This window comes from Myodes glareolus, chromosome 24, assembly GCF_982192425.1.
Source record: "Myodes glareolus chromosome 24, mMyoGla1.1, whole genome shotgun sequence".
NCBI classification, from domain to species: Eukaryota; Metazoa; Chordata; class Mammalia; order Rodentia; family Cricetidae; genus Myodes; species Myodes glareolus.
Window position 1 is genome coordinate 2,086,906 of NC_142049.1, and position 135,372 is coordinate 2,222,277.

Genomic DNA, 135,372 nt, shown 5'->3' on the forward strand with positions numbered 1-135,372 from the left:
TACATTGTCTCAAGTCCTTGTGGCCTTGAATGATTCCTTAAATATGGCAGCAAGAGCACCAGCAACAAAAGGAAATTTAGAAACATTGGAGATCATCCAAACAAAGCAGCTTTTGTTCTTCAAATTAAACCATCAAAAGAGTAAAGCCAGAACATGCAGAACGGAAACAATTTTTGTAAATCATGTACACAACAGGATAAGTGTATCTATAATATATAAAGAACATGTTCAGAGCCCACTTAGGATCTGGGAAGCTGTGTCTCTAGATTGTGTGGGCCCGGGAAAGATGACATCTCCAGCCATCAGACAAACACAGCCCAACCACAGCCACACTGGTTGTACCAGCTACAAGGGATATAATTTCAAAAAAGAGCCAAAGTGTTGACAGAAGTGTGTAGCTGTTGGAACCCTAACTCACTACTGGGCAGCGTGGTGTAGTTTCTGTGGTGGGTCTGGTTGTCCCTCCAAGGATTATACGCTGTGATCATATGACCCAGTGATTCCATTCCTGGGAATTTTCCCAAGAGAAATGAAAACATTTGCCCACACAAAGACTTGCGAACACGGACGTTCACTAGCAGTTTTTGTAATAACTAAGATGGGGAACCCGCTCAGATGCCTACCCGCTGGTGAATGAATCACCAGTGTGGCATCATCCAAGTACTAGGAAATGATTTGGCAATATAAGGAGTGAAGTACTGAAGTTCAATGTGGTTGAACCTTGAGAAAATAATGCTGAGTAAAAAGAGTCAGGCACGTAAGACCTCATGCTGTGAGTTCCTCCGTATGGAATGTCCAGAATAGACAAACCCACAAAGACAGAGATAGTGGCTGCCCTTGTCAGAGAGAGCGAGTCACTGCTGAGGAGGACAGTCTTGGAGGGGGGTAATGTCCATATTCGGAAACTGGTGTTGGTGATAAGTGCTCAATGGTGATGTGGGAGTCCCCTCTGTGTGCTGTGATTATCATTAATGAATAAAGAAACTGCTTTGGACCTATAGCAGGGCAGAACTTAGGTAGGCAGGGAAAGCTAGTCTGAATGCTGGGAGAAAGAAGGGTGGAGTCAGAGATGCCACGGAGCCACCGCCAGACAGACACGCCGAAACTTTGCCAGTAAGCCACTGCCACGTGGCGATACACAGATTAATGGCGATGGGTTAAATTAATATGGAAGAGTTAGCCAATAAGAAGCTAGAGCTAATGGGCCAAGCAGTGATTTAATTAATACTGTTTCTGTGTGATTATTTCAGGTCTAAGTTAGCCGGGCGGCCAAGAACCAACAAGCAACCTCCTTATAATAAAATATAATATATTTTATTATATATAAATATAATATAATAAATGAACATTTATTATAATATAAGATAATATTATATAATAAATATATTATATTTATTATTTATTATATGAATTTTTATTATTCATATTTGTTATTATGAATATAATAAAATCTTGAATTATATACTTTTAATAGATAAGAGTTATAAAAATAAAAAAGGGGTTATTTTAAAAAGGTGACTGAAGAAATGTTGACTATGGGCCTGGGAGGGGTTAGGGTTTGGAGGGATCTATTATATAAAAGGCACTGGGATGGGGAGCCTGCTGTGTTTAAGGAAGCAGAGGAGACCATATGACAAAGAGAGGGGAGAGAAAAGGCTCCCAGAGCTGGTCATGACCCAGAAGTTTATGCAGGTGGACACAGCCCCTATGTTTGCTTGGGCTGTCCTGCCACCCTCCAGGATGCAGGGCACAGGAGTCCTGGTCACTTGTCATCCATCCCTGTAAGCACCAGACCTCACGCTTGACGTGTGGTGTGCACACGGTCCCTCTCTCTGAGCTCTGGACTGCATTGTCACATGACTGAGCCCCTGCGAGTGGGGGCCATGGGATAGTGCCCAGCATTCTGTAAAGAAAGTTCAAAGGTCACATGCTGCATCAGCACAGCTGCCTTCCTCCCACATTCCAGTTCTGAGGGAGCAGGGCTGTGCATCTCTGACCTGGGCCCAGGGGCTTTGATGTACTAAGATCTGGTCCTGAAGCTGGAGGGAAGGCTCCCAGGCCTTAAGGTCTCCCACCCGACATTCAGGCAACTGGCAAGGATATCCAGGAGTAGGGGACCTGGGAGTGCCAGAGCTGGTCCACATCCCAGGGCCTGACCAATTGGACAGCAATGCAGAAGCTGGGTCTTAGCAACCGCTGTCTGTTCATTTGTTCTTTGAACGAACACTGAGGCCGCCGTACAAGCTGAGAGTTCATTCGGCTTAATGCCAGCTGTGGATTGACAGAGGCTGCTGAAGCTGGGGAATAGCCCAGGGTCCATCAGGACAAGAGGAAGCCAAGTCAGCGAGTCAGAGAGAGGAGGGAAGGGGGCCTTCTGGTCTGGCTTCCACACTGTGAACGCAGAACAAACCGCCACAGAGGCCTGTGCCGTCACAGGTACAAACCAGCCTGTGGACATACAGCGGCTGTGAGGGGTTTGTCCTTCTGTTTCTGATATTGTCCAGCTCTGCCCTAGTCCCCCAGACAGGCTCCTGCTGAAAGGGCCTGGCCACCTTCTATCCACTCCAACCACCTGCGTCAGACCTGCTACGCACATCTTCCCAAGTCAAGGTTGAGTCCAGAACCAGGTCCCCATACGACCATGCTTGGTACATCCTCACAGAGCCCATCAGCTGAGCCTGGGTTCCAGAACCCTCTGGTGCCATCCCTGATATGCCCAAGCAGCTCCAACATCTCCTGCCTCCCCTTTCCCGTCAACCACTCCCCTCCATGCCTTCGATGAACTCTAACGCTTGCCGGCTGTCTTCAGACTAGTATCCCCCTCAGGGTCCCAGCCCCCTCCCCACTTCACTCTCCATCCCCACCTCTTCACAGTATCTTCTCTCAGACATGTGACTGATCACAACCCTCTGCTCACCCTTGGGGCAAAATCTAATTCTTCTGCATGGTCATGGAGGTCATTGCTATTTTGCTGGCTCTTGCGATCTTAAGAGCTGCTGTACTCCGGCCCCTCCAGCTGGCAGTACTGCTGACAGCAGCCAGACCTCCTGGTTCCCACCCTCCAACTCCCTCTGCCCAGGACTCATTCTTCTGATGATCCAATCTGCCTAGCCAACCCTCCTAATATTTCAAGGATCATATCTTCCAAAGATTTTCCCAGATGGCGGCATTGAGCCCCGTCCTATGCCCTCAGCTTCGCATTCCTTCGTACTTCACGCAAACCTTGAGGGCAATAGGAAGGTTCTGGGTATGTCAGGGTCCTTGAGTAGCCAGCCCTGGTTGTCTGCTTCTCACTAGAGCACAATAGGGGAGGGTTTGGGGATCCAAACCCCCATCTGAAGCTTCCACTGTGCATTGCATCCACAGTTCTGCTGCTTGGACCGGCACCCTGGTTTCCTTCTCTGCAAAGTAGAAATGACACCCTTGCTACTACTTCATGGGGGTCCTGCGGGGGTCCTCCTGGCAAGTGGTATAAAAGGCTCTACAGATCCCAAAGCACGCCTGCCTGTGTGCCATGATGTTCTCCTCCGGGCAGGCCATCTTCTTCCCGGTGCATGTTGGCCAGGGCCACACTGAGGGAAAAGCTTCAAGGTCCCCCTGAACCCCAGCGTAGCTCCAAGGGGCAGCACACATCTTGGATATCGATGAGAAGGACGTCGAGGACATTGCTGGCAGGCCTGCCGCAGTAAGACACACTACATCTGTTTGCGTCTTCTCAGGGCTGGGCCACAGGCATGAAGGCTCACATTCCCAAGTACCCCAGACATGGCCGATAAGGATGCCTCCGCCTCCGGTCTGGGAACCTCTCTGACTTAATCTCTCTAGATAGGGCCAGGAGGGGGAGGGAAGGAATGCCTCCTGTTGTCTGAGAATTCTCTAGAGCAGACTTCTTGCTCAACCCCACCCATTGCTTCGGCTCCTGCAGGCTGTTCCCTCCTCTGCTGATTCCCATTCACCCTTGACCAGGGCCTGCCGAGCCCTACTTGGCTTCCTCTTATATTTTGGTCAGTCCGTGAGCAACCTGAAGAGAAGTCCTCACTGGTTGGGGCACACAGAGCAGGGCACCTCCAAACTCCTCTCTGCCTGGGCCTCTTAAAACTCACCCCTCCTTCCTCCTGACTGATCCATTCAAACCCCAGTTCCCCTACGAGGCTCTCCTATGACAAACAAGGATTTGTTATGAAAGTTGGTGACCTGTCCAAGGGCCCCAACCTGGGCTCTGCAATTCAACCTGTGGCGTAGAAGCAGGAGGAGGGACTGCAAGTCCATCACCATGAACTGGACGGCTACCCTGTGACCCAGTGTTGAGTCACGAGCCACCTGAGACGGTGTCTTGAAGCAATGACATTTATTTTGCCCTCCAACCTGCCTTCTGGCAGGGCTCAGGGGAGAGCTGGCTTCTGCCCTAGGTGACCTTTCCCGGGCTGGCGGGACGTCTGGGGGACGAAATCACGTAAAGTATCCTTCACAGGCACGTCGTGCCGCTGAGGCTGGCTGTTGGCTGCAACATTAGCTGAGGCAGGGGGTTTCTCACGACGGGACGTCATCAGCCTCATCACCAACCAGCACTGAAGGTTACGCTTAGGAAGTGATGTGACATCACTTCTGCCACATCCTCCTCGTTGAGGAAATTCCAAAGGTGACAGTCCCCAGAGGAGGGGTGATGGGCTCCATTTCCCCATGGGGGATTGATAAGGTTTCAGTTCAAAGAACTGGAAAGACTCCAGAAGTCGGCTGTAGAAGGTTATCGTCGGTCATTGGGGGGGGGGGGGGCTGCTCTCTGGGATCTCTGAACGCTTTCACTTCTTAGATGGGGGCACACACTGAAGGCTCCTCCCCCATTGGAAGCTTAGTCTCAAGTGGTGGAAGGGTGGAAACTATCTACCGAGTCCTAGCAGCTGTGATGGCCCTGCTGTGGGTCCCAAGGGCCTTATTTCCCTGGATCCCCACCACAGTCCTCTTACAAGTGGGCTACGCAGCGTCTACGGTGCAGGGAAGGCAGCTGAGGTCCCCAGGAGCCACCAGGGAGGCTGCAGTTTGAAGCAAGGTCTGTGCAGCTCCGAAGGGCCTGCTCTTTTCCTTGTGCCCTGGCACAAGATAGAGAAGGCGGAGAAGCGGTAAGAGATCTTAGCGTCAAATGGGTTAGCTCATCTGTCGGAGACTCAGTTTCCTTATTCGTCCAGTGAAATAAAATAACCCCTGTTCCAGGTTAAGCATGGCCTCCAGTCAGTCAACCCTCCTAGATACTCAGCTCTCTCTAGATAGTACTGGGGGAGACAGGTCAGCAGACACCTGGGGAATGGCCATCTCCACTCACCAGTGGGATTCCCCAGTTCCTGTTGGCTATTTTTAGACTTTGTGGGCAACCACAGAACCACATGTGGGGTTTAACACGGCCATCCGAGTCCGGAAGAGTGAGCAACTGCTCTGACGACGGAAGACAGGCATCTGAGGTCAGGGTGCACCTCGCTTTCTTCCTCGTGGCTCTGGTTTGATGCTGATTCCTTCTTTGCACGACTGTGGGCTGTAGCAGCCATGGCAGTGAGCATTTTCACCAACTCTAGGTGTCTAGGTGTCTTCTCACCGGAGTAAAAGTGAGTCCTCCCAGAAAGGAAGCTGGATGGAGGGTCAGGAATAGAACAGGACTGGCTTTGACTCACTCTGCCTCAACCTCCCCAAGCAGAGGGAAGTGCACAAGAATTAGTTAGGAATATGGATGTGGTTTCGTAGTTTAATTGTAGGGGACACTGTAGCCTGGATCTTAGAACTATGCCCCTACTTGCCACATAGGTGACTCTTGCAGGGTTATTTTATGCCATGACCAGAAGAAAAGGGCTTTGAAGGCCCTAAGGACCGTGCTTAAGGTCAGAGCCCCTCCCAATGCACACAGGTGAACACTTTGGTCGCCACTAGGGCCTGAGGCATTGCTGTCCCCATCACCATTCTGGTTTACTGCAGTGTCCTGAAGGCCTCTGCCCTCTTCTCTGAGGGGTCCAAGCCCCAGCCCCACCCCACAGGGCCCCCATTCTTACTTTTTGGGCCCCAGGAAATCATGTTTCTGGAAGTGCCACTAGCCATGGTTAGGACTCGGAAGTTCTGTGATTTCCCGAGAGAAAAAGGAAGAAAAGACAGCAAGAGCTCCCACTGCCGTGTGCGCTCACTCACAAGTGTGCACAAGTACACTTGCCTCACAGATGCAGACGTGAGGATCTTCAGCACACACGCATTCAACAAGCACAAATGCCTACTCACGTTCCCACACCAGGTGCCTGCCTTCCCCACATCACAGAAACATTCCATGAACATACCTATGCCGCTGCTCTTACATACATTAACATACTTACATGCATACTTTTTATAAAAAGGACAAGCTGGGCTGTGGTGCACACCTTTAATCCCAGGACTCAAAAGGCAGAGGCAGGTGGATCTCTGTGAGTTCAAGACCAGCCTGATCTACAGAGTGAGTTCCAGGATACCCAGAGATACACGGAGAAGCCTTGTCTCAAAAAGCCAAAAAAAGCACAAAATGCATAAATTTACACATATTGACATATACCCCACTATCATACACTTGAGTGACAAGCAAGTGCATATACTCAGAGGATATTTGAACTATGAAATCTTGCGTATCAATAGATTCTTAGGAAAACAAGGGCTTACCTATGCAAACATGAGTATATGCATATACTCACTTTGCTTATGTTCATACCCAATAACAACCACCACAGATATTGAACATCTGCCCACATAGAACACACCTGAGTCATTTGCACACACCTGCATACCCACTCTACACGTGGAGACACATACAAAAGCACCACTGCTGTGCACCGTGTGCACACACGGCCTCTCTTTTGAGCGCTGAAAACCCCCAGCCCCTAGGTGCGTAGGAGGTCAAGCCTTCCACGCGGGGGTCACGGTGGAAAGTATGACCTGGGCTATCTTGTCAGAAGAGCGAAGGCAGGGTAGGTATAAGGGGGGTTTCCAAGCTGTTACAGCATCAATGTGTCTGTGTGGCCAGGGCTACCCTAACTGATCACCTTGCATGGGTTCATCCAGCCATTTGAGACATTCAGGCTCAGCATGAGAATCAGTTTCTTCTTCAAGGAGGGAACCAGACTGCCCAAGGGTTAGGGGAGGGAAATGGGTCTGGGGTCAGCCTGTGGGGTGCATGGTTGCCAGAAAGGATGCTGAGCAGGCCCTCTGGGAACATTAGGCATTTTTCTAAAGCTGTGTCAACCCCACGGTCAACTCCCAATCAATGTTTCAAGTGACCAGTTTGCCGGATGTAAATGCTAAATGTCTTAATAAATTTGCCACTTGTTTTTCAAGCTCAGTATCACACAGGGCTGGGTGAGATGGTTGAGCTAGTAAAGGTGTTTGTTGCCAAGCTGCTGACTCCAATCCAACCCTTGAGTCCCACAGGGTAGGAGAGAACCACCTCCTACAAGCTGTCCCCTGACCTCCACGCATGTGCTTACACACAAATGTAATAAAGATTCTGAAAGCACGCAGCAGTTACGCTAAACAGATTGATATTTAATTTCATTTTGCATGCAAAATAGCGCTTTAAAGAATGTTCCAGAGGCCAAAAGTTAAAGATCAGAGAAGGACTTAGCCCTGACTGCCTTGTAACTCTTTCTGTAGAGCAGGTTGGCCTCGAACCAACAGAGATCCACCTGCCTCTGCCTCTTGAGTGCTGAAAAGGCGTGCACCACCAGCACCTGGTGTGGGAATGGCTTTGTTTAATAGAGATACTTAACACTTGTTCCTGGAGACACATGCTAGGAACAGCCTTCTGGAAGTCCTATAGAGACTTTCTGGAAAAGGCTGTCTCCAGGAGCTATATGACCTGGACCTGAGTTCTTCTCTGTCTTCCCTTGTGAGTTTGGCCAAGTCCTTGTTTCTCCTGGGTCCTCAATCTCTTCATGTACAAAGGATTCACCTGACATTTCACAAATCCCTCCAGCATGTTTGATCCCCCAGTATAGCTGGGGCACTGAGCAATGGGGCACCAGAGAAGGTACTGATTCTGTTGGGGGTGGACTAGTCCTGCTGGGAAGCCAAGCTGCTGTGTTGTGGCCTCAGTCTGAACAGTAACATGATTTTAGGCAGGGGAAGGGGGTACTGGGTATGCTGGCTGCAGGGTGGGGCTCAGCTAACTTTCTTTTCCTGGTAGAGTGCCGTACTAAGCTCATTTCCTTTTTTTCTGAAGGGAAATGCCATTGACATCACACCACTGGATTTTCAGCGGGGCCTGAGGAGAACTCGTGATCCTCTAGAAACATGCACGGAGGGGTGAGATGCAAATGCACCCCGGGGAGACTAGCAGAGCTCTCATCTGAGGCCAAAGACTTGTGAGCCAGCTCAGGTCCACAGAGGGAGGGTAGCATCTTCCTCATCCATCTTAACAAGGGCCCCACACGTCCACCATCTCGCCCAGCTCAGAACCCATCCTCCACCTGGACAAGCTGCCTCCCCAAACCTTCCTTCTTGCAGTAACACTCATGCCCTTGCTAGGCTGCTCCAAGTATGGGCCTCCTTGTTCTTCTCCAGGGCAGGTTCAGCTTCAGCTCAGTCTCCCTCTGCACATCCTGACCTTTTTCTCCAGTCCTTCCTCCACTCAGTGGCCTGGTGACATCAATGATGCCCAGAATCCATGACATCACTCTCCAGCTGCAGAGAGTCCTAGGGTTCTTTAGGTGGGCATTGGGGGCAACTTCATGTAGCCCCACCCTCCTCTCTGCTGCTCTTCTCAAAGGCCCCTTAGCTCAGAGACTATAGAAATGGCCACCCTTTTCACACCCTCACCTTTGCTGGTAGTCACCCCTGGGGGACTTGGCTGCCCTCTCCCTCCCTAGGGGGATGTTCATCTCTTGATCTGTTGGGTTATTTGGGGGCAATTCAAAATATCAAGGGCTTTTATCTGTAAGTATTATAACCTGCATGGCATTCCAAGAATACTGTTCTGTAAATAATAATAATAATAAATAATTCTCCCTCTTTATACACACACACACACACACACACACACACATAGAAGGTGGGGAGGTGAAATATTGTGTTTCTTATTAGTTATGTTACTGATTTCCAGAATCAGTGGGTTCTCAGCATTCACAGGAATTATCCATTGAGGGACGGTGTTGGCAGGTTTTCTTTTGTTTTTCTTTTGTTTTTTTTTTTTTTTAATGTCTTCTGCTTTGCTACATCTTTGACCCACAAGGATCTTTGACTCCTCCTGCATCCTATTGATCCAATCCTATGAATATTTTGTAACTTCTTCACTTTCTGGTATAACAAAAATGTACAGCCTGCAGGTCTCTCTTTGGAGACCTAGAAGCCTGCTCCCCTCCCCCAAGAGTCTTGTTTCTTTTTATGAAAAGTAGTATTTAGCGACCTCAAGTCTGGGAACTTTTAATGCCGTTTTGTTGGTCTTTTTTTTTTTTTAAAGACATTTTCAGTAGGCAGAGCTCGCAATTTATTTTTCTCAAGGAAACATATATCAAGAGTTCATAGCCAGGCACTGGTGGCACATGATTTTATGATTTTATTCCCAGCACTCAGGAGGCAGAGGCAGGCAGATCTCTAGGTTTGAACTCAGCCTGGTCTACAGAGTAAGTTTCAGGACAGTTGGGGCTGCCCAGAGAAACCCTGGTGTTATAGCCCAGTTGGCAGAGTGCTTGCCCAGCATTCACCAAGCTCTGGGTTCAATCCTTAGGACCACATACATTGGGTGTAGTGCACCACACCCGTCTGCACTCCATGAGTTAACATACAGTCCGTGAACCAGGCAAGGGGCTGGAGATTGAAACATACAAAGACAGACAGAGACACAGGTCATCCTTGAAACAGGAATGCCCCCTTTATTGTGCCCAGGGGCGGCTTATATAGGGATCCTTAACTGATAGCCATGCCCCAGCCAAATGCACCAGAAACCACTCCCCCTGCCATCAGGAACTCCTGAGGGTCTTGTGCTCAGAGCAGCTGCAAGCATTACAAGTTGTTTACCAGAAATTCAGGATCTGGGGGTTTTACAGCTCCCAAAAATTGGGAATGGCGATATGTGCCTGCAAACCAAGTATTTGGAAGGTAGAGGCAGGACGATCACACGTTAAAGATCAGCCTTGGCTATATAGTGAGTTAGGGGTAACCGAAACTATATGAGACTCTCTGAAAAATAAGCAAATATCGCATCTATATTCGGATGTCTACACCTAATGCTGGGAATTTTGCTTGCTAATGATGTTGGCATGATTACTGACAGATTGGAGGAGCTGGTTCTCTCCTGCCCCCATTTGGGCTCCTGGGATGGCAGGCTCTGCACCATGCACCATCTGCCCTATCCCCTGAGACATTCCATCAGCCCGAATTTTCTTTTATTCTTATGAGATATATTTTCTTGTTTCTAAATATTCTACAAGTTATGTATTTTCAGTGAAGATATTTTCACATCTACTCTTTGAACCCATTCCTTCCCTCTTCAACAGATAGCAATTTCTTAATGTTTTCAAAATATTTTATCTATCTATCTATCTATCTATCTATCTATCTATCTATCTATCTACCTACCTATCTATCTATCTATCATCTATCCATCTTACAACCTGACCACTCTTTCCCCTCCTTCCTCTCCTTTCAGTCCTCCCAAACTCCCTTCCACCCCCTTCATCCACTCCTCCTCTGTTTCTATTCAGAGGAGGGCAGGCCTCCCACGGTTGTCAACCAAACCTGGCAGACCAACTTAAAGGCTAGGTGTGGCGACCTGGCATGAAGATAAGGGTCTGACAAGCTAGCAAAAGAGCCAGAGACAGCCCCTGCTCCCACTGTTGGAGTCCCACAGGAAGACCAAGCCACACAACTGCCACATCTATGCAGAAGGTCTAGAGTTTTTATAAAGAAAATGTGCGTCCTCTTTCCCTTCATGATGAATGATGATGCATCGTGCATATTTTATCCAACTTGATTCTCTCACTTGACGCTGCGCCCTGAAGACTGTTCATCAGAACAGTCAGGGAGCCCCTCCTTCCCTCCTGGGCAAACCTCCCCATCCGTGGCCCTTCAAGTGCTCACACTGGGGAGGGCCCAGCGTGATGACTTCACACGCGTGCTTTGCTTTGGCCAGTGTATCTTTGGAACCAATTCCTAGAAGTGAGATTGCCAGGACGAAGGGTACACATATGTAATTTTTCTAGAAATCACCAAATTCCCCTCCATATATGGTTCCCGCCATCCCATATTCCCAGAAGACAGGGTGTGTGAGAAGGTCCGTTTTCCCACGGTACTGCTGAGGGGGTCTGCTTTCTGGTCTTTGGCTCATCGCCAGTCCAATAGATGAAAAATAGCATCTTGGCCCAGCTTTAATCTGATCACACAGAAGCTTTAGAGCTTCCTGTATGCTCAGGGCTGGATTCACTTCTGGGTGCCCAGTGCCCAGTATGGAGAGAGCTCAAAACAAAGGAATAAACACACACACATTCAAGTGGGCACGCACATACACATACACACACAAACATACACACAAGTGTGTGTACACACACACACAAACACACACACACACTATGCCCTCCCACATGGGCACACCCACGATCAGGTGGGTAAACAGAGGTGGAAATGAAGTATTGGCCCAGGTCATCTCTCCAATGGGCCTCATGGCTGGAACTAGAGTTGATTTCATTTGTTTCTCTTTGTCTAATTTAAAGTATTATTTTTTTTCTGACTTAAAAGTGAAGACTGGCACCCAACAGAGAGTCTGGCGAGCACAAGAAACTGTAAACAGGAAAATTCCACCTGGTCACCCATTTTTTTCCCCCGCAGACTTGATGTTTCTGCCCATGGCTTCACACTCTTTTTATCCCTTAAAACATGTAAGCTATTTATTTGTGTGTGTGTGTGCCGGGGGATGGCTGTGCTCAGTGCTTGTGTGAGGTCGAAGGACAACTTCTGGGAGCTGGTTCTCTCTTTCCACCATGTGGGTTCCAAGCATTGAACTCAGGCCGTCAAGCCTGGTGGCAAGCGTCTTTCTGTCAAGCCGTCTGCCAGCCCCCTTTGGTTTCTTCCCGAACACTCAGCATGTGCTTTAGTCAATAATGAATTACCAGAGGCAAGCTACTTGTGGAAAAAAAAAAAAGAGAGCTTTATTGCCTCACAATTTTGGATGCTGGAAGTCCAAGCAGTCAGGGCCTGGCCTTGGAAAGGGTCTCACACGGACGGCAGAGGATGGATATGGAATGGAAGGGTGACATCTGGAACAGGCAGCTGGAGGGCTGGTGTGATGGGTGGGTTTTTTTTTTTGTTTTTTTTTTTGTTAACATGACACAAACCTAGACCTATCTGGAAAGAGGATTCTTCATTGAGAGAATGCCTTTATCAGATTGGCCTGGAGGCAAATCTGTAGGGCATCTTCTTGACTACTGTTTGATGTGGGAGGGCCCAGCTCATCTGCAATGGTGCTACCCTTGGGCAGGCGGCCCTGGAGGACATAAAAAGTCAGGCGAAGCAAGCCCAATGGGGCAAGTCAGTGAACATCGTGCCCCTTGGTTCCTGCTTGCGTTCCTGCCTTGATGACACACTGCAGCTTGTGGGGATGAACTAAACCCTCTCTTCCCTAAGTTGCTTTGATGTGGTCTTTATCACAGCCATAGGAACCTGACTAGGACAGACGGGTGGGCCGGCTCAGCCTCCTATGGCGTCTCAGGAGAGCTGCATCAATCTCTTTGGAGGAGGAGGCATTCTCAGCCACCTCAGGACATCGTGTTAGGCTTGGCCTCTTGAATATTCCATCCACTCTCACATCAACACCTAAAGAGCAAGCTTCCAAAGCACGAACCTTTGGGAGGGACAGCCAACATCCAATCCCCCCATTCACGACAGCTCTGCCAACGAACGGCCGTACGCTGCCTTCCCTGCTTTGACACGTGTTGGTATACTTCTTTTCTGTTACCGCTAAACTTCCAGATCATTTCCAAATTTTTTGCTGTTATGAAAATACTCTACCACGCTGATCTTTGTTCACATTCTGGGATTTTACCCCTTAGAATTGATTCCTGGAATCCCAGCCCCGTGATCCAAGTTCTTGGTTTTTTTTGGCCACACTCAGAGGGGAGTCAGTTAAGCTTCACTCGTGACTCTGTAGAGTCCCTGCCTTGGCCTGCGTCTCAGAATCTTCAGTCTTTAGTCCAGATGCACACCCAAGACCACTCAGAAGATGGATGGACTGTGGCCCACCCTGAACAAGGGAGGGTCTCTGGTAGCGTCCGCTCTGGTAATCTCTGCCTTCCCAGGGCTATAGACAGACGACCTGGAGCCCACAGGAGGAAGCCACACACAGGCAGATGGGAAACTGACAGAGGGGAGGGGCAGTGTGGATGCCGAGCAGGTCTGGTTTGTGAGCACTCACAGGGCAGTGGAGCGAACGCCAGGGTCAGACCCTCCCACTCTGTGAAGGATTAATTGCACAAGTCCAAGATGGTAGGACCTGGGGGAGCTGTTGGAAGTAGCAACAAGTGAGCGTCATGATAGGAACAAAACTCAACAGATGAAGTGGGGCAGTGGGGCTCTCCAAGCCGCATCCAGAGACACGGAGTCTCATCCCACAGATGGTAAAGCAGGGCAGGGCGGTAATGTTCGAACTGAGATCAGTCCTGAGGCTGCTAGGGGTGGGGCAAGATTGAGGGTAGGAACTGGGCAAATGAAGGGAGAGGCCACCCCATGTGGAGACGGTGTGGACACACCATGACAACAGAATCCACACGAGAGGATGGATGAGTGATGTCAGCGACACAGAATAGAACAGTTGCACCAACTGTTACAGATGACCGTTAGCAGACAAAATCTGCCCTGGAACCTAAGCTGCCTGAATTCCCGTCTGCTGAATATGACCTGGAACAGATTCTTGCCTCCAAGATTCCAAGAGTACAAGAAGGTGGCACGGGCTCATCTCTGAAGACCTTCACGCCATCAAAATCCTGCGCTCCACAGGCAGCCAGGGTTCCTGCAGGGAAGCAGGGGGAGGAGCCTGAGCAAAGGGAATGCCAGGGTGGGCTCAGGGTCCCAGCTCTGTTTCTCCACCTCATCCATCTTGCAGGGCTAATAGCAGCAGCAGGGTGGCCTGGGCCCGGGCCAGAGAACAGATGCAGGAGAGAGGAATCGTCTCAGCTGGCAGAACAACGTCCAAAAAGCTGTGAACAACTTGTGGGCTCTGGCTGGGTGCCATCTGCCTGTAGCGAGCCAGGGTGGGGGAGGCAAGCCCATTTCCCCCCTGTGCATCAGGGCTGCAAGCCCAGGATGACTGACAGCATTTGAAAGCAAACCCTGCCTCTCTTGGGCTAACTGGGTGTCACCTGGCTGCAGGTCTAGCCTCACCCCGCCCCCATATAAACTACTGCTAGCAATAGCACAGATTGCTGTCTCCCCTGGCCTCAGCTGGTTCCCAGGACGGCTGTTACGCTCCATGGCCTTAGAGCTATCTGGCTAAAGGGAGCCTGTGAGGATGGTTCTCCTGGCCTGGGCTGGAATTCCTTTTCTTTACTCTGAATGGGACAACTCGGGTCCTGTTTCCATCTAATTACAGTCTCTCTGGAAATGCCCCATGCCGACTGGCTTAAAGCACATGGGATCTAGTCTGAGTGCCAGAAGTTGGGGTGGGAGGGGAAACGTTTAAACAGAGTTGGGGTTCTCTGAAGTAGTAATGATGTGCCTGTGAGCCTCCTCAGTCTCAGCACTGACTGAATCAGGGGGGACATCCAGGTCACTGGGGCACAGAGGGGAAGAGTGAGGGCCACCCAGAGGGTAAGTGACAGAGACAGAACTGAGAAGAATACGTATACAGCAAATCCAGTGGGCTGCAAGCTCCCCTCAAGCCCCTGCGTGGTTTCTCCAGGCTCAGTCGGTCTGCCCAGTAGGACTGGCTCTGTTCCAGCCTGCAGGTGCATGTACTTACCTATCACCCAAGCTGCTTGAGAGCTGACAGATCTCGGCTGGGATCCAAGGCTGGGGGTGTGGGTTTTTGCTAGTTGTGAAGTGCTGTGGAACCACCAGGTTTCCCTTCTGCTGGACACACTGAGCACCAGCAAACTGAGGGGAACAGGCAGGCTTTGAATCTATGCAGCAACAGAAGAGGATATTATTTCGGAGAGGGTTGGTGACCTGCCCATGGTCACACAGGACTAGAACTTAGGCCTGGTTTCCCAGCCTTGTTTCTTGACCTAGGCCCCCAGGGTTGAGATAGCTCCAACCCTAGTCTGAGGTGCAGGGGAGGTACAGCTGCATCTTGCCAGTGTCTGCTTGCACGTCCTCCAGTTTTTCAGGGGCCGTTCTTCAGGGGTTCACTGAGGCGAGGCCACACTTCCCCTCAGGCGGCTTCCTGTTTTTGCCAAACAATGACCTTTTCGGGACCTGGTGCCAGCAGGCTGCAGCTGTTGCCAAGGCCCTGACTTCTTGCAAGAGAGGAAGAATAGGTCCTGGTCCCCAGGGATGTAGCAGGCCTACCCTCAGACATGGCTCTGAATTCGGTCATCCTTTCTGTCCTGGTCATGCGCATGCGTGTTGGGCTTGTCTTGGTACCCAGAAGGCCCAACTAGATTAGGTTTATTCAGCAGTTCCACGGACATCTATCACGCACCCACGAGGAGCAGGGCAAGGTGTGGCTGCAGGGTCAGAGACACGCAGGACAGCTCCTCTTAGACTGACTGACTAAGTCCTCTGGCTACCCTTCTCTCATGGTCTGGAAATCTCAGAGTTGGTCCCTATCCTATACTGTGGGCTGTTTTGTTCTGAAGTCTCAGGATGCACGGGAAAGCGCCCCTAAGGGTGTGGAGAACCTGTAGAGGTGAGAGGAGACCAAGGTTTGGAAATGAAAAGCCTGGAGCTGGGACCTGACTTTGAACTTCACAGTTCCTCCGTGATGCTTTTTTAAAAAATTATAAACGAGGCCTGGCGTGGTTGTACATGTCTTGGGAGGCAGAGGCAAGCATATCTCTGAGTTGGAGGTTAGCCTGATCTACGGAGTGAATTTCGGGCCACCAGAGCTACGTAGTGAGACCCTGTCTCGTGAAAACAAACAAAAAACATTTTAAACATTTTATTTATTTACTTATTTTATGGGAGGGCCCTCGGTAGCGTGAGTGTGTAGTTCAGAGGACCCTTTCCTTCTACTGTGTGTGTTCTGGGGATCAGACTGAAATCAGTAGGCTAGGTGACAAATGCCTTTACCTCCTTAGCTATCTCCTCCACACCCTCCCCACCCCAGCACACTTTACAAAGCAGCTAGTCCAACTGCAAGCCTCCTGGGGTTGGAGCTGCTGGGAGGGGTGTCTATGACCCTATGGGACAGGACGGGGGGTCTGCTGTGAATAAAGTACACAGGAGAATGGATGAAGGGGATGATGGGAGGGAACTGACCGGTCCATGGTGTGTTAGGCACATAGATATGCTCAATTCCACTGCACAGTGAATGCCTGCTGTCCCATAGAGGAGGCCTTGGGCTGAGAAGGCACAGCCAGCGGGGCCCTTGTTCAGGATCCGCACTGCAGATGCTGTGCAAGGCTGCTTTTATCCCAGGCCTCCTCTCCAGAAAGGCTGTGTTCTGCCGTGTCCTGCCGTGTCCTACTGTGTCCTGCCATGCCCTACTGTGTCCTGCCATGTCCTACTGTGTCCAGCCTAAGCACTAATCAAGACTCATGCTCACAGCCAGAACTGCCCCATCTCCCTGCCTGGTTTGCCATCCCCAGTGTCACCTGGCCTCATGCCTGAGACAGGGGGATGACTTGGCAAGACCAACTTCCCCTAGAACCTCTGGGATTGTTTTGGGGCCTGTGCTGCTTCAGAGACAATGAGGAGATTTCCAAAGACTGGCATGGGTCCTGTCTCACCCTCTTTCCCAGGACAGATTATTCCTCTGGGCCTGGGGGCCTGAAAGAATCATAGTATTCCTGCTGAGGATCTTGGGGAGCAGTGGCCTGGTCTCAGGTCTGTTTGCCCACCCCCAGCTGGGCCTAGACATGTGCTGGAGACCGTGGAGATGAAGGAGGCAGAGACTCCCTGCTGGACTTTAGGGTTTCCAGCAGTCCCCGGGGGAGACCCTCTTGATTCAGTAGCAGGAAGACGCCAGGAGGAGAGACTAGTCCTATACTGCTAGAGTTTGCCTTCCTGTAAAAGTAGGATGTGGGTCTGGTATGGCTCAACAGGTAGACTGCTTGTCTAAATGCAGGAAGGCCTGAGTTCTCTCTTGAGCACCTCGTGAACTGGATATGGCGGCTCGTGCCTGTAATCCTAGTATCGAGAAGGAGGAGAGAGCAGGATCAGTAGTTCAAGGTCATCCTTGGCTGTGTAGCAAGTTCAAGACACCCTGGGCTGTATCTGATCCCATCTCAACATACAAACAAACAAACAAACAAGGCCCCTATCCACTCCAGATACAGCAGAGTATGAAACAAGAGCTTGGTGCAACCAGCTGCCCGTGTATCAGGAGTAAGGGGGTGAGGTGAGGGGACAGGGAATGGAGGAGCCAAAACCAGGGTATATTTCATCAGTCTCTACTGTATTCGCCCATCACGTGAGAAAGTCCCAGAATAGTCCCAGAGTCATCAATACACAATGGAAGCTGGGAAGGGACTTGCTGACTCCAGTCCCTTCCCAATGAGGACTTATAGACATCTGAGCAGTGTTGCCTACCCAGCCTCGTCCCCATGATATCAAAGAGCCCAAAGCAGCCTTGGAAACCTCAGCACAGGGTAAGGGTAGAGCCTGGACTGGTAAGGATTGTCCACCCTGGCTGTAATTTACATCCAGCACAAGCTGAGGTAGCTGTGCAGGGGCCATCCTTGGTCGTCAGTCTGAGAGGATGGCCAGAGCTCAGCTGAGCGTGAATGTCGGGTACTGAAGAGGCTGTGCTCGGAGTGGCACAGGCATGAGCTTTGCTGTCAGGTTTCCCGACTTCCAGCCTTGCTCCACACGAAGCCCATGTCACCCTGGAGCCACAACTAAAAAGCTAGGAATGGGGGCATGTGCTCCAAACCATAGAGCTGGGGAGGCAGAGACCGGCAGATCCCCTAGGCTTGCTGGCTAGCCAGCCTATACTGATTCGGTGAGCTTCAGGCCCACAAGAGACCTTGTCCCAAAAGCAACATGGCAGGCATCCTGAGGAATTCAAGTATGAGTTCTGAACTCTCCGTGCCTCTGGACCCACATGTACAATATGAGGTTGCACGTACATCCTAATTAAATGCTTACGAGAATCAAATGAATGTATCTGGCAGAGTCTGATGTTGAAAACCTCTGCAGTCAGTTTCATTTCTCCCATGTTAAAGGACAGACTGAATTCTTCTCATTTCCTGTCTCAGCCAGGCCCACTCCACCTCCTCCAAGGCTGGGACCTGTATCACCTGTATGACCCAAAGCCCTGCCCCCTGCCTGTCTTAGCTTACCCCTGGTCTCAGCCTGGCCAGTGCATCAGCAGCTCAGCCCCTCACTGCCCTACAGAGGGCGGAAGCCAGGGGTCATTCCTTCACCTGCCTCCGTGTCCTTTGGGTCTGGGACTGTCTGTTAGAGGGGGAGTCTCTACTCATCCCCTCAACTTCATGTGTTCCGGTCCTAACCCCCAGAATCCCGTGGGATCGGGTTATTGCAGATGGAGACTGGTTAAGGTGAAGTCATCCTGAATGACCTAGGGTAGGCATCCAATATAGTGCCTGGTGCATTTTTAGAATTTTGGGTGAAAAACATGTATATCAGTAAGCCATGTGTAGACTGGGGTTACTTCGCCACAGGTTAGACCACCAGAAACTAAAAGATAGGCCTGGAATCGATCCTCTTTAATGCTTAGAGGTGCAAAGCCTGGCGAATGCCTTGATCTTGAACTTCCCATCCTTTAGAACCACAAGCCGAGCAGTTTCTGATATTTTGTTACAGTAGCCAGCACACCATCTGAAAAGCCAAGAGACAGTTTCTTTTCCTGTTGCAGATATAATGCTTTCTCCTCATTTGCATACGGCCTTTGCATCTCCGTTCTGGTATTCAGCCCGTCTCTTCGATACAGTGGAGAGCCTGTGCTAGGGTGAAGGGTGTGTCTTTGGCCTCAGAGCCGAGCCAGCCCACGGTAGGCACTCAGGAAAAGGGCCTGAAGCCCTCCAGACACAGGCAGCGTTGATGCTGGCCATGGACGGCCATTCCGGCTGAGACGGGCAGTACTGAGAAAGGGGGCATGAGAAAGACTGCAGATAGTGTGAGCAGCCGCAGGCAGCCAGGGTGTAGGCACCAGAAACGTTGAAGCACACTGTTGGGGGAACTTGAGGGTACATTCAGTTGGGCGATTATGTGGCAGTGGGAGTTGTGGATTTGGGGAACCATGCAGGGGTGTGGGGAAAGTCTTCTATGGAAAATGGATGGATCATGGTGAGGCCACTCAGGACTGAGACATGAGGGCAGTTCCAGCAAGCGAGGGTACAGGTTAGACCCCTTATGAGCATGAGTTGGGAGACAAGACGAGGAAGAAATGTCGGCCAGGGTTGATAGAGTCTAGCATGCCCAAAGACCTGGGTTTGGTCCTCAGCATTCCATAAATCTGGAATAGTGGTGCACACAGTAATTCCAGTACCTGGGAGATACCGAAAGGAGAGCCAGACATTCTGTGTCATCTTCAGGCACATAGCAAGTTCAAGGTCAACTTGGGTTACTCTAGGCCCTGCCTCCAAAAGAGAGAGAGAGAGAGAGAGAGAGAGAGAGAGAGAGAGAGAGAGAGAGAGAGAGGTCAGTTTGATTGCTGACTGGTTTGTAGTAATTTTACTTTTAATTAAACTTTTATTACATTTATTCATTAATTATTTGCAGTGTGTATATGGGTCTATGTGGCATTGCACACACATGGAGGTCAGTTCCTTCTCCTTCTCTCCTTCCAAATGTGAGACCCTGGGATCCACCTCAGGTTGCCAGGCTTGGTGGCAAGCACCTTTACTCACTGAGCCATGTAGGTTTTTTATTTTGCTTATTTATTTTTATTGTTTTAACTATATGTGGGTGTTATTTATAAGTGAGTGTGGGTTATGTGGAAGCCGGAGGTATCACGTGCCCCCTGGAACTGGAGTTAGAGCCAGTTGTATGTCTCCCATGTGAGTGCTGGGAGCAGAACTCAGGTTCTGTGCAAGAAGAGTACACACTCTTAACCTCTGATCTGTCTTGCAATAAAGGAGGGTATTGGGGGCATTTAGTGAAGTCTTAGTTATTGTTCTATTGTGTGAGGAGACACCATGACCAAGGCATCTCTTCTAAGAGGAAGCATTTAACTGCGAGCATGTTTACCGTTTCAGAGGGTTGGCCTCTGCTCAACGTGGCAGGAAGCAGTGTCTGAGAACTTCACATCCTGATCCACAGGCAGCAGGCAAAGAGAGAGACTCGGGGCCTGGCACGGGGTTGTGAAACCATAAACCCCACCCCTAGCAAAGCATCTTCTCTAGCAAGGCCATGCTTCTTAATCCTTCTCAAACAGTTCCACAAATAAGGGACCAAGCATTCAAACAATGGAGCCTGTGGGGGCCGGTCTCATCCAAGCTACCTCATTTGGGTAACTGTATTACATCCACGTTAAACTTCCAATTATATAAAAGATCTGTTTTCTTTTTTCTTAAGAAATACACACTAGAATATTTCGGGACATTATGTGTGCCACTTACTTTAAAATGGCTCAGGGAGAAAATGAATATAGAAAGACAGCTAGTGACAACGTGTTAACAATTGGTGACTACAAAGGAAGCTGTATGGGTGTTTATTGAATTATTCTGACATTTCCTCCACAAACTTGAAATTCTTGATGACTGAGGTTTATTGAAATTCCTGAGGCAATACCGATCTACTTGTGATAACATTTAAAAAAAACTGTCTTATAAAAACAAAATGTATGTCTAATCAAGATAAGCTCTTACGTTTTACAACTAAAAATAAAAAAAATAAATAAAAAGGTTAAAAAAATTCCAGGACAACCCAAAACCAAATCTCTGGGAGAAAATGCTTATAAGCGCCGTATCTAACAAAGGACTATGCTCCAAAAACACATAAACAGCTCCGAACCGTTTATAAGCTTACAGCTCACCAGGTGTGGTGGTGCAACCGGTAACCATACCCCCAGGAGTCCAGGTCACTGACAAAGGCCAAACAGATGAGCCAGAACTAACGTAGTATCAAGGGTAAAGTTGACTCTCTGTAAATTATCCCTCAGCTGAACACATGAGCCAGCGGCTATCACTCCTGGGTTTTTGTACTGCTGTGACTTTCTGCCCCTCACTGACGCATCTGGAGAGAACAGGACTCACCCCTCTTGTCTCTCCCTTATCTACCCTGTGATCTTGCATAGGTCTTAGGGCTGGGTAGGGATCAGGGAGGGAAGGACCAAGGGCAGTCTACTCAGAGTGGGGTCACTGTGAAATGCAGCGAGACCCCTCCGGGTGGCACACACCCCAACTCAGATCTGTTCTCTAGAATCTGCTACAGTTTGTCCCCCCCTCCCCCCCAGTTTATGTCATGCAGCACCTGGCTGCCCTCCACTCCTGCTGAGGAGCCCTCTGTAGGAAGTCCCTCTCTAACCGGGCAGAGATCCTTCAGCCTGGCTCGTGCCCTGTGTGATCCACGCTCAGGAAACCCTCTAGCTTGGCAAGGTCTAAAGATGAACAGGCCACACCCACTGCAGCCTTCACTGTGCGCATGCGTGTTGCTGCCAGTGGATGCTCCCAGGGAGGGGGCAGGGTGAACTTTGTATTCTCTGAGTTCTGAGAGCCCGAATTTCTCTTAAATCTTCCTTCCTTCCTTCCTTCTTTCCTTCCTTCCTTCCTTCCTTCCTTCCTTCCTTCCTTCCTTCCTTCCTCCCTCCCTCCCTCCCTCCTTTCTTCCTGTTATTTATTTGTTTGTTTGTTTGTTTGTTTTGAGACAGGATTTCTCTGGTTGTCCTGAAACTCACTCTGTAGACCAGGCTGGCCTCAAACTCAAGAAATCCGCCTGCCTCTGCCTCCCGAGTGCTGGGATTAAAGGTGTTTGCTACCACCACCACCGCCCAGCAGTCAAAGTTTCTTAACCTGAACTTGTGGGGATGAACTGTGACCCAGATAAGACTCTCCTCCAGAAAGTCTGACACTTGCTGGACTTCTGTGGCCAGGGCCTGCTTGGGACTACTGAGGGGTGTCGGAAGGAGGGTATCACCGGAAGCTGTGTCCGCGGGACTGTGGGACAGCTGTGACTCCAAGAAACAATCTCTGTTCCTTTGCACAACTGTGAGGAAATGCCTGACAGAGCCGTGTGTGGGAGAAACGGTCTCAGCCCAACACGTCAGGGAAGGCAGGTGAACACGTGAACATATCAGTTCCCGGTGGTGAGCGTGTGGTGGAGGCTGCTCTCATCACAGTGGACTGGAAAGCAGAGAGGGAAGTCTAGAAGTGGGCCTAGACCACATATTCCCAGGGACCAACCCCGGATGACCTTCTTCCAGCTGGGCCCTACCTCCCAAAGCTGCCAGAGCCTCTCAATACAATGTCACCAACTAGAGACCCAACATTCAAAGCGTGAGCCTGTGAAGGACACTTCAAAGTCAAACCGTAGCATGTCATCGATGACAATAAAATAGTCCCACACTCGCTTAGAACAGAGTATAATAAAAAGTCTTTTTATTTAGATCAGTCCTCTGCATGAGTGGAGAACAGAACCGAATCCAGCAGCCAGGAGAGCTTGCCCTCGCCCCTACCTCTGCATCTATAGTACCCAAGACCATGCCCAAAGTGGGCCAGCATCTCAAAGGCCTTTAGCTGAAGGAGTTCCCCCTGCCATAACATACACAGAAAAGGCCCATTTAATATTCTGTAACTTATAACTAAAAGTGATTTGACGAAAACTGGAATCTTTGCTCACGATGTGCCTTAGTTACTCTTCTATTGCTATTATATGAAAAAAAATGACCAAGGCAGCTTATAAAAGCAAGGGTTTAATTTAGGGCTGATGGTTTCAGAGGAGTCCGTGACCATCGTGGTATTGGGGGGGGGGGCACAGCAGCAGGCAAGCAGGCAGGCGTGGGGCTGGAGCAGCAGCTGAGAACCGGTGAAGACATAACCGCAAGGCAAAGAGGGAGATACCACTTGGAACTGTGACCCCGAACAAATCCTCTCTTTCTGGAGTGGCCCTGGCAGGTAGCTGTCCTGGCAACGGGGAAAGTAAGACACTGTGTTTTGATCATTTTCCTATGTCAACAAATAGACTCTATGTTTAGATCATGTTGGGCAGATGGCAGATTTTCTCCCATCTACACGGATACTCCAAAGCCTATTATGTGGATTCTCGACTGTCAGCTCTTTCTACTTTTAAATGATTACCCATGTGCAGTAAACACACGTGAAGCTGATCAAAGCCTCCTCATTTGCACAAGGACTTCCCAAAGGCCCAAGAAAGATCTAGCCCTTTTACACTCTTATTTTGCATTCCTTGTGTTAAAGGGGCCCTCCTGTTTTATATAAACACCAGGCTCCACAGAACCAGGATGTGTTCATCGGCTATGATAAACATTCTCACACGTGTGTTTTTTGTTTTGTGTTGACCGCTTTTTTATTTCCTTTGGACCGATTCTGAGAGGTACAGTTGCTGGGCCATCAAAGCCGACGCACATTTTTAAGATTCTCGAACATGTCACCCAAGGGGCCTCCAGACAGGGTGACCCAATATACAGCCTGGCTCAAATGAGGGCTGTGTGAGTTCAAGGGGCGTGTGTTTCCCTGCGACTGCCACTCCGGGAGTTGCCGTTGCTGTTACCCATGCATCTAAAGGAAGGATTGTGACTTGAGAGGTCTGTGGCTGTCAAGGGTAGTTGTTTTTACTGTGTGAACTTGGCTGAGGAGAAAACAAACCCCAAACCAACCATGACACCTTTCCTCTCGCTGTTCTCCCTCCTTGAGTGTGGGCCACGGTTCCTCATAGTGTCACCGACTCCCGCCACAGGCAGGAACCAAGCTTTTCCAAGCCTTGCCAGAGCTGCTGTTGGCCTCTCAAAACATCTTTCTTTCATCAGGGCTTCAGAAGCACGTGTAAGTACACCAGCCATGTTTCATAACATGCTAATGAGAACTTGTGAAATCACGGTGTGGTTTAAAATGTTCTTTTGACAACTGCAATCAGAAGAACTAGTTTCCTGTAGAATTTTGTGTCTCTTTTATGAGTCAAAAATCTTATTGTGAAAAGAGGTCTGTCCATGGACTGTCAAGGGGACAGGTCACAATCACGGCAGTGTGGTTACCGGCATACCTGTGTGTGACACGGAAGGGAAGAAGGGGCTCCTTCTGAAGCCCACACCAGAGCCACACTCTGTGCCAGGTGCTGGGGACTGGAGGAGCTCACAGCCTAGGTGAATGGTGCAGTTTCATAGAGGACCTGGTTTTGGTTCCCAGCACCCACATGTGGCTCACTATTGACTGTAACTCCAGCTCCAGAGAATCTGACTCTTCTAACTTCCTTAGGCACTAGGCACACACATGGTGCACAGACATACAGGCAAGCAAAGTAACCATATATATAACATTTTTAAGTTTCTAAATCAACAGGGATTTAGAATATATTATTTATTTTTTATCCGTTGTCTGATGTCCACTATCTGTCTCTCTGTATCAATGGCAATTTTTAATTGTCAAATTGGTTGAAGAAGCACAGAGTGTGTGTGGGAGTGTGTGGAAGCTTCCAGAAACAATGAGAGCCCAAGGGCTTTGACCCACTTCAATCGGTAACATCTGTAGCATAACCCCTACACCTACAGCTGAGGAAACATCGAGGAAGAGTGGGCAGAACGATTGCAAGAGGCAGAGGACGGGGTGTTCGCAGTGAGACAGTGTCTTCTGTGTGAGGTAGGAACTGCACCTATGAAGTGTGATCATCATCACCATCATCATCATCTTCTTCATCAACATGGGAGAGCATGAACCAAGTTCCTCACTACCACGAAGTGTGCAGGCACGTTTTCCCACATTTGGGGATATTGCAGGAGTCAGGATATCTAAAATACAACGGAGAGGCCTCACCTCGGGAAAAACACCTTCGTGACCATAGCATCTTCCCTGCTCAGTAGGTATACCCATGATGTCCTAACAATAGGGTCACCTAAATGAGACCTGCGTGGTGACAACACCAGCTGACATTTCAGCGTGGATGTGGGAAGCCTTTCAAGGCACCACGTCTGAATAAGGAACCACAATCAATTACTGGCTGCTAAGAGAGGGAGAATCAGTCTTTTCCAGGGATGAGGCCCCAGAGAGGCTATCATCAATCCCAAATGGTCAGCCATAAACAGACACACATATGAGCAACTCGAGGTGCACTCAGCAGGTTATATGTAAGTATCTAATATGTACAGATATATGTATTTATATGTGTGCAGCAATGATAATTACAGAAGAGGTCATGAATTTGAGAGGGAGTTGGGGGAGATGGGAGAGGCAGGAAAAGAGGAAGAAATCATGTAGACACAGTACCCATGGATGAAATTCTCCAAAAAAAAAAGTATAAAAAAGAAAAAAAGAGAAAATGCCCATCAATAATGAATGGTTAAAGAAATAAAAAACATTAACACTGGAATATCACAAACTCAATAAAAAACTGAATAGAGCTATAACAGTTCATTAGAGGTGCTGTCTTTGAAATGTGGTTGGACTATACAGACTACAATCCCATTTTCGATCCTGCAATGATAAAAATCCCTCTATCATAGGCACATTTGTATTTGCACAGTTTATTTTCTTCTCAGCAATAACTCGATCCTGGGGAAACGTACAGAGGGCTTGGCAGAAGAAAGTTAACGTGTGGTTGGGAAGGTGGGACAGGCAGGCATGATGCGGAGAGACCAGAAGTCAGAACCAATCTCTGGCAAAATAACAAGGACGGTAATGCTTATGAAAAGTAGGGGCCTTTGGGACTGGGCCCTTTCACCTCTGCCCGCACACGGCTTGGATCCCAGAACACCCTCCCCTCCCCCTCCTCATCACCACTGGCTGTCTTCATGATTTCAGAGAAATGGAATTGAAGATCTCTGGGCAGGGCCGGGAGAGTCTCAGAGGCCACTGTCTTCAGTGCAGAGCCCTGGCCTCGGGGTGGGAAGTTCAGGTTCTGCTCTCTGCAGGTGTGTAGTCAACGTGAGGAGGGTATCATTCGGTTTCTCTTGGTTTATAACGATCTCCAACTCAGCCACCACGAGGTCCTTGAAGAGGATCCCTCTGGGTCCCAGCCTGTCCCTGACTCTCTGTCAAAGCTCTCATCACTGTTTCTCATTGTTCTTAATGTGTATGTGAGAGGGGGCATAGAGAGAGAGAGAGGAGAGAGAGGGGGGAGAGAGAGAGAGAGAGAGAGAGAGAGAGAGAGAGAGAGAGAGAGAGATTATTTATTTTCTTATGGAAGTGCCTGGAGAGTCCTCATGGCTCCAGACATGTTGGCTGCTTTCAGTGATTTGTTGACTCACTTGGTCTCCTTTTCTTTGGTTCACACTTTTATTTAACCCTTCATGCTGCTGGTGATCAGTAGGTCTTCACTACCCGAGTCTTCCACCTTGCAGGAGGTGTTAGGGGGAGGAGGGATGGACTCACAACAGAACCCTGGGAAGGCATCCCCAGCTTGGAAAAGTGATCCTGGGCAAGTTGGAAGGTCTCCTGCTGAGAAGAGAAGATTCCCGGATGCTGGAGAACCAGGGAACCCAAGGATGAGATCCCAAAGCGTTTTGGCTGTCCTGCAGCCAGGTCGAGCCAGAGCTTGGCCCTCCCTTCGACCTCTCTGCTTCATGCCGAAATCCTGCTGTCCCTGTAGGCAGCTCAGATGCCTTCCAAGCCTACTCAGTCCTCCAGCTGTGAGGCCTGTGATCAGCTGCAAACAAACTCTCAGAGCACGGAACCTCCCTCACCCCTGACAGCTTCCTGACTTGAGCGACAGCCCGAAGTCTCCTCTCCTCCCACAGCTGAGGATTTATCTAACTGTCCCCATGTTTCCCACAGACCCAGCACCCAGAACCTCGGGGATGCTCAAGCAGTCGGGCATGACAAATACACATTGTCATGGGGTAGGAATTTTTTTCCCAGGGCTCTTGTTCTGATATAAACCTGTTATACCGATGGACAACTGGAGACACAATAGTGCAATTTGCCCTCACCTCCAGAGCAAAGGTGGCCCTCGGAGCAAGAGTGGCCCCAGTTCTGAGTTTGATTTCACAGGCAGAGCTTCCTCCAGGCCAGCCCGATGGGAGAAGTGGGGTGGGAGCTGAGTCCTGAGAACCAGCTGGCCAGAGAGACTTGAAGTTAGGAGGGCCAAGCTCAGGGAGAGTGCAGCTGTGGAGGGACCTATCTGTTTATTATGCTTGGTCTGTACTCCAAACAGAGCTGATGGATGGAGCCCCTCCAGCTCTATAAACAGCTCAGCCCTCCCTCCTTCCCTCCAGCCCCCTCCGTTCTCAGCACAGCTGTTTCTAGGGAGACAGAGGTGGCTGTGGGGTGGGGAGACAGGACGAGAAGATGGGGCGGACAAAGATAAGGGAATCCTCAAGGTGAGGGGAGACAGAGGACAGCAGAAGCCAGCCAGAGGGCATGCTTATGTGCTTTTGCTGCCCCTGAATAGTCCGTGTCCTGCCGCCCGCCGCCTCTGCCCTCTCTGGATCCCCTGGGCCTGTCTGAAGGCTGGATTTAAATCCAAGAGTTCATAAGCACTGGAGGGCAGGATCCATTAACTTGGGAAATCTTTTCTGAGCTCACATTCCCAGGGGATACACAGGGGACTTGGGGTAGGAATTTTTTTCCCAGGGCTCTTGTTCTGATGGTGGGTCAGACAGATACCCAATGCTAGAGCTGGGGGGGGGGGGTCCATGGGGATACAGGCAGCAGGAGGAAAGAATCCAGGCCTTCTCCTTGGAGGAGGTGGTCCAGTCAGACACAGGCAGGAGTTTGTGGTTGAGTCAGGGTGGGTGTGACAGACCTGGTGGGGGAGGGGTGAGCCTGGGGCTGTGAGGGTCACACACTAGTGTCACCAATAGTCAAGGTAGTCAGCTCATTGCTGGGCATGGTACTCCACACCTTCCATCCCAGTACGTGGCAGGATGATGGGGAGCTCACGTCATTCTCAGCGACATAGTCAATCCAAGGCCCACCTGGACCACGGGATACCGTGACTCAAAAACCAAAGAACAAGACACAGGAGAGATGGCTGCAGTGGGTAAAAGCATTTGTTGCCAAGTCCGACGATGTGGGTTCGGGCCTCGATATCTGCAGTGGCAGAAGGAGAGAACTGATTCTCACAAGTTGTATTCTGAACCGCCTCGCCCACGGGCACAGACGCAAACAAATAAAACACAACAAAAAAAAAACAGTAAGAAAAAACTTGCCGGCTTCAGAGAGGGAAGAACCTGGTTAGGTCTCACCTCTAGACTCTCAAGATTCTCTTCGAGACTCTCTTCGAGCACTGTAGGAAGAAGGTCCATCGATGGCTCAGCCTGGGCTTAGCAGGATGGTCCACAGAGGTGGCTTCAGCAGAGAGGAGCTGTCGCTACCTCCCAGGGGCGTGGAGGCTGGGGGTGTTGCAGTGGGCAGCTGACCAGGACCCTGGGTCTGGTGGAGTGAGATGGTGGGGCGGCTGAGGAGGGAGTACAGGGTCCATGGAGGAGTGGGGCACCCTAAGAGCCCACTGAACTGGGTGGGTTGAGCGTGACACCCCCAGGTGGCCTGTGAGGGGCCCCCTCTCCTAGAACTGGCTGAAAGTTCAGTAAACCGGATGTTCTGGTGACCTAGTTGGCAGCTGCGTTCACGTTTCCTGAAAACAGGAATCTCTGCCCCACTGGGGATCTCGGCCAGGTGAGCAGGCTCCCCTGTTTGCCAGGAAAGGGGGTCAGGGCCCTGGTGGGGTCCTGCTGGAGGCGAGGCCCACACAATGGCCTGGTCCAGCTATGCCTTCTCAAGCCCAGGACTTTTCCTGTGAAGCAGCGGTGTCCTCTCAGGAGTGTGAGACTGGGGAGCGAGGATGCGCGGGAGAGGCTGAGGCAGAGAAGTTACTGAAGGAATCTTCAGGAGAAGGCAAGGCTGTCTATCCAAGGAGGGTACAGTGACCACTTCAGCTGTGGGGTGGCTTCCAGGTGCTTGGAGGGCGGGGGAAAGGCTGGGATGGAAGATAGGCAGGCTGGGGAGGAAGACGGGTACTCGCAGAGGCCAGTGCCTGAGAGTTGCTGTACTGAGCTGGGCTACGAGGGACCAGCTAAAGGGCTGCAAGCCAAGTAAAGAGACAGAGACGACATTGCTGTTCACCCTCCAGATTCTGAACCCACTTCTCACGTGACAAGCTCCCCACGGCTGCCCTAAGTGAGGCAGATCCTCCCTTCCTCAAAACTCTTTCTCGGTTCCAAGTTCAATCTGACTCTGCATCTTGCCGGCTTGCTGACTAAACTCTCCCTGGATTCTTAGCCCCTAGGAGACCCGTAACCCTCTAGTCCAGGAGACCTCAGTTGGGAGGGACGGATGGGACTTCATCTGGAGGTGGCTGGAGAAAGAGGAGCTGAGAGGGAGAGGCGAGAGCTCCGTGGATGGGGTGAAGGAGGCCGAGATGAGGTGTCAGGCTGTGGCGACCGGGGACAAAGACATGATCCTAAAAGTATGCAGATCTTATATAAGGAGGCCTTGGGAGACCTCAGCTAAGACAGGGTAGGGTGGGCTGAAGAAAGGAGGGAGGGGATCTGCCATAGAGAGCTGGGGAAGGCGGGATGGGAGAGCAGAACAAGGCTCTGCCACTGGTTTTAACATAGGGGAGGGAGAGCCTTTCTCTGTGCCTACCTTTTCCCATCTTTAAACAAAGGTGGGGGGAATGACAGACACGTCGCTGCAGACAGGTGGGAGGGGGTCACAGTCGCTACTTCCTGAGAGTTGGGGTGGGGCATAGGTGACGTTGGATGTGACAGGGTTATGAAGGAGGCTGAGGCCCAGGGTGGAGCCGGCTGAGAGCGTCAGTGTCCCTCGAGGTGCCCCACGAGGAAGGGTTAGGATTCAAGTGCATGCCACGGCCTGGGGTACCTGAAGTAAGCAGACTGGCAGGCCACAGTTTCTCCAAAATTATACTTTAATACATTCACGTGAGTTATACAAAGAGCCGGTCCCAGGGCCTGGCGGCGGCCAGTCCTGGGAGGTGACAGCAGCATGATGAAGTGTCTTCAGAGCTCAGGCCCCGGGGCCGTGCGTGGACCTCCAGGCCGAGTGTTGTGTGCAGTAGCACCTAGACCCCGCTGGCTGCGCCGGTGGGGATGCTAGCCCTAGATTTGCCCATCGGTTCTCTGAGCCCTTAACCCTCGCTGGGCCCAGTTTCCTCATCTGTAAAGGGGGGCAGAGAGAACGGTGTTTCCATTGTCCTGTACGTTACCGAGCGTGCTCGCAGACTGTGGGCCAAGGCACAGCGGAACTGATGAAGCAGGTTCTAGGATTGGGCCCAAGACTCCCTTTCCTCCCTGCAGCCCACGAGGATGAGTGGGGAGCCTGAGGGGAGTCTTGCTTCTTATTTCCCATGCCTGGTGAAGATGGGCATGACAGCTGGCACCGTCCTGGGCTGTGGCTGCCGAGAGTCAGAAACCACACAGGTGACCCTGCTGGTCACCTAGCTCAGGGCCTTGGGCGTGCGAAGCCAATGCTCTACCACTACCAGCAAGAGTCCAGTTGGTCTTCTCCCATTCCTCCCACAGCTCCTACCGTTGATTTGTGCGACCCTGAGCAAGCCCCTAAACTTTGTTTTCCTTTTCTGTTCAGTGGCGGGGATTACACTCAACACTGTCAAACCCCAAGGTATGCTTGATGGAGGGAGAATGGGATTGTGGGAGCAAGATGAGAAAGGAAGACTCATACTGGCGTGCAAATGAGAGGCCCTGAGGCAGAGAAGCAGAAGGTCTGTCTGAGAGGAGGGAGTGAGTGTGCAGCAAGGATGCTCGGATCCTGGTTAGGGTAGGGCCACTTCCTGTCCACTTGACCACCTGCAGGCGCTGCACTGGCAAGGTTTAGGTCCTGGAGACGGGAGGACATGGGTTTGATTCGTTTTTGGCTTTGGCATCTCTCTCAGCCACACACTCTTAAAGGAACCTTATTTTCTTCTTGTGTATAAGACAGATAACACAGAAACCTCCGAGAGTTGGCTTGGATTCGCCTCTGCAGCTGCTAAGCTGAGTGCAAAATAGAACCAGATAGCCAAGCTCTGCCTCTTGGCTCAGAAGCCAGGGTGGGGCTCAGATGGAGGGAGGCCTGATCAGGGGGCTGGGAATCCAGGCAGCACTGGGGTCAGTGTCTGTAACAGGAGAGCACACTGGGGTGAAGGACTTGTCCAGGGCAGGACACAGACCGACCTGGGCCTGGCTGGTAGTCCACGCTGGTTCAGCTGAGACATCAGAATGTGACGCAGGAGTCCAGATTCAAGACCTTTGCGGGAGGTTCTGGCTCTCTCTTCTGGTCACAAGTTCTTCATTTGCAGAGAGACTGAAAGTCATTATCAGCAGACGCGACAGAGCTCTGTGTGGAAGTGGCCCAGACAAACCATCTCTCGGGTTGGGCTCTCTCTTGCCCAAACACAGCCAGCCAGGGTGGGCTCTCCATGACCAGCTGGGGACTGCAGGTCTGAGGGCTCAGGCCCACCACACTGCATGGTCACTGGCTCTGTGACAGTCTCTCTTGCCAGAGGAGAGGGTCTGGCCTGAAACAGATGCTCAGTGGAGAGCTGTTGGTACGCTCTGTTCTGTAAATTGCCCCAGTCTGGGCTCCACAGCTGAACCACATACACAGCCTAGGAAGCAACTACCTGTTCATGGGGTGGGATGCAGGATGCTGAGTCCCTGGTCACTGTGTAACCTGAGTCAGACCCCAGCTTCTCTGCCCCTCTGCCTTCCACACCGAGGAAGATACCTCAGGCTTTGTACTGTTGGCTGAACTTCTGCCTGCGGAGGAAGCAGCAGGTGGCCAGCGTGGTGAGGACGACGGCAGAGGCCAGTGTGAAGGTGAGGATGATGATGAGGTTGATGTTCTTGAACCCACCCTTCCCGCAATCCTCGGGACTCACACGGCTCAGGGGCACCTCCTCCTGGGAGTCAAAGTGGCAGGTGAGGTCCCGAGTAGCGTCCACGTCCACCCGGCCCTGGTGTAGCTGAGCTGCCAGCCAGCCATTGCCGCAGCAGCTGAGCGGATTTCCCTGCAGGTACAGGCGCCGGAGGCTAGTCTCCAGGCCACCCATGGCATTGCCGGGCAAGAGGCTGAAGCTGTTGTTCCGCAGATCCAGCACCTCCAGGGACACAGCCTGTGTCCAGGCAGGCAGATGACTGAGGCGGTTCTCGGAAAGGTTAAGGAGCTTGAGTTGGCGGAAACATGGCAGGTTCACCTTCAAGACAATCAGCCCATTGCCTTGAAGTTCCAGTACCTCCAAGGATGCCTCCAGGCCCACCAGGGCTCCAGTGGCCACATCCAGGCCAGGGTTGTCAGAGAGGTCCAGCTCAGTTAGTGGGGTGTGGAGGAAGCTGCCGGCCCTGAGCGTCTCCATTGAGTTCCCTGCCATGTTCAGAACACGAAGGGTGGGGATCCCAGAGAAATCCACACAGCCTGGGGGACCTGGCTCTGCTGGGCCCCCACAGGGACTGACCTGATTTCCCCCTAGGTTGAGTCTCTGCAGACTTGCCAGGCTGGCAAAGGTATAGGGTGGCAGTTCGTGCAGGGCATTGTCCTGCAGGAGCAAAGTCTTCAGGGACCCCAGGGATTTGGTGCCCACTTCCAATGCTTTCAGCACATTGTGGCTCAAGTCCAAAAGCACCAGGCAGGGCAGGGAGCCCACACGCCGGGCCTCAAAGGATTGCAGGCAGTTTCGGCTGAGGTTGAGGAAGCGCAGGGAGATCAGGTGTTCAAGAAAGCCGGCAGGAACCAGATCGATCTCATTGTAACTCAGATCCAGGTTCAGGAGCTGGGAGAGGGGTTTGGTGCTGGCATTCCGGCTGGGGTTGGACAGTAGAGAGGCCGACCAGCCCTCAGAGGGTGCATGGAGGTCCTCACTGTCCTGGGGCAATCCCGCAGGGAGCCGGATGAGGTTGTTGGATACATTTAGGTAGCTAAGTCTTGGGAATGAGGCCAGATCTGGGAAGTGAAGCAGTTTGTTCTCCCGTAGGTCGAGCCAGGCCAGCTGGAACTGGGCCTGGGGTTCCGGGTCCATCTGGAATGCCTCGATACTGTTGCAGCTCAGGTCAAGTACCTGTAGCTGTTGGAGGCTGAAGTCTGAGATGCAGGTGAGGGAATTCCTGGAGAGATTGAGGTGGGTCAAGCGGGGCACGGCCTTGAAGGCGCCATCCTCGACATCCATCAGGATGTTGCTGTGGAGGTCCAGCCGCTCCAGGGCTGGCATGCCCTGGAAGGTGTGGCGTGCCAGGCGAGTGAGGCTGTTCTCTGCCAGTGAGAGAGTGCGCAGGCTCGGGGCTTCACCCAACAGCCTCTCCACCAGACTGTCATACAGACTGTTCCCGGAGAGGTCCAGGGAGGCCAGAAGGGGCAAGCGGCCCAGACCGCCACTGTTCAGTGCCGCGCTCATGGCGAGCCGGTTGTGGGCTAGGTTGAGGTGTTCTAGGTGGGGCAGGGCCTGGAAGACTCCCGGCTGGAGGAAGCTGATCTCGTTGACGCTTAAGTCCAGGTGACGAAGTGCTGTGTAGAAGCCCAAGGGGGAGACCAGGATGCTCTGCAGCCTGTTGCCAGACAAGGAGAGAGCTCGGATGTCCAACGAGAGCACTGAGGGGACCTGAAGGAGGCCAAGGCCCTGGCACAAGGCCTCCTTGTTCACCTAGAGAGAGCAAAGGTGGCAGAGAAGTTGGCATTCATAGGGGCAAGACAGTAGAACAGGATAGACAGTCTTCTCTAGAAAAGATGGCTAACTCTCCCCAAGCTTTTGGGGTGTGTGTGGAAGTTTGAATGTTACTGGTCCCCATAAGCGTATAGGGTGTGGCTTTGTTGGAGGAAGTGTGCCACTGTGAAGTTGGACTTTGAGGTTTCATATGCTTAAGTCATGCCCAATGTCTCAGACCACTTCCTGTTGCCTTTGCGTCAAGAGGTAAGAACTCTCAGCTCCAGCTCCAGCACCAACCATGTCTGCCAGGACGCTGCTGTGCTCCCTGCCATGATGATAATGGACTGAACCTCTGAAATTGTGAGCCGCCACCCCAGTTTATAGAGTTTTCATGGTCATGGTTTCTCTTCACAGCAATAGAAACCCTAACTAAGACAAGAGGCTTCCCCACAGACTCCCAGGACGCCAGAGCCTTTTCTTCACCCAGACAATGACACCAGGCTTCTCTCTGGCTCTGCCTCTGGCCGTCTAGTGGGTGCTAGGCAGGAGGGAGGTAGTAGGCAGAAATAGTAGGTGAATCTAAGGATAGATATGTGCTGATTATTGTCCTGCTATATGGGAAACTAAGCTAAGCTCCACTCAGAGTGATCCAGAGCCAAGAAGCAACATGGTCACAGCTCCCAGGTCCACATCCCAGATAAAGTCCCAGCATTAGGCTGGGAACTCCGGCAGGGTGTCCCATCAGCTGCTTTGATTTGGTCCACACAGCCTCAGATCTCATTCTCTTATGATCTGGGGTAGGCTTTGGACACAATACTTTCAGCAGCTGCTACCTCCTTCCAGTCAGTGACCCCACTTCTGGTGGCCTGCTCCAGCATGGAACCCTGAAGGTGGCAGGAATGCGAAGACTGGGCAGGGGAAAGGAATGCCAGGGCCCAACCAGCATTATCTGATGACAGCTGAGTGCCCACTACCAAGTCACATCAACCCTCCAGCTCCTTACCCCCAAATTAACTGTCGTTCCCAGCCCCTACTTTATATATCAGGAATTTCCGATTGGTCACCCTGTCAACAACAGCCTCAAGTATAGGGGTGATCTGATGGAATTACATATTTTTATCAAAGTCCAGGTCGGAGAGGATAAGGGAGTCTCCAGGATCACCCAGATGGTATGGAGGGAGCTGGGATTTGAACATGGGTCTTTCTGCCATGCTTGTCCTTCCACAAAGTGCATCTTTAAGGGTCATATGTAAATGCATACCTCTATCTGGTCCCAGATTGTCACTCTAGGTTCCCGAGTCCTCCCTAGCAAATAGTGGGACTTCTGCAACCAGCCAGCTTAGTTTTGCCCCTGCCCCCAGCCTATCTCCACCGACCGCCCCCACCACTGAACTACCCACCGGCTAAATGCCCAGAGACCGCTCAAAACCCACTTTGCCTACGGTATGCTTGGCCTCAGCATGGAGCGGAATCCCTCAAGACTCTGCCCAACCTGTCCGCTGGCCTCAGTCCAGTCTGCTTACGGTGATTATACCTAGCCACTCCTCCCACACTCTTCCATGCCCATCTCTGGACATGCGTGGATCAGATCTGTATGAGACTTCCTCACAGAGAACCCAACACCTCTTACAGCAAGGCTCCTCCAACTGTGTGTTCTCCCTATGGCCTGGTACCCCTAAACAAAGGCCAAGTGGGGACCTGCAGTCCGTAAGCTGGGAGCAGAGAAGGCCTCCACTGATGGACATGGATGTCTCGGACCTGGCCCACAGAAGGGCTCTGGAAATGTCTTTTATGAATGAGTTGCAGACATCTGTGTTTAAGTAAAGGGCTGAGGCCTTGATCCAATCAATGCCGGGGCGGGGGAGGAGGGGAGGAGGCAAAGGGGAGGAAGAACTAATCCGGATATTCAGATTAAAGCCACGGGAGACATCAGAGCAAAGGGAGCCAGTCCACCAGATTTCCATATGTTGAAGTCAAGGCCTGCCCTGGTGGTGACTTGCCTGGGCCACAGGGATCCAGTGATTGAGGTAGCAAGGAAAAAACACAAGTACCCCTGCCTGGTCTAGCTCTGAGGCTCCTCCTGAGGTGAGGGGCAAGGCAAGGTACTGTCTGGCCAAGGGCACTGGTGTGAACACCTTCTATATAAAGTACCTTGAATAGCCCTATACCTCCAGGAAAAGCTGCCAACTGAGATTCTAGGAGACCCGACAATACTCCTCCCCTACAGAAATTAGATACCTATTTTCTACCTCGTGTACAGGAGCACCCCGCTGTAGCCTGCAGCAGGATGATTCATTGTGAGCATGAGTTTCTTTTTGTGTAAGCTGAGCTCTCAACACCCAGGTACCCAGGCTAGCTGGACAACACCATCATGCACTATTTACCCTTCATTTGCAGTCCACACGCCACATTCCCCCATGCCACCCACGTACCCTCCCCTCTGGATGAGCAAAAGCTCCCCAGGACACCAGCTCCAGAGGAACCATGGCAGGAGCTGGCATAGCCTGAGACTGTCTATCAGGTACTGCAGAGGCCCAGGGAGCACCTGGGACCCAAGTCTCCGATCTAGCCTACACTTCAGAAGGAACACAAAGGGCGGGAGTTTCCTTGAATCCCATTTCGGTATCCTTTCTCCCCTTAACTCCAAGCTCCGATGGATTACCAGGAGTCTCTGGTGCAGAGATGATAGGGGATGGGCTTTGGCTATGGTTTAGCATCCCTGCTCACACTGCCGTATCAACCACTGCTCTGCTTTCTTCCTGATGGGGAAAAGGGCATGCCTTCCAACTTCACTTCCCATCCACACACACAGGAGGAACCTGTGTAAGGAGAGGCACTGGCCGTGAACCGTGCAGGGGGAGCTGGTTTTGAATTGTGACTCTGTCACTTCTACCCTTGGGATCCTTGGGGTCTCTGTCACTTCTACCCTTGGGGCGACAAGTCTTCTCTGCTGCTGTGTGTACAGGACTTTTCTGTGATGGTTCAGAAAGCCCTTTCCTGCCTATCATAGAAGGCTTCTCAGGGCATCCCTGCCCCGAACCCCCTGTCTTCTGGGTCAAAGCCCTTTACCTTCAAGGGCCTCAGTCCTCCAAGTCCCTGGGCATAGAGTGATGTCTGAAGTCTTTCCTGCCATTATTCTTGGTTGTAAGACTTTCAGGAGGCCTCCAAGGAAGAAGTGGTGGCCACAGCAGGGCACACAGACCCCAGGAAAGGGCTACTGCCAGGTAGCTGCTGGCATTTCTATCAACTGTAAGCAGATGTCCATTCTGTGCCCAAGAGCAGCTGGTGGTGGCCTCTCCCTATCTCAAGCCTACTTCACAAATGTCCTAGAGCAAGTGGCTCCAGCCTTCCTGATGCTGCGACCTTTAATACAGGATCTCATGGTGCAGTGACCCCCGACCATAAATTCATTTTTGTTGCTATTTCCTAACTATATTTTTGCTACTGTTATGAATCATAATGTAAATATCTGATTTGCAGAGACCCCTGTGGGGGTCATGACCCGCAGGTTGAGAACACTGACCTAAAGAGTCATTTTCTTGTCCTTCACAGGGTCACAATGTCTTTAGCATCTGCCTGGCTTGGAATAGGAAAAGAGCAGAAGTAAGTCAAGCCTGCCCTCTGTCCCCGAGGGCTCTCGGTCTACCGGATAAGATAGCCTTGGACCGTGCACCCAGCACCCCACATCCTCAGTCTGCTCAGCATGGAGATGGGTGGAAGGGCCTGAAGTCGGAAGTATCAGCCAGCAATGCCAGGGGGAGGCTTTCTGGGCAAGGCGGCATTTGACCTGGCTGTACTGAGTGAGGGAATTCTAACAGGCAGGCAGGCCAAGTCCAGGAGCCCAGCTGAGGAGGGGAGCTGTGCCCAGGAGAATCAGTACAGGGGAGCCTTTCCCAGCTCCTTTCCCCCAGGAGCTCCCAGAAGATGGGGGACATAGAGCCGGCGGGGGGGGGGGGGAGTTCCCTCTGTCCCTTGTTGAATGATCTTGGTTCATCTCCAAACCTGTGTTTCTTGTATAAAAAGGGAACAAGAGCGTTGGGTAAGCAGGTTTCTGAACAGTCTAGTGTATGCTCAACAAATACCAAGGCAAAACTCGAACCTTTCCTGGGTCCTCTAACCTTTGCTCCTGCTCTGGGCTGTGGGACACCCTTCCCCCAGCAAGGATGGGACAGGCACCCTTATTCTGCCTGCCTGGTGTCTTACCGTCCTGCAGGGCAATTGGTCTCGGTGCTGAGAGATAGCCAGGCCCAGAGTCAGCATGGCCGGGAGTAGCAGGATCTGGTGGCTCATGGCTCTGCCTATGGAGGAGAGGAAAGAGGAACAGTGAGGCCACTGCTCCCTGCACTACCGGCAGCACCCACTTGCCCTCCCTCGAAGATTCTAGACCAGAGCTAAGAGCAAGAGGCATATGGGCTTCTCGACTCGGGAGCCGAAAGTAGTGGAGCCCAGAACTTTCGGGGCTGGGGTAGGGGGCCAGGGATTGTGACTTTGAGGCCAAGCTGAGTCATTACTCAGAGGAAGCAAAACTTTTAAAGCAATGTGTGACTTGTCTGCTTTGGGTTTACCTAAGGCCCACCCGAGGCCGTTGAGATAGTCACGGGTATAGGCACTTGCCATGGAGCCTAATGGCTTGAGTTTGGTCTTGGGACCCCCACGTGGGAGGAGAAAACTGACCCCTGGACTTCACTAATCTCTACACACGAGTCCGCTCCCTTCAAATCAAGAAAATGTAATTAAAAAGAATATATAAAGGTCAACCTAGTAGAAGAAAATTAAGAGTGCTAAAATTAGGGGTGCTCAAGACGAAAAGGGACCCTAGAGTGGGAGGGAGATGGGCCTCAATTCCGTTTCCCCCGAAGCCCCAGACAGGCCCCAAGTCAGGCTCATAGGCCCCAAATGGAATGCCTCACGCTCCCTCATTTTGACCTGTTTCTTTGGGTTGGAATTCTCAGACTCTGTCATTGTTCATCATTGTTCGGGGTTGGCCAGGGCGCTAACAGGAAGCCCCACCCCGGCACACTGCCAGCCCTCTACTTTCACTAAGGGCGATGGCTGCCCAAGGCCACGGAACCCACTGCCGCGTTAGCAGGGTGGGGGCCCACGAGGACCCCAGAGGCCCTCAGCAGGGGTGAATCCCCGTGGACTTGAGCCATGTGCTGAGGAGACAGATCAGCCGATTCATCTGATTAATTAACGAATGAATGAATCCAGTGGCTCCCATCCTGGATGTCGGCTCACATCTAGCTTTGGGCTAGGAGACAGCCATGAGAGTGGGCTGAAGAGATCACAGCCGGACGCAGCCGGCTCACAAGGAGGGACCACGGGACTCGGAGCTGAACACCTGGCAGCTCCCTCCTCTCCAGGTCCCATCATCTCTCTGACCTCATTCCCGGAGGTGGATGACAACCACGTCAAGTTCTGCTGAGGATAAACGGGACACAGTCTACGGAGGTGACACAGGTTATTACACCTCCGCCGTCAAACCTGACAATTACTAACTCTGTCAGTCCCCACAAGGACTCGGTTCCATTTTTCTTACACTTCTCATCTTACAGAAGGGGGGAAACCAAACAAATGACAAAAACCAAACCAAAACAAAACCAAGGCTCAGAGAGGCCGAGCCATACACACACCGAAGGCATCACAGCTAAGTGGCAGGCTTAGCTTCCGGGTCTGTGCTACCTCTACACCTGAAGGTCTCCGCAGAGGGTGCTCAGTATGAGAGCTGCCGCTCTGAGTGTTGCCTCTGGAGATCGGCAGGCCTTCGCCGTGACAGGACCCACTGGCCATGAAGGCTGCTCTGCCTTCATCTTGCTGAAACACACAATGGCCCCCAGCCCGGCCAGTGTGGCCCTTTTAACTCTCTTTCCTGGCTCCCCCAGGGCCCTACCCTGCCCCAAGCACTCTCCTTTCACTGCAGGCTGTGAGTTCACAGGAAATTTTGTTCTTTTGGTTCAAAAGCAGTCCCCACCTGCTTGTGAACATTAGCATACGCAGAGCTAAATGAAAACCCCTGACCTTCATCTCCGGGGCCTGGGGAGCTGGCCCTCTCTGGTGTCTCCCACCTGGCTTCTCTCATCATTATACCCCCACACACACCTCTCGGGGTCCTGAATATGTGTATTTCCTTTGGACCTCTGGGTACCTTTCATTGCCCAAGCCTTGCCTTCTTTTGTTCCCCCTATGGCTGAATACCTACCTCCCCACCTCACTGAGTGTACCTTGGATGCCGTGTCCTCCGGGAAGCCATTTCTGATTCCCCAGGGCTGTGTTCTTCAGACTCTAACAGTTGCTGAGCTTTTGACAACCCAGTGCGGAGCACAGAACTCACCCCAATATGCTCCCCCAGCCCATGAAAAGAAAGCACCCCAGATGGCACACCAGCATTCGAGTCTCCAATGCAGAAAATGTGGGTGAGGGGGGGTCCCCTGACTCCCTGCACCCCCTTGCCCTCGTCCTTCCATAGCCCACCAGGTTCAAAGCTGCTGACCTTCAGCGCAACAGCCAACGATACTTTCTGTGTTCTCGCTTCCCTCTGGTACGGGACATGGATGTTCCAAAATCACACGGCAGATCTCAGGAGTCACTCCGAAATCTCCAGGAGCACCCAGGTTTCACTCTCTCTCCCATCAGCTCCTCCGACCACTTCCTCACCCCCAACAACTCCTCAGTCCCACCCCAGAACCTTCACTGCCTGCCTGGGGCTCTGCCTTGTGCTCCCTCTACCCAGCATGCTCTTGCTTGGGCTCCATTTCTCATCTGTTTTGTTCCTCAAGTAGATGCTCACTAAAGTTCTCTCGAGGAACAAGCGGCTGAACGAGGGCAGAAGTTCTGCTGCCGTAAGGACATCAGGACCCAGGAGCTCCCACAGCAAACCTGGGGTTAAGGAGGCGATGGGGGGGGGCCTCTATCGCTACCCCCTCTGTCAAATCCTGTTCTGCCCTAGCATGAGGCTTCTACACATCTAGAAGGGACAGTCCCCACTGCACCACAAAACTATGGTGGAAAGAAACCACAGTTGTGCCTTTCCCTTCAGCCTCTCACAGGGAGGATCAGGGGCATTAGAATCCAGGCTCACAGTCAAGCCCCACCACTAGCTAGTCTGAGTCCCCCAGGGCAAGTTCTTTCACCTCCCCTACCTGGAGGGCAGCGGCGTACGCTGGTTCCCATTGCACCACTGGCCACCGTTAGCCCAGGTGGGAAGTACCAGGCACCACAGTGTCCTTCCCAGATGGTACAGGGACCAATAGGGCTGAGCATCCCAGGCAAGGTGCACTAGGAACAGAGGTCCTCGGTCTGCAGGCACGTGACTGCATTCTGACATGGAGAAGTGTTAAAGACTCTCTGTGTACGTGCTTCTGTGTGTCTCTGTGCGTGACAGAGAGAGAAGAGGACAGACAGACAGAAACAATGCCCCCTACTCATGCCCTACTCTGCAAGGAGGTCACACGTTTTCCTAAGCCCTTGACTGATCTCAGGTCTTTTCACCCTCACAACCACCAAGTGAGGGAGTTACTGCAATTCCTATGTAAAGACCAGAAGACTGGGGCTCAGGAAGGCAAAGTGCCTGATCCCCAGCCCCTAGATGTGGGGCCGGGGACTCATGCAGGTCTACAGACCCTTAGTGCTGTGTGGTCTCTAGCGGCACGAACCCCACTGGCCCCCTGGAGCACAGGAGATTTGGAGAAATGACTTACCCAAAGTCACTTGTACAGTGAATAGAAGAGTCGGGACCAGAATCCAGCCCCTCTGTCTCCAAAGAACTGTCAAGACTTCCCTCCTACGTTGCCCAGGAGCACACTGGGCGGTAGTGCTCTGGTCTGCTCTGACGTACTGGCAGAGGGGGCCTGGGAGGGCAGCTTCGAGACTCACAGGGCAGTGAATCACTAGGGCAGCCCGTTCTGGAGACATCCCACATCTCAGGGGAATCAGACCTTAACCCAAAGGAATGTGGCTTTGATGCGGAATGTCAGGGTGGAGGTGGAGCGGGGATGCCTCCCATCTATCACCCATAAAGCAGGTCTGCTTCAAGTCTCTCCAAAGAGCCCTGGGGTATCCCCTCCAAAGACAGCAGTGGTGCTGTGGAGAGTCCTTGTCTGCCTCGGGAAGACTTGAATTCAAACCCTGCTCTGCTAGCTCCACTGCGTGCTACTACGCACGTCCAAGACTTCCGGCCTTGATTGTCCCAGCTGTCAAATGGGAACACCCATCTGAGCCCTTCCCGGTTGGGTGGGGGGGAGATCGACTAAGACCTGAGTCCTGTCCAGGTTCCGGAGTCAATGCCGCTGTCCGCCGCCCCTACCTGGCTCAGCGCCGCCGCCGCCTGGCTCCTCGGCACATCGTTCGCGCAGCCCGCCGGGGTCCAGCCCGCCGAGCCCCGGGCCGCTACAGCGCCGCTCCCGCCGGCCGCGAGGGGGCGGCGCCCGCCCTTTAAATCGCACTCCCCGCCCGGCCACGCCCCCTAGGGGGACTCGGAGCCGCGGGGTCCTAACGCCGCCTCTCCAGCTGTGCGACATCTGGGAACGGAGTCTGCATCCATCCCCTCTGGCCTGGAACTGCACGGCCCACGCTAGGGTTGAAAGAACCCCGGGAGGGAGGAGAAAAACGAAGGAACCTAGGCTGGGGCAGCCGCACGTGCAGCCGTGGGCCCGCGAGGCCCGGGGTCAGGGAGTCCGAGGTCCGCGGAGGAAATCCTGGCGCCGCTGCACCCGGGCGGCGGCCACCCAGAGGTGACTGACAACCGCTGGCACGGAAGGAAGTGACCCTTCTTTGGCCCTGGGACGGCCCTGAGGGGAGTTCCCCGTACCTCGGCTCTCCTGTCTTTAAGTCCTCTCCGAGCCTGTCAAAGTTCCCAGCTAAACTGATTGGGAAACTGAGGCTAGGAGATGCGGGGTGGAGGGCAGGGGGTGATATGACCGTAAATATATGTGAAAAAACAACTGGCTAAGGCTAGCCAGGCCCCCATGTATAGTTGGGGGACCCGATGCTCGGGAAGGTTAAATTGCATATCGAGTCTTAGGACTTCCTCAGAGAGATACTTGGCTCTTCTCAGTCGCTGGTGCCACACCCTGCCTGGAACACGGACTGGAAAGGCAGGTGTTCCTGAGAGGAGAGTGTTGCCACTGTCCTCCAGACCTGGTTCCTCAGTCACAATGTTCTCCCTGATGGCCACAGCGCTGGGAGAACTAACAGCGTGAAAATGAGTAGCGCCAAGTCTCATGGTGCCCAGAGTCCTGACTCAGCCTGAGGTCAAGAAAAGCTTCCCGAAGGAGGCAGCCGCTGTTGCTATGTGGAGTGGAGTCGGCTGGGGCTGCAGGTGAAGGATGCAGTAAGGTCAGGCGGAGTAGGCAAGCTTCCAGCTCCCCCACCCCACCACCCAGCCAGCTCGGGGCTCCCAGAGTCCTAGTTCATCCCTCAGCACTATCTAGTCAGATACTATCTAGTCAGTACTATCCAGTCAGATACTATCTAGTCAGACTGAACTCAGTTTCTCTCTGTAAGGCGGGGATGTCAAGAGCTGCATTTTGGTTGTGGTGCCGGGAATGTAGGCTGGGGCCAGCACCCAGGGGGCTTTAGAGAATGCCCCTCATCTGCAGCAGCGTTAATCAGGCAGACACCAGGTTCGTGTCCCTGGGGTCTCGGTTAGAGGAAGGGGCTTCGCGGCTACTCTGCAGAGTGAGCAGAACAGGGATGGACAAAGAGATTCAGGCAGGCTGGGGCTCTCCCTTCCTGCTCACCTCTTAGGGCCTGATGCGGTCTTGCATGCCCTAGAGCTTGGCTTAAGGTGGGGGCAGGGCGGGACTGGTGTCACAGGGTGAGCTACAGGGTGAGCAGCCTGCTTCCCTTGTGCCCCCAGAGTCTGCGGTTGTGGTTAGGAAGCACATGAACTTCTGCCTTATCGTATTCAGTCCCCGGATGGGGCTCCCCAAGAGATAAGAGATATAGGGGCAGCCAAGCATGCCCACTGCTGTTAGAGAGGTCTCTTGGGCTTGAGGACCAAGCCGGAACTCTTCAGCCCCATCTTGAGCTGTCATGCTGTGTGACTCGGAGAAGGTGGTTTGCTGTGGAGCGAGACAATGTTTCTGCTGCCCAGGAGACATCATAAAACATAAGACGGCTGGAGAGATGGCTCAGAGGTTAAGAGCACTGACTGCTCTTCCTGAGGTCCTGAGTTCAATTCCCAGCAACCACATGGTGGCTCACAACCATCTGTGCCCTCTTCTGGCCTGCAGACATATATGCAGACAGGACACTGTATACATAATAAATAAATAAATCTTAAAAAATAAATAAATAAGACGGCCTTGGTTAGAAACCCAGTGAGGGGCCTGACCCTCTTCCCTGGTGGGCCCTGGGAGACTGGGAAATAAAATTGCTCAGCTGCCTCTCTTGTGGGCAGATGGGAGGCTGAGGAGGGAGAACAAGGAGGTGGATTGATCCAGAGGTGTAAAGGGTCTCCAGGACCCTTTGATCCTGGAGGCAGAGCTGGAGTCTGCAGGGGAGAGAGGCCAGAATCTAAGCAGGCTCTGATTTACAAGGTCACTGTGGGGTGCTTTATTTTAAGGCCTGTGGAGAACAGTTTCCTTCCAGAAAACACCCCCAAAACCGGGTGTTTTCAGTATGGTCATCAGGTGGCAGGTCAGACCCCAGCTTAGCTGCTTTTATGGAAATAATTCCATCTTGACACCTCTTTTCCTGGGCCCTTATTGCTCACACTCGGGAGAGTGGCTCTCAGGCACTGAGTTTTACCCAAGGCTCCTTGGGAGGGTTTTGCTCAGGCAGGCTGACACTTGAGGACCCAGGCTGGAGCTAGTGATCCAGAAAGCCAATGATGTCTACAGCCCATGGGACTTGGAGCAACTGGCTAAGCCTCGTTGACTTCCTGTTTAACGACAGGAGCATGACAACACGGATTCCTAATTTAGCTTCCATGGCTCTTCCCTGAGCACCTGCTCTGGGCCAGCCATCCTTATCTGGTGTACCAGAGGAAAGATGTCTACAGACAGCTTCAGTGTCTTTATTCTCACTCACTGGTAAGTGAGGCTCGGAGAGACCGAGTGAACTGTCTCAAGCCACACATCTTGGGGGTCAGCAACTAATCCCAGGTTTCCTTCCTACATCAGAATCTCATGGCCGTCTTCATTCTGTGCCCCTGCCCAGCACCCGTGTGGGCTCCTGGGAGTCAGGGAGTTCCCCGTCAGCTGATATCAGAGCCCTGGCTGCTGGAGCAGAACCCTGGCTTCCCCAGTTCTTCCCCTGTTTACCTTCCCTTAAACACAGAGGGCACTGACCACACTCGCTGAGGAGCATGGCTCTTGGAGGGACAGTAAGAAAGTACAATCATTGCAGCTAGATGCCAGATGTCTCAGAGAAGGGAGTTTGAAGCCAAAAGCCAATGCTGGGGAGCCAGGGAAGCAAGCCCACACAGGGACCAGGTGTGTCGTATGCACTGGGGAGTTGTTGGCTTTAGCAGAGAGAAGAGAGTTGTGGAATGAGGTCAGGGCAGGTGCCTTTCTGGAGTTCTCCTCTTGACTGGTCATTGTGGCCTCTTTTAGGGGCTGGTTAGGGGTTCTGGCCGTAACCATGCAATGGGCAGGGCAGGTCATCTTGAAGCCTGCGGGCCATTGAGCCTGGCTGACCCCAGAGGGCTGGATTTCTTTTCTTAGTGGAATATGTGGTAGTCAGACATTCACGCAGGGGTAGGAGGAGGTGTTGAGGCTTGGTTTCCCTCCACTCTTCCACAGGGGCCTCCGGGCTCTGAGTCCTGCAGTGAGCACCTTGACTGAGCCCCCTGCAGGTTCCCCAGGCCCCCAGGGAGTGGCGAGGTGCCAAATGAAAACTTTTAAGACAAACATGAAACTCCAAGCGCATCTGTGCTGAGCCAAGGACCATGAAACCACAATACTGCGGCTGGGGACTGCTGGGAACTGGGGGGGACCCAGCTCACAGGCTTCCCGGTTAACCATTTGAAGGTCAGGTCCCATGGGGTGTTGCTCCATCATGAGGGTGATATAGCATGGGAACTGGGCTCCACACGGAGGACAGGGGAATGGGACATACCCAGCTTAGCATCCTTATTGTAGACTCAAGATCATCTTCTGTAGAACGGAGCCCAGTTTCAGGGGTAGTGGGAGCCTGATGACACTAGGCAAAGGGAATGACGTAGACTGGGTCGGTCTGGCTGGTAGTGTCATCTTCTTCATGGGACAGCCTGAGTTCTGTGGGTGATAGGAGGAACGGAGTCTCAGCAGGGAAGAAAGACCTGGGAGACCTGATCGGGGGAAGCTGTAACAGGGAGACATTGCCCCTCAGGCTCCGTGCACCCCGCAATTGGGAGAGCAGCTGTGGCAAAGTTTTCACAGTGGGCACCTTGTCCTGGCAGCTTCCTGAGGCTCTTTCTCAAGAAGGAGACTAGATGCCAGGCTCCTGACTGGGTTGTTTGCTGTAGTCTCCAGGCTCCATCTTCCTCAGAGGGCTAGAAGTCTCATACTCAGCAGAGCCTCTGGAAACTGGCTCCCACAAGCCAGGCAGTCACCACAGAGAGGTTAGTCTTCCCACACTTCAGAGAATGCCACCTGACTCCTCTCCCAGGTCAGTAAGTGGGAATACGGCCTGTAGTCACACGGAGAAGAGCCCAATTGTCTCAGCCCAGCCTACTCTCTTTGACCTACTTCACAGTGGACGTGGGGCCTCCACTGCAACCTCTTCAGAGAAGGTAGAGTCCTGCTCCCCACTTCACGAGAGTTTTTGAAACCTGTTAAAGTAGATTGCTGCTCCCCCTTCCCCCACCGGGAGTCTGGTTCAGCAGGCTGGAGTGAGCCCTAGAATCTGCACCTCCAGTTAAGCCTGGTGGTGTTGAGGCTGCTGGTCTGTGGACTGCCCTCTGAGGCACCTAGACTAAGATGGCTTTAGGCCTGGAGCTGTGTGATGGGGGACAGTGGGCAATGGGGCAAAGGGACAATGGGGAGAGATTGTGAGTGCCCCACCCCTTATTCCTACAGCCAGGCAGCCTTTACCAGTGAGGCAGAGGTGATGCAAGGAAGGGGAGGGAGCATAAGAATTGCTTACAGGATCACTGGTCTTACTTGCTAGGGGTGGTTCCAAGCTGGGAAGGGAAGGTTGGCTAGGTAGCTTTTGATTACAGCCCAGCCAAGCATCACTACACCTAATGAGACAGGTTTATAAATCATCATCACCACCATCACCATCATCACCACCATCACCATCATCACCACCATCACCATCATCACCACCACCATCACCATCATCACTACCATCATCATCACCATCATCATCATCACCATCACCATCATCACCATCATCATCACTATCACCATCACCATCATCACCACCATCACCATCATCATCACCATCATCATCATCATCACCATCACCATCATCATCATCACTACCATCATCATCACCACCATCATCACCATCACCACCATCATCATCATCATCATCATCACCATCATCATCACCATCATCACCATCACCATCATCACCATCACCATCACCATCACCATCATCACCATCATCATCACCATCACCATCATCATCATCATCACCATCATCATCACCATCACCATCATCTCATCATCATCACCACCACCATCATCATCATCATCATCATCACCACCATCATCATCATCACCATCACCATCATCATCATCATCACCATCATCATCACCACCACCATCATCATCATCACCACCATCATCATCATCACCATCATCATCATCACCACCACCACCATCATCATCACCATCATCATCATCATCATCACCATCAGCATCATCACCATCATCTCCACTTTGAAGGTGACATGTGCTGGTGGTAAGTGACCAGTTCAAGATCACAGAACCAGGAGTTAACAAGCAGATCCAGCCCCCTGTGCTGCGCCATGAATCCCCCAACCCCACGACAGCCCTTAAAATGTCACACAGGCAGGCATCACCAGCCCCTCAAGCTCATAGGGGGGCCCTGAAAAGCCTCCTCGGGGCTCAGTGGACAAAGTGCTTGCTGATCAAGTATGAAGAATGAGTTTGGATCCCCAGAACCGAAGTTGGATGTGGTGGCAACACATCTAATTTTAGGGCTGGGCTGGGCTGGCAGTGGGAGTTGGGGGATGGAGGAAGTTAAGAGACAGGTTAATCCCTGGAGCTCACTGGCTAGCTAGTCTAGCTGAATCAGTGAGTGACATGCTTAGCGAGAGACCTTGTCTCTAAAATGAATAAATAAATAAGGTGGAGAGTGACTGAGGAACCAACCCAACTTTGACCTTTGGCCTTCACACACGCATGCAAGCATGTGTGTGCACCTGGACAAACATGTACACACATCTACATCACACAGAAGAGAGATAAGTCACATAATCACCACACATAGATACACACCCTGCACAAATCCAACACAAATGCACATGACTTGTGCAGAACATACCACAAACATACAAGGAACACACATAATGCATGCTCATACAGGAGATACGGAATGCAAAACGTGGCTCACATCTTATGTGTACAGAGGGATAAAATGCTCCAACTCCCCCAACTGCTGGACTGTACACCAGAGACACAGAGAAAAGCCTCTTGTCTATGTGCACAGGCACACACATACGTAGCCACACAGGCACACTTGTACATACAGTGCACACAGTTCATAGGAACTGGGCTGTCATTTTCAGGGCCCACAACATTTTCCAGTGTTAGACCACACATGAACCAGGTATCTTTTACTAGGGCTGATTCCTGGGGTACAAGAAGGAATGGGGTGGACAAACAAGTTTTGGCATCAAACTGCCGCAGTCTCGGGGATCCCGTGACTAATCCAGACAGACACAAGGAGGCTGGACTGTGTCTGTGGACACTGGACCTCCCGAAGCCATTCTTTTCCAGATCTGAAAGTTTGGATGCAGTTATTGGACTTAAAGGACTTCTGCCCTCCGCCTCCTCCAGGCTAAGTGACTCCTGTCTCCCTGCTATGTCACTCTTCTGTGTGGCAGGCAGGCAGGACGCTGGGGCTTGAGGCCTCAACTCCATTTTTCAGAACAAACTTGACCTTGTCAGGTCTACCCAGCATCCTGGCAGTCTGTCTGTGCTGCCTGCTGCCAGACACAGATTCTGCAGGAGGAACTTTCTAGACAATTTTCCCTGTATTTTTCCACCAGTAAGGACAGAGCCCTCATGCCCAGCCCCTTCCTAGCCAGACCTAGAAGAGCAACCACTGCTCTCCTGTCTCCCGCTGCCGCCTCTAGCTCCTCAGAGCCTTCAGACCAGCGCCACCCTGGATGAACTCCATCCCCAGCTCCTCACCCACAGGCCTGCACCCTTGCCTCTGTCTTCTCTTACTTCCCACCTCCTCTCTGAACCTGGAATCTTTCCCCAGAATGGCTTTCTAGTCCAGGGTCCCTGTGGCAGTCATGGAGGAGACCACCCGCTGCTGCGTGAAGACCTGCGATGGCACCGGGGGCGGGGCTCACGCCACCCTCCAAATCACACACCCACACATGTCCGCTCTCTCTAACCCGCCTGGTTATCTCCACCAAAAGCCCTTCCCAGTCTCCCCTCTTTCCTCTCCAGCTCCCCCTTCTCGGCTTTCCTCCCCACCGCGCCTCTCTCTCTCTCTCTCTCTCTCTCTCTCTCTCTCTCTCTCTCTCTCTCTCTCATGGAAAATTCCAGAGGCAAGGACTGGAGACCACGCTGACTGAGCAAAAGTGGCCCAAAGGGGTGCCGTGTGTCCGTATTCCTTGAGTTCAAGAGCCAGGAAAGGGCACCATGAGAGGGACGAGAGGGCCACACCATGGAAGCTGCTGCCGCACACAAGCCTGAAGCGTCCTGAGTCTCTGGCCTTCCCTTTACTCTCCCCCAGTCTTATGCTCACACCATTGGCTTGCCCCTGTCCTCGGTGCCCTTCCTAGTTCCTCTCTCCACCATGCAGACATCTGGGCATGGTGTAGGATTGACTAGTTCCTCCTTTATCTTCATCCCAGAATATGTGTGTGTGTGTGTGTGTGTGTGTGTGTGTGTGTGTGTGTGTGTGTGTGTGTGTGTATGTGTAGGGAGAGCTGTCCACGTCACTTTACAACTCTGTAGCCTGTGAGGTTGCCAGGTGACTTTGGAGCTGAGGTTCAGTTCTTTAATGGGGTTGCTGGGTGACCTTGAACCTAGCCTGATTGCCTTCATCTAGAAAGATGTCCCCTGCTTACCCCGTGGGACTGTGGAGGAGATGGAGCTCCACACACCCCATCCCTGTTAGTTCCCTCTTTTGGCAACATGAAAGATGTGCTCCGGATGATCCACGAGAGCCTCACCGTGTGCCCAGTCCAGGAGAATGCCTTAAGGTGTCCAGATCTTAGGGCTGCGGTAATGGCTAAGTCAATGATATGCTTCCCATGCAAACACAAAGACCTGAGTTCTGATCCCAGCTCCGCTATACAAAGACGGATGTGGTAGTGTGAACCTCTCATCCTAGCAATGGGGAGCCTGAGCCTGGAGCTCAGGTCAGTCAGTCTAGCCTAATCAGTAAACTCTGGGTACAGCGAGAGACCCTGTTTCAAAAACTCAGGTGGAGAGCGATCAAGGAAGTCATCATCATCAACCTCTGGCCGTGCCCAGACACACACACACACACACACACACATACACACACACACACACACACACAAGCTGCTGAGCCTCTGGTCAGTCCTGCAGTGTTTCCTAGTAACCGGGAGGATGCAGGAGGCTGAAACCAGGCACTGGTCCACAGCGGAGTTGGTGGCCTGCTGGTGGTGAGAGGCTCAAGATGGGAAATACTGCCAAGGAGAGAATGGAGGGCACTGCAGAGTCTGGCTGTGTGGTGACTGGCGGGGACTCTCTTCTAGGGCAAAAAGCTCCCTGTTTCTCCTGGGACCACTGGGAGGTCAGATTTGGTCCGGAGAGGACACAAGAAGACCTGATAGGAGAGCATGATTCTCCACTTGGTGCCAGCCCCTCTTCACTCCAAGCATGACAACCCCAGAAAGGTTTGGGTGGATATGGTGATGCTCTCATGCTGGAAGCTCCCTGCCCTGACTCAGCAGACACTGAGGACAGTCTCCAGAGCTGATTGACAGGAGCTCTTTCTACAGTTTCAACCTTCTAGTTGGAATTAGCTCACTGAGTAATGGGAGAGCCCCGAAGAAGGGAAGGGAGGACTAGGCTGCTGGCAAGAATGTATCCATGAATATTCATGGCCACCAGCAGTGAGGCTAAACAGAAAAGCAACACACATGTGAAGTCTGACCTACAGGCACCTTGGGATGGGGTGGAGGCAAGAGGGCCAAGGGAGGCTACTGCCCTTACAACAACTGGACTTTTGAGATTAAGACAATGGCAAAATCTAGATGGGAGGATAGCTGGGTATCACATGCTCAGGCGTGGGCTCCGTTCCCCAGCACTGCCAAAAAACAAAAGGGTGGAGTGCCCTCTGGTGGACTGGCTGGGCTGGTGACTGGTATGTGGCAGAGAGAAGGGGTCACAGGGCGAGGACAGGGACACCACTGGTCTGGTTAGACCATGCACAGTCGGGAGACCTGGGACTCCCCAAGGAGGTGTCTGTAGACTGGGGCCCTGAAGGAAGGTCAGAGCCACCGGTGGTAGAGTACCTAGTCACTGACCATGAATGGGACAATCAGGCCTGCTTCCCAAGAGAGGACACAACAAGCCACGTGAGCCAGGGAGCGTGCCCAAAATGAGCAGTCTTACAAGTGTGAGGAATGGCAGCCCTATAAACCCGCTGACACGCACCTCCCAGTGCCTCCAGGCCTTCTGCGTGGTGACAGGACATTGCAACCGCTCACTGCCCTTCAGTGCGCAGGAGAGGCCCCAGGCAAGTTGCTCCAGCTGAGCGAGTCCTCCCTCTTCAGGATGGACAGTCAAGCCAGAAGCCTGTAGCTGAAAAAGTCCATCTGTTTCTGGAATGCCTTGCCTGCCCCCTAGTGGATGTCTTAAGACCACCCAGCTGAGACTGGAACCTTCAAGAGGACGCATGTGAGGGCCTGGGAGCAGGGACTTGCAGACAGATCTTAGACCCTTCAGAAGGAAGCTAGGATTGGCTTGGGGACCTCGGCTTCTTCTCCCCAGGACCTCAAGCCTTGCCAGAGACTATGTATGCCCCACACCTGTGTCCTCTGCTGCCGCATTTAGCAGCCTCCCCCAGAATGTAGCCTCTCCCTTTTGAGTAATGCTCCACACACATTAGTAATCCTGATACTGATGCTCACCTGACCACTGCAACTGCCTGTACCGCTGCTGCCTCCCTAAGCTCCTTCTCTATTGACCACACACCAGAGTCACAAAAGCAAAGTGTAGACCCGGCACTGCTCAGGAAGCCTGGACTCCGCAGCAGAGGCTTACACAGAGAGAACTGTGTAGCCAGAATGACCGGGAATGAGTAACCATGAGAGGGAGGGAGGAAAGTCTTCAGGGAAGGCTTCCTGAAGGAAGTATCAGTGAGCAAAGACCTGGGAGAAGAGGAGGGATCTGTCAGGAGGGGTGGAAGCCAGGGTCTGGGAAGAAACACCCAGGCTGGTGCAGGGCTGGTGGCCCTGAGGGATTGAGCAGAGGCTGGGCAAGAGATATTGAGACCTGCAGACACGCTGCAGAGCCGAAACCACTGGATCCTGAGTGAGCGTTAGTCCAAGCATCCCAGGGAAGGGTTGTCATAAGAAGCCAAGGAAACTCTTAGCCTGGCCCCTTGTCCACTCAGTAGCTCCGTCCCTTCTTCAATAGGCATTGAGCTAAAGGAATGAGCTGAATACGACTGCTGCCCCAGTGATGGCGGTCATACCATTGGTTAATTCATTCAGAGAAGGGGTGGGAGGGGGCTGTAGCAAGAGGAGGAGAAAGAGGCTTTTCAGGAGGGTTTTGACAGGTGTGTAGGGGTTTCCTGGGTGTTGGAAAGGGCCAAGGTAATTTTGGTAGGCAGCAGCAAGAGCAAAGATGTGGTATCTTGAGGGGTCAGGGGAAGGGTGGAGAGTGTACCAAGCAAACGAACTGGGGGTTCCGGGAGCCTGTGGTGGAGCAGGTGGGTGCAGAGTCTGGGGTTCTGGGAGCCTGTGGTGAGTCAGGTGGGTACTGAGTCTGGGGGTTCCAGGAGCCTGTAGTGGGGGCAGGTATAGAGTCTGGGGGTTCCGGGAGCCTGTGACAGAGCAGGTAGATACAGAGTCTGGGGGTTCCAGGAGCCTGTGGTGGAGCAGGCGGGTACTGAGTCTGGGGGTTCCAGGAGCCTGTAGTGGGAGCAGGCAGGTGCAGAATCTAGGGGTTCTGGGAGTCTGTGGTGGGGGCAGTCGGGTACCGAGTCTAGGGGTTCCGGGAGCCTGTAGTGGGGGCAGGTACAGAGTCTACCAAGCTAAAGCCTTTGCAGTTTTCCTAATCTTCCACCCAAAACTGTACTCAGCTGCAGGCTAAGGGACCCAGTGATTCCAATCACCTGGCACTAGCAGGCCCCCTCTGCCAAAGTGTGGCCCCATCTCCTAGTGAGGCCAGGATGGCCCTTCACTGGGAACCCACTTCAAAGGATAGGAGGATAGCCCAGGCTGGTGGGACAGAGGGCCTCTCCGTCACCAACCGAATGCCCACATAGGGCCTAGGCTCAGGCTCCACCTGAGTATGTGTGCACTCACGCAGATACTGGGCCGCTCCTCTCCAGAACCTCTGTGCCCAGTTCTGAAGGCCTTGCTCTGTAGAGCAGAGCCGTAGTCCTTGAGGCAGCTCCTTGGGAGAATATTGGGGACCATGGCTGTTTTTTATGGGCTCCTCTAGCAGTCTTACCGTCTCAGGAGACAGAGGTTAGGGAAGGGAGAGGGCATGCTACCCACCCCCAAACTCTTTTTCCATCTTCTGGGTACAGGCAGTTTGCAGGGCATGGGGAAGGGGTACAGACCCCTGCCTAATTCTGAATGACAGGGAAAGGCAAAGGACCTCAGAAAGGCAACTCACGTGCCCACTTGTGTTTAGTGGGCCAGTTTGCAGTCAGAGTTACCCCACCCCCACCCTAAGCCCCCAGGTTCTCCCAGAGGGATCTGTGCAGGAACCTGAGAGTCACTGCCTGAGCCAGCAGTGGGGACATCTCAGACATGTGACATGGACATGGACATGGACATGGACATGCACAGACATGTTATAGGACATGCGAACATGAGCTGCACAGTGCTCTCAGAAGGACCTACACGGACACTCAGATACAACATACATGCTGCAGTCATGTCCACAGGTCACCAGGCCCACATACACAGTAACACATGTACACAGAAACACAGAACACATGTGCTTAGACGCAGAGATTCACGGACGCTGCGTGTGTGACACACTGTGACACAGGCTCACTCTAACCCTCCTGCTAGGGGCCCTTTGAGCTCTGACGTCTACATAAACCTCCACAGAGACACATGGGTCAGGTCACATACACGTACACCCTGAGTCACATCTGACCCACACTCCCAGTCTGTGTGGCCCATACCACCCCGATCTCACAAGAGCCCCCAAGGCAGTAAAGGCATGTGGTCCTTGTAGTACATTGGGTACCAAAGCTCAGAGACCCGAGTGATGGCCGAGGCCACACAGCTCACGGAGGGGATGCTGAAACTTAGGTAAAGGCTGGCTTCTTTGTGTTCACCTCATCATGTGTGTCTCTGTGTCCCTGTGTGCCAAGGGCACTCACAGTGTACACACGTGTGTATGAGGGCCATGCGTGTTCCACATGAAGACTTCGGATAACAGTCACAGGCCTGAGGAAGCCATGCAGACCCACGGAGAAAACAGGTTCCCCCATGGTTATACCACACAAGTCATAATAGCCATGTGCCACCAACACATGGGAGAACTTTCCCACTCAGCATCTGCAGGATGGCTGGGCGGTACAGGATGTCTTCATGGTCCTTGCTTAACAAGACTAGACCCAAAGCTGTGCAGATAGGGAAGGCCTGGTAGAGAGAATCTGGACACAGTCCCCCTTCCAAGGGATCTTTGGAAGGAGAGTTTGTTCAGTGGTTTAACCTGCCTCCCGCATCCTAGGGCTCTCCCCTCTGTGGGGAAATGAGTTACACGTGTGTGCCCGATTTTGCTGGCTCTGAAATCACCCGCAGGGATTCAGGGAGCGTTCTTTGATGTGTCACAGTTTAATGAGTCAGGCTTTCTTTCTTCTTCTGAAAGATAGAACTCTCCTCTTCCTGACAGCCGAGGAATTCACAGTCCCTGCTGGAGTTGTGGGCTGGTTCTGATGAGTAGGCGGGGCTGGGCCCTTCCCGTGGCACCAAGGATATAATCTAAGCACTCTGAGAGTCCTCCGGATGCTCTTAGAGAAGATGAGACACAGGTTCTGTGTGTTGGGGTTCTGCAAGCTGTGACAGAGGTGGGGGCGCTGTCCCAGCCTGGGGAGCCCTCTCCTGCCTGCCCCTTACTTTCCCAGAAGAGCTGTGCCTTTCTCTGGCCTTGGCTGCTTAGCCACAGGTGGGGACAGGGTCCTCCATAGGCACCAGGGACTTGGAAACAATGACTTCTCTGCATCAGAATGGCTTGTCCGACAGAGTGAATAACTGCAGGGCCAAAGGGAGTATTGCTCTTTTACTGTGTCCCCTGCAGGAGTAAGGCCACCCGGGAGTCACTAGGGAAGACACCAGCTCCTATCACTGTGGGTGGAAGATCTCCAAGGAGTCGATGAGGCATTCCTTGCAGGGGGTGGTGGTGGACATCATGGCTGCCGTGGGTCTGCTCACTGACTTTCTATCAGAGACCTGGCCTAGCCTCCCCTGGCCTCCTGGGCTCAGGCAGACCCTGGCGCGCTTTGGCAAAGCCGGTCCGGATTTCTTGGTTTATGCGGTCATGCCATGGGTCTCTGAGGAGGACGGAAAGAGGAGGCTCATAAATGACTGGGGACAATGATGAGAGGCGACTGAGGCTTTTAGAGGTGGCAGGCACGCCTTCCACTCTGTGTCCTGGGCACTCTGGGCACACTGGGCACACTGGCTTGATCATCCCCACCTTTGCGATGTGGGAGCAGTGCTCAAAGATGTCATGTCTCCATGGCCACCAGTGGCTCTTCAGCTGCCCATGTGGCCGCCTCTCTGTGCCCTACTTGGGATACAGCTCTGGGAGACCCTGGGGCTGCAGGGTTCCCTGGACACCCCGCATCTAGCTCACTTTCTCACGCTCTGCCCATAGTGCCTGGAATTGGCCAACCCAGGCACTGCTTTGGTCAAGAGAAGGAAGCGGACATCTGAGGGGCAGCCCAGACTTCACATCAATCCACAGGGGACATTTGTTGGCACTGGGGGTAAAACCCAAAGCTTTAGATATGTTAGGTAAGCCCCTAACATATCTAAACCATACTCCCAGCCCATAGGGACACTCTTGATGGTATTTAGCAAGGGCAGAAGGAAGAGAAAGGGAGCTTTGTGGGGTGTCTCCCTGAGGTGTGATGGGAGGGGACTCCCTAAATCCTGCTACCTTGGTCAATGACTATGCCATTGCATGGTCAGGGCAGGGCTTCTATTCCTGATTTCTGCCTGACTTTTAATGGAAGTAGTGTGTGTAAGCAGATGCTTGTGAGTGCATTTGCGTGCATGCATGCTTGTGTGTATGTGTGTGAGTGTGTGTGCATACACAAGTGCAGAGCCTTGCCAGCTCACTTGCAGGCTCTGAGCACAGACCCCTCCCAAGACCCCCAACTCCCCACCCTTGCCTGCCTGAGGCTCTGGGCCAGGCCATGCTCCTCACAGCTAATCTCGGGTTTCCTCCCTCCCCGAGCCAGGAGATGAAAACATTTCTGGCACTTTCTAAAGTTTCTGTCTAGGAATGGAAAAGCCATCAGCCACGGGAGCCCTGGCTGATGAATGGCAGCCAGGCCTACAGGTCCCCAGTCCTGGGACAGGGTAGCGGGGGGGGGGGGGGGGCAGACAGAGCTTCCCTGAAGTGTGGACATGGACAGAGCCTGGTGGGGGACCCGGCAGGAGGCGACTGGGGTGTCATCAGGGTATGACCAGGTCGGGTGTATAGAGGGACTTGTGAGCAGAGGCCTGAGTGCAGAAAGGGGCTTTTGGTGTGGCTCAGTGGAGTCCCAGTCAGTGCTAAAAAAACGATGAAACACTTAATGACCAAAACAAACCAACAAATAAAGGGCATCTTAAGCCATAGCAAGAGCAAGAGCCAAGGCCCTGGGGAGGGGAGACGAGGTGCCCTTTAGGAGGCAGCCCAAGAGCCCGTGAGCAGAGCAAGTGCTGGGTAGGGCAGACCCAGAAATGGCTAAGCCAACCAGAGCAGTGGTTCCCAACCTTCCCACACAGTTCCTCATGCTGTGGTGACCTCTCCTAATCATAAAATTATTCCATTGCTACTTCACAGCTGAGATTTTGCTACTGCCATGAATCTTAACGCAAATACCTCACGTGCAAGCCCCAAACAGGTTGCAACCCACAGGTTGAGAACCACTAGGTTAAAGGTTCTGGTGGAGGGAGAATTTTAACCCAATGCTGGGTCACCCGGGAGGGGCCCGGTGCATTCCTGACCCAACCTCCCCTGGTGGATTGAGTCCCTTGGTCATCATGGGCCCAGGACTGTCTGTTCTTTGATAATACCTGTGCCTGCTCTTTTGCCTGTGGAGGTTCTTATGTGGGCAGGGGAACGAGGGACAGCCTGTTGGAGGAACCTGATCCTCTTTCACACGGCCCTCAGTGAGGGCCAAGGTGCCCCCAAGGATGCAGGGCAGAGAGCATGCTCTCAGAGGCCCGAGCTCTGAGGTCTCTCCCTCATGCAGCCTTTTGGTGTCCTTTTAATATGAGTCTCATGACTGCGGAAGAATGCACCCAGGACACAGCTGGTCAGCTCAGAATAGAAAGACCCTTCGGGCTGGGAGTGCAAGGCATGCCCCTGTGTGCTATCCCCACGGATGGCCTGTTGATGTAGATTTTGTGGGGATACAGGATGCTCTCATGGAGGCCAACTGGGCGTCCCCAAATAGACTGGCTGTGCCAGGCTGTGGAGCAGAGATAGCTACCACCCAGCAATGCAGATAGCACTTAGCACCGGGCAAATTATGTATTTTTCCAGTCTCATTAGGTCTTTGATAATCTAAAATAATGGGTCATCCCTAATAGAGACATGTTCTGGCTTTGGGGACTCACCCAGGTCTAATAGGCAGAGGTGTAGGGAGGGGTCTGCAGAATCCCAACTTCCCTGTCAGCCAGTAGGTCTCCTCTGAGCCCTTCCCCTAGAATAGAGAAGAGGTGAGAGGTAAAGGCCCAGAGGAAGCTCTCCAGGTGAGGCAAAGCCTGCCTCTGCCTCTTGACAGCTGTGTGACTTTGCTCAACTTACTTCACCTCTCTGTGCTTCCTCTGCTCTCCCCTAAAGCCGCTGTGAGGATTTAATGATACACTTACCAGTCAGAGAGATGGGGGCAGACCTGGAATCAGGGCCTTTAAACTAGGCAGTCTGGTCTCCTAGTCAGGCCCTACCCCTAGCAGAGGAACTGGGGGAGGGGACAGGACGGGGTGATAGAGGTAGAAGTCTCTGCCTTTGTCAAGCATTGCATAAAAGAAAACACTGAGGGGGAAAGGAAGGGAGGCAGGGAGGGAGGGATGTTGTCGGATGCTGTTTGCTCCCAGCCGCCTAGACTCCTGAAATAATCACACAGAAACTATATTATTTAAATCACTGTTTGGCCAATCGCTTAAGCGTATTGTTAGCTAACTCTTATGTTTTTGGCTAACCCATTTTTATTATTCCATATTTTACCATGAGGTTCGTGCTCACCTGACAGCTTGTACCTTTCCCCTTTGGCACTACGTGGCTTCTCCCTGACTTGGCCTACTCTCTCTATATATATCTCTTTCAGCCTGGCTTTACTCTGTTAAACCATTGGCTGAAAACAGCCTTCTTTATTAACCAATGGCAATAAAACATATTCACAGCAAACATCACCTACCACATCAGAGGAAGGGAGGGAGGGAGGGAGGGAGGGAGGGAGGGAGAGAGGGAGGGAGGAAGGAAGGAAGGAAGGAAGGAAGGAAGGAAGGAAGGAAGGAAGGAAGGAAGAAGGAAACCCAGGGTTCAAAGCTTTTCTCTGCCTTGAAGGAGGGCGCTGGCAAGCTCAGCCCAGGGTCACACTGTGGAAAGCCATTTATGGGTGCACAGGGAAGTTAAGACAGCCACGGGAGAAAGTGGGGATGTTCTTGGGCCGGGGTAGGTTTTAGTGAAAAGTGCAGTCTGAACTGGGTTCTGAGGGTGCACAGAAGCCTAAGAGTATTGTAGAGAAGGCACAAACTGGGGACCTTCGCCAGATCGGGCCTTTGCTTTGCTAATTGTGTTTCCTCAACTGTGTAACAGGAGGCTCATTTGTTCTTTGCACAATTGCTCTGAGGGCCTCGTGTGCTGGTGTTGGGCACCAGGACGCTGCACAGGGGGTTCACTAGAGCCTCAATTTCTCTGCCGTGCCCCTGACTCTAGCAAAGAACCAAATGGCTCCCAAGAAGAAGTTTTTCTTGATTCAAAATTTGGGGAGCAGAGAGAATCACCTCCTATGCCCAGCTTGCAAAAACGGGCCAGCTGAAACCGGTCCCCAGGGCAGTCCCTCACCTTCAGCTCAGTCTGTCCTCTGACATCGACTGTGTAACCTTCACCCAGGCTGAGCAGGGTCTGGACGGTACTTCTGCTCACATGGATTCTGTACGCTGAGAAGAAAGGCAGGAGTGAAGCCACAGCTCCCTGGTAGTAGCATCTACTTCTCTAAGAGCCTGTGACTCTGGCCCTAGTCAGCCTCACAAGGCCCAAACCTCTCGTTCTGGAGACAGGTGGTCACTGAAGGAGCCCCCGAGAATAAACAAGCCACATAAATGAAGTGTTAGGCGGGGAGATCCCTGGAACATGATGCTTACCTGTGGGGCTACCACACCCAGTTACACAGTGTGTGCACCAAGCTACCTTAGGATCGCATAGCACCTTCTGTGCACCCGAGGCAGAGGCCCTAAGACCTGGCAGTTTGGGCTGGCCTTCTCCAAGACATCTGAGTAGATCCTCCCCAAGTAAGGGCCTAAAATGTTAGAGATGTCTACATGGCAGTGTTGGAGCTGACTTAGCATAACAGGGGTGGACATGCAGCCAAATAAAATCCCAAACTGGAAAGGGTGGGGTTACCTCACTGTAAAAGGAGGACACCAAGGCCTTCCAGGCAGAGCCTGCTAAGGATACTGGCCAATTCAGTGGCAGAGCCAAGAGGAGGACCCAGAATTCTCTGCTAATTCTCCCCGGAGATCATCATAAAAACGCCATGGAAAGTTAAAAACACACATCCCTCCCTTCTGTTCCCTTTGCTGTCACCAGTTGGGGACATGGTGACTAAGTTCTGTTTCCCATAGCCAGTCTGGGTTTGCTGAGAAAGACCCTCCAGGCGGGATAGGAGTTGGAGACACTCACGCAGCCCTGTGGATTCCATCCGGGAGGCAGTGTTGACAGTGTCCCCAAAGAGGCAGTACCGAGGCATGGTGAGACCCACAACACCTGCCACGCAGGGCCCTAAAATTCAAATGTGCCCTGGGGAGTTCCAGGAGGCCCGACAGAGGTCCCAGCCTCAGCTTCCCAATGCCACCACACCACCTTTTGTGTATCCTGAGCTGAGGACCATGCTGTCTGGAGTCAATAGCGACACCAAGGAAGGTCGTGCCTGTGCCAGACTCTGGGCTGGGGCCTGGCCAAGTGGGAGACAGGGAAACAGTAGCCAGTACTGGGGTGAGTGAAGTAACCAGGAGAGGCGATAACTGACCTATGTCTTAAAGGGAATGTGGAGGAGACGGCAGGTTCAAAGACCTGGGAAACTACAGTTGAATGTGGGTGCAGGATTGGTGGGGAGCCACAGGGTGAGGCTGGAGAGATTAGTAGAGGCTTTGGGGCTACAGGGGTGGGGGTCTCTACTCTGCACTTGTGCATTTGATCTTGCAGGAGGGAGCCACAGAGAGGAAGGGCACAGAGCCCCTGCTCAGAGGCCTCGCCCACACACCCACACCTACGCCCCTCCCCCCCCCCCCCCCCCCCCGTCAATCCACATTTAGTTGTCCCCACGACTATAAGAGATTTCTGCCTCTTCCATCAGACTATCGGCTTCTCTGTGTGGAATCAGCTGCCCTTGCCCAGACGCTAAGGGCAGAAAAATCTTAAACCAAGTAAGGCATGAATCTGAGTGCCCAGAGCTTTTGGTATAAGGCAGCCAAGGGTCACAAAGCTTCTCTGGCAGAGTCTGGATGCCAGAGGCTCAGGAGCAGCACCTGGGGCTGACCCACCACCCTGGGCGTAGCCCCCAGCCCTCTCTACCTGAGTGCAGACCAGCCCTGACGCAGATGGGCACATCGGGTGCATGCCTCATCTGGAAGTTCCCTGCACAGCTAAGTATGTCCAGGGCCATGTTGGCGATCTCAGCAGCATGCCGATTCCCATTGCGCCGAGGAAGCCCAGATGCCACCATGTAGGCATCCCCGATGGTCTCTACCTGCAGACGACAATCTCGTGTTGGAACATCCTTTCCTGCACCCAAACGTATGTGCCATCAATCAGGGGACCCCCCCCCCAGATTTCCCACCTCCAGATCTCATACACCCTGCAGCCTTTCCAGCCTTCGGGCCCAGGCACTTGGCATTGAGCCATGAGCTTTAGGTGGCCTATGTCTATAAGGCAGATGACAGGTCTGTCTGTCTCTGATAGCAGACCCAGGGAGCAGTTTGCATTAGACCACAGCAGCCAGCCAGGGCTTCCTCTGAAGGTGCCACCTATCGGGGCAGTCTGGTGTCCTGACTCTAGTGGCTTCCATGGATAGTGGAAAGAAAGTGGGTTCTAGGGCAGCCTGAAACAGCCTATGATCCTCGAAATCGTGAGGCTGAGGCAGGAGGATTGCTGCAAGTTTGAGGCCAGCAATCTTTGGGCTATATAGTAAGACCTTGATTCAAAAGGAGAAGGGCTTGGGTGAGGTTTGAAATGACTCAGTGGGTACAGGTGCATGTAGCTAAGCCAGATGACCTGAATTTGATCCCCAGAATCCTCATAGTGGAAGGAGAGAACTGATCCTCACAAGTTGTCCTCCTTCTCCACACATAGGCACACAAGCACATTCTCTCTTACACACACATACACACTCATACATACATACACACACACACACACACACAAGCACATTCTCTCTCTCTCTCTTACACACACACAATACACTCACACATACATACACACAAACACACACACACAACTAAAAAGGAGGAGGAGATAAAGGAAAGAAAGTTCTGGAACTAGACAGACCATTGGTTGCACCCCAGCTTTGCCACTTGTGCAGGCAGAGGGCTTCCCTTGCAGCTACAGCTTCCCTTGCAGCTCAGCTTTCTCTCTGTGAGTGGAATGTGTTCACAGAGCCAGCTATAACACTGCCCCACAGAACCCCTGTCAACTTCAGGACCTGAGGTCAGTGTGATGCCCCCTCCTCTGCACCCCTCTACCATCAGAGCTGTTTGTTTCTCAGGACACCCCCCTGCCACACATCACATCAGCCACATACCCTGGCTCTTACTGGCTGTCCCTCCCACAGCCCAGTTCTTCAGAGCTCAGGGTCAGCTGGCCCTTCAGAGCTGGTGTGCCCAGAGATGCCCTGTGATGAATGGCCACCTGCAAGTGAGGCTGTGGCTGCTTGTCCCATATGTGCTTCCTTCAGAAGGGGCAGGGTCACAGCAGAGGAGGAGCGAGATTGAGGGAGGCATTCTAGGCGAGTCTGGCTGTGCCACTGACTCCCTGTGTAACCCCGACAAGGGATCTTGCCCTCTCTGAGCCTCGTGTGTGTCGAGGGCTAAATCAGAGGCATGCTGTGAAGACCAGGTCAAGCTCTCCCTCCTAAGGTCCTTGCTTAGCATGCATGCTTCTTCCTTCCAGGTTTTCAGTGGAAGGCTGGGAGTGGGGAAGAGCTGCAGGCAGCTGGTGCTGGTATTATGTTGTAACTGGGTGAAAGACAGCACTCTCTTTGCTAATCAGCAGAACCGTCCTGAGCCACAGGCTCTTCAACCCTGCCTCTCTAACAGGACCTTCAGGTTGGGAGGGCGGGCTAGCTGTTTAACAGCTTAGATGGCCAGGGCCTCACACCTCCACACTCCAGGCCAAGCTGGGTAGTCACACCCTTATCCCCTATCCCCCTATCTTCTGTCCCATGCCTTGTCCTGCGCCCTGGGCCCCAACACTCAATTCCACACTACAGTCAGAGCAGAGCTTACTCAGCGATGCTGATGCTGGGGTGGTCCTCTCAGCCCCGCCCCACCCCTTCTTCCCACCACTACCACTTTCCCCCCTTCACCCCCACCCCATTCCCCACACATGTGTTTGTTTGAATGGCTGCTTTTCAGACCAGAAAAGATCCAAAGCTGTAACTAGATCCTGCTGAGGACGGGAGGGAAACCGAGGCAGATGGCGGGAGTGATGAGAGACGCGTTACACATCACAGGGACTGGGCCTGCTGCTCCCCACATCTGGAGGGGTGTGCAGGCCTTGTTTGATTTCATTTCCCTCTGCCGGGAAGATGCAGGCCTCTTGGCCAGAGTTCAGAGCTAAGAAGCCAAGGCGTGATTCAGAGCAGGGAGGGGCACAAATGTGAGGAAAGATTAGCAGAGGCGGGAGAGACAGGCCAAGGTGACTCAGGGCAGATCAAAGGATGGGGGGCTCCGGGAGACACCTGTGGGATCCACAGGAGGCTGGGGTGTGGGCTGCCAGACACCACTTGGAGCCATGGAATCTCCCCCCCCCCAGCAGCAGAGGGGGAGGGGGTCTGATTACTCCAGTGGCAGCGGCAGAGGCCTCTGTGGGTCCCCACTGTATGTCTGCAGGGGCTAGTGTCTATCATGGCCTGAGGACACTCCAGTTCCTCCTGGCTCTGCTTCTGTCTGTGCAGCCACAGGCAGGTCTCCTTCCTCTCTGGGGCACAGGATTGAGCCACCAAGTTCTGCCAGGGGTAATTTTGAGAGCACCGAGCAGAACATCTAACAGCATCTAGCAGGCAAAGGAGCAAATAGGAGCTTGGAAGTCTGGTTACCGGAGCAGGCAAAGAGGGAGAGGTGGATGAGCCAGGAGGGGGACGGAGCATGTGAGAAGAGCTGGTGGTTGACCCTCAGAGAAAAACAAAGGCCCACAGAGAAGGAGGAGGGGCAAGTGCACTCAGGAGAGATGGGTCGACTCCACTGTGAGTCACTGTGACCTGCCACTTTATCCTAAAAGAGTCTTCATCATGAAGAGGGTAAACGTCCTACAAGGGACTGAGGACCCAATTGCAAGTTCAAGCCTCAGGTTCATATAAGCCACCGTGCTTACACCATCTCATCTGTAAGTTAGGAGGGCCAGCACCTTCCTCACAGATCAAAGCCCTGTACACAGTAGGTGCTCCATAAGTGCTGTGACAGAGACTACAAGTAACACAGTCAACAGTATGCTTGCCTGACTCCCCATCCCCTGACTCCTTTCAGCTGCTGATCCCGCCCCCGCCCCCCCCATCCCCAGCTTCCAGGGCTATGGCTCAGAAGAGTTGCTGGACCACACAGGGGGATGAAAGCCAACAGGGCCGAAGTAGAATGACACCTGAACCCCCTTCCCCACTTTCTCTGTCCCATTTGGAGTTGCCCTGGGCACCAGCTCCTAGACCAACAGTAGGAGGCAGGGTTACAGGAGGCAGGGGTGTGGGAGGCTGGGGTGAAGGAGGCAGGGGTGTGGGCGGCAGGGCTGCAGGAGGGTCTCTACAGCACAGTGGAGCTGCAGAGGAATCGGTGAGCCCCTTGCTCTCCCAATCGCAGCTGACACATGTTTCTATGCGAACTGCCAGGGTGGAGGTTGTCTGATCCACAGATAAGGAAGCAGGCCAAGAGAGGGGAAGATATTTGGCCAAAGCAACACGTTTGACCACGCTGGAACCAAACCCAGGATCTAGAGACACACCAGAATCAGGTCACAGAAGGTCTTGGTGCCTCTGCCAAGACCCCTGAAGCCTGTCCTCTCTCTGCTTCTGCTGGCCCATGTTGTGTCTCGCCACAATGACCCATCTGGAATTCCCTGCCCACAGCCCGCTCAAGTCTCAGGTGCTTGCTCGTGGTCACCATTGCCTGCTGAAGTGGCGTTATCCAAGCTGGACAGTGCTGGGGAGAAGTCTCCTCTTCCGGAACCCTCCTCACTCCCTCAGCTTTCTGCCATTGTCACGGTCACGGGGGTTATTGCCATCTTCCTACAGAACTGAGAGTCCCCGCAGGGTGGGACCAGACTGGCTTGTCTCTGCATGCATGTTCCGGGCACAAAGGGGCCCATCCATGAAAACGATAGAGGATAAACAGACAGACTAAGGACGTGTGAGCATTGTGGACAAATAAACCCAGATGACACTCTACATCCCTCCTGGGAGCCGCATCCCTGCAAGGTGACTGCAAGGGCTCCCATCCCTGCAATGTGGCTACAACAGCTCCCATCCCTGCAATGTGACTGCAAGGGTTCCCATCCCTGCAATGTGGCTACAAAGTCTCCCATCCCTGCAATGTGGCTACAACAGCTCCCATCCCTGCAATGTGATTGCAAGGGTTCCCATCCCTGCAATGTGGCTACAAAGTCTCCCATCCCTGCAATGTGGCTACAAAGTCTCCCATCCCTGCAATGTGGCTACAACGATTCCCATTCACATCTGGTGTTGCTCCTCCCCTCTCTTTAAGCTTGCCATATTGTCTCCCTTGGCCAACAGAGTCTGTCAAGGAAAGCAGTGTGCCAAGCCCAAGCAAGAGCTCAAGAAACCAGCACACCTCTGCCCTCTCTTAGAACCCAGCCACACATGTGAACTACCTCAGAGAGTGATAGGCCAGAGCTGAATCCTTCAAGTCAAGGTTCCAGAGACGCAGAGAACCAAGTTAAGATCACAAAGTTCCCACCTTGCCTGCAGCCAGAGACGTTTGTGAGTCCATTCTGAGGCTTGTAACTCACGCTTTCACTGTATGCTCCTGGACTTTGAGATTATTCTTTATACAGCAACAGTTGTGTAACGTTGCAGTTAATTGATGCAAATGCACACATATGTAGACGGAAACAGGTTTGCAGCACACGGCTGCAGGGGGAGGGAGAGGAGGAGAGTCTCCTATCGCCCTCACCTTATACACATCGTGGCTGTCCAGAACAGCATCAAACAGCGTGTAGAGGTCATTGAGGAAGCCCACCACCTCAATGGGCTCACTCAGGGCTGAGATGGTGGTAAAGCCCACGATGTCACTGAAGTAGATGGTGACCTGGTCGAAGTACTCCGGCTCCACGGTCCTCCCCATCTTCAGAGCATTGGCGACAGACCTGAAGGGACAGGAGGGGCCGGGTCAGGACCCCGTTTGGAGGCTGGAGATATGAGAGGAAGGAAGTCCCCAGCTGGCCAGTGTACCGGTTATGCTGTGCAGACCTGTCCTGACTTTCTTGGAAGTGAGCTGGGAGCACTGTGGACACTGCTTACTACCAGGGCAACAGTGCTCCCAGGGCATGGGCAGTAGGAACTCAACACTGGTGTATATAACTCATTGCCCAATACATGAGGAAAGACTAAAAGGCTAAGTTAGATAAATGAGAAGCAGTGAGGTGGTAGTGGAGGGGGTGGGAAGATCAGTTGGTAAGGGTGCTGTATAACAGTGAGGACCTGATTTTGATTTCTAGAACACACAGAAAGTCCAGGGTTGTATGCATGCTTGCAATCCCAGTCTGAGGAGGCAGAGCCTGGAAGAGCCCTTGGGTTGCCCGTCAGCCCAGCTAAACTGCAGACCATGAAGAGAGACTCTACCTCAAAAGACCAACTTGGAAGGTATTCTAAGAAACTTGACGCTGAACCCTGTGCTCATACACATGCACACACATGTGTGCTCAAGCATCAAAACTTGTGCAGGGGGCACAGAGCTGTTTGTGCTCACATGCATGAGGGGAACCTAGGACATTAAGCACACAGGGTTGTTCCTTCAAGGAAAAGAATGCAAAATCCGCCTTCCACTCAGAAGGCTGGAGCTGCCATAATTCTCTTTCTAGCCTGGTGACCTTTGTGCAATTTGTGTGGCCAGAGCCGGCCCCTGGCCCCTCAGACCCTTTTCATAATGTCTTTCTCCGTCACTCTACAGAACCCATCTTTATGGAAGATGTCACATGTGCTTTACAAAGAGTTTCAACGTCGTTGGGTCTGGTCTGTATTTAGCTGATTTTGTTCCTCAAAGAGATGTAGGCAAGCTTTGTTGTGCACGTGGGACTGAGTTCAGCATCGCGAGAACAGTTTTTCGCCAGATTGTGCTGTGCTTCAAAATGCCTGAAGGGAACAGCTCAGGTCAGACTCCCGAAGTACGAGCTGACGCAGGCTACTGAGCGGTGCTGCACCAAGCTGCCGCCTTGCCCCCTGTGGCTGGTCCCATGCTACCTGCAGGCAACTCACGGAGGGAGCATCTGTGAGAGCAGCCTTTCTGTCTTCCGCTTCTCCAGTTCCAGCTCCTCAGTCCGCTCCTGGACCAGGCCCTCCAGACTTTGGGAATACTTTTCCAGCATCCGTAGCATGGAGTCAGCCACACTCATCTTCTTGCCTTGGTTGATGACTTTGAACTGGAGATAGAACAAGATCTCAGTTTCATTCATACGGATCAACACCTCCTGCCCACAGCTTGGGAGTAGCCAGGTGGAGTCCCCCCCAGGCCGGGGAGATGGGTTGAAGCAAAGGCAGATATGTGGACTAGCACGACACAGAGGTTCAGAGGGAGGTGGGGGGAACCGTTGGATCGGGTGGGTCAGTAGGAACAGAGTTTAGCGGAGGAATTTGTGTTCAGACAAGCATCATCATTGACAAACATAAAACTGAATTACATGTGGTCTCACGGTAACACTGTCGGCAGGATACTCTGTGTTCTTCTCCAAGGCAGATGGATGGATGAACAGAGTCATTATGGGTGGGCAAAATCATGAATGGGAACCTGATAAGTGGATGGATGGACAGACAGACAGATGGATGGATGGACAGAGTCATTATGGGTGGGTGAAAGCATGAATGGGGTCCTGATGGACAAATGGATGGATGGACAGACAGACAGATGGATGGATGGATGAATGGATGGACGGATAGAAGGATGGACAAATGGATAAGTAGAATATATAAAATTCTATTTTTCTTCTCCCTCTCTAAGTATCTGAGGACATTAGAACCAAAGGAAACTAAAGATTAAGGGAAAAAAGATTAAATTCAGGAGTAGAGTTTCTATGTAGAAATTGATCAGTGTTTGGAGGCAAGTTTCTTAGCAACGAAACCAAAATGGAAACACAGATCACACAATCCACCAATGTCCATGCAGAAAACAGAGGGTTAAACCCATTGTTGTAAAGCAAAACAGCTACTGCCACTGCCAAGCGGAGAGAAGCCTCTTTTGGGTCTTCGAATCAGGTCGCTGTGACCATAAGTGACACCTCTTTCCAGCCCTCATAGAAGGAGGCTAAGAGAACAGGGGAGGTTAGTTACCCCAAACAACGGGTGAGAGTTAACGTAGCTGGTTCAGGCCTTCTGACCCTGCCCTCTCTGATGCGGGATGCAATCCCACCTTCCTCATACTAAGCACAGTGTGTCCCGTAGCTTTCTTTGCCATGGGCCTCAGACAGGGGTCTTTCTCAGTCACGGATATGGAGTAGCAATGCCAGTGCCCCCTCCCCTGGTTTTCTAGCTAGGATGACCTCTAACCTCCCCAGGGAGATATCACCTTGGTGTTTCAGCCATCTCTGTTCATCCTACCTCATCTACCCCCCATCATTGTGACCCCTGAAGTTTGTCAGCTCTGCAATCCAGATGGTCATCTATAAAGAGGGTGCTACCCCATGATGCTACAGTAGGCATGGGGTATGTGTCAATGTCCCAAGGAGCCCTGTAGATCATCTCGGTCTACCGTGCTGCCTCTGTCTCTCCTCACCTGCCTGTCTGAGATGCTGAACTTCACCTTGGTAATTTGGTGTTGTGACTGGGGACGATGAGACCGGAACAGGATGTAGAGCTGCACCTCTGGGTTTGATGGGTTGGTCCTGGGGGAGAGCTATCCTGCTCAGTCAGGTACAGGCTTGCCTCAGCCCTCCAACTGCAGTCCCAAAACAGGCTAGGGGGACCCCAGAGCTCATCTAGTCTCTCCCTCAGACTCGGGGACCAGGACTGTCTCCACTGTCACTAAAGTCTCCTCTGCTCAGGTGCTAGGAGGTCTGGTCCTGGGTGAGGCTCCTAAGCAGCTATTCAGGGACACAGCCAGTCACCTGGTGAGGTCGCTTAAGACCTTGCCTCTGTCTCCTGTATCTCCTACAGAGCCGAGACCGTGGTAGCATGCTTCAGAAGGTTGCCGTGAAAATGGAGTGACCGAGAAAAAGCTAGACCCTCAGGATGGCACACATGGCCCTCTCTCTACGGCTGTCCTCCTTAGAGTGGTACCGCTGATGTGTGTCCCCTGACTACCCATCCTTTCCAGACCCTGGAGATGCATGCGGCCTGCCCTGGGCCAAGCCAGGCCTGTGGACAGGAGTGCTTATAAGCCCCCGTGCCTCTGGGGAGCACTGACCTGCGTGTAGATCTGATCCACGCTGGGCCTGTCTTCTGGATCTTCCTCCCAGCACTGCTGCATCAGCTGAATGCACTCCCGGGGTCCCTGGTCAGGGGACACCAGTGGCCGGCAGAGAGGAGGGGGAGACGACACCTTCCGGATGATCTCTGCAGCAAATTCCATGTATACTTTGGGTCAAGATGCCCTGAGGGATTATGGGAGGGGTCCTGTGGTAGGGCAGGGAAGGGGGAATTGGGCCCATAGGGATTCTCTCAGGACTTTCCATGTCTCCTGTACAGCTGGTCAGGGCACACAGCCATGCTAGTCTCCTGGGTCTGCCTCAGGCTGTGGCCAGAGGAAAGGTCTCAGCCTTTGACTAGGAGAGCTGGGTTTCAGTTTCAAATCTTCTATCATTCTCTATGGGGTGGCAGAGAAGATGGCAATCCCTTCACCCTCAGTCTCCTCATCTGTGTAATGGGGTCAGAGGGCCTCCTCTTGAGGGGTGCTGAAGTAGGAGGTACAGAAGGCAGTGCCTGGCATGTGGCAGGCGCTCCCAAGGCTGCTGTTCTGGAGATTCCCAGCCTTGTGGTTGAAACCTGACAGCCTAGCCCTCCATACTGGTCTCAACACCCAGAGACTACAGCACTCCTCACAAGACTGACAGAGATAGAGCCCTCATCATCCAAGACATCCCTGCTCCACCGGGTGAGGCCTGTACAGGAAGGCCACAGAGATTGGCACTCGAGTTCTCTGGCTCTGCCACCCTGAGCCTGCGTCCCACACCCAATCCCAGACCACTGCCTCTGGCAAAGCCAAGAGGTCATCAAGACTGAGAATAAGAGGAGCTGGGCTCTGTGCTCAGGCTCTGAGCCCACAGATCAACGCAGGACATCGGTCATCTGGACAGGTTGGGCCATAGCAGGGTAACCTCCGAGGAGGTCTGGGGCACTCCTCTCTTTCTCTACAGCCCTCTTCTCCCCGCCCTAGATTGGCCACCTTGTCGGGGATAGTGAGAGGTCACCTCTCTCTATTGTTTGGGGTAGGGGTTTGTTTGTTTCTTTGTTTGAGACAGGATCTCCCCCAGGATGGCCTCAAACTTATTACATAGCCAAAGATGATCTTAAATCTCTGATACCCATGCATGCCAAGGATTGATCCAATTCTACAGACGTGTGCCACCACGCCTGGTTAAGCTATGCTAAGGTTCAAACCAAGGGCTTTGTTGATGCTAGGCTACTGCTCTACTGGGTGCTCGTCCTGATCGACATCCCTCCTGAAGAGGGCAGTCCACGGCTTGTCTGAAACTCACCGTGCAGCCCAGGTTATACAAATTCGCTATCCTCTGCCTCCGCTACCCGAATGCTGAAGTTACAGGTCTGTGCTACCACACACTGGCTATTAATGTCCAGTGTTACAAACAGGAAAACTGAGGCTCATTGCATAAGGGAACATCTCTACAGGCCAGCAAAGAGCAGACGCGACAGTAGGCTGGATTTCCACTCAGTCGTCTAAAGAGTCCCAGCCTCAGGCAGCAGACCCCAAGGGCCTCAGACCGCAGGCGCTGGGAGGCTGTGTGCTTACAAAGGAGAGCATGCAGAAGGAAGTGATACAGAGCACGCTCACACGCGCGCAGCTGTGTTTTTAAAAGCACGCCGATTGCATTGTGATGAATGAGATGTAAATCCATTTCAAAGCATTGCAGATTTCTGAGCAGCATCTGTCATCAGGGGGTTTCTGCAGCCAGCAGATAGTAAAAGCTGAGGACAGTGTGGAGACTCCGGCATTCCGTGTAGGGTGTGTGTGGAGGCGTGTTGGGGGTGTGTGTGCGCAGATGGCACGCATGTAGGGTGTGGGGGGGAGTATTGGGGTGCGTGTGTGCAGATGGCACGCATGTAGGGTGTATGTGGGGCAGTGTTGGGGTGCGTGTGCGTAGATGGCACATGTGTAGGGTGTGGGGGGGGGGGGAGTGTTGGAGTGCGTGTGCACAGATGGCACACATGTAGACGCCAGAGATCAATGCCGAGTGTCTCCCTTAATCGACCTTCATCTTATTTTTAAAGACAGGCTCTCTCGCTAAAGCTGGAGCTTGCTGATTTGGCTGTCCAGCCAGCAATCCCTGGGGTTCCCCCGCCCCGTCTATTTATTTCTGGTGCTGCACCAGCACACACAGCTTTTTACGTGGGTGCTGGGATCCAAACTTGGGTATGCATGCTTGCATGGCAAACGATTTGCCGCTTTGCCGACTGAGCCGTTCCCCCAGGCCTGGATGTCAGCATCTTAGAGGACGGTAAGAACGTAGGCCCGGGGTGGTCCCCGGGTCCTCTTGCTGTGCCAGTCCTACTGTTCACACCCACTGCTCTCAACACTGCCCTCAGCAGTGCTGGCTTCCGTATAGGAGGCTGCTCACCTGGCCCCTAAGCACGCCATGCCCGGGTGAGGAGAGCCACCCAAATCCCACTTCCCTCCTTGAGAAGTCCCTGCCCTGCTTTGAGTAACACATAAATCTTCTCTGAAAAAGTCATCCGTTACCAACCAGGGCATCAGACGAAGCGCTAGAGAGAGGGCCTGGGAAACCACAAAGGGCCCTATGCACACAGGCATCCTCCAAAATGTGGGATACAGGAGAGAATGTGAGACACTCCCCCCCCATTGGCCCATCCCCAAAGCACCCAGGCAGATGTGACTGAGCACCTATCATGTTTCAGGCCCTGGATCTAGGGTGCAAAGCTGCACACAGAGTGACTTTATGAGGCAGGCGCCCTGGTTCCCATTTTACAGGTAAGGAAACTGAGGCTTAGACCCATAAAGGGTTTATTCAAAATTGTGGGGCACATGGTTGTGGAGCCGGCTTTAGGCCTAATTCGGAAAGCTAAGCTCTGAATTCTGCTCTTTCCAAGGCTGGAGAAAGCACATCCCAGGAAGAAGCAGGCTCAAGCCGATCTCCATCTGAAGGTCTCTGATCCTTGCACCCAAAGGCTGATGCCCTACCTAGAGGGCCTCACCTGGCAACAAGCCTTAGAGCCTATCTGGGTGGTCTTCCTTTTCCACAGCAGGCAGATGTGAGGCGCAGAGACCAAACAGCTCCCTGCGTCTGTTACCTTGCCCCTTCCTGACTCTCTAAACCCAGGCCTGAAATGGGCAGCGTCCACTGGGCAGGACTTTGGTGGATGAAGGAGAAAGTCAGGCCCGTGTGGATTAAAAGACCATCCAAAAGCTCAGCTGGGCCTCTGCCCCTCCTTTCTGGCTGAGACACCCTGAAAATCTGCAGGACAGATCTCCGGGACTGAACAGTGGGGTGGGATGGGAAGACAATTGCAGGATCCGTCTGAGGTCCAGGGTGACCTGTCAGGGAGGACACGTACCTTCTGCTGAGAGTCCCCAGGAGCAGTAGGGTGGGCCTCGGGTAAGCACCTCTTGTAGGATGATGCCTAGGCTGAAGACATCGCCTTTGAAGCTGGCCTTCCCGGGTCCCCCAGACCCCCGCAGCAGCTCGGGAGCCGTCCATAGAAGCTCTGCAATCGTAAGCAAGGGTCTCCTGCTGCCAACTCTGTTCTCCTGCATTCCCCGGTCAAGGGCCTTAGGTTCTTCCAGCACGAAAACCCACCAATTCCAGGTTCCAACACAAAAACTGTGGGCACCCCCCCTCCCCTTGCTTCACAAACGCCAATACAGCACACCCTGCTGGTGGCCCCCTACCGCCCGGCCAACCTTCTGGGTCTGGCTGTGGCCTGGGGGAACAGTGGAATTCCAGGAACTCTTCGTAACCATGGTCAGTGATCTTCAGCACAAAGCGGCTGTCCACCACACAGTTCCTGGACTTGAGGCGCCCGTGGGGGAAACGCCGATGGTGCAGATACCGCACACCCTGGGAGGAGGCATGTGAGGTCATTGAGTGAGAAGGACCATGGACCATCCACAGGACCCAGAGGCCTCTGGCCTCAACTTGTTTTTGACATTGTCAGATTTCAAAGCTGATGTGGGATTCCCCTCTGTGTGCTGTGAATATGTTTATCACCATGGGTTGATAAAGAAGCTACTTTGGCCTATGGCAGGACAGAATGTAGCTAGGTGGAAAATCCAAATAGAGATAGAAGGAGAAAGAAGGCAGAGTCAGAGAGACACCACATAGCTGCCCAAGAAGCAAGAGGTAAGGCAGCCTTGCAGTAAAATATAAAATAATAGAAATGGGTTAAGATGTAAGAGCTAGTTAAGACTATGCCAGAGCTGTTGGCTAGACAGTGTTGTAGTTAATATAGTTTTTATGTGATTATTGGGGTCTGGGGACTGGGAAATGAAAGTGTGGTCTCCGTTTACACAAAGCTGTGGGAAATCTGAGCGTGTCTCATCTCCCCACCCCCTTGACTCTTGGCTCCTGGGGAGCCCCTCACTCTGATCAGATCCAACAGCAGGGAGGCCTTGAAGGTCCAGTCGAGCTTCAGGGCCTCATTCCGAAGCAGGTCCTCTAGGCTGCCACGGGGACAGTGCTCCAGCACCAAGGCACTGAACTCGGGGCCCATGAAAAGGCCCAGGAAGGCAGTGACGTTCTCATGCCGCATCTCCCGCATCTACAGAGGCAAAAGGCACCTTAGAGGCCCCTGGGCATCAATGCCCTGGGTGCGTGGATGGTGTGCGCTGATGGGTGGATGGATGGGCAGATGAACAAGAGAATAAGTGGATACACAGAGGGGTAGTGGGTGGATAGAGGTGGTGGATGGCCAATAGGTGGGTGGATAATTGAGTGGATGGGCTGACGGGCAGACGAATATAGACAGACAGGGATTGGACGGGTGAAGAGGTGGGTGGATGAGCAGATAGACGCATTGATGGGTAGATGGGCAGATTGGTAGAAAAATGAACGAATGAATGAATGAATGAATGAGTAAAAGAATGAATGAATGGAAGCATCATGGATGGAGGAGTGGAAGAGCTGCAGGTCCCTCCACAGAGTTAGATCTAGGTCTGTTTCTCCACCTGACTGATACCATTGATCTGAATCCTATTGATCCTCTCTGCGTAGCCTACAGGACTGAGCAGAAGGGCCCCTGCCTGCAGCGAAGGAAGGGAGCTCCCTAATGGAGGGCCCAACCTGGATAGATCAAACCCTTGACTGGCAAGGCCTTCTTCACAAAGATGGTTCAGAGGTCGGCTAAATGGGGAGGGGTGGCTGCATGGTCTCCCTCCTCTGAGAGCCCCAAGAACAGCCTCAAAGCCGTTCCTACTCCGGCCATGGAGAGGTGACCTCTGTCCCTCCCTAAGTGTGCTCTGTTACTGTGTGAACTACTGAACACCACGGGGGCAGGCTTTAGGGAATGACAGTTCCTATTTCCCATCTCTTACAGTACCCAAGACCGTCCCTGAACCCAGAGAGACCAGCAGACAACTTGGAGAGTATAAGAAAGAAGTCAGATCACAGCAGACTCCGTCCTCACCTGCCCTGCCCATGAATGGAGATCTTCAGGCTCTCTGAACCAAGAAACCACAAGGTTTTCTAAAAAGGTTCCAATAATAAATATTTTAGGCTTAGCACATCTCCATCACAAATACTCACTCCTGCCAGGGAGACAGAAGAGCAGCTAGAGACAATACATAAAGGAGAGAACATGGCTGTGTCCCTACTTATTTATAAAGGTAAGAAGTGGCTCAGATTTGGCCAGCAGTCACGGCTCACCCAGTTCTGACTGCTGAACACCATAGACTGATCTCTACCTGTCATAAAATTGAACAGAGTCACCCAGCTGAGCCCTAACCAAATTCCTTACAAAAGTGTAAGACATAAAAGCACTGTTGTTTTTGGCCACTGCATTTTAGAGTAGATTGTTATACTCCAATACACAGCCAGAATGGCACACAGTAAAGGCTCAGAGAAGTCCTGTGGCCACCCTCAAGCATCCCCCAAACTTGGCTGACCTTTCTCAGAGAAGCTGCTCACACTGGCTACAAGGGAAATGCCTAACTGCCCCTGTCATGTAGTCTCTCGGAATTTCATTCCAGATAACCAGTGCTGGGTGTAATAAAAAATAACCAAAGCCACAATCTGATGAAATTCCCCATTTCTCAAAGGCATGCCACTTGCCAGGGACAGTTTCAGGTTGTTCTATATATACCCTGCCCTCCTCACAGCTATCCTGGGCTGGGTAGTATTGGCTCTGTCTTACAGGGAGGGGAAGCGTCTTCCTGAGCTCTGCCTTCCCTTCCCTGTGCCTCTCTGATGGTGATATTCTTGGGGAAAGGTGTTTATACGGTCCATGATGGTGATTGAAGTTCCCCCCAGGAAACAGAACCTCTTCTCCTGAGCCCAAAACTCTGCCTGGCTTATGAGTAAACAACAGATGATACAGGAATGGATACAGGTATGGATACAGAGATGGATTCAGGGATGGATACAGGGATGGATACAGGGATGGATACAGAGATGGATTCAGGGATGGATACAGGGATGCATGTACAGGGATGGATACAGGGATGGATACAGGGATGGATTCAGGGGTGGATACAGGGATGGATTCAGGGATGGATACAGCGATGGATACAGGGATGGATACAGCGATGGATACAGGGATGGATACAGCGATGGATACAGGGATGGATACAGCGATGGATACAGGGATGGATACAGGGATGGATACAGGGATGCAGGTACAGGTATGGGTACAGGGATGGATACAGGGATGGATTCAGGGATGAATACAAGGATGCATGTACAGGGATGGATACAGGGATGGATTCAGGGATGGATACAGGGATGCACGTACAGGGATGGATACAGGGATGGATACAGGGATGGATTCAGGGATGGATACAGGGATGGATTCAGGGATGGATACAGGGATGGATACAGGGATGGATACAGCGATGGATACAGCAATGGATACAGGGATGGATACAGGGATGGATACAGCGATGGATACAGCAATGGATACAGGGATGGATACAGGGATGGATACAGCGATGGATTCAGGGATGGATTCAGGGATGGATACAGGGATGGATTCAGGGATGGATACAGGGATGCAGGTACAGGCTGAGGACCCCTGGTGGTACCCAGATTCCATTGCTGGGGGGCGAAGAGTTTGCCAGAGAGCTATAAGGCTTATGCTGGGATAGCAACATGACTTGTGGGATGCTGGTGTGTGATGGTGACCGTGGTGATGACTAACTGTCACTGGGCAGTGCTAACAATGAAAGCCTGCCCAGGGAGTAAGGACCAGTCCAGACCAGTGAGGGTATCCTGAGCACATGCCTCTCTGGTCCCCTGCACCCCTCTGTCTATGGTCTTACCTTCCTCAGGAGTCTGAGTCTGCTCGGCCGCAGCTCAGGAGCCAAGCCTGCTTCAAACTTCTTTAGCCATACCCAGTCTCCCTGTTTAAGCAAAACAAGAGGGTTTTGTTCTGTTTTGTTTTGTTTTTATAATCACAGCACTCTGGAGACAGAGGCAGGCAGCTCTCTGTGAGTTCAAGACCAGCCTGGTCTACAGAGTGAGTTCCAGGACTGGAAAGAAACAGAGGCAAAGGAATAGATTGGTGTGGGGAGACTGGGAGGAGAGTGGAGAGGGATAATTGTGGTCAGGATGCTAAAGAAAATATAAATAATAAATATGACGTGAACATAAGAACAAGAGCCTGCCCGCTTTAGTTCACCAGCTGGGCGATCTCAGGCCAATCTTCTCTTGCACTTAGCGGCTACCCTATATGTCACCTTCTTCTGTGTTCTGAGCTGGGCATACCCTGGTCAATGGGAGCAGTAAGCAGACTTTATTGAGACTCAGGGAGGGAGAGGCTCTTGCTGGTGGACCCGAGGCCCACTCCTCACTCTACCTCCCTGGAACCCTGAAACCTAGGTAGGTAACTTCTAACCCAGGCCTCAGCTTCGGACTCTGCAAAGAGAGGCAGGCAACCCATGAAGACTAATGAGGTACAGCCAATGAGCAGGTCCTGGCTGGAGGCCAGCTTTATCGTGAAGGGCTCAGGCACCTGTGATACTCAAGCTGTGACTAGGGATTCCAGAAGGGCAGGAGAGGACGAGGCCCAGCTTCCAGCGTGGTCCCAGAGCCCCCCCAGCTCTGGTCCCTAGTGAGTTGCCCCTCCCCGGCCCCTAGCGGGTTGCTGGTCCCTAGTGGGTTGCCTCCGCACAGCCTCACCTGCAGCCTCAACTGCAGCCTGCTGGCTATTGTGCTTTGTGTGTTATTAAAGCCCCCCTTTGGAAGGAAAAGGTGGGGTGGCTGAGGGGCAGGGAGAAGGTGGAAAATAAACAACAAGAGCCTTTCACCATTTCCTATGGACACAATTAGCCAAGTTCAGTAACCATGGCAGCCATAGGCAAAAAACCATACATTAGTAAATACTTGAATTTGAGACTAACGGCATCTGGAAAATGGCTGTGTTCTCAGCAACCGTAATAGTGCTTTTCTGACCTTTGATTCTGTAGATTCCCTGTGAGCTGGAGGTGTCTGTGACTGGGTTCTGCCTTCACCCTGGGTTTTAGGGTCTGGGGCCCTCCCTGCTTAAGCAGTTGGGTCTTCTGGGCCAAGGCCAAACAAAGCCAAGCATCTGAGACTGACTGATTCCCAAGGTCAGCAGGCTGATGGGAGGGAGGTGTCCTGTTTGGGGCTGCTGTCTGTGTGCTAGGGAAACCAGGAAAGTCGCAACAGAAGGAGACTCCAGAAGCCAAAGACAGTCTTGCGGGCCTAGTGTGGGGTAGCGACAGCCCTCACCTGGTACAGGGCCACGTTGGGATGTTCCAGGACGGCCGGTAGGCTCCTTGCTGACCCCTGAATCACCGACCTTGGGCTCCCACCTTCCACCACACTTCTTGACTCGCTGCCACCGTCCCCACGCAGCCTCTGGGACAGAAGCAGGGGTGATCAAGGCGCCAGACCCGACCTGTCCCTCTGCCTACTTGCCCACCCAGCCGAGGTCTGCCCACCCACCCGCCGACTGGGGGTCATCTGGAGGAAGGTGAGATCCTGGGCCGTCAGCAGGATCCGATGGGGACCTCGTACCAGCTGCAGCTGCCGGAGGCCTAACCTGGAAGTGAGAGACAGCCGGGCCTCAGTCAGACTCTCTGCCCCGCCTCCGGCTCAGCACCTGCCTCCTAGTCTTTCCACATCTCCTCCCTTGTCGGCTTCAGGGCTGGGGAGCACTGAATACAGTCTACTCAAAGACCTTGGGATCAGGTCTGCAACTTCCCTGAGGGCGACTGACGCCTACACCTGTTTCCTTGTTAGAGGTGAGAGCGGATATGACTGGGGACTCTGGAGCTTCTGAATTCAGGCACACAGAGGGAAGAAGTGTTTGTAACGCTGGGGGAATCCCTGGGCTGGATCTGGCTAGTCTGGCACTGTACAAACAGGAGCCTGAAGCTCAGAGGCAGAGCCTCGTCCTAAGCCACAGGCTTCTGCTGCAAGTCTCAAGCAGAGCTCTCAGGAGGCAGCCAGGGCTCCTGGCTCTTCTTGGGTGGAGCCAAGGCAGGGAAAGGAGGCAGTAGGCCCTGAGATCAGGAAGCAGAGGTGGGGAAAGCCCCTGTTGGTTGCTAATGGAGGCCCCATTAGCCTGAGCCAGGTCTATCAGCTTCACCTGGTGAGGTAAGCAAGGACTCCACCAATCAGTGCCAAGACACAGGCCAGTGTCAGAGTCAGGAGGCTGTCTGGGGGCTGCACACCTGTTGGTGGAGAAAGTAGGGGGAAGAGGCAGATGTCATTATAGCAGTGACCCTTCCCTCACAACCCGGCTACTGCCTTCTCCAATCCCTGCCCTGTGGGGTCCCCAGCTATTCCTGCAGGTCACAGGCTGAATGGAGGGCTTTGTCTTCAAGAGCGTCCACGGGAGGACACTCTTTGTTCTGCTCTCTCCTCCTGAGAGTGAGCAGTGGCAGACCAGGAGGCGGGATTGGCTGTTTATAGAAGAGAAAAGCGACAGATGAGGGCTTCAGTTCCCTCCCCACCCCCGGGAGGCTTCTTGGTATTCAGTCTCTGCAAGGAGGATAATCCCGTGATGTGGGATGCCCCCTCTGTATGCCGTATGTTTTATTACCATTGGTAAACAAAGGCCAGTAAGAAGCCTGAGCCACTGGTCAAACAATCATAATTAATATTAGGGCCTCCAAGTGATTATTTTACACGCAGCTGCAGGGACCAGCAGGCGGGAGAGAAAACCAGTCCAGCGGGACCAGGCAGGTTAGAGAAAAGTCTCCAGCTACAATCCTGCCCGGTTGGGCACCCTGCTGTGAACGTGAAACTCAGGGGAGAAGCTGATGTGTGAGGACTGTGGAGTCAGGGATGTGGCTCAGGGCTTGCGTGCTCGCTTATGATAAGGAAAACACGCATCACAGAGCAGATGTGATCAAGCAAGCTGAGGTGGCCCTGGGGTCAGAAATTCAATGCCAAGGGAGGCCTGATGGGGTGGCATGTATCTGGAAAGGTGCAAGAGTTGCTGTGTCTACAGATTTGGGCTGGAAGAACAGGGTTGGTCAAGCCTGGGACAAAAGGAGGCACAGACAGGAACATATTCAAGTCTGGTCAACCTGTCACAGCTGCCACAGTGAGCATGTGTGCTTTAGGGAATATGCTTGCATGTATGTGGCTGTATACACATGTGTGCACTTCCCTGTGTTCATAGTCATGTGCGTCATAAAGGATGACAGCCAGGATGACAGAAATCAGAACTATGTGGGGTGTCATGTCCCACAGCCCACAGTGGACATAAGGAAAATGAATCCTGTACTTGGAGTCAACAGACTTGGGTCCAGCTTGAACTCAGTCACTGACTTCTTGTGTGACTCTGGCAAGTCACCAAGACTTTCTGAACTTGATTTCTTTAAAGGTGTCTATGGGGGGTAATAGCCTACTCACAACGCTGTGGGACATTTAGGAGATCTGTGAGCTAGGGGCAGCCCTAGCCCTGATCATCCAAGGGAGGCCTTGCTGGTTTCTTGGTGTTTCTTAGCTACTGACCACACCTCCCATGAAAGGTCATAGCTCTTCTTTATATTTTCTCTTGCCCCGTTTACAGAACTATCCACATAGAGTTTTAGGGAAGGTGGTAAACAGATGGAGAGAAAAGATAGATAGAGTGATGAACGGGTGTGTGGTTGGGTAGATAGGTGAATAGGGTTGGTGGTACATTGATGGAAGGTTAGGTAAGCCAGTGGAGAAGATGGTGGATGGATAGATGGGTCGGTATGTGGATGGATGGATGGATGGGTGGATAGATGGATGGATGATGGATGATGGATGGATGGATGATGGATGGATGGATGATGGATGGATGATGGGTGGATGGATGGGTGGATGATGGATGGGTGGATGGTGGATTGATGGATGGTGGATGGATGATTGATGGATGGATGACGAATGATGGATGGATGGCTGATGGATGGGTGGATGATGGATGGATGGATGATGGATGGATGGGGGGATGATAGATGGGTGGATGATGGATGGATGGATGATGGATGGATGGATGATGGATGGATGGATGGATGATGGATGGATGGATGATGGATGATGGATGGATGATGGATGGATGGATGGATGATGGATGATGGATGGGTGGATGATGGATGGGTGGATGGTGGATTGATGGATGGTGGATGGATGATTGATGGATGGATGACGAGTGACGGATGGATGGCTGATGGATGGGTGGATGATGGATGGATGGATGATGGATGGATGGGTGGATGATAGATGGGTGAATGATGGATGGATGGATGATGGATGATGGATGATAGATGGATGGATGATGGATGGATGGATGATGGATGGATGGATGGATGGATGGATGGATGATGGATGGATGGATGATGGATGGATGGATGATGGGTGGATGGATAGTGGATGATGGATGGATGGATGATGGATGGATGGATGATGGATGATGGATGGATGATGGATGGGTGGGTGGGTAGGTGGATGATGGATGATGGGTGCATGATGGATGATGGATGGATGATGGATGATAGATGATGGATGGATGGGTGATGGATGGATGGATGATGGACGGGTGGATGGTGGATGGATGATGGATGGATGAGTGGATGATGGATGGATGATGGATGGATGATGGATGGATGAGGGATGATGGATGGATGATGAATGGATGAGGGATGGATGATGGATGATGTATGGATGGGTTATGGATGGGTGGATGATGGATGGGTGGATGGTGGATGGATGATGGATGGATGAGGGATGATGGATGATGAATGGATGGATGATGAATGCGTGGATGATGGATGGGTGGATGGATGATGGATGGATGGTGGATGGATGATTGATGGATGGGTGGATGATGGATGGGTGGATGGTGGATGGATGATGGATGGATGAGGGATGATGGATGATGAATGGATGGATGATGAATGCGTGGATGATGGATGGGTGGATGGATGATGGATGGATGGTGGATGGATGATTGATGGATGGATGACGGATGATGGATGGATGGCTGATGGATGGGTGGATGATGGATGGGTGGATGGTGGATGGATGGATGGATGATGGATGGGTGGATGATGGATGGATGGATGGATGGTGGATGGATGGATGGATGGATGGGTGGATGATGGATGGATGGGTGGATGATGGATGGATGATGGATGGATGATGGATGGGTGGATGATGATGGATGATGGATGGGTGATTGGATGATGGATGAATTGGTATGTGGGTGGATGGATGGATAGATGGGTTGGTATGTGGATGGATGGACAGATGGATGAGTAGATAGATGGATGGAGGGATAGGTATATGGATGGATGGACAGATGAGAGATTAGTGGGTGAACAGTGAATTACCTCTTATGCATAGTGTGTTGGGTTCAAACCAGCAGCTGGCATCACGGACTGGAGGGCTCCCTCCAGGAAAGTGTATAGCCTTTCCCAGAGGCTGCACCTGCCATGTGCTTGTGTCCAGGATGTGGGTGGGAACCAACTGGCTTCCTTCACCGTCTGTGTCCAAGATGACATATTGGGCTAGCCTTCTGCCTTTCCCATCCATCTGGATTCTCTGGCTAAAACCAGCCACATCGAGAGTTCTTATGTGGTCCCCTAAGTGAGCCCCTGAGAGCCCTGCTCCATGGTTCTCAGAGCGGTTCAGGGCATAGGCCAACAGGAGGACAGCATCGTAGATCGTTCCGAAGAGTGGGGACACCTGTGGAAGAGAGTCTTCATCCTACCACCTTGGACAGCTCACGGGCCTGTGGGATTGTTTAGACGGCACCCCTCTCCCCTAAACAGTCTCTCTGGACACACATCACCCCAGCCCCACTGAACAACCTCACTGCTTCCATGACTGCCACCACTACGCTTCTTCCTCTACCTCAGAAGTATTGTAGGCATCTCAAACCTTCCAAAGGCAAAACCCTTGGCTTTAGCAGTTTCTACCTCACTGTTCAGGTCCTCGTCTAAACGTTTCCCAATCCCTCAGGGCTCCGCTCAAGAGTCCTCTCCTCATAGAGGTCTTTCTGGTCCATCCTGTCCCCAGTGTCCCTTCCTCTATTCCAACCTCTCTCCATCCTTCGGTCCTCGTCTACCTTCTTGGCAGAACCATCACTGTTTGGATTTGTTTATCTTGTTTCCTGGTTTTGGTTTACGTCCCCCAGTAGAATGAACTTTGTCTTTTTTTAATACCAGGTCCCCGTCACCTGACATGGTGGCACATGAAAGACTCAGTTCCCCAGTAGAATGAACCTTGTCTTTTTTTATTACCAGCCCCCTGTCACCTGGCATGGTGGCACATGAAAGACTCAGTTCTCATCTTTAGAAGATGAACAACCTCCATCAGCTCCTGCATCCCTGTTACCACCTCAAGTCAGTCTATTTTCCGTCATTAGAAGCAGGCACTGGTTCAGCTGAGTCCTATAAGCCAAAACCTTGCTGGTAGTCACCCCACCACCACCACTAGTCCTTTTCAGATTCACAGTGGTGACCTAGAAAAATTCACTCCCAACACCTTCTTTTAGTCTCCACAGCCCGCTAGAGAGATGTGAGGGAAGAGAAGTGTGGTGCCCCAAGAGAAAGAGCGAACGGAAACTAAAGTTATGGAAACTGAGTACACCGTCCCTGGAAGTTACATAGCAGGCAGGAAGATGGGGGCGAGCACAAGCCAACACCTGCGGGCTAGGCAGGCAGGCAGGCAGAGGTCATGTGGCCACAATGGGGTGGGGCTGGCTAGCCCAGTGGGTCCCTAGCCCAGGCAGAGGTCTGTAATGGCTAGAATGTGCCCATATTCTGGCCCAGGGTCCCATCTTCCAGTCTGCAGCGAACCGACACACCCACCTGCTCTGTCTCCAGTGGAGGAGCCCCTCGACTCATCTTGGCAGCAGTGAAGGCGTGATTCTCCGGACCGGACTCCAGACTGATAGTGAGTACCGCGTCGTAAGCCTCCTGCAATGGTCCACGGTCACCCAGAGCCAGGTAGGAGCGGTTGCGGTAGGGCAGGGCAAAGAGCAGAGTGTCGTAGGGCAGGAAGACGAGTCTCCCGTCTGCCAGGCCCTCCTCCCACGCGCGGCGCAGCAGCGTGCTCTGCTCCAGGCCCCCCAGCAGCGCCGAGTGCATGCACAGCACCACAACTGGGGGTGAACAGGACAGGGTCACCTTCGCACTTCAGCACTTGCCAGAAACCAAATCCCGAGGTCCTCGGAGCTCTCCAAATCTGTGGTTGCACTTCTAGCCCCAGTCCCTAATCCCAGCTCCTAAACCTTCCCGGTATGAATTGGAGTTGACCTCAGTCTGACCCCGTAGTGATTATGACTGAGGTGAAAAAAAAATCCCAAAATCAAAGAGGCTGCAAAGAAATTACTGCGTGAACTAAAGAGGACACAAACAGCAAATGGAGTAAGTCAGCACTTATATGGAAGGGGATTCCATACAAAGAAACACTGGAAGAAGAGGATAGTGGGTAAAGATGCTTGCCACACATGTTACAGATCTGACAGCCTGTGCTCAGTCCCCAGAACACAGCTGTGTACCATAGCATGGGCATCCACACACTCACATCATACATACACTGAAACCATAAATCAATAGTGAGAGAACTTGTGCAAACTGGAGACTGAACGGCACAGTCCTGAATAATGAATGAATCGTCGTCAAAGAATTGGAGGGTGAACTTTTAAATTTCTAGAATCAAATGAAAATGAAAACACAGCAGATCAGAACCTGTGGGATACAATGAAAGCAGCTCTGAGAGCTACACACACACACACACACACACACACAAATACAGATACACACATACATACACACATATGCATACACACGCACTCACATACACACACCATACACATATACCAAACACAATCATATATACACACACACGCATATATATACACACATATATACACACATATATACCACACACGCATACATAACACACACATACAGATACACACACACACACATATGCATCCACATGCACTCACATACACACACCACACAAATACAGATACACACATACATACACACATATGCATCCACACGCACTCACATACACCAAACACAATCATATACACATGCACACACTCATACCACACACGCATACATAACACACACATACAGATACACACATAGACACACACACACACATACACACACAGTCACATACACTGTTCTATTTTATTTCATTCTCAATTCTATTCTTTTTATTCTCCCTTCCTCCCTCCCTTCCTCCCTCCCTTTCTTCCTCTCTTTTTCTTTAAGCCATGATTAGATCTTTGTTACACTCCTGAAATTTTCATTTCAAAGACAACCACCAAGAATGCCCTGAACTTCACAACCCACATTTAGACCAGAGTTTATGATCCTGAAGATCTGCCAGATTACTGGGACAAGCTCCTCACTTGCTCTGTGCTGCCAGAGGAAGCCTTCAGCAAGGATGGAGACTTGACAAATGCTCAGCCGAGCTGGTAGACAGGGCCCCCTTGTGGCCATGTGACATCCAGGCTGCCTACAGCAGGGTGGACCCAGGCATACTTACTTTTCAGACCACGCACACGGTGGAGTTGTTTGCAAACCTCCGTGGCCTTCTTCTCTCCAGGTCCCAAAGAGGTCACCAGTCCAATGGACAGCCCATGGGCCCTGAAAGCTGTGGCCAGCTGCTGGGCTGTAGCTAACCAGATGTCCTGGTGAGAGGACACGATGGCCAAGCGGGCCCAGCCGAAGTACCGCATGACAGACAGCAGCACATGGACAGCAGAAGGCAGAGTGGACACCAGCTCACCTCCTCCCTCTGGAGCTCCACAGGCCCAGGAGAAGAGGGACTTGCCCCAGCCTTGGGCCAGCAGAGCTGCTGCTGGGCAGTATCCAGGATTGACAGGGCCCACAAAAGCAGCCACCGTGTTCTTGTGGGCCACGAATGTGGCCAGGGCATGGGGGGTATCGCAGCCTGTGGGGATGACCTTGAAATCCAGATGTGAGCCCAACAGCAGGGAAGCATCCCGGTTGACTCGATCAACAGCCAATTGGGCAGCTGTGCTGGGGAGTGCCTGAGCAAAGATGGGGTCACAGTCCCAGGGACCCAGGACCCCAAGGATGAAGGTCTCTCTTGCCCATGCTGGCGGGGAAAGGGAGTCAGCCCACAGGACACCCCAAAATACCACAGTGAGAACTGATATGGAAGAGGCTTTCCTCAGATGATGGACAGTGAGCCCCCACCGGCTCTGGCAGGGAAGGCGGGACTTCCTGTGTGGCGCTATCCAGCATTCAAGGTTCAGGTCCTGCCGCAGTCCTGGGGGAGGAGCATGGATAAGCCTCGCTATCGAGGCTTTCTGCCTTTCTCATAAAGCACTTGGAGCCGTGATCTGAAGGACTCCCTAGGACTGGCTCAGAACTGTGATATACAAGCTGAGTCCCAGGCTGTTATTGCCTACAGAAATAACTTCAAGACCCAACCCCTTGCCTCCAAGGCTGTCTTCCTTCTCTGAAAATATGGACAGCAAAACTCCTCAGAAGTCTTGCTATGGTGACAAAATGGCATCCCGCCAGAGCCCGGGGACTCAATGTCCCACCTCTGTTACCCTGTGATTGTGGCTGCTTCTTTCACTCATACGTAGAAGGACCAAGCCCTCCCTGCCGTGCCAAGGTCCTGGCTGCCGAGTCCAAGGCCCAGGGAGCAAAGCTCACATGCTGGGTGTGTCCAAGAGAATCGGAGTTACAGTGTTCACGCTACATGTATGTGCTCCATTCCTGGCATTTTTCACAGACCTGCCTGGATTAAACGGCCTCTCTAGCCCACTGTATAGAGAAAGAAGCTAGGGGAACTGACGTAGAGTTAGTAGGAAGATGGACTATGACCCAAGTCTATCTAGGTTGGAGGCTCCACCCAGAACTTGACCTTCTCAACCAGGATGCTTGGACTTCCCTCTGAGTACACCTTTCTCTGTCCTACAGAATATCAGCAAAATTCCTTGACCTAAAGCCCTGCTGGCCAGACTCAGCGTCTCATGAGTTCTGTAGCCAGTGGCCTGCAGGGACCCTAAGAGCCAAAGAACCTAACAGGCCCACTTCTGAATACGGCAAGGGCTGGCTTTCACCAGAGCTCTGCAGCTGATTCAGGACACAGACTCCATAGTCCTTGTCATTTTCTCTGTTCTACTAATAGAGGCTCAACACCACCCTGAAGTCCTTCTTGACCTCTGCTGAAATCTTGCTATAGCCTCTTCTCCATCCACAGGGCTCTGCTATCTCTCTGCCCACACCATTTATGTCATTATATTGAGAACCCTGGGAAGGAATAAGAACCGTTCTGGCCCCCAGGAAGCTACCAGGTGCGTAGGGAGGCAGATCTCAGTCAAGGGAAGAGTCAGCTATGAGTTTGAGCCGTAGACAGAGGATCAGTGAGGATGAGCAAAGGCAGTGAGCGTTTCCTAAAGGAGATAGAACTCACTCTAACCCTACACTTGGAGATGCAGTTCAAGAGAAGGAAACGTTTTCTCTGATTGTCATCAAAAAGGGTCTGGGTAGGGCCCGCTCTTTAGAAATCATGCTTGTTGCCGAGAGAGAGAGAGAGAGAGAGAGAGAGAGAGAGAGAGAGAGAGAGAGAGAGAGGAGTCCTGGAACCATATAGAAGACTCATTAGCTTATAACTTTGGACTGGACACTGAGGTTCTTTGAGCCTCAGCTTCCCAACCTGCAAAATGGGGGTACAAATAGTGACCTGGTGGATGATGGAAACTAGAATGTGTTACGTGTGTAGTGGGGATGAGGGCTCTGCACTTACTAAATGGAGCCACCCCTCCTCTTCCTCGTCACCACCCCACCATCTTCAGATCTCTGTGGGGAGGCAGAAGATGCAAAGGAAGGAGATCGGAGGCTGAGGCTCAGCCTCTCCATCTGGGGAGTTTCAAGTGTGTAGGGCCAACACTTTGCCCTGCCAACTGAAGCCTGCAATACTCTGCTTCTCCGCTTCAGGGCTGGAGGGTGAAAGGCTGTTCTCCTGTTTGCTTCTGAGCGCTGAGGACCCAGCTGCTCCCTGCTGTGATGCTCAGAGTGGTCCCCTAGCATCCAGCTGAGGTTCACCCACCCTCAGGGCTGTAGGATGAGCTCTGGCCACACAGTGTCTTTGCCTGTCTCTAGCTGAGAACCAAAACACGTGTCTTCATTGGTCAAAGTGGTAGTCACTTCCCTCACAGTCTGTTCCCCCAAAGTGCCCCTGACTCAGAGTTTGCTGGGGACTCCCAGAAGCTCCCAAAGAGACTCTCAACTCTCATTTTTAGAGGAGGAGATTGATTCTGGGTAGATAGTGACTTGTCCAAGGTTTCACAAAAGGTAGGGCCAAATCAGAACTGGAAGTTAGCCTCCAACCTCCCAGCCAAAGACAAATCAATCACCACAGCATGATTGATTATGATTATGATCTCTCTCTCTCTCTCTCTCTCTCTCTCTCTCTCTCTCTCTCTCCGTTCATCCATCAATCTTAAGGGTGTAGAAGCCTAAGCCAACCCCTCTATGTCTAGCTGGGAACACTGAAGCTCAGAGAGGAGGCTGCATTTTGGTCCTGGAAGATGCTGGTAGGGCTCCTGACCTGAGTTTCTGCTGGTAGGACACAGTCTCTAAATAATACTACAGCCAATGGCCCATTGTAGGACAATGACCTATGCAGCAGGCCAATAGGACATGGCAGAGGCAGCCTTTCACTATAGCTCTGGTCCTGATTTGTTGCACATGGTCCAGACCTTTCTGGGTCCTGGTTTCCTCAACTGTGCAAAGAGAGCTCAGTGTACATCATGAGTCTCTAAACATCCTTCAGCACTGATATTCCATGAGCTCGTAGAACATCTAGAGACAGGGATCTCTGTCTCTGAGCTTACCCACGTTCTCCTCTAAATACCCCCCAGGTTATAAGCTCCTTTGGTCCCTCTGTCACAGCCACAATAGGTGGAATGGTCACCCTGAGTGGGGAGGGGATTTACATTGTTTTAGAGTTGGAGATGACTTTAGGGTTAGTTACTGCTTGGTTTATGAGGCCAAGCATATGAAGTTAAAGACTCCCATCAGAGTCCTGAAACTCAGAGATGGAGAAGTCTTTGGCTGCATGAAGACACCAAGCCAGAGTGATAGCCCACAGGACAAGGATGGAGAATTCCTATCAGCCCAGGGTCACCCCCTTTACCCCAGTCTTCTCTTCAGGGCATGCTCCCCAGCATACTCACCTACCATGGTGGCCTTTAGAGTGGACACCACATCTTTGTCAGTCCTGAGGTTCTCACTACCCAGTCCTCAGAGGTCAAACTGTCTGAGCGCTCTCTGACCCAGGGCCGTTGCTCCTGTTGTGTGCCAGCTTCCCGAGACTCCTGCCTGGGGAGTGCCTCAGACATGGTTCATTCCCTCCTGTCCCCCTTAGGAACCCAGAGAAACCATTTGGAAAATTGACTCTGTTCAGACCCCAGGGCTCTAGGGAGCCACATCAGAAAGGAACGGAAAGTTGAGGACAGGAGGAAGGGAGAGAAGGTAAGTGTGTGCTTCAGCACTGTGGACAGCTCCCGTCACGCTGGGGCACCCAGGAGGCAGGGAGTCTGGACAAGTCCCAGGACCCAGCATCAATAAGCACAATTCATTCTACCCACAGAGGATCTATTATTATTCTCACTTTAGAGATAAACAAAGTCTGGTTCAGAGAACTTGGTAATTTGGTAGGGTACAGAACCAGTCAGTGCTGGTTGAAATTTCATGAATGAGAAGGCTTTTCTACCCTCCTTTTGGTTTGGATAAGACCTCAGGTCCCGGGGGCTTACCCACACCCCTTCTCCACCTGTTCCTTCTTACCTGGGCAGCCAGCTCTTCTCGAGGGCCGTGTCTGCTAAAGGCTGGCATTATGCCTTGCTTCACCGCTTAGACAGCTTTGTCAAGTGGAAATGGATCTTGTTTTGTTTTTTTGTTTTTTTTTTTTTTGTTATGTTATTCATTCAACTGGAAATCACTAAGCACTCATCTCTCAGTTCTGTCTGGAGTGAGTCGAAGCCGCTTTTTCCCGCTTCCCTCAGTTATACCCCTAATTCCTTCCCTTTTCCCCAATCTCATCTTCCTCCTACATATTTCCCTAGATAATTGGGCCCCATCATCATGCGGAAAGAACAAAGATTTTTGCTCTCCACAGACTTCTTCTATCAAGGATTGGGAGGGCCGCGAGAGTCGATGCATTATAAAGTAGGTAGGTGTCATTTTACTGCTGAAAGGTGATGGATGTTGCAAAATGAGCATCGACCACCACATACATAATTTGGCACAAGAGTTTTATATAACTGCACAGTCTTTAGCATGATTTTAACAGGTAAGAAAGAGCAGATATGTCATAAGTTAATTAGGGTTGTGTATTTTTATATAGCCTGGGAGGGCTTCAGGGCCTCTGTTGATGTGCCAGATGTGGGCGCTGTTGGCTCTCACATCCATTCTATGGACCCTCAGCAGGATGGCTAAATTCGGAGGGAGGAGCAAGGGAGGAAAGCTAGGACTCCGCATTCACTACAGGGACAACCCAGAAACTCCCAGCATGCTTTGTCATGGCTGCTGGCTGGTTTCAGTCAATGGGAGACACTCACAGACATCAGGAAGATGGAGAAAGGGAGAAGCTGGGAAATTATCCCCCTCACTCTGTAGGTATATTTTGAGCTAGTTACTCTTCTTCCTCTTTCTTGTGTATTTGAAAGTTTTCATTAGTTAAAGTAATAATATCAACAAACTATGTAGGGATATGAATTCCACTCCTCAGCACTAATAGTTTAGTTGTTTTTCTTTTTCTTATATGCCACTTAAAAAAATTCTGAACTATATTTTTTCCTTCCTTTCTTCCTTCCTTCCTTTCTTTTTTTATTTATTTATTATGTATACAAAATTCTGTCTGTGTGTATGTCTGCAGGCCAGAAGAGGGCACCAGACCTCATTACAGATGGTTGTGAGCTACCATGTGGTTGCCGGGAATTGAACTCAGGACCTTTGGAAGAGCAGGCAATGCTCTTAACCACTGAGCCATCACTCCAGCCCCCTCTTTCTTTCTTTCTTTCTTTCTTTCTTTCTTTCTTTCTTTCTTTCTCTCTCTCTCTCTCTCTCTCTCTCTCTCTCTCTCTTTCTTTCTTTCTTTCTTTGATGTAGGTGGGCCTTCTGTTTATGTGTTATTTTCATTGGTTAATAAAGAGACTGCCTTGGCCCTTTGATAGGACAGAAAATTAGGTAGGCGGAGTAAACAGAACAGAATGCTGGGAAGAGGGCAATGAGGTCAGACATGCTGAATCTTTCCCAGTAAGCCACCACCTCGTGGTGCTACACAGATTATTAGAAATGGGTTAATCAAGACGTGAGAGTTAGTCAGTAACTAACTCTCTGGAGATAATGGGCCAGGCAGTGTTTAAATGAATACAATTTATGTGTTGTTATTTCCGGGGCTAAGCTAGCAGTGCGGGAGCCAGGCAGGATGAAAAGCAGGCCTGCCTGCAGCTCCTCGCTACAAATGGTGTGCAGACATGGATAATTGAATCCACAGAAAGCCTGAGAAAGTTTGGGAAAGAATAGAGTAAAGTATGTTAACATGTTTTCTTGGTGGCAGTAATTTCTCAGGTCTGCTCTGCTTGCTAGAGGCAAGCAAGCGCTCTCATCTAAGAGAGGCTTCCTGACTCAGCTTTAGCTGCAAAACCCTGCAGTTCTTTAAGAGGTCCTGCCATGAAACACTTAAACGGTGTTGATGAAAAGCTGAATGCATGCTTTTTGGGTTTTCAACCATAGCAGGAAAAAAGCTATGCCGTTTTAAAATGCTGGCTTTTTGAGCTGTCCTGCCGGGGCAAACTCTGCCTCTTTCAGGCAGGCAGTCCAACTATAGAGGATTTGAATGTGGTCTGTGAGCAGAATGATGCAGTTTTCTTGCTGGCAGGGACCTTGAAACGTCACAGAGTTGTGGCAATAAAAATGACTCCAGTGGTACCTCTGCCATGAGGCTGGAAAGCTAAGGAATGGGCTGGATCCAGCCATCAAAGCCATGGCTTTAATCCTCTCCTTAAAGACTCATGTAGTCAGAAAAAGAGAGAGAGATACAGTAAAGAGAGATTTAAAAAAAAACTCTAAATGGTTTACAGTGTGTTAAAAATATATGCTGCTAAAGGTTAAAGTTCTTAAAAGTAAAAAAGAAAAAAAAGGAGTAGTTGGGTGTGGTGGTACACACCTTTAATCCCAATGCCTGGGAGGCAGAGACAGACAGGTCTCTGTGAGTTTAAGGTGTGGTAGTTTACACCTTTAATCCCAGCACTGGGGAGGCAGAGACAGACGGATCTCTGTGAGTTCAAGGACAGCCTGGTCTACAGAGTTATTCCAGGACAAAGGTATACAGACAACCTGTCTCAAAAAGTAAAAGTAAAAATAAAAGAAAGAGAGGTTAAAATAAAGATGGAGAATACACAGAGAATCTTGACACTGTATGCTATTATGCTCTCTTTGAATTGTTTGAATGCTGAGGAAGGAGCAACAGCTGCTGAAAGACTTTTGTTTATAAATGCTGCTGAACTAATCCAAGATAGATATTTTGAAAATACCTTGGCCTCAAAATTGAAGTCAAAAGGTATGTTATTTTGGAGAAGAGATTTTGCTTTTGTTTCCACAGAAAATGAGAAGCTGTGGATTCATTCTGAATTAAGAAAAATCAGGTTCGATAAAGGAAGACCACCTGAGAAATCTCCGATAGGAACAGATGGCCCAGATGACAGAGTTCTTAATCCAGAACAGGTTCAAGACTGCTGCCTGAGATGATCAAGACTCACAGGAATCTCCAGTTAGGACTTGATTATAACTCTAAATTTTCTTTAGGTCCCCATAAGATTATCATTGCCCCCAACCAGCAGGAAGTAGCCTGAAATACTATGCCCACATTCCCAACAAATGGACTATGGGTATTTTCCTTTGTTTAAAAAAAAAAGAGGGAAATGGTGCAGGAGAATTATCTGTATTCTGTCAATCATGTATTTTAATAAAACGCTGATTGGTCAGGCAGGAAGTAGAGGTGGGGCAATGAGAATAGGAGAAGGCTAGGGAGGAGGAAGCTCCCTCCGCCATTCCTGCCCAGACCACCAAAGAAGCAACATGTGAGCTGTCAGCTGAAAAAGGTACCAAGCCACATGGCTCACATAGATCAGAATAACGGGTTAATATAAGCTATAAGAGTTAACAAGAAGCCTGAGCTAATGGGCCAATCAGTTTATAACCTAATGTAGACTTTGTGAGATTTTCTTTGGAACTTGCCGGCTGTGGGGTACCGGGCGGGACAGAAACCCCAACAAGCCGGCCTTCATGCTTCATGTTACATTTCCTTCTTTCTCTCTCTCTTTCTTTCTTTCTCTCTCTCTTTCTTTCTTTCTCTCTCTCTTTCTTTCTTTCGGTTTGTTTTTGCTTTTTTGTTGTTGTTGTTTTCTTTTGATTTTTTGAGACAGGGTTTCTCTGTGTAACTCTGGTCATCCTGGAACTCGCTCTGTAGACCAGGCTGGTCTTGAACTCAGAGAGTTCCATCTGCCTCTGCCTCGTGCTGGGATTAGAGGTGTGTACCTCTACCGCCTGACCCTAAATTATACTTTTCTGTGTTATATCACATATTTCCACAAAGTCAGTATTATCCCACAGGTTCTATAGGTCCTAAGTCGGAACACAGGTTAGCCAGAGACTTCTGCTTCATATGTGGCAGGCTGCAATTAAGGAGCCAGGCCTGGGTCTCATCTGGAGACACAATTAAGGGAAGATCTGCTCCCTAGCTCCCTTGGTCTTGAACTGTGGGGTCTAGCTGCCTCTTCAAAACCAGCAACAGAGAGCTGACCAGAAAGACAACCTAACATAGTGTAACATTAACTGATCTCGTAGTATCATCTCTGCGTGTCTTTGTTTGGCAGCCAGCGACAAGCACCCCCTCACTCATGGGAGGTAGGAATTGCATTGTTACAAGCTGATCACTGCAGGCTTGTGGTAGTGGGAGAACCCGATAGCTCAAAGGCATCCAAAGGTAAGTCATTTTCTTGAGCAGTATCAGAAATTGAACTAGGGCCTGGGCCTCACTTCATCCCCACTGTGCAGTCTGTCCCTCCCCCTACCCCCCCCCCCACGCCCTGATTCCCTGCTTCTCCTTCCTGCTCAGCTCCATGCTCCATCTGGGATGCGTTACCCGAGCCCATCTGTTTGGAGCTAACCACTAATTAGCTCTAGAGGCCAGGCAGTGATGGTACACACCTTCAGTCCCAGCACTCAGGAGGCAGAGGCAGAGGCAGATAGATCTCTGAGAGTTCAAGGTCACCCTGGGCTACACAAGATTGATCCAGTCTAAAGGGAAACTGAGTCAAGCAGTGGTGGCTCACACCTTTAATCCCAGTACTTGGAGTCACATGCTTTATTCCAACACTCGGGAGGTGGAGATGGGAGTGTTATGGCTGGGTGGAGAGAGGAATATAAGGCAGAAGGAGGCAGAAGCTCCAAGCATTCAATCTGAGGACTTGTGGAGACAGGATACCCCATTCGGTCTAAGGATTTTGTAGAGGTAAGAACTCTTTGGTTTCCGGCCCATTGCTCTGACTCTGGCAAGGCACATCTGGCCACTAGCCCACACCCCATCATTCACATACATCCTACAACAGCCCCAACTGACCTAGTCACAGCCCTAGCACTCTCTTTCTCTGTCCCATCAGCAAGACGCAGGGTGACAGATGAGGTAAAGTCAGCCAGCTCCCTGCTCCTGTGCCCTAGCAGTAAAACGCCCCCTCCAGGCAGGGGTTTCCGTTCAACAACAGCAAAAGGTCGGTGTGACTGCAGTCATGGCTTCAGCAAAACCGCTGGAGGTGAGGGGAACAGACACATGTGCAGCTCAGCTTCTAACTCTTCTTTCATTAGAAAGGGATCTTCTCTTCCGCGAGGGAGAGATCTGAGAGAATTAATCTCCAGGTTGTTACCCTCTCCGCTATAGGAATTGTTGCTCGGCAGCGCCCTCTGCTGTTGGTCACTTGGACACCCAGCTACTGGTGTAAGTAAGTTCCAAGGTTACTTAAAGAATTGATGGAGCCCTAGGGTATGGGAGAAACGTGACTGAGAGCCACAGATCATCTTGTATACCTAAGTGCTAAGGACATGCACACACATAGACATGCACACACACAACACTAATAAATTATGTTAAATTTAGCGCATGTTCTGTCTGGGGCTTCGGGTCTATTTCTTCGGTAGTTCATCAGGTGCCTTCCCACAACAGCCCAAAGGTGAAGCTGCTCAAGAACATGGAAGCTTTGCAGGAGGCCCTGGACCGCTGCAGGAAATAGGAGGAAATAGGCTTGGACTTCCCAGACTGGAGACCTTGCAGAAGGATCAGCTCCTTCGTTTCCCCTCTGAGAAGTAGCCAGCGTGCCATACTCCTTGAAGTGGCTGTGGAGGACTGTCCGGACGTTGCTGTGAACAGTGAACTCACACGCCTGCTGACCTTCAAGTCTTATCCATGGGTCCGAAGGCGGGGAGGGGGGGGCTTTTTCTGGAGCTAAGAAGGAAAACCTAGAAGCCACTGTTAGTGGATTTGCCCAACCCTGTCCTGAAAAGGCAAAACCAGCCACCAGCTGGTTAAAACCTGTTGTTTTTGTAAGCTGTAAAAAAAAAGTATCAAGTACAGAAATTTATAGCCAACTGCCGTTGGATGATAGGTGGCAACGGAACGTTAATTCTACTCTTCTTAAAAATTAAATTAAAAAAAATTAAATTTAAAAAGGTTCATAGTTCCTGAGAGACAATGCCCAAGGCGGGCTTCTGACTTCCAACCCAACCCCAACACAACTGCACCCACACCTACAGCCCTCCATGAATATGCACACACAGATAGGAAAGAGAAGGTAATGGAAGGAGGGGAGGGAGGGAGGGAGGGAGGAAGAGAGGGAAGGAGGGAGGGAGGGAGGGAGGAAGGATGTTCCACGGTGGCTTTAGGCCATCTGGGTCCTGGGGTGACAGCCCCCTGGACTGCTGGCTCTCCTAGCTCTTACAACCATGACATCTAGAATTCCGGCTACCCCCTAGCGTCAGGTCCAATTAGCAAAGCGGCATCAATCCAATCTACCGCCACGATACTCTGTGGGGTAGCCAGCTTATCCAAGGTCCCTTAAGCCCTGTTATGCAGAGAACTGGAACGCTGGATTGCTCTGGGGACAAAACAATAGAGACCTCTGTGTCCTGCACACACTCCTAATGAACTTCCTGATAGGAATGGGACAGAAGACGTTCACTAGGGCAAGAACCACAGAGCTGGGGTCAGAGACCGTTGACCCGTCCAGTAAAGGCAGCTGGCCAGCCGGGTTAGACGCTTTCCTCGGCATTGTCTCCGGCTGCATGGGTGACAATCGCCTTTGTCCACAAGGACCCATCCATCTTCTTTTCCTCAGTCAAAATGCCAGTGTGGTTGCAGGAGAGATGGCTCAGCAGTCAAAAACACTTGCCACTCGTCCAGAGGACCCAAGTTGACTTTACAGAATCCATGCTGGGCCTGCTCACAACAGCCTGCAACTCCAGGAAATCCGGCCCCCTTTCTGGTCTCCGTGAGCACCCCTTCACACATAATAAACAATGCAAGCTAATAGAGGTGTAAGAAGAATGACTACCCTTTTTTCGGGCATTCCCCTTCAGGCCTTCAGGGATGGAGTATCGCTCTGGCTGTGTTCTCCAGGCAGGGGTCTCAGAGCTCCCGTTTCGTATTCCCTCCCCCAGAACCCTCCTCTTCCAGGTCAGGGGCTCCAGACGGCCACCTGCGTGCTTGTTGTACATGCCCACTTCTATCAGGTCTTTCTGGAACTGGGTGAATACCCACCGCTTCCTCCATGGGGAAGGCCCAGGCCAAGAGCGCACGGATTGCTGTTTGTTTCCCCAGCAGCTAACACTCAGTGGTCAGAGAATGCGTCAAGTAACGTCCAGCTTCCCTCCTCTATGAAGGAAGATCCATAGCATCCACCTGGCTCAAAGAGCCCCAGTGTCCGCCCTCATCTTTCCTCTGGGAGGTTCTGAGGCAGGGGACTGACCGTGAAGCAAGGCATCCTCACTGTGAGGACTCTGGATAGTGTTTGACTCTCAAGCAGAACTGCAGAAGGCTGCCCTCTTTCTCCCCACGGATGCGACAGAGATCCCCACAAGGAGAGAAAAGCGGGGAAACCCTCTGAGTCCATAATAGGCCATCCAACCCAAGCACAATTCTGCTCCATCCTTGCTCCCTCTCAACAGCCGCGACATAGAAGGCTGGGTCAACCTGCAGGATGTTTATAGGGACCAGCGAGTCAGTGAGGTTCAGGGTGGCTTCACTCAAATCCCTCACGATCAAGGAATAAATGAAGGCAAGGTAGAAACCACTACCAAGGGGAAAATTCATCTTATGAAATGAATGGCAAACCCTAAGAATGGACTCAGATGTTCAGTCTGAGCCTAGTGATGACTCTTGCTTTTGGTTAATTAAAAGTCACGTATTTTGAGGTCCTGTCTCTGGGTGGTGCATTCTCAGCTCCACACTAGCATCACCATGAAAAACAAGCACTTTCATTGAGAACACAGAATTTTTTTTAAACATATGTCTGAAGGAGGACTAACCAGGCAGAAGGCATGGCATTTCTGTCTTCATAGTGTGTCCTGACCCTTTACCATCTTGCCCCGGGAGCCGGATTTGACTTGGCCATGCATGTAGAAGCACATTGCTTATTTAAGATGTTTTGTGCATGACCAAGCATGCAGTTAACTTGGCTGATGCCCACTGGGACTGGAACGTGTTCTTTCTAACCCTGCTGCCTCTTCAGTAGCCCGAACACTGAAAGTCTTTCTTTCTGTCAGAAGACCATGACTACACTAAAGGCCAAGGCATCCATGAGAAATGCTGGCGTCCACAGCCGAAGTCACTTGGCCTCTCCTGGGTTAATATAACCGCTCGATTAGCTTGCAGACCTCACAGCCAGATGTTTGTACACGAGAAGATAAACCATCTTTTGAAACCATACCCAGCTTATCTGACTGCAGTCGATCAGTGGAACGTGAGCCCTTTCCTATGCTCAGTGGGCAGGCCCGGCTACCTCTTTGGGCTGTGATAGCTTCGCTTCTACTCACGAGCCTAAGCCCCATTCAAGTCTTGCCTGTCTTTTCAAAAATGACTTTATCTTTGGCGGCGTTGGAGTTTGAACCTCTGCACATGCTAGGCAACACGCCTACCACCCAGCTACATGCCCAAGTCACTTTGTCTGACCTGGTACCTTTTTCTCCATCTTATCACTGTTAGTTCCATGCCAGAACATTCTGCCTGTGGTGACAAGGATTAGTGAGAAACTCCCACAGCTTCCAGAAACACTTCCACAATCGCTCTGGACTGGTCATTCTGGGCTGGCTCACTCTGGTGATTGTATCTACTCATTTGTTTCTGATGGTCAGGGGCTCTTCCCTATCTAGACTCCCGGGCTACTATTACCCACACTGACCTAAAAGAATGCCCACTGCCTCACTCCCTCGTCAGAAGTCTTCAGCACGAGCAGGGCCCTACTCTATGCATGCATTCCTCTTTGCTCTGCTGGAGGGAGCGTGCTCCTGCTTCCCCTAGGAGGCTAGCAGGTGCTATATTTATCATCTTCCCCGATGTGTCTGCTTCCCTCGGCCTCCGGATGCATCCCTCTCCCTGTTCCAAAGACGTTCTGACATTTCTTCTCTGTGAGTGAGGCCTTTGTTGAATGCAAACTCCGACTCATCCACCCAGCAGATGAAAAGACTCCTGAATGATCAAGGCAAAATATTTGATCCCGAAAACCAGCTCCCGAGTCAGTGAATTTGGCCCAGTCTAATTTTAGCGGTATTTTTCCCCGTCTTGATCTAAACTTTTGGGGATTGGCGTGGACTTCAAAGTCTTTCAATGCATATGAGTCTGGGTACTGGAGCCTGTCACTTGGCCCTCATCTGTACCACCCCCAAGTCAGCCTCCCAGCAAGATCACTCTCTGGGACTAGGTGGTCCTCCATCTTCCAGTCAGTTAAGTTCATGGTAATAAAGCCTTTCCTTCCCCCTCCCTTGCCTCATAACCAATTGACTCTGTCATTGGGGGGGTCAGACCCAGCTTTTTGCATACTAACATTGAAACCCGTTGCTAGTAGTTTGGACCTTGGGCTTCTCCAGGCTGTGCTGGAATGGAATCCTGGCTGTGGTCTGAAAGCAGCAAAGTGATAAAGGGATGGTCTGGGGAGCAAAGGGCGGGGGTGCCCAGAAAGCCCTGCAGGGTCTGCCTTCTCTGGCAAAGGAGGGGGTGCCCAGAAAGCCCTGCAGGGTCTGCCTTCTCTGGCAAAGGAGGGGGTGCCCAGAAAGCCCTGCAGGGTCTGCCTTCTCTGGCAAAGGAGGGGGTGCCCAGAAAGCCCTGCAGGGTCTACCTTCTCTCTGGCAAAGGAGGGGGTGCCCAGAAAGTCCTGCAGGGTCTGCTTTCTCTCTGGCAAAGGAGGGGGTGCCCAGAAAGCCCTGCAGAGTCTGCCTTTTCTGGCAAAGGAGGAGGTGCTCAGAAAGACCTGCAGGGTCTGCCTTTGCTGCAAAGGAGTTCAAGACAACTTGAAGTTTTAGAATTCTTACACCCATCCCTGGTCTCCTAAATGTCTGTCCCATGTGGCTTGGGGTCCCATCCTTTAGAGTACAAGAGGTCATGGCTGAATGATGTCATCAGATCCTGAGTTTGGGCCTCCATTGAACCATAACTGTCCCTGCAGGGAGCAAGGGATTTAGGTCATGAAAGCCCTCAATTATATCCCTCAATTATGTGATGATAATTTACATCCTTTATTTCCCACATATAGATACACATCACATAGCAGTTGATGGCAGACTGCATATGTGGGGGTGTGATTGTGTGGTCTAAGCATGCAAAGGCTGTGTGCCGTCAGAATTTGTACATACAGGCTCTGACGGCCACATAACGATGCAAGTGCCCAGCAGTGTGCTCTCCAGACTGACTCCCTGTTAAGGAACACATGACCGTAAGCATGTTGTCTTGGCTCACCACTCTCTTTACAATTGTTAGCATTGTCACAGGGGCTTAGTGCCAGAGCCCTGTGACATCCCAGGATAGGGACTGTTCCCTGCTACCACCTACAACAATTTGCTTCTTCCCTTCCTCCCTCGGAAAAAAGGACTGTTCTAGTATTGCACAAATACAGAAGAATATACCTGTATTTCACAACTCAACTCCTTATTTATTTTGTGGTTCTAGGAATGGAACCCAGGCTTCTGAGAAGGTAAATGCTTTGTTCCAGACTCATAGTTCCAGCAACTCAGCTCCATTGTCTTGTTGGGATGGTCATATCTCAGCACCCCTAATCCTAGGATTGCAACAGAAAATGTACAGCCAGACTGTGGCAACTCCAAGAGGCCCTTGCTCAGAAAGGTCTGTGCTCAGGATGGGAGCAGCGGGCCGACAAGACGGCTCAGCGGCTAAAGGTACTTGCTGCCAGGCCTGACCACGTGAGTGTGATCCTGGAGACCCGCATGGTGGAGGGAGAATACCAACTCCCACGGTTTTCTTCTGGCACACACACACACTCTAAACAAATTCATTAATAATTTAAAAACCTTTAAAGACAGGTTCAGGCTGTGGAGAGGGTGGTTTCAGGGGCCCCACAGACAGGTGAAGCCATGGGGAGAAGCCGTGGCTCTGGTGAAAAGTCGCACCAGACCGCAGCAAAGTAAGAAGCAAGCTTGTGTGGAGTGGAGTGGCTTAGTCTGAACGTTCCAAACGCTACAACTGTTGTTCCGTTTTGCAGATGAGGGAACTGAGACCCACAGAAGGCAGCTTTCATGGGCTGACACAGCCATGCAAGGCACATGCTGTATGTTCTAGACATATCTCTCTGAATTCTTAAGGGGAAGAGTGGAATATGGCATTATGCTCTAGTTAGCTAATGAGATACCTGAGATATAATGTTTAACATAACCCTCAGCTGTTTTGCTCACGAATCTGTAAGTTGGAAATGACTGGGCAGAGAGAATTGTTGTATCCGTTAGTTTTTCGTTGCTTTGACCAAATGGCTGACAAAACAACCCGAAAGAAGAAAATCAGGTTGGGGCTCACAGTTGATTCTGGATCGTGCGAGGCAGAATACCACACCAGACACATGTAAGAAAAAGTAATAAACCATGGGAAATGTCTTAAAACATGCCAGTCACCCCTTTCCACGTTCTTACAGAAGTAGTGACAGTGATGAGACACGGTGGCTTGTGTCCGTGTCACGTGAGCTTCATTATGATGTCACAGTGCAAAATTAAGAGGGTCCCCTCCTGCCCTGCCCACTGATGTGTCTCAGGGCCACGCATGGTTCACGCTATACACAGCAAATAGTCATTGAGTGGTTAACTTTCCAGATGAAATCTAAGGCTCAGAGAGCCCGAGACACTTGACTGGTGTGACTGCGCACTGTCTGCAGTGTTCCTAACATGCTGCTGTTGGGCAGTACCATGTTCCTGTCTCCCCATCAGGTCTGTGGGGCTCCTAAGGCTTCCGAGCTGCTGACAGACAGTGGGAAAGAAGCCCGAGGATGGGGGCTCCATTTATCCTTCTCTGTGGCACTGAGGCCAATGCCCGGACTGATGCAGAGGAAGACCCTGGGGATCCCGCGATGAAAAGCCCAGGGAAAGGGGGGTGTCACACAAGAGATACTGGGAGTGCGGGGGTGGGGTGGGGGGAGGGATCGTGGCTGTGGGAGTAGGCGTGTGGATATAACCAAGGGCTTGTAGGTAGATGTGGGTGGATGGATGGGTGGGTGGATGGATGGACGGGCGGACGGACGGACCGACCGACGCATGCATGCACGGATGGATGGATGGGTGGGTGTGTGGGTGGGTGGGTGGATGATAAAATTGGATGAAGAGATGGGTGGGTGGATGGGTGAATATACGGTTAGATGGGTGGATGGATGGATGGATGGATGGATGGATGGATGGATGGATATAATTGGATGAAGAGATGGGTGGGTGGATGGATGGATGGATGGGTGGGTAGGTGGGTGGGTGGGTGGATGATAAAATTGGATGAAGAGATGGGTGGGTGGATGGGTGAATATACGGTTAGATGGGTGGATGGATGGATGGATGGATGGATGGATGGATATAATTGGATGAAGAGATGGGTGGGTGGGTGGATGGATGGATGGATGGGTGGGTGGGTGGGTGGGTGGGTGGATGATAAAAGTGGATGAAGAGATGGGTGGGTGGATGGGTGAATATACGGTTAGATGGGTGGATGGATGGTAGCTGGATGAGTATGTGGACAAGGAGATCAAAGGATTTTGGGGTGCATGGATGATTGGTACCCGGATAGGCAGATGGATGAGTGACTAGCTGAATGACACAGGGAGTAGGCGCACCCGTGAATGACGACTTAATGCACTTTAGAAAATGCGGTCACAGCATTTATGCCAGCAGAGGGCGCCAGGACTGCGCGCACTGGCCTCCGCTAGAGTTCTTAGTGAGCCACCTCCTGACAGCGGGTTCACCTGTAGTGAGAGCCGAGCTTCAGGACGCGGCTCTGGGAGGGGAGAGACTCAAGGTGTAGAGGACCAAGCCAGAGTCCACAGAGAAAGCGCAGACTAGATACTCAGTGCCTCCCGCCTCCTGCCCTGGAGTCCCAAGGGGGAAATAGTGGTGTAATTGCCTTCCGCACGTGTCTAAAAAGTGGGCGGAATGTACCGTAGTGTGGAGCATTTGGAACTCAGAGTCACCCGAGACCACCCAGCAAGTGAGGTGGGAAGTAAGCTGTCCAACGTCTAAACACTGCCAGTGCGCGACTTCTCTGAAAGTGAAGTGTCTGGTGAACGTGGAGTGGGCATGCGTTCGTGCGTGCGTGTGTGTGTGTGTGTGTGTGTGTGTGTGTGTGTATGCGTGTGCGTTGGGGGGTATGCTCTGAGGCTGGGGAAGGTCATTGCACACACATGGTGCTGAGTTAAAAGCACTCATCCTGCCACCTGGGAGGATGTCAAGTGCAGGCTTCACACAACACCATGATCACCAGCTGTATGTCAGCAATGTGCAAAAGCAGCATCTTTTTTTTTTTTTTTTTTGAATTTAGGACCTCTTTTTTTCTCTGCTCCTCTCCCTCTCCCTCTCCCTCCCCTCCCCTTTAACCCTCTCCCATGGTCCCCATGCTCCAAATTTACTCAGGAGATCTTGTTTTTTTCTACTTCCCATGTAGATTAGATCCATGTGTGTCTCTCTTAGGGTCCTTATTGTTGTCTGGGTTCTCTGGGATTGTGATTTGTAGGCTGTTTTTTGTTTTGTTTTGTTTTGCTTTATGTCTAAAAGCCACTTATGAATGAGTACATATATTTGTCTTTCTGTGTCTGGGTTCCCTCACTCAATATGATGTTTTCTAGATTCATCCATTTGCCTGAAAATTTCAAGATGCCGTTATTTTTTCTGCTATGTAGTACTCCATTGTTTAAATGTACCACATTTTTCTTATCCATTCTTTGGCCGAGGAGCATTTAGGCTGTTTCCAGGTTCTGGCTATGACAAACAAAGCTACTATGAACATAGTTGAGCACATATCCTTGTAGCACGATTGAGCATCCTTTGGGTATATAACCAAAAGTGGTATTACTGGGTCTTGAGGAAGGTGGTTTCCTAATTTTCTGAGAAATCACCACACTGACATCCAAAGGGGCTGTACCAGCTTGCATTCCCACCAGCAATGCAGGAGTGTTCCCTTTACCCCACATCCTCTCCAGCATAAGTTGTCATCAGTGTTTTTGATCTAGGCCATTCTTACAGGTGCAAGATGGAAGAGTTGTTTTGATTTGTACCCCGTCTTGGGCTCACAGGGCCTTTCCTTTGTGTCCATCCCTCATGAAGTTCTCAGTGCATCCCATCCACCAGTTCTGCTTGTTGTGATGCCGTCCCTACGCACATGTGGACTCCATTGCCCCCCATCTCCTGCTCTGCTCTTTGGACACCAACAGGCAAGGATAGCTGCCGTCATCGGGTGGAGAAGGCAGACCCTTAGGACCTGGGGGAGGGCAACTGACTTGAGAAGGGGATTTCCCAGTCTGGTGATCCTCCATCCTCGTAGCTGTGCAGGTGACTGAATCCTCTGCTAGCTCACCCTCTTCTGCAGCTAAATAACAGAAGCCATGGCGGGCAGGCTGCAGGGGGACCCATCACCTGCATAAAGCCAGCAGCAAATAGGTGTAAGGTGGGACACCGTGAGCCACGGTGTTTGGCAAAAGGGGGCCCCGTTTATGTGAACAGTGCCCTGGGACTTGGGGTGCAAACATTTGGAGCCTAAACACCCGTCCATTCCCTCCCTCCCCTCCTGGCCTGTGCCCCAGTAGGGCCAACCTGACTTGGTATTTTCAGTTGTACAGTGTACAGCACAGGTGCTGACCCTTCTGGGGTCCTTGGCCCTGGATGGTGAGCCAGGGAGGAAGCAGGTCCTCTGTGCTGATAAACCAGACCCTCTTCCTTCTGAAGGGACTGCGATGGGCCTATCCCCCCAGCTCTTACTCTAAGGCCCCTGTCCTCACTTACTGCCTCATCCTAGCTAACTCTGGTACCGTCCCCGTTGGGACAGCAGGTCTGAGATGCTTCATTCTGTCGAGCCTTTCCCAAAGCTGGTCCAGTTGCTGACTCAGCTGACCCCCCCCCCCCGCCTCCCCACCCCCCTGCCACAGCCAACTCTTCAAGTCTGGTTGTCACTGGATAGAGGACAATATGACAGGAGCTAGGCTGACAATTCTATCCTCACCCGACCTGTGACCCCTGGAGCCTAAGTTGCCGCACCTGTGATGCGGATGGCAATGGTGCCTGCCTTGCAAGGTGACGGAGGAGGTCCTAGGGAGTGATGGGAATGCCTGGAGCTGCGGGTAATGTCACGTGTTAGATCCAAGTTTTGTCAGTCACAATAGTTTGTCCGGCTTGCACCTTTGGATACTTTCTGTGTGTGTGCACACAATAAAACTTCCGAAGAGGATTTTTCCCATAAACAATACCAAACTTTCCAGAAATGAATAACTCCTAGTTTTCACTACTCAGCCATATCTAAACCAAAGCCTATATGTGAAATAAAATCATGCTTCCAGGAGCATGAATGTGAAAATCTCAATAACACACATGAGAACTCAGGCACCGACTCCCAGGATCCCTTCTTTGGGTGAGCCAGCCTTTTGACCGTGTCCCACCCTCCTGCCTGTCCTGGGACAAAGGGTGTGCCAGCCAGGGTGCCACCTTGAGCCAACAGTGTCAGCTCACAGGAAGAGGTGCAGCACGCAGAGGGAGGACCTTGTTCCTCCTGATGCATGCTTGCCAAACTCCTCTGTTTGCTCCAGGTTCGTATCTAAGAAAGACAGCTCCCTCATGGGAAAGCCAATACTTTTGGGATTTTAGTCATTTACAGCCAAATCCAATCCTAGCATTCAATCACAGGGGGTTAAAGGAGAAAGATTATACTTCATCTCATGAAAAAAATGTATTCAATAAAGTTCAATGTCCACTCATGATTCTAAAAATAACTCGGCAGACTTGGAAGAGACAACACCTTCTTTGATTTCATAAAAAAGAAAAAACACCTACAAAAGTCCCAGGAGCAAACACTGGTTCACCAGGGGAATTTGTGGTTTAAAGCCTCTTTAGAACTCCGCAGGAGATAGAGATTTCTGCTGTTATAATTTCTATAGCATTCCCCCCTGGAGACCCTAGACAGCACAATAAAACAATGCCAAGAAATGAGAAACATACAGATATGGAAGGAAAAAAAACTAAAGCCCGTTGTTTGCACAGGATACTATTGTCTACATAGAAATCATAAATACCCACACATAAAAATAAGAGTTTAGCAAGGTGCATGGATATGAGATAAATACATCCAAACAGGCCCATTGTATATCCTGACAACATAAAGTTCAAAGACATAATTTTAAAAGATGTATTTATAATACTAACAGAAGTTAAAATGTACTTTAAAACAAATTTAATCATAGACAAATAAGGCTTTTATGAGAAAAACTTTAAACATTGTTGAGAAGCACCAACAGAGACCTATAAAGAAACAAGACATTTCAGATCCATATATTGAAAGATATCAATTATCAGGGTAGATTTATGGATTGTGTAGCCTTTCCAATCCAAATTCTAGTGACTGCCCTGGAGAACTGTATAAGTCACTTGTATATGGACTTTGAAAGAAGATTAACTTAGTTATTTTTAATTGTGCATGTTTGGGGTATGTGCGGGTGTCCTTGGGGACCAGAAGAAGGCATAGGATCCCTTGAAGCTGGAGCTATGGGTGAACACACAATAGAAGTACTTGGACCCAAATTCATTAGAGCAGAGCAGTACAGGCTTCTAACCACGGAGCCAACTGAGTCATCCATAGCCCACAGTATAAGTTGTTGTTGTTATTGTTGTTGTTGTTGTTGTTGTTCTTCTTCTTCTTCTTCTTCTTCTTCTTCTTCTTCTTTTCTCCTCCTCCTCCTTCCTCCTCCTCCTCCTTTTCTTCTTCTTCTTCTTCTTCTTCTTCTTCTTCTTCTTCTTCTTCTTCTTCTTCTTCTTCTTCTTCTTCTTCTTTTCTCCTCCTCCTCCTTCTTCTTCTCTTTTGTTAAATGGATTAGCAAAAGGCCAAGATACTCTTCCCCAAAGGAAAAATAATGCTAACAGGCCTGTCCAACTAGCTGTTGAGACGGATCACAGGCCATATGGAAATTATGAAAAACCTGATCAATGACAGCTGCACTGGGAGGAGAAAGAAGAAGAAGAAAACCCTTCCCCAAACGGCACTGTCACTTCTGCTTGTCCTTACTGAAAAGCTGCAACTTGATCCACGCTTAACAATCAACACAAAAACCAGTTCCAGGTGGATCAAGGTCTTTAACGTGGGTCAGCTGATTGTTTTTGTCGACTTCTGAAAACAAGATAAGAAACATTCTTTTATGACTCTGAGGTGGGGAAGAACTTCAACAAGACAATTAAAAATGCAAACAGAAAAGGAGAGCCTGTAATAAACTCTGTTACTGTAGTGATTGGAAGCTCTGTTTATGAAAAAGTGTCATACTGCAAGTGAACATCAGGTGTGAACTGGGCATGGCAGAGCTGTGTTTTCCAAAGACAGCTGAAACAACACCTGTCTCAAATGCTTCCCGAGGGTCCTGCCACGCCCAGTCAAGAGGGTTCAATTCCAGGACCCCGGAACTGCTCGGATGCTGGGGACTGCCTTATGTGATAGGCTGGAGCCGGCACAGTGTCATGCAGCTACTGAAATTAGGTCACAACAAGCCACCTACTTCAGTCCCTGTCCTCTTTGTCAACTGTCCCCATAGTCTCACTTGTTCTCCAACTGGTGGCAATATTCTGGGAGACTGTGGGGCCTTTAACATTGGGCCTAGCTGGCAGAAGCAGTCACTAGAGGTAGGTCTTACAAGGCTATAGCCCACAGCTCTGCTTGATCCCACCCCTGTGAACGCCACACCTTCAGGGAATGCAGTGCCTTCTGGGAACCAAAATAAGCCCTCCCTCCTTTTTTTCTGCCAGAGGTCAGGGTCATAGCAATACTAAAGTAATTGATTCACTCTGTTGCTTGCCCTGTGCTCACCCCACCCAATCAAGAGACACAGGCTGCAGGAAGGCTCAGATCTACCGCGCGCCGCGCGAATGAATGTTGATATCCGCCCAGCCTGAGAGGTGGAGAGCACCACAGAACAGGAACTAAAGGACTATTACACATCTATTTGTGCTGAGGAGTCAGTGTGACTGCAGGTGTGGCTTGGGATAACCCTGCACGGGGCATGCTCAGAGCAGGGAGCTGTGCTGTCACCGCTGCCTGTCTGTCCTCTGGAGTCATGCCCATCTATCTCCAAGTGCTGAGTGACACAGGGCAGGTCATTTTGTCTTTCTGGGTCTTAGATTCCTTAGCCTTAAGGTTCCTGAATGTATCATTTCCATATAGATCACATATACGAAAAAGCCGAGTTGAAGAGATGCCCACAACGTACCTACTACTCAACAAAATCCTACTAAGTCGTTCATCAATGCCCATCTCTTTGTCACCTTGTCTCAGAAGCTTCCTTTTCCTTCATCTCATCAAGCCACCATGTGGTTTGTGCTTCCTTCCATCCTGGCATACGAGACTATTTATTTATCTCTTTGCTTTTTTATTTATAACATAACACAAAGCTCCTAAACTTGGCTTAATCATCACGCAAAATCCATATATGAATATTGTCTTCTTCAAAAAATATAAAAATAAATAAGCAAGATGTGAAAACAGGCAAGTTTCCATCAAATAAATGAAAGACTTTAAAGATTCGTTTTTAAAGTATGCATTATATACGTAAGTGTGCATGTAGGTGCAGGTGCCGAGGAGGCCAGAAGAGGGTGCCAGATCCCTTGGAGCTGGAGTGACAGGTGCCTATGAGCACTAGGAATCAAGCTGAGATCCTCTAGGAGAGCATTAAGCGCTCTTAACCCACTAAGCCATCACGCCAGCCCCAAATGAGTTCCCTTTCCATGCCATTTGAAGTAGATTTGAATGCATGCCAACCTGGTTTCGACAGCATCCATTTCTTCTTGTAAAGTTTCTTTGCTGCTTCTAACATGTCCTGGGTTTCTTCTTGAGAACAGCTAATGAAAACATCTCTCATCTGACAGGGTATCATTAAACAGTCATCGTGTGTGAGCATGACGCCATTCCAAGCAGCTTGTAAACTCTGGCATTGTTTCTCTTTCTTCCTTTAGCTCTGGGATGCTCCTCCTATTCTGTGCCAATGACTTTATTATATCTGATGTTCTTCAAAAGCGATCCTGGCATCTTCTGTAGCCGTCTTCTTCACGGTGGCCACCATCATCCCAGCATCGAAGTGATGTCCTGTCTTGATCATCAGCGTCTCTGTCAGTGGAGACCATGTGGGAACCATCTGTGCACTCCAGACCCAAGCTCTTGGCTGGCTTGCACTAGGACGTAGCAGCTGCTGGGTTTGAGATTTAATCAGTATATAACAAAATCTGTCCTTCCAAGAGGACCCAGAAGGAACTGTTCGCCATAGGCCATAGGGCCTGTTTACAGTCATCCTTGAGATTCAGTCCCCAAGCTTTTTGGGGAGTTCCCTGTAGGTGCCATGTCATAGAGCTGCAGGGGACAGTCGCTGGCATCCAGACAGCTGGTCCCTCAGCAGACCTCAGATAGACACGAGTGACCCGTTAGCCATCGACACTGGCAGTCTCCCCCCCCCCGCCTCCCCCCCCACCCTGCTACGATCTGCAGGGAGTTTATAAGGTAAGAATTGGCATCCACGCAGTCTGGAATACATCTTTAACCCTTTCGTGACTTCTTCTGAGGCTCAGGGCAGACTCTGTGCTGTGTGTGGGGATCAGTCACAGCCAATGTGCAGTCTCAAATGGTTCATCGCCCTCCCCCACCCCCCGCAACCTGAAGCCAAGAACGCCTGATCTTCAATTCGGTCGGACCCAAGGAAGGGCCGATATTGACTCATCCTCATCTATAGCTCAATCCATCGGTTTTGAAGTGAATGTGGACAAGAAGCAGTCCAACCTGCGGTCCTATTGTGCCTGCCCTTTTGCCCTTCTGCCCCTCTCCCTGGTCCTCTATACCAGTGGTTCTCAACTTCAGGGTTAGACACCCCTTTCTCACGGGTGGCATATCGGATATTTACATCGCAATTCATAACAGTAGCAAACTTCCAGTTATGAAGTAACAACAAAATAGTTTTATGATTGGGGGTCACCACAGCATAAGGAACTGTACTAAAGGCACAGCATCCACAAGGTTGAGAGCCACTGTCCCATGCTCACACAGCACAGCCTTGTACCCACAGCCTCAGGAAGCCCTCTTTTAGAGAGGGAGACTGAGGTAGGAGACATAAGCTGGCAGATGCTGTGATACCCACTGGGGAGTCTGAAAGACCCTCCCAGTTTCAGGGAACAGCTGACTGAGTCCCACCTCCTGCCTCTGGAGCCATGAAGAGAGAGAAGGGCGTCCACAGAAGCCTACTCCACCTACGGGTACCTCGGGGTCCCCGGCAACCAGAGCTCATCCCCCCCCTACCTTATTGCCTTTTCTCCCCACTCTCCTCCGATCTTTATTTCTGTGATCACGCACCCTCTAAATAAACTACATGACCAAAATCATCTGCTTTGGGGGCGACCCAAAGGCAGATAGCCAGGGGAGGGCTGAGAGAGAGGAGGGACGGCAGAACCTGAATCAGGAAAAAGCCATGAGAGTGGGCAGAACTGGTTGGTCCTGAGAAGGTCCCCAGTACAAGGAGTGGGGGCTGGCAGTGATTAGACACACAGGGTAGCAGAGGAAGGAGGGTTTCCAATTTGGACAGCACCTTCCCAGCAAGGAGAGAGAATGGATTTTTGACAAATTTCAATTTTAATGGATTTTAAATCCAATTTTTAAAATTTAACTTGGATTGAATTTTTTAAAATTTCAGTTCTAAATTTTACATATACAGAATTATAGTTAATCCTCATGGCAACCTCATAGCAACTCAATAAATATGTTGATTTCTCATTTGTCAAAAAAGAAAAGCAGGATTCAGTGTGGCTTATAAGAGGGCTCTCTCCTCTCTCCCCTCCCCCCCTCATCTTTTGAGAGAGGGTATCATTCCATAGCCCAGGATGGCCTGGAACTCACTATGTGCCCAGGTTGACTTCAACTTTTGAAAACCTCCTGTCTCGGCCTGCCGAGTCCTGGGATTTCAGGCATTGTGGCCCAGCTAAGATTTCACAAACCTACAAGACAATGTGGTGTGTAAGGATTAGATACTCAATTATCAGTGGGCTATCAAAGGCAGTCACAATCAAGGACATTTAACAACATGGAAAACTGTTTAAAGCTCTTTATCAGGTTAGAATGCTTAGCCTACAAGTTAATACTTATTGATAAGGATTATATACCTACTTATGTTCACGTGTATGTAAACAATGGGTTATAATTTTAGACCACTGTCACAAGAACACAAAAATTGCCAACTCCATCTTTCTAATTCAGTTTGATTTCTAGGACAAGCTCCCACTCTACAAGGTAGGAATACACCCTCCATCTTTCCTGAGTCCCTGTCCCCATCTCCTCTTTCCTATTTCGACAGGAAAACCCTCAGATGTCACCTGTCTGCCGTGGCATGACCTAAGACAGACATCTCACGATCTCGTCTGAGCCCTGCTTAGCCAGCTCCCACTGGTCTCTGCTAACTGGCCTCCAGTCAGAAGGTTTATTGAGTCCAAGCAGCGTTCTCGGCTACTGTGATGTCCCTTTACCCACAGATACCTCCACTGGTGAAGCCCTGGCAGTGACCGTGACCTTATGTGGCCAAAGAGCTGGTGGAGACGATGCTCTTCAAGGGAGGGGCCTATCGTGAGAGATAGACAGACACAGAGATGTGTGCAGAAGGCACGGGGAAAAGGCAGCCCCTCACGGAGGACTGACAGCTGGCAGAGAAAGGGAACCGCCTGCCCCAGAGACTCCAGAGGCATGCAGCCTGCTAACACACTGATTCAGCTTCTGACACCGACTTCAAGCTCCAGGCCCCCAGAACGATGAAAGGACACAGGACCTCAGGAGTCGGATTCAGCTGCTCAGCATGCAGCCTGCAGGTCGCTTTTTCTGCCTCCACAGTCCAGGGACCCAGATCCTCTCTCAGCTGTCCCGAACCTTCCCAGGGCAAGGGACATTTATGAGGCTCTCTTGGTCGTCTCCCCGGGCTCTCCTCAGCTGCCTCTGCTTTTCCAGCCTGAGCCTCTGCACAGCCTGCTCTCAGAGCCCCGTGGCGGCCTTTTGCCTCTGGAAGCTGTTTCCCACATCTCTCTTTCTGGGACAAAGCAGGGTGAAGTGTACCCTGCCAGCCCCCTCACCTTTTTTCCAGCTCTCCCTCCCTCAGGATGCTGTCTGCTCTGGAACGTGAGGGCTTGATCCTTCATCAGGCCTTCTGAATGAGTGGCTGACCCTCCAACCACAAAGGCCAAGCGGGTCCAGTCACACTGCATAAGACCCACCGTAGCATGGAGGTATCATGCCCAACAGCTGGGGAAAACCAAGGGCTTGAGGCTAAGGGAACTGGGGGAAGGGTGGAAAATGTTTAATAGCTTCATTTTCTTCTGGCTACACACTCCACACACTCACACATACACTCATACACACACATGCACACACACACACACACATGAACATGCGCGCACACACACACACACATACACACACGCACAATGACGAGAAAGACTATACAGAAACATTAAAGTACTATCTTTGAGTTGCACACATTCTCATTCATGGTCCTTTTCCTGTATGTTTTCCAAAATGTCTAACAGTAACGGTCTTATTTCTGTAACTGAGGGAAAACGTGATTTTTCAAGGCATTATTTAAAGGAGATAACATTTTAAATGTATTTTTAAAGTCGGCGTGAAAGAACCCAGTCCAGAAGCCACGTCAGAACTGTGTGAAGATGGCCACGCTTGCTGTGAGCCGAGCATTGCACTCTGGGCTCCCGGAAAGCCAGGAAGCATGAGCCACGCTGTGCTCATGAGCGAAGCCGACCAACTGCTCAGAAGGAGTGCTATTCTTAGGTCTAGAGGCAGACAGGAATTTCTGCCAAGGATCTGGGAGGTGCATAGTATTAATCTACTTTTTTCAGAAGCAAGTGGGGCAAGGCAGAGAAATCACTCACTCACAGAAACAGCTACAAGGGGGAGCTGGGCCTGGGGCCTGTGAAAAAGCAAGCGGGGGTGATCCTTTTAAAACAATGACAAACAGGGTGACTTCTCTGTTCACAGCTTCTCAAGGCTCCAAAGTCACTCGGAAAAAACAAAGTCCTCCCAATGGCCTTTACCGCCGCTCCTGAACCATGACCTCATCCATCCACCTGGACTCCTCTGTTGCCGGCTCCACCTTAACAAGCCAGGTAGGCTCCACCTCAGGGCCTTTGCCCTGCTGCCCTTGACCAAGAACACCTGCTATCCCGGACCTCTGTCTGGAAAACGCCCTCCTCTACTTCCAGCCTGTGCTGGCCCACGATGACTGCCACCCACTCCCCACCACGCTTCCAGAATCAATTTATTTGCCTCCAGAACCCTATCGCCTTCTGAAGTCCACTGCTAATGGTTGTCTGTCCCCTCGACAGAAGGCACGAGGCTGCGACTTTTGTTCCCTGATGTCACCCAAGCTCTGCGGATAGAACTCGTGTCTAGGAGATGATCACTAAGCGTTTAAGTGGCTAAACGATCGGAGAATGATCCTCACGTTGACCATACAGAGAATGTGGCCCTGTTTGTCTGTGGAGAGTCAGGGCCGGGGCCACCATCCTCCACAGACACTGTGATGAATCGCGTCCGGGGTTAGACATCAGGGGTACAAATGACCCAGTCCTCAAGGACTTCTCATTCTGAGGAAGGGTATAAGTCAACTAACATAAGGCAGAAAGCAAGACTCGTTTTCTACCGAGGATAGTGAGAGGATGAACTTATTACGTGCCAGCATCATAATCTCATGTAAATTGTCTCCCTAATGGTCATAAGACTCGCAGGCAGGGACAAACCATTCCATTCGTGAAGCAAGTGAGCCGAGGCTCACTGACGCAAGTAACCCAGAGTCAGTCAGTAATGAGTCATCCTGACCAGATCTTAGGGTTCATGGTATCATTGAGGGTAGGCAGCCTATCAGTAGGAAGAGAAGGCCGAACTGCATGACGCTGGCGTTAGGAACGGCAGGAGCTGAGGCACAGACGTGTGACGTGCGGTCGGTACGTCTGAGGGCAGCCAGAATCAGGAATCGGCCTGTTGGCCTAGTATGTGGTCTTGGCCCATGCTAGGCGGGGCAGGAACCTGGTGCCCAGATCAGAACCACAAGAAAAGAATAAAGCCGTAGTCATGGAAACAGCCAAACCCCTGGGCCTACATCCTCATTGATAGAACCGTCCCTCTGACCTTAGCTCCTATGCCTGCTCCAATGATAGCTCCCCTGGAGCTGGACGTCTGGCTCCTCAGCAGCTTGCTAGGCACTTGATCAAAAACCCACAAGAATAATCTCCGGGCACCTTCTCTCAACTGCTGTGGACCTAAGGGCCACTGTAAACAGGCTGGGCCCTTTTACCAAGATCCTTGGCAGTGCAGGTCTAAATGGGGCCACCGTGCCACCGTTTGTATTGCGTTTCGTCCCTTATATGATGAATTTTGCATTTCAAGTCTTGTACTACAGAACTTGTAGTTTATACATGAACTAGCACTTTATGAGCACAGACCATGCACTTTGAGGTTTCTCATTTAAATTTCGTTCTTCTGCAAACCGCAATGTACACCCATGTTCCATCTCGGCTTTCCCAAGGACCTGTGGTGTGCACAAGGCTACAGCTGACCAGTGACTGAGATTCAACCATGCATTTAACAGCTGCACGAGACAGGTACCTTCAGAGTCTAATTCCTACCCCTCCCGGGGAGAAAGCTGCTATCCCTTTGGAAGAGTGTTAACTTATCTTCAAAGATATTCATTTTTTCCTTTCGCGTTTAGCTGAAAGTCTCCGGAGAAATTTAACAGAAACCAGCCAAGGTCACAGAGTCATTCTAATTCATTCTTTTAGGCAGTCTAGAGTCAACTTGGCTCCTTGCAATCCTGAACGGAGTGCGCATGCCCAGAAGTGTTCACGCCATCTATCTCTTCTTTCTGAACACTTTCTGAACACAGGCTCCCTGGCCTTGAACTGACGCGCTTAGAGACGTGCCTGCCTTCACACGCCACAAGTTTTTCCTACACTAATACGTACAGGCTTTCCAATAAACCCCCATGCTTTTTTTTTTGTTCCCAGAAAGCACCGCTTCACAAATAACCCCAGCGCTTCCCCAGTTTGCAACAATGCATCTTTCTCTGTTTACATCCTGTTCCACTCATTTATGTCCCGGTTGTGGGTTTTGGTGTCGTGCTCACGAAGATGTGAATCCACTGCCTTTGGTTACAATTCATCTTCTCCTCTTTTCACTTACTCTTTCTTCCGGACGTCCTCCCTGCGGCAATCTCAGGAGTCAAGGACGGGGTTTAAACCCGGCTCCCCCGCTCCTAGCTTCTTCCTTTGTCCAATTCCGCCTCAAGTAAAACTTACAGCGAGCCTTCCATGTTGGACATTTCATCTGTGACATAACCTTCTTGTCTTGCAACACTGCGCAGTGGGAGCTATATTCTGTTTTCAGGAGAGGAAATAGATTTGAAACAGGAAGCAGTTTGTCTAAGACCCCACCTCTAATCCCTCCACACGCTGGCAAGGCCGATACCAGAATCCATCAGGGCTGAATCTTTCCCGTCAGTTCCCACCTCAGTCCGTTCTTACTTCTGTCTTGCCACCTCCTGCTTGGGTTCTCTTACACCCCTGTGTCCTGAGATCTAACTCCTCTCAGATGTCTAATGGCCCAACAGACTCTGAGTTGAAGGTGACCAAGGCTAGCAGCCCTCTGGGGAAATTAAATGCAGCCTCATAAAGGAAATTGCTCCTGGCCAGGACACCAGAGCAGTTAAGAGACAGGAGGGGGCCAGGCTGCCTACCTAGGTAGGGTGGAGGTGGGACCACTTTAGGCTGGAAAAAGCCCAGATGACCTTGGTCATGAGTCACAGCATCTCCACCTGCAGTCCAGCCTGCAATATCCTCCCCAGATCCCACTGCCTCAACAAAGCAGTGTTAGGAAATGGTAGCATGTAACACAAGCCCACTGACATTCCTGGAGCCGACCGTGGGCGCGGTGTGAAGGTGGAATTCAGGCTTGTTGGGCAGATAAGGACTTAGGGAAAATGAGAGCCGTGCTTTGGTGCTTTGCTAGATGGGAGGAGAGGAAAGCCTGGGTAGGGGGAGGGTATTCGACAGGTGTGTAGAGAGAGGAAAGAGTAGAGAAGCTCACAGAAAACAAAGACTCAGAAAAACAGGGAGGGAAGGGCTGAGAACAAGTCCTGGATCGATTGCTCTGTTAGGTTGATCATCTCAACTGATAGAGACTCAAACTCAAAATCATGTACAGGAAGATAGATGAAACCTTGTTCTAGAATTAGTTAGTACTCTATATAAGTATTAATAGCTTGACAAAAAGTTTAATATGTATGCACACACACACATATTAATCTTATAATTTTTATACCTTAAGAAAAGCTGTTGAAGAGTCAATATAAAACCAAAGGATTATGATATTAGTAGCAATAAAATTGTCCTTAAAGTTTTAGCTTTCTTCTGTTCCATATCAGGTGGCTCTTCTGACATGAGACAGAGAGAGATTTGAGATTTTCCTCTGAGATGCATGCTTGGGTTTAGAGAAGGAAACAGCCACACTCCAACCTCAAAGCCAGCTTTAATCTTTAATTGAACTGGGACTACAAAAAGACCATTTGTATTACATGTCTGTAAAGAACAGAAGAAACAAACACTTGGGAAGATTTATAAAATGTTATCCTGTTGGAACTATGATATACCAATAGGCCAATTTATTCTTTTTCTTGAACCATTTTCCTGGATGATTTGTTGTTTTTCTTCAGATGTCTCCTTTGTCCAGTAGCCTTCAGATTCCTTAGCTGGAAACCTTCACTCTCCTGAAATGACAGAAACAAAACCCTTCCCCAATCCTAACTTTGGTGAGAGTCTCTTTTGGCAAGTTATATCTGATCAAATGAACAACATTTGTTAGTTTTATACTTTAGTTTAGATTAAACAGCTGTGGTGCTTAATGAACTATCATCTCTTCTAATTAAGGGGTGTCTCTTGTTCAAATTGAATCTTTAACAGTTTTGATGGTATCCATTGCCTTTGTTTTTCGATGGAAACAAAAGCAAAATCCCCTTTCCCAACATAACACATGTCCTGGTTCCCATTCTGAGGTCAGGACATCTTTAAAGTATATATGTTGATATCATTCTATAGGTTTTTTTTGTACTAGCCAATGTCTCTCCATAGCTATTGTTCCTTTCTTATTAGCATTTAGAAAATTCAAAGTTAATAAAGCATTATGCAATATATATACATATATATATGGGAATTTATTATCTCTTTCTGTTTATTTAACATACTTTTTAGAGTTCTATTTGATCTTTCTATAACTGCTTATCCTGTCAGATTGTGTGGTGTACAATACTGATAATATGCCTTATATTATAATAAGCAAAAGCTATTTCATTTTCTTAGAGACACATGCTGAAGCATTGTCTGTCTTTATTTGTACAAGTATACCCATGATGGTCATAACTTCTAACGATTACCAAATCAGCCTTTTTCAAACTCAAAGCAATTGCCCATTGAAAACCTGAATAGGTATCAATGGTGTGGTGTACATATTTTAATTTTCCAAATTCTAAAAACTGGAGTATATCCATCTACCAGATTTCATCCCTTTGACTGCCATTTGGGTTCCTTCCTGCAGGTAGTAGTGTTTGGTTGTATAAAGAGCAAGTAAAACATTTTCTTATAATTTCCTTGGCTTGTTGCCATGTGATGGAGAAGTCTTTTTTAAAACCTTTGCTATTGACATGATGTTTTAATGAAATTCTGAGGCCTTCAGCACACTTCCTATCAATAACTGATTGATTCTACATCGTCTTGTGCTAGAGGATCTGGCAGATCTGTATGGAATTGAATACATGTTGTGTATATGGTCAGCCTATTCCTGACTATCTCTTGTAACTAAATAAATAACAAAGTCAATTCTGTATCATCTGTGCCTGTTTTCTTTTCCGTAAAATGGGACTAATAACCTAGCTCCCACCCCCCCCCCCATGTGAGATTAATTTAGCTGTGTGTTAAGAACAGAACACAAGTATCTCAGTAAGTGACTAATCTGTTTCTCCTCCCAATGCCAGGCCTGGCCCCTCCCTCTCAACAAGAACTGGCTTCCCATAGATAAGGCTCTAATGATGGATTGCTTTTGTCATTAAGGTTTATTTGTTTTTAGTTTATGTATATAGGTGTTTTGCCTCTCTGTGTGTGTGTGTGTGTGTGTGTGTGTGTGTGCACCATGTGCATACAGTGCCTGCAGGAGCCAGAAGAGGGCATCAGATCCCCTGGAGCTAGAGTTACAGATGGCTGTGAGTCACCATGTGAGTGCTGGGACTCAAACCTGGGTCCTCCAGAGAGCAGTCAGTGATGCTTAATTGTTGAGCCATCTCTCCAGATCAACTAGTGATGGTTTGCTCTGAGAACAATGATCTCCCCAGACCTTGAAAGCCTTCCCATCAGCCAGAAGGGTTCTTCACCCCAAGACACCCACAGACACCGGGGGAAAAATACAGGCTGGGGTCTGCTGGCTTAAAGCCTCTGAAGTAGCCTTCCCTTCTTTAAGGCTGCTTAGGGTCGCTGTGGGAACCATATACCTTGACTCCGAAACCCATGGCCAGGGAGTGTCTGCCGTTCTTCCCTGGAGGGTATCTGATTTTATAAATCCTGCATGATCACACCCTTTGGCTCACTCACAGCAAACACTGTTCACTCTCATCCTCGGTGCCGGGTCACAGCCTCACACACTCACAAAGAAAGTAACCCAAGGAATGACTTGCTATCAGCTGAGTTAGGGGATAATATTCCTTAAAAAAAATAATGCTGGCGTGCCCAGCCGCGCAGCCTGTCCAAGATACCCAGGCAACGGACTTGCAGAGCAGCCGCGAGCCAGGCAGAGGCTGCCAGAGCGGTGCAGATTCCTCACAGTGAGTGGCAGAACTGGCTGTGGGCAGGCAGGCAGGAGACAGAGACATGGACATGCAAAATGAGATTTAAAATATTTATTTGGGGTTATGGAGGAAAAGGGGAGGGGGCAGAGAAAGAAAGGGAGAGAGAGAAGGAGAGGGAGAGAAAGAAAGACAGAAACAGAGAAAAGGAGAGAGAGAAAAGACAGAAAACACGTGTGCACACGCCAAAAGAAAAAAGGGAAAGAGGCCAAGATGGTGATGAGAGGTCAAAAGTGACTGGGAGTGGGCGTGGCTTGCCCCTTAAAGGGACCAGAGACCAAAAAGAATAACAGGGGAGGCAATGGCTAAGTAGGCGAGCCAGCAAGGTGCCCACTTCCGGCTGCAGAGACCATGACCTTTGTGACCTTGGTTGGACAGAGGACTGGCCTGTATCAGGGCTAGGCACAGAAGTGCATCCTTGGTGTCTAAGTCTGTGGTTGGCTGGCAAGGCTCTGTGCTGTGTTGCCTTTCTGCCTGGGGCATCTACCATCTGGAGGGAGGCAGAGGTACTATGCCAGGAGATTGCCTGGGGTGATTGTCTCCATGCTGACATCCCCATGGGGAGGCTTCGCTGCCGGCCTCTCCCCAGGCATCTGCTGAGCCCACATTTCCAACTGGCCGACCCAGTCATGAAGGACCTGGACATTGAACTTCAGGGGCTCACACAGACCATGAAATCTGACATACAGATGTACTGAGAGATGATGTTTGGCAAGAAATGACTTTGATAGCCTAGCAAAGGAGGAGAACTAAGGGGAAAAGTTGGGGGAATGAGAGAACGCAAGGGGAAAGGCTGACAAAATATTACACCTCTTACATGCAAAATCCAGACATAAATATACATGACAGAAAAGTAAAGGGGTTCAGTTTGGGAAGAAGGGAAAAAAGCAAAAATGGGTGGAAGAAGAATGGGAGAAAGGGCAGTGTGGGGGTGAATACCAGCCAAGAACAATGCTATAGATGTGTAAAAATGTCCTACTAGAACCCATTGCTTGGTATAATAACTAATGTTATAAATGTGTAGAAATGTAATAATAAAACCTATCATTTGGTACAATAACTAATGTTACATATGTGTAGAAATGTAATAATAAAACCTATCATTTGGTACAATAACTAATGTTACATATGTGTAGAAATGTAATAATAAAACCTATCATTTGGTACAATAACTAATGTTACATATGTGTAAAATGTAATAACAGAACCTATCCTTTGGTATAATAACTAATATTACATAATTAAATTATGTAATATTATTACATAATGTGTAAAATGTAATAATAGAACCTATCATTTGTTACAATAACTAATGTTACATATGTGTAAAATGTAATAACAGAGCCTATCATTTGGTACAATAACTAATGTTACATATGTATAAAAATGTAGTAACAGAACCCATCATTTGGTACATAACTAAAAACTGTAATGAAATGAAAAATTGGAAAAGAAAAGCTAACTAATCTAAACAAACAAATAAACAAACAAGCCCGACTTGAGCTAGGAGGAAGAGTCTAAACCCCCATCCTCCCCCAGGCTGATCCCAGCTGTGTGAGCATCAAGCATCCACAGTGTCAGACACACAAAGTGCAGGGGTCGGTGTATTACAAGGGTGGAACTCTCAGCCTCCCATGGGCTTCCAGAGGCCCCACCGTGCTTGGAACCCTGGCACTGCCGGCATTGTTAACCTCACAGCAAGTCTGAGCAGCCAGAGGTAACGAGCTCAAATGGGCTCTGGTGCAGTAATTAAGTCAGGGTGGAAGGGAACAGGATAATTAAGGGCAAGGAAACAGGAAAGGAACTTAAGGTCCTGGAGGAACTAAGAAGCTGGGGAGGCGTTCATGCAGGGGCAGGTGACAGCTCTGGGGGAGGACACAGGGACAGGGGACACACCCTGCTGTGGTTTTCTCCTGGAACATGTGCAGCCTTAGAATTCTATGTCCCAGCCCCTCTGCAAGGGTTTGAGGCCCAGAGGGAGGTCCAGCTCCCTGAGGGGGCCCTGTTGAGCTGGAACTGAAACCAGGCCTCTGGTAATACACACGCACCCCCCTCCCCATACCTCAGGATTCTAAAATCCAAAGACTGTGTGTGACTTAGCCCCTGAGATTGGGGCTTTGTTTCCTCATGAAGTTACCCAGTCCCAGGTGGATCCCATGCAGAGCCCTTCACTCAAGGTTTGTTGGCCAATTGGTAAATTCAGCAGATGGATTTTTCTTTTCTTTTTTGGCTGGTTGGATGGCATCTATCTCCTCTGACATCTGCTCTGTCACGGCACACAGGAGACAGCAGCTTTGATTGCCTCTCAGGGCACAGAAGGCTTCCAAAACAGCCTCAAGACTGCTGGCTGAGATGATCCAGCCTCACAGAATACTCCAGGACTTGACCATAATCCTAAATTTTCTTTGGGTCCCCATAAGATTATCGCCACCCCCAACCAGCAGGAAGTTGCCTAGAAAACTATGCCCACATTTCCCAAAATTGGATTATTGATGTTTGCCTTTATTTAGAGTATTGGTTATAAGCTATTATGGATAATGATTAGGAAAAAAGCTAAACAAAGGAGATTAGATTCAGAGTGCTTGCTTTGAAAAGAGAAAGGGAAATGCTGTGATATAATGCTCTTGTACACTGTAAAGATTTGTCACTCATATTGGTTTAATAAAATGCTGATTTACCACTAGCCAGGCAGGAAGTAGAGGTGGGGTGACCAGACTAGGAGAATTCTGGGAAGAGGAAAGGCAGAGATGCAGTCATCCAGAAGCAGAGGAAGCAAAATGAGAATGCCTCACTGAGAAAAGGTACCAAACCACACGGCTAAAATAGAATTTAGGGTTAATTTAAGTTGTAAGAGGTAGTTAGTAATAAGCCTGAACAACAGGCCAAACAGTTCATAATTAATATAAGCCTCTGTGTGTTTATTTGGGACTGAATGGCTGTGGGACCTGGTGGGACAGAAATTTCCTTCTGCGGTGTTGGCCAGGGAGAGCAGAGGAGGGAGATCACCTTCAGGTCCTGGGTCCTTCCCTAGGGCCTGTAAAAGTCTTGGATGTGACCAGAGAGGTTCGAGCTATGCCAGGTTTTAAAACACAAGCGGCTTTGTTTCAAACTCCCATGAGAAGATGATCTGGAAGCTGGCTCCGTACGCTTTTCCTCTCTCTCAATTACAATTTTGTCTCTTTTCATCTACGGGGATGTTGTTACCAGGAAAGAGGCAAGCCCCTGCAGCGACCCATGGAAGCAGAAGGGACTGCATGCAGAGCGAGAGACGCCAGGCTTTAGCGAGCATCCGTCACGTGCCGAGCCCTCCGTGGGTGCTGGCCTGCAGTTTCCAGTGCTCCGGATGGGACTGGAGTCAGCGCTGTGTCTGAGCGCGCACAGCGGGTGTTGATTGTGTCGGTATTAATTAGAGCTGCTCAGGCCCGCTGTGTGTCTCCCACAATGCTCTTCTTTCTACATTCTCACGAGCACTGCCTAAGGAAGGGGTCACTATTTTGATTTCAAAGCCCAGGAAATTGAGGCTGAGGGACTGGCGACTTGCCAGAATCTCCAGGCAAGCCCAGGGCGGAGCCAGACCTTGAACTCAAGTTCCTTTCCAAATTCCTTTAACCCTCTGGCTGGTCGCCACAACTCACATTGATTTGGGACTTGGAAAGGCACTGGGCAGCCGGTTGGGACACTCAGGCTGGAACATGCTGTACACCAGGGCACTGGGTGGCCTTGGGCAGGTCCTTGCCCTCCCTGGACCCCACTCTGTCCATTTCTGTGACGCGAAGGCTTGAACTCAACTGTCTTCTTGCTGTGACTCTCTCTGGACCTGTGTATGAACGAGCAAGGCTGGGGCCACTCCAGGGTGAGAAAGCAAATCATGGACACCCTGTGCTTTCTGTCCCTCCCTGGGGGGTTTGTCTGACCCTTCCACGGGGAGGATTTAGCTATGGTGTCCGCTTGAGGAGCCGTGGGCAGGTAGTATGTGCAGGATGTATGGTGTACAAAGGATGGCTAGCTTCCTGGGCGAGACACAGAACGAGCACAGTGCTACTCACAACTGCGTGTGATGTAAAGGTCAGAAACCATTTCTGGAATTTTTCTATTTGAAACTATTGGTTTTGGGTTTTTTTTGAGACAAGGTCTCCCTGTGCAGTTCAGGCTGGCTTGGAACTCCACGTCCTCCTGTCCTTGCCTCCCCAAGGTGGGATTGCAGGAGTCTTCCACTGGACCTTGCTTCTATTTAATATACTTGGATCATGGTGGACAATGGGTCACAGAAGCCCTGGAACACAAAACCACGGAGAAGGGAAGCTACAGTCATTCCCAGTTCAACGAAACAGCCAGGCTCTATGGAAATACTTTGGGAAAAGATGCTTCAAGAGAGCCTGTTTTCCCACGGGGCGCAGGCTGGAAGTGATGAGCCCAAGCAAGGCATGTTTAGGGGCCCCATACTCCTGACTCTGGGGAGGTGACATCCACTGGGCAGACTACTGCTGCCTCTGCTATAGAGATCTTCCCATATGTGTCAGGGCTCTAGACCAGGAGTTGGGGGATTCCCAGGCCTGGAAATTCTTCCTAAAATAATTCCACGCTCCACCTCAAATCCCCATAAATCGGTCACTCTCAGCTCCGTTTCTTGGAAGAAGTTGGCGCGTGATCAAAAGTTCTGGAATCACCACAGGAAGTGGCCACTTGAGCAAGGAGAGAGGACTCTGGTTAAAGAGCCAAGAATTCTGGGTCCCAATCTCCCCTCCTGTAATTACAGGCATGTGCCGGATGAGCCCGGATTCAACTCCAGCTCTGCCATTGGGAGTTGCCCAGTTCCTGCCAAGGCGGGAGCCTCGTTGAGCCCTGGCTTTCTCTTCATGCCGAGGATTGAAGTATCTGTCTAGCGGGTTCTCGGGAGGATTTCAGAGGGAGGGGCAGGGCTTACAGTACCTTGGCACGCAAGGATGCAGTTGCTGTGTAAGCTGCTGCTACCCACAGGGCGAGTGTCCCTTCACCCAACCTAGCAAGACACTCCAGGACACTTGATCTTTCTGCTTGCTAACAGACACAATGGGTGAATAAATGCTCTGAGCCACCAGTTGCTGTGACCCCACCTCTGCACCCCCAGGTCACAGCCTCTCTCTGAAACGCCTCCAGGGCCCCTCCACCCAGATGTCAGGTAGCCAGTGTGCGCACTGAACTGTCTGTCTCTCTTGTTAAATCTTTCCTGTCGTCCCAGGCGCTGGCGCCACCTCTGCCCTGATGTTCCAGGCTTCCAAGTCCTTCCCCCATCGGTCTCCCCTCCCTTCTCTAAGTACCCTCAGATCGTCCCTCTTGCCACCTCCACCACCTCATGCCCACGTCAGCTACATGGCAACAGCCGTGTCTTCTCTGATTGCCAGATTCTAATGTGTGTTTCCAGTTCATTCTCCCGCTCTGGACAGAGATGCCTTCAAAAAAGTAGGGCCCCTCATCACCCCTTGATGAGATGTCACCCCATTATGACCCTCCCTGCATGCTGGTTGCTGCAGGGTGGGGGGCTCCTGGGGAGGGAGACCAAGAGGAAGAGTCGCTGGCAGAGTGCTCATTGGGGGAGTTCTCTCATAATCGGTCTCTGTGAGGGGCGGATAAAGTAGAACCAGGCAGAGGGACAGATTGGACTTCAGAGCAAACCCCTCAAAGGCCTTTGCATGCTTCTCCTGAAGGTCTGGAGCTGGAAGAGCTATGTGTGCACAGGGGTGTGTGTGTGTTAAGATACAAGTGTTCCCATGAGTGTGTGCTGATGCCACACACATGTTGTTTGTGGAGAGCAGAGGTCAATGTTGGGTGTCTTCTTCAATTGTTCCCTATTTAAGTTTGTTTCTCATTTACATATGTGTGCACGCGTGTGTGCATACATGTGTGCATGTGTGCGTGTGTGTGTGCGCATGTGTGCGTGCGTGCTCATAAGCTCTCACCCTGTCTCTCGTGTGGTCATGAGAGGACAGCTTGTGGGTGTCCCTTCTCCCTTTTCACCATATGGGTCCTGGGATCAAATTCAGGCGGTCGGGCTTGGCAGCAAACCCCACCTCACCACTAAACCATCACACTGACCTTCTACTTTATTTCCGGAGACCAGGTCTTTCACCAGACACAGAGTTCGTCCATTTGAATGAGCTGACTGACCAGGGAGTTCCGACCCTCCTGCCCTCACCTCCTCAGCACTGGGATCATACACGGCATACGTGCCTCTGCACCTGAATCTTCCACAAATGCTGGGGGTCCACACCCAGGTGTTTTCAGGCTTACACAAGGACTTTTCTACTGAACCATCTCCCCAGTCTCTAGAATGACTTCTCACAATTGTCCCTAATGGAGGGAGGAGTCCTGGACCCCCACGCTTCTTGCGAACCAGTTACAGGACACAAGAAAGGGAGGTAATGGCAGGGAGGGGGAGTCAGCCTCAGACTTTGCCCCTGGAAATCCCAGCAACTGAAGAAGGAAGGATCCAGCCTGGGGATGCAGAGGCATCTGGGCTGCACTCACAGTGACCACCGCGAAAGTGCTTGGAAAGTCTATCGTGTAACGCACAAAATCGCTCGGCCTTCAGGCGAGGTCGTGCATGATTTGGTACCCCAGGCTCTGTGAGATCTGCCCCAAACATCCTCCCTTCTTCCCTCACTGCCTTGCTTGCCACTTGCTCCCAACTGTCTAACCACGCTGTGCCTCTCACAGCTTCCCAAGCTCGGCAGGCCATTTCATACCTCTCTGCCTTGGCTCGTGTTATTTCATTTGCCAGGGATGCCTTTAAGTGGAAAAGGGAAATCCTCTTCTCTTCTATCAGCCAGCTCCTACTCTTCCGTCAACACTGCAGCTAAGCACTGCCTCCCCTGGGAAGACTTGCACTAAGTCTTTCACGCTGATGCTGCCGCATGCCCAGGACACAGCCACGGGGCACTGATCTGTCCATGAGGGCCAGTACCTGGCTTCTTCCCAACTCTCAGGGCAGGCCCTGGCTACTTGGTTTCTCTGGTGTGTACTAAGGTGGGATGTAAAAAGAAAGGTACCCAGGAAGAAGCACATGGATGGAGTTGGACAGTATTGTGGTCGACATCATCCTTCTCCCTTTCCTTGCTGTTTCCACCACCATCATCGTCTTGCCAAACCATTCTGAGTGCTGACTACGTCCCAGGCTCGGTGCCATGTGTGTTTCGAACACGCTTCCCGCTGGTCTCTATTTTCTTCTCACCATTAACAACCCTCTGAAAGTAGGCACTATCGTTATCACTGTTTTACGGGATGGAAGGCTGAGGCTGGTTAGGGGTGGGAATGATCCGAGGACACCCTCCATCACACCCTCTTGGGCAGTCAGCCACAGTGACCTCAGCCCTGCTGGGTCCCTCCCGCTTACATCACTGTCTGCTTGCCTAAATGATCTGTGATGCAGGGTGGAGCTGTATGAGCAGCCGCAAGATCTAGGAGGGGCCTTGGGAGGGGTGGGGGACACCATTCGGAACCACATCCAGTCTTTCAGATCCAACCAAGACAGGGTTTGATTCATCCACAATTACTTCATATTATACGTTGCATGGAGAGTGTGTTCCAGCCCCATGTCTGCAAATCTGGAACCTGTCATCTCACAGAGAGGACTTGCTGAAGGTGTAGCTCAGCTGGTGTGGAATGTTTGCCTCGCATGCACAACCTTGGTTTAACCCCTGCACCACATAAAGTCGGGGGTGGCGGTATACCTTACCCTCCCAGCATCCCAGAAGTGGAGGCAGGAAGATCACAAATTCAAGGCCATCCTTGGCTATCTACGCATCAAGTTTATAGCCTGAGATTCATGAGTCCGTGTCTCAAAAACAAACAAGCAAACGAACCCCAAAGGGTAGAGACCTTTGCAAGAACACACGACCCATCCAGCAATAACCAGGGCTGCAGCCTGGGGCCTGGGCTCCCTGCCAAACTAACTGGCAGAAATGAGCAATCGGAGGGTGCTGAGCAGGGGTCTCCTCACTCAGAGGAGTGTGCATCCAAGAATTAACGGTAAGGCTCAGAATCTTGCAGAAAAATGGATCTTGAGACCCCAGGGGTGAGGCCTCTGACCCCAAATCAGCCCCCACAGTCAGGTGGCTAACGGAAAACCCCCGCTCTGTCTCCTCTGACTTAGAAACTGTACAGTTAGTCAGGGATGAAGCTGAAACACGGTAAACTCCAAATCTGGCCACAGTAGCAACAGATACACAAACGAGGAACAGCAGAGTCTGTGAGTGACTTCCACCCAGGCTGATTGAAACCAGGAGCCATTGTGGATTTTGGAGAAATGTCTGATTACTCAAGCCTCAGTCTTCCCCTTCTCCACACAATGGGAGTGAGAGCTATTACCTGGCAGGGTTGTCACGCACACTCAGTGAGAAAAGCATTGAAGGTATTCAGTCAGGTCACGAGATCTGGGGCAAGAAGCTCTTAATGGCAGTTGCGTTATTTCGTTTGGAGTGGACACAGATGGCGGATTTGTCTGTGATTCTAGTCCTCACTAGATAGGGCTGAGTCTTCTATGCCCCTGGAGCCCAGCGTGAATTGAGAAAGCATCCCAGCTCTGAGGATGGAAGAAGGGGCAGCTGTGACTGCCTTAGGGATGAGAGGAGCAAAGCCTGGGGGAACCAGAAGATTTACTGAGGTCACCAGGAGTGTCGGTGACAACAAACCTTGAAAAAGGACCTCATCCTGGGAGCTGGAGAGATGGCTCAGAGGTTAAGAGCACTGGCTGCTCTTCCCAGCAACCACATGACAGCTCACAACCGTCTGACATGAGATCTGGTGCCCTCTTCTGTTGTGCAAGCATACATGCAGGCAGAACACTTTATACATAATAAATAAATCTTTGGGGGAAAAAAAAAGAAAGAAAAAGAACCTCATCCTGATCCTGAGCCAAGCCCAGCAGAAAGACTTTGTCCCATAGTCTCTTGGGGTAAAAAGATGATTCTACCAGCTGCTGCCCTGCCTCTGCGCCAGCTGCCAGTCTGAGGAGGAATCCTGACTCAGGATAGGTGTGGCTACTCCAAGATCACAAAGCTACACTGGCCAGACTCGACTAGGTCTATACCCCAGACTCAGAGACTGAGAGACAGAGACACCAGCTCAGGAGAGAAAGCTCATTTGGAAAATTCCGGATGGGCAGACCCCTGGCAACAGTTGCTTGTCCCTGGACAGCCCTCACTCTCAATCAGCAGGAGGCATCTGAGGGTCCCCAGAAGCCATAGGCTGGATTTGCACATCCCACCGGACCCTAACCTGGCACCTTCTGGACCATAACCCCTCCCCCCGACAGCATCATGTGCCTGTAACCCCCACACAACCCCACCCCATCCCCACGGTGCCATTGCAAGGGCTGTCCCCTGCCTAGAAACTTCCCTTGCCTTGTGCCTGGAATTCTTGCTCCTCTTTGGTTTCTCAGCAGGGGTCTCTGCTTCTCGCACAAGTCAGCTCTCCTGTCCCCAGCCTGGTGCTTCTCGGGGACCAGGTCACTCTAAGAGTCACTATGTCTGTGTCTTGCATCAAATAGAAGTCTCTAGAAAGTAGAAGTGAGCTCTGACGCAAAGCAACAGTCCCTGATGCGTTAAAGTCCGACTACAAAGGTTCTTCGGCTCCCTCTCTCCTTCCCTTCCTCCCCCAAAGGCTGCCTGAATACCTACTATGTGCCAGGCTGTAGGAAGAGAGTAAAGTCTTGTGTGAGTGTGCGTTGTTTGATACGGACAGGGCCATGCCAAGGACCAGTGCCTCAGTCCCGTGTGAGAGGCAAAGCCATCCTTTGATGTGCGTGTGGATACTGATAATGTGTACAGGAAAGCTCCACCATAGTTTTCCATTCCCACCAAGGTGTGTGCAGCCTGAAGACCGCTCCCCGACAGAGACTGCTCCTACGACATTAGCCAAGCCGCCTCCTTGTTCCGCTGTACACCCTAAACCCCGCCCCCTTGTTTTATTTATTTTTTTTTATATGCTATAAACCTGCCTCCCTGTTAAAGTGTTTATAATAACAGGCTGAGTTGCCAGGGTGCTGCGGCTTCCCTACCTGAGAGCTTTTTTTCTGTGTACATGAATCTATGTGTGCATGTAATCGTGTGTGCGTGGATTCATGTGTCGACCCTTCCTTCATCTTCTTTGTCACCCCTAGGTTGCAGTTCCAGGACAAACCCACGCCATGGAATGTCTCAGCGCCAGGCAACTGTTCTGGGTGCGGGAGTTGGAACGGTGATCAACAGAGATCCTGTGACGTGGTCATCATTCTCTTAAGGGGAAGGCGAGGAGAGCCCAGAACAGATGAAAACTCTGTTTGGGTGGTAACAGACACTAGAAAGTACAGAGCTGAGGGCTGGGGGCCAGGGTGGGGGGCTCAGGTCTGCTCCCCATCCTCTCAGGCTGCCCAGAGCTGCAGGGGGGGATGCTGTGAGCAGGAAGCTCTGGTCCCCGGATGTGCCAGACAACCCCTACCCACAGCACACTTCCTGGCTCTCCAGGAATTTGACTCAGCAACCGTTCTGAGGAGTCAGTTGTGAGCCGACCACAATAGATACCATTATGCAGGGCCTTGGGAGCCCCATGGGTGGAGATGACCTTCCCGTTACAGAAGTCTGACTAGTCTCCTCTGAAGGAGGGCCCAACGTCACACAGCCCACACAGCCCATCCATGGCCCAGCTAGGATGTGACTCCTGGGTCCCACTGTCTCCCTACCCCATGTCCCATAGCCTCCCTAAGGCTTGGAGCGACTTGTAAGCAGTCTGTCTGCTGGTGCAAAGAGTCAGGGTGTGTCTGGATAGCGAGGTGCTTGACACACAGTCAAGATTGCTGAGTGGGGTGCACGCTAGTCCCTCCTGAAGCTTGGGGGGGGATGCTCACACCAGGAGTCCTCTCTACCCCTCCATGGCAGCTGTGCCCTATGCCAAGATGGCCTATGAACCATGAAAGGTTTGCTCTGAACTTGGGCATAGGTGAAGGCAGTTTATACACCCAGCATTCAACTGACCTGGCTGGAAGCCCAGGTCCAAGGCCAGGGCTGGGCTGAGGGTAGGGTTAGCTGCCAATCAGAGCATTAGATGAGGGTGGAGTCGAGAATAGGGGATTCGTGAATTCCTGCTGATACAGGATGACTCTGCAGTATTCCCGGTCCATTCTCCCCAGAGGGCCAGCTGCCGTTCCTGTTCTTGGGACATAAACAAGGAACTGTCGCCGAGGCCCTACTATGCACCAGGTCTCCTCTTAGGCATTTCCTGGCCTCCTCTGTCAATGCAGAGTTCTGGCTTGTAAATGCCTTGACAAGAGATCCCCATCCCTGTGTACCTGAAGGCTTGAACAACAGAATCGTGTTACCTTACTGTCCTGGAGGGCCAGGTGTCCAGAGTCAACAGGCTTGGTTTCTTGAGCCCTCACTTCATGACTTGTATATGGCCACCTTTATACCTGGCTTTCAACACGTAGATCCACATGCAAATCTGCTCACCCTAGGAGGACACCAGTAACACAGAATCAAGGCCCAGCCTGTTCAACCCATTGTCACTTGTACCTCCCCCCAGATAGTCATGTTCCAAAATACTCTAGGACCTTTAAGAGAGACTGATGGGTGGGGAAGGAATCACAAGTCTGCCTATATTAATGAGAGACAACCAGGCTTTGAACTTGGGTCTTTTAGATTCCTCTTTGATCCACCCCTTTTCCCTTGTACCCAAACACTGCTCTCTGGCCTACATGCGTGTGTCAACCCCATACATGTGCTTTGCCTATGACTTCATCCACAGATGCCTCATGGTGAGTACCAGGAGGACTGTGAGACTGGGTGTGGGTGGGGCATGCTCACACCAGGAGTCAGGAGGGGCAGAAGGGCGTGAACCTGACCTCCCCCCACCACCTCTGTACGTCTGTCAAGTTGGGAGCATAGGCCCCAGCCCCTCGCATCTATCCCAGCCCCCAGGCCTGGTCTGGACTCCAAATCCCAGCAGGCCAGGGTATTTAAATGAGCTCCCAAAAGAGGAACACGTGGTCCCTTTTCCTTCCTCCCGGTTTTCCTGTTAGTGTGGCTTTCCCGGTTTCCCCTGGGGCCACCCAAGAGCTCAGAACTCCCATTAAACCTGGATATTTCTTAATTTGGCTTGATTGGGAATTTTGTGCTGGCAGGGAACTCGTGTTAGGAAACATTCCTAACAGGGTCCACTTCAGCAGTGCCGTGGTCTGGTGCCTTGACTGACCCTCCTGGCGTGGGCAGAGAGGCCCATGAAGCACGAGCCATTAGATTGCTGGGATGCCCAGAATGAACCCTGCCCCAGGGGCAAGTACAGAGAAAGCTTCTGCCCTCGGTCAGTAGAGATGTCTACGGATAATTTGCAGCTTTGATGCCCATGTCTGGACGGCACGGCTTCTCTCCTACCATCCTCAGACGCTGTGAGGGCCACTGTGGAAATTCAAAAGCTGCCGGACTCCTCCTCTCTAAGGAGCATGGCCAGCTTCCTGACTTTGAACCGAGAGAGTCTCACCTAAGGAGCTGGCATTCAGAGCAAGAATGCCAGTCTGAAAAGGACCCGAGGAGCGGACCCATGGATCAGAGTTGTTTGCTAAGACTGTGCAGGGGACTAGCCCTGAGCCCGGGAAGGGCACCTTCCTCCCCCACCTGCTCCCCAAGACTCCAGAGTCTTTGGTTATATCAACCCAGGTGCCCTGGCCAGAGCAGAAAACTCCCAGGACGCTGCTTCTGAGGAAATTCTTTCACTGTCCCTCAGGATTCTGATTCCGCCCTACAATGTCCTGAAGCACACACACAAAAGCTATAGTCTCCCTGTAAGGAATATTTTCTAACACGAGCTCTCTTGCCAACTCAAATCAAATCAGACCAAATTAAAAGATATCCAGGTTTAATTGAACTCCTGTGCTCTCGGGTGGCCCTGAGAGAAATAGAAAAGCCACCAATGCGACCACGGGGATGAAAGAGGGAAAACCACGTTATTTGGGGGGGGGGGGGAAGCAGTTTAAAGAGCCTGGGGGAGTGGTCTTGACCTTTTCTGGGGAGGGGTCAAGGTTTGGCGGACTACCTTGACCCCGCTTGGGGAGGGTTCAAGGTTCAGGAGAGGAGGATTTACAGTCCCTGCCCGGCCACCCTCTCCTCTCACTTCTCCCAGTCATCTGACTGCCTCGGCTGAGCAAGCGGCGGCACCACTGTTTGTACAGACTCACAGTTGGCTTCTGTCCCTGGAGATAAGAACTGCCAGCCCAGGTCACCTACCATGTCTAGGGCGCCCCAACCTGGAGTGCCTTGAACCAGGCTGGCAGCTAGCCCTCGGTCCACCTGCCCCTGGGGCCAGGCCAGCTCCCTGTGCTGTTGGCTGAAGGGCCTGATACATCGCCACCCATCAGCGAGAGGGCACATGGAGTGTGGCTGGGGCTCCCCCAGACTTCCCTCCCCGACACTCTGAGAGAAGCCATTAAAGGTAACGAGCGACTCTGATGTAGGAGGTTGGATCCAAAGCTTCCCGTTACTGCTCTGGAAGCCAAAAAAGGTGTCTAACACTGTCTTGTCTGCTTCTCCCTCCGAAGTGGGGAGCGATAACAACGGGGCTCTCCTTGTGGGCCTGAGAAGACTAAGAGCAGAATTATGTCATGTCTGCCGGGAGCTGCAGTTAAGGGTCTCTTACCTCTGTCTGTGATGATAGGTGCAGACTACGTAAAAACTTAACTTCAAGCATCACTGAACATCTCTTCCTTCCCCCAAGCTTCCATTTGTAAACCGGGTAGGAGTTCACCTCCCAAGGTCACCGCAGGCCTCAGGTGTGGCCTCACCAGGAACTCTAGAAAAAAAAAAACGCTCCCAACTTTCAGCCACCAGCAAGGATGAGGGCCACAGGTGCGGACAAGTATCCTTTCTCCTTTCCTGAGTGGCAGTTTCTCTCCCACAGCTCCAAAACACGATGTAGGGCTGCCAGGGTGGGGAGTTGCCTGCTTCGGCCACAGGCAGCTCACTGGCCCCTGGCCACTACCTTTTGTGGGTGGACTGGATCCTGGGATGCCAACGCTGGGAAGGCTCTTCCACTACCTGGCAGGGTTCTGATTCTGGACGGCAGGATGCTTGAATACCCACACAAGTGTAATAGTGCTCCTGCCCGCCCCTTTGACCCTCTCCTCTCCTCCACTCCTCTCATCTGTCCCTCCCCGCGAGCTACCTCTTCCCTTCAGGCTCCCAGTTTTAAGAACAGAACTTACCTGGGCTCCCAGCTCCTGTGTCTTTAACTGGAAACGCTAGGATTTCAGTCTCCAGGGCTGAAGGGACAGGACATTCTGCGAACTAGAAAGAGAAAAGGGAAAGAGCGCATCCAAGGCACCACAGGGTCCAAATCCAATCCCACTCAGTAGGAGACTGAGTAGGTAGCCAGGAGTAGCCAGTCCTGAAGAGGGAAGTAGAGTAGACCGGCAGGCACAACCTTACATGGTGATCCTCAGGAATATGGGGGAATAGAGACCCAAAGAGGTACTGGGAAGATTCTGATAGTCGGTGTTCCCCTGGGATCAGGACCCACTCAGAGTTATCAACAAAGTTATCAAAGTTATCAACCAGTTATCAACCAGTTATCCCTGGTTATCAACAAAGATAACCGAGTGGGCCTCTGAGCAGAGAGGGGACACGTCTGTAAACAAGGAGGCTGCCCAAGGACTCCCAGTCCAGCTGCCCACGGTGTGGATCTGTGTTTGCTCTCATGGGATGCAGAACCTTGCGACCCTTTCTGCTTCAGTTTCCCACCTATGAAACCAGACAGCTCACTGCTCCTTGTCGTGAACACTCAGGGTCAATGCCAGCAGCTGCCACACTTTGTGTAGCGGCTGGTTCAATGCAGGCACCCAAGGATTACTAGTCTCTTCTCACCACTGGGCTCCTGCTCACTGCCTTCCCGTTGCTCTGGAGGCAACTGGTGAGCCGGGTCACCCCTCTTATTCCACAAGATTTCCTAAACCCTGCCTCTGCTACTGCTAAGAATCCACCCAGTTGCGGCCATACCCTGGATTGTGTAGGGTTCCATAATGATTCCAGGGAGTCCCTTCCGCCACCTTGCAAGATAATAATTGTCTTCATTTTGCAGAAAAGGAAGTAGGTTTCAAACAGCTCTCTGGGAAGTGGTGAAGCTGAGTGTCTACTGAAGAGCTGGGCCCACTCCCTTCCCACCCACCATGTTTGGTGGGCTATCTTTCCCCCATCGGGCTTCTGCTCTGCCCGTATCCCGAGACACAGAGTAGGGGAGAGACATAAGGGGATTGTACAGAGCAGCAGAAAGAGCAGGAGCCCCAGAGTCAGAGGCCGGGGTTCAAGTCCCAGCTCTTATGAGCTGAGTGAGCTGTGAGATCCTGTTAATGGCCACCGAATGCAAGGATGGGAGGGGAGAGAGTTTCTTTTCTTTTCTTTTCTTTCTTGTTTTTTCTGAGACAGAGTTTCTTTGTGTAGCCCTGGCTGTCCTGGAACTCACTCTGTAGGCCAGGCTGGCCTCAGACTCACAGAGATCCAACTGCCCCTGTCTCTGCTGGGATTAAAGGTGTGCACCACCTCTGGAGAGAGTACCCTGAGCAAGAACCCTGTAAGAGTGTGTTTGTGTGTGTAAACACAAATGTGGGGCGTGCCAGGATAGGAAGGGAAGGTGAGGCTGCATTCCTCTGTCCACAAGATGAGAGCCAGGATGCCGCCTCAGTGCCTGGAGGGAGCAGAGGTCGGTTTGCACTTCTGCAGAGGAAGAAGGGCAGGTGGAAGAGCTGGAGAGAAGAGTGCCTGTTACCATTCATCCGCTGACCGAGCAAGGAGGCTGGGAAAGAATTCTTTCCTTGCGTCTCATTTTGTTTTAACGTGAGAGACTAAAGCAGATTTTCCGCATTTCCCATTATAACTGTTGGTGGGATGTGAAATCAGGTCGTAGAGTTGTGGCCATCACGGCTATTCCTAACAAAACAGGGTGGAAAAGGAGTCATCAGAGTGTATTAGAGGTCCAGACACTGCTACCAAACTTCTGTGTGTGTGTGTGTGTGTGTGTGTGTGTGAGTGAGTGTGTGTGTGTGTGTGAGTGAGTGAGTGTGTGTGTGAGTGAGTGTGTGTGTGTGAGTGAGTGTGTGTGTGAGTGAGTGTGTGTGAGTGAGTGTGTGTGTGAGTGAGTGTGTGTGTGAGTGTCCAGTTGTAGTCCTATGTGTTTCTTACTGTGTATTATCACTTAGAAATCTGAAAATCTCTGGATAAAACCCTTTTGCTCTTGGCCACCACTGACCCTTGCACGCATGGAGATCGACCTTTTGAGGCGGTGAAGTTTCAGAGTTCTGTTTACACTGGGTCAGAAAGTGATAAGCCGAGTACACAGCCCTTTGCACACAAAGCTCCGATAACAGAGTCATCACCCTGAATAAGATAACAGGGGCCCCCAGGGTCCACTGGTAATCTGGGATGCCTAATCCGGTCAGTGGACAGCACTATCAATAGACATCTTCCCATATACAGGTGATCCAGAGGGGACCAATGAAACAATGGTCCAGAAGGATTCTGGTGGCCAGAAAGCTTTCTGTGGCCACGTTAACGTCAGAGTCGCAGTGTCAAAGCCGGGAATCCCGGGTCTTGAAGACTGGGTGCCTGCACAATCTAGGGGAAGGGCATGGCCAGGCTCTCAGTAGGGAGACGGGACAGGGAATTAGTGGGAAGGGGTGGCTTGCTAGCAACAACCTCAAGGCTCCAAGGAGAAAAGAAGATGACAGAGCTCAGGTGAGGAGAATGAGTAAGAAGATATGTAGAGGGAGGCAGGGAAGGCAAGAGAACTGCCAGGCCTCTGTGGAGAGACCAGCAGACTAACCACGCGGGTGACTCCCCAGGACTCTACTCCCTCCTCTTCTGTCGGGCCTGACCT

General features: G+C 51.1%; 2 protein-coding genes and 1 long non-coding RNA gene across 6 annotated transcripts; all 3 read right to left on the reverse strand.

Moving 5' to 3' along the window:
• Positions 1–30,060: 30,060 nt before the first annotated feature.
• Positions 30,061–42,224, reverse strand: Lrrc32 (leucine rich repeat containing 32). Of its 4 annotated transcripts, none has more exons than XM_048435090.3 (3): positions 42,107–42,224; positions 38,008–38,102; positions 30,061–33,801 (listed from the first exon to the last, which is right to left on the reverse strand). In XM_048435090.3, the coding sequence occupies exons 2-3, from the start codon at positions 38,092–38,094 to the stop codon at positions 31,897–31,899; spliced, it is 1,992 nt and encodes a 663-aa protein (XP_048291047.3). In that variant the 5' UTR covers positions 38,095–38,102; positions 42,107–42,224; the 3' UTR covers positions 30,061–31,896. The 4 variants fall into 4 exon arrangements, with proteins under 4 accessions (XP_048291047.3, XP_048291045.3, XP_048291046.3 ...); XM_048435088.3 differs by lacking the exon at positions 42,107–42,224 and adding an exon at positions 41,502–41,968; XM_048435089.3 differs by lacking the exon at positions 42,107–42,224 and adding an exon at positions 40,944–41,099.
• An 11,828-nt stretch (positions 42,225–54,052) lies between these two features.
• Positions 54,053–89,671, reverse strand: LOC125401095 (guanylate cyclase D-like). Its single transcript, XM_085683088.2, has 19 exons — positions 89,593–89,671; positions 85,338–86,087; positions 83,639–83,931; positions 82,157–82,511; positions 78,937–79,021; positions 78,291–78,387; positions 78,075–78,203; positions 76,643–76,723; positions 73,753–73,929; positions 73,073–73,229; positions 72,727–72,876; positions 69,383–69,531; positions 67,243–67,406; positions 65,942–66,134; positions 61,122–61,296; positions 60,231–60,329; positions 59,394–59,488; positions 57,944–58,029; positions 54,053–55,659 (listed from the first exon to the last, which is right to left on the reverse strand). Exons 1-19 carry the CDS (start codon positions 89,669–89,671, stop codon positions 55,551–55,553), a joined length of 3,423 nt encoding a protein of 1,140 aa, XP_085539214.2. The 3' UTR covers positions 54,053–55,550.
• Positions 89,672–121,144: 31,473 nt separating this feature from the next.
• Positions 121,145–132,566, reverse strand: LOC125400939 (uncharacterized). The gene is made up of 3 exons (XR_015736292.1): positions 132,145–132,566; positions 129,836–129,966; positions 121,145–122,779 (listed from the first exon to the last, which is right to left on the reverse strand). It is a non-coding gene; the product is annotated as an uncharacterized LOC125400939 (long non-coding RNA).
• Positions 132,567–135,372: the final 2,806 nt, after the last annotated feature.

Bases quoted from the DNA above. Each gene is read 5' to 3' on its own strand.
- Lrrc32 (XM_048435088.3), bottom strand. From the start codon at position 41,715: ATGTCTCCAGAACGGGCTGCCCTAGTGATTCACTGCCCTGTGAGTCTC. The intron at 38,103-41,501 runs GTAAGTCATTTC...TCTCCTCCATAG, and splicing joins CACTGTACAAGTGACTTTGG to GCAGAGCCATGAGCCACCAG. The intron at 33,802-38,007 runs GTAAGACACCAG...TGCTCTCTCTAG, and splicing joins ACCAATTGCCCTGCAGGACG to GTGAACAAGGAGGCCTTGTG.
- LOC125401095 (XM_085683088.2), bottom strand. From the start codon at position 89,671: ATGCCAGCCTTTAGCAGACACGGCCCTCGAGAAGAGCTGGCTGCCCAG. The intron at 72,877-73,072 runs GTTGGCCGGGCG...TTACGATTGCAG, and splicing joins GCCACAGCCAGACCCAGAAG to AGCTTCTATGGACGGCTCCC. The intron at 60,330-61,121 runs GTAGAGAGGGCT...TTTGAATTTTAG, and splicing joins CAGGGCTGGTCTGCACTCAG to GGCCCTGCGTGGCAGGTGTT.